This window comes from Pollachius pollachius, assembly GCF_949987615.1.
Source record: "Pollachius pollachius genome assembly, chromosome: 5".
In the NCBI taxonomy this organism is placed as follows: Eukaryota; Metazoa; Chordata; class Actinopteri; order Gadiformes; family Gadidae; genus Pollachius; species Pollachius pollachius.
The window spans coordinates 13070198-13214376 of record NC_136938.1 but is presented as its reverse complement, the minus strand read 5'-3'; the positions used below and the strand labels follow the sequence as shown (position 1 = coordinate 13214376).

The window sequence follows — 144179 nt, the reverse complement described above, 5'->3', positions numbered from 1 at the left end:
AAATAATTCATTAAGTTATCATGTATGAGAGGTCATTCATCCTCCTGTGTGTATTGACTATTTCTGGTGATTGAAATGCTCTTTGCAAGCTCCCTATTTAGGGGCTCCAGCCCTACAAGAAATGACTCAGCAAGTGCTCCATCTCGTTGCACCTCACCTAGCAGCTTGCTTGCAAGATTTTGGCCTGAAGTTCCAAGACCTACACCCTAGCCATCCAACATGCATATCTGAGAATCAGGCCTCTCTTTAATAATGACAAAAAGTTACGAGAAAATGCACATTAACTTTTTGTTATCTCATAAGGGGCATGATGCTGGCTCCTTTTGATCTTTGACCCAAAACTTCAAAAATGTGTCCACAGGCCAGCTGTGTCTACACACCATAAGGCACAAATTTACACCGCTATCCCACAAAAAATGGGGACTAGAAACTAACCTGTAGGGGGGTCTGAGGTTTCGGGTTAGGCTGAGGTTTAGGGTTAGGGCCGGCTTTTTTCCGGAGACCCACATTTTCAGAGTAATCCCAAGATGCACCCTGGTTAAGGTCTAATGGACAAGTTTCAATCGCTTGTCAACTAATTTTGATTAATTTCAACTAGCAATGGCTTGATGCCAATGCGTTTCAATGGAGCATTTGATGATGTTGTGTGAGCCTAATGATAATCGTATGCGTCCTTTGAGACCCTCTTCGATATAAAAGAGATCCCAGGTCTATATCTTACTTGTTAATGTCCTTGACGCAGTCACCTGTTGCTTCCTTTAGGGCTTGGCCTCCTAATTGATCATTGTAGTATATTTGAATGCCCTCTTTCATATGACACCACCACCACCGGGACATTGCAACAATTCTCCATATCAATATCGGGAGGGGGGGGTGCTTGTGGACAGTAGGGGTACACTAGACATAAATCGGAAGCACACTCAGGAGGAGGAATGACCTCTCAAACATGATAACTTAATTAATTGTTGCAAATAACCCTGCCTCGTTAAATCAATAAGCTTGGTGTTTTGCTTACACAAATAGGTTATAGGCTTTGTCACTACAAAATCTGTCCATTCGCATCTCTCAGAGTGACGTAACTAGCCACCAGACAGCGATTAAAAACCGAGTGAAGTTCATTACAAAAGTACATGAGGCGGGGAGGGGTCGATGGCAACCACCATAGCAACCATGAAAGTCACCTGACGTGATGCAGGCCAATTGAAAGTGATAGGCCAAAAAAACTTAGGCTTGTCATGTTTAGAGCCGTTATTGTAAACGCGTTTTCCGCTGTGGACCAAAGTAGTTATACTATTATCTGGTGTGAGACTGGGTTCAAGGGACCTGGTTAGTTTCAGTTTTTGAGGGGGTCTGCTGCCAAAATCTGATAAATCGGATTGTTGTTTTGCCGAATCAATAACTAGAGCGTACAGTATATCATACATTTGACATGTATATCGAGTTAGACCAGATGAATGTATAAGGTTATAGGCTAAATTCGGTTCAAATTCAGCCTCTGCTGGCCCCCAATTAGATGGTCTCGTTGTCTTGTTACACTCTATATAAGTTAATTATATTTAAATTTTCATAACCATGTAGCCTTTACTTTCTTCGCGTTATCATTACATCCTTTTTCGTTATATCGATATAAATTCTCGTTATAACGGGATCTGAATCTGACCATTGACCATCCTCTCGGAATTTCTATGAATGAAATTCATATTTAAATCCCTTTATCCCTATTCTCACCGACCCATCTTGAATTTAATAAACCATTTTCGTTGCTTTGAGAAGGTCTGGTGCAAAAATCTTAAACCCTGGCCGAAACACAGTAGAAAGGAGAGAGAGGGAGGCAGGGAGCCATCGAGTGAGACACTGATGCACTGCGAAGCCAAGTAACTGATGAGCTTAAGAGCGCCTCTCCGTATATAATAAATAAATAAATATATAGATTTAGTATATGCTACACGTGAACCTCCTAAAATGGCACAATTTGAATGGTTCGCTTTCTCGGGATATTTGGCAATATCCCATGATTGAGATCTCAAACTTGGGATATTGTTTTCATCGCAAAGTGTTCCGCTTTGCAAGTGTTTCAGAGGAAAAAATACAAGAGATTCAACAAAATGCTATCCCTTGTTTATTTTTGGAATGTTCACGTGTAGTATATACCAAACAATTATTCACTTCGGTGATTAATTGTTAAATATATACCTGTATATATTCTGAGAAACGCTCCCATCCAAAATGCATGGGTTTACATTTTGTTCTGTGCAGTTGGACTAAAGTCAGACAATCGTGCTCTGGGACACGATTCAATAGATTAATTTTCGTGAGCATGAGCACAACATTAGCACAACAACTTTACCGTTACTGTACGTTAAATGCGGTGCGTTACTATGAATTGATTGAATAAACTGCGTAATCCGAACGCACCCCTGGCTCCTAACACAAACTGCTAGTGAGGAGACCGGGTGGGTTAACAACGAGAAAAGCGATTATGATTGGCTAAGGCAGAGCCATGTTTCATGGTAGCCAATCGGAGCCAGTGTTTTTACATACAAGCCAGGACACGTGTGCCACACACACACACACACACACGCACACGCACACACAAAACAGATTCGATGAAGCAGCAGAAATGGCGAGTCCGGAGCAATCCGATGAAAAGTTGGCATTTTCTGTCGTATTCGGCAGATGTTCCACAGCCTTTGCAACCAAGCAAATTAAAATTCAGTTGGAAGTATATCAGGGCCTTGAATGGGCAGTTCAACCATTTAACACATTAAGGCCAGGTGAAAACTGCTCAGAAAAATCCAAATTCTTTGACATATAGCAACTTTCTTTTTTTACAGTAACGCAAATAGTTACTTTCCCTGATAACTAGTTACTTTTATTATAGAGTAATTCAGTTACTAACTCAGTTACTTTTTGGAACAAGTAGTGAGTAACTATAACTAATTACTTTTTTAAAGTAACGTTCCCAACACTGTCCCTAATACACCACAGTTACCCGTTGATGCATTTGTTGTTTTGACACATACATAACTAGAGGGTGCACTGTACTATCTGCGCGCACCCCTTCTGAAGTCAAAGAAAATCTCCAGATTGAAATGCTTTGGTTTGAATTTTGTTTTTTGTATCACGAATAAAGTCTGACAACCGTGCTCTGGGACATGATTCAATAGATTTAATTCTGTGAGCATGAGCACAAAATGTTTTTAAGGCGGTCTGCTGTAAAAAACGTGGAAATCTGAGTATCCTAATACACATACACACATTTTCCCTTTGATGCATTGGTTGTATTGACACATACTTAACTAGAGGGTTTATCTGCGCACACCCCCATATGGAGCCTCTCTCTCTCTCCCCCTCCCTCTCCCTCTCTCTCTCTCTCTCTCTCTCTCTCTCTCTCTCTCTCTCTCTCTCTCTCTCTCGTTTCGTTTAGACCAGCACGAAAATTGTCTGAAAAACGCTCCCATTCAAAATGCATGTGTTTAAATTTCGTTCTGTGGAGCACGAAAAATTGCTTCAGTTTTTGAGGCCATCTGCTCCGGAAATATTGACATATACAGTATATGTCTAGAGGGTGCACTTTACTGTCTGTGCACACCCCTTCTGAAGCATCTCTCTCTCTCTCTCTCTCTCTCTCTCTCTCTCTCTCTTTCGCTATCTCTCTTTCTCTATTGTTTCGTTCTGTGGAGCACGAAAAAGTCTGAGAAACGCTCCCATTCAAAAAGCATGGGTTTACATTTGGTTCTGTTGAGCACAAAAGATTAGTTTCAGTTTTTTAGGAGGTCTGCTGCAAAAATAAAATGTATACAGAAATATTGACATATATATAACTAGAGGTTGCACTGTCCTGTCTGCGCATAACCCTTCTGAAGCCTCTCTCTCTCTCTCCCTCCCTCCCTCTCTCTCGTTTTTGTTTAGTCCAGCACAAAAATTGTCGGAGAAACGCTCATTCAAAATGCATGGGTTTATACTTCTTTCTGTGTAGCACGAAAAACGCTCCCATTCAAAATGCATTGGTATACATTTTGTTCTGTGTAGCGAGAAAAAAGTCAGACAATAGTGCTTTGGGACACATTTCAATAGATTAACGTTTGTGCACATAAGTATCGTGTGATACCGGGTTTGGCTATAATGCAGACGCAAATCGATATATAAGAGCATGGCTTGTAAATGGCGAAAAATGTAATAGTCTATTTCTTAATGTATGAATAAGATAAAAACGTGTAGTTGCCCACATTTTAAGTGGTATTGCTTATGTTTGTTGTGACGCAGCTTCAGAGTTGTATTAACTGTCTTTGTTTGTTCATCTATTAAACTCTTTTTTTTAATTATTTGTGTAACACTAAAAATACTGAGGTTACTTTTTTTTGTGCAAAGACTTCAGGACATTAAATGCATTTATTTAAACGTTATCATTAGACGCTGCTATATCACTTTTTCATAATTGTTAAGTATTCACTTAGAATAAAGGTTTTTTTTGTAACAGAGTTGTCCTGAACTATGAAAGACAAACTAACAAACCTAAACCAAAAGGCACTGGCGATTGAATTGTAAAGCCTCCTTTATATCCACTCTCGGGGTCTTTTAATCTTCAAGCAGGCAAAAAGGATCAAATGAATGAATTGTACATTGTACCTGTTCTAGTAAAGATACTAAATTCTTTAACCTTTGTGCTTGCATAAAATGTGCTTTATTGATAAGCAACCTTTGGACACAAAGAGAGAGAACCCCAGTGCAAAAGAAGCACAACAGGTATTCAAGAAAGTCTTGTGATGGAGAGATCGTATTCACTGTTGATGAATGTCACAGGTTATCTGTTGTGTTGTGGGTGCAAGGGATAGTATGGTTGGATGTCTGTTGGGGTTCAGGTATCAGAGCTACAATGCCAAGTGTTTGTTGCCAGTGCTAGGAGGCTCACTTCATCCTATATTGCAGGTGCTATAGTATGCTAACTAAAGAGGTTCCAAGTCCGACACCATTTGTTCCGATGACAGCAATGTATAGACGGTTCACTTACTGTCCACAATTGTCTTTTCAGAATTAGATCATTTACGTTTATAATATATAATTATAATAATACATTTGTATTCTTGTAGTTCGGAAATGTCGGAGATGGTGCGCTTCCCATTCCGACTTTCCACCTCTGACCATAAACAAACGCCTTCTACCTGCACTTGTTTGTTATTTTCTTTGCCTGTGTAGTAAAGGAGTTAGTCATTTGATGATATTGGATCGGCGCATAGACTTGCGTACTCGCCAATACCCAATTATAGCATCAGAAGAATTTCTGATTCTATCGGTATCAGAACAACCCTACTAACCAAATCTCATGCTTCAGTTGTCAGTGCTTAAATACCAATTATATCTTATGATTCAGGTGTCAGGGCTACATCAAGGCCAGGATGAAGTCAGAAGAGAAGAGAAGGACCCGTCTGCAGAGCGGCCACGGTAAAGACCTTCTACCTTGTTTCCCTGCTGATAAACGGTTCCCCTGTTAGCAGACACAATGCTACATGGTACAGGATCAGCTGATCTCCTGTTAGCAGACACAATGCTACATGGTACAGGATCAGCTGATCTCCTGCTAGCAGACACAATGCCAGGGCTCTCAAGGCTCACGCATTCGGCGTGAGACACACGCAATCCAACCCATGCACACGCTCACACGCCACACTTCGTATTTCTCACGCAGAGAAATTACCAGGATAGCCCCCACCAATTTGGGCCTCTATTTACCAGTGGAACAGGTAGAAATCAAATGGGTTTCCCGTACGTATCCAGACGTCCTCTTTTAGCCCCTCTCCTCCACCTCTTCCTCCCTCTCCTCCACCTCCTCCCTCTCCACCTCCTCTCCTCCACCTCCTCCCTCCTCTCCTCCACCTCCTCCTCCTCCTCTCTCTCCTCCTCCTCCTCCCTCTCCTCCACCTCCTCCCTCTCCTCCTCCTCCTCTCCTCCTCCACCTCCTCCCTCCTCTCCACCTCCTCCCTCCTCTCCTCCTCCTCCCTCCTCTCCTCCACCTCCTCCCTCCCCTCCACCTCCAGCTGACACCACTAACTAGTACCTGGAGACAGCTCTCTCCCTGGGCGTGGGAGGGAACCAAGGAGCACTGCAGTTTCCTGTGTTTGTGTGTGTGTGTGTGTGTGTGTGTGTGTGTGTGTGTGTGTGTGTGTGTGTGTGTGTGTGTGTGTGCGTGTGTGTGTGTGCTGCTTGTTTCAGCTAGCTGACACACTGAGACAGCTCCGACTTCATACACAAACACAGCCTCTGAATACAATTCTTTGCACATATGGAAGACATGTAGAAACTGCTGTGCACTTTGTTGGCTGTTTATACAGTCCTGAGATGTGGAGATGTTCTAATGCAATGCAAATAGAAAACTCACCATCTGTTATTTTTTGATATAATAGTATTTTATAGATTATGGTTTAAAAATCATAGGAATCTCTCCCAAAAGAACTATTTATTATATTTTCATCCTTCAGAATGTAGTGAGAGAGAAAAAGAGTGTACAGAGTTAATGAATTGTAATATATTGCTTGAATTGTATTATTTTCTGCATTGTTGGTGCTGTTTAATTAAATTAATTAAAAAGAAGAAAAATGAAATAAATTATATTTAATTTCAGTTCTTCTTGTAGAGTCTGATGTACCTGAGGGTAGTGTAATCGAAAAATATGCATTCACCAAGGATGCTGTATTTGTACTGCAGTCCCCTTCTCCGGCATCAGGACCTATGTTGACCCTGACACGTACGAAGACCCCACCCAGGCTGTGGAGGAGTTCACCAGGGAGATAGACCCCTCGCGCATCCGCATTGAGAGGGTCATCGGAGCAGGTGACGAACACACACATATCACATACATAAACATGGCCTAAATATACACAGCAAGTGATACACAGATAACTATTCTGGCCAGTAATGTCATGTTCTGTTCTGTTATATTCTGTTCTATTCTTTCCAGTACTGTTACATTTAATTGAAAACCTGAGAGGATTTAACACTTATTGAGAAGATGTCGCTGCTACGTGACTTTAGATGTAGCTTTGGGAGTAAAAAGTATCCAGACCTCATTAAAAAATCACTTTCCGGGGACGGTTAATAATAGACACATGATTACCGTAAAGATAAGCAAAACATGAAAACAAGTGAAAAATCTTCCCAGATCTTTATGTACAAAGTATTGTATTTCCATTTATCGTAAGACATTTCCAGGTGAGGCTGAGGACTATCAAAGGGTCCGATCCATAGGCAAGAATTTAGGTGCTGCATTAAGTTTCCATCTGCAATTAATTTACAAAATGCAATGTTTAATCCCAATGTTTCATATTTCATCCGACCCTTATTGCTCTGTCAAAAAGAAAGAGGGACAGACACACAGACAGACAGACACAAAATATATATATATATATACAGAGGTCTGAGACTGACATATTGACTAAGAAGTCAAAATCCTCAAACATTTGTTCTAATCATGCCTAACAGTAGTCCAGCCTAAATGCTTCCATTTGGAAAGGCCATCTAACCATCTATGTCAATTTAATTTAATTGATCCTCTGATATTGAGCCTGGCAGTTGAGACAGTGCTCTGTCCTTCTTATGCTAGTGACGTGGCTGCCATCTAGCGGAAATACTGTGTGCCTGCAACATGGAAAGAATTTTAAGAGCGAATATAAAGTGGAAGTCTGTTCAATTGTATATACATTTAAAAAACTGCGTTCCATTTGTTGTATTTAACAAACTCAATTTATATATTCTAGATAGAGATATTATAAAAAGATTCTTTCTGAATAAAAGCCTTGCATTATTTGAGATTTGAAGTTTGAAACACAATTCCTAATGGCATGTTGAACAAGAAGTGACATTGTTTCCATGTAAGCAGCTATGTATGTGTGTGTGTGTGTGTGTGTGTGTGTGTGTGTGTGTGTGGTTGTTCCTGTGTGTGCGTGTGCTTGCGGGGTCCTGTGTGTGTGTCTCTGTCAGGTGAGTTTGGTGAGGTGTGCAGCGGGCGCCTGCAAATACTGGGGAAGCCAGACGTTGCCGTGGCGATAAAAACCCTGAAGGGCGGGTACTCGGAGCAGCAGAGACGAGACTTCCTGCGAGAGGCGACCATCATGGGCCAGTTCCTGAATCCCAACATCATCAGGCTGGAGGGCGTTGTCACCAGGAGTAAGAGTGTGTTTCACAGTGTGTGTGCGTGTGTGTGTGTCTGTGTGTGTGTGTGTGTGCGTGTGTGTATTGTTATGGGTGTGTGTCTGTGTGTGTGGGGGGAGCAGGCGGGTGTTTGTGTATCCATTCATTCTGCTTATATAAATTGACTTATGCTTATAAATGTATTTTGTATCTGGTCTTCACATTCTCCCTTGAAGTAGTAATACAGCAGAAACACTGCTGTATTAAATCTCTGCAGATGCTAGCAATGCGTTCAGCATGTCTGATGAGTCGGAAAAGGAGGGCAACTGTGATTTAGTGTGATTCTGATATTCCGACTCCATGGCGGCCCCACTGCTCTTAACTAATGAAACATCCATGTCCCAACTGACACCGCATTACGTGTAGTGTAGTAGTAGTCTGTCCTCACTTTGTCACCATGTTTTTCATGCATGCCTCTTTATCTATCCCCACTGTATGTTATTGATAGGATTCTAAGTGTGCTTTATCGCTGAGGTCATTGTGAAAGGGTGGTCCAATATTTCTGTTTCTCACCAGCCCCGGTTCTTCAGCGCAGGAGATTAAACCTGACTTTGGCTGTTTCATAAAACATGTGTTGTGCCCACAGGCCGCCCGGTGATGATCGTCGTGGAGTTCATGGAAAACGGAGCACTTGACAGCTTCCTCCGGGTAAAGGCACACCTTTCTATATTAAACCAAACATGAAAAGACCCCAAATCACAATAAATAAAATGGAAATTGAATCATATTCTTTGAACCAGTCAAAAATAACAAATATTCTATACAGAGTATTTCACCCAATAACAGCTGACAGATAATTGCATTCCTAAAAATATATACTCTTAAATGACTGCACCGTTCATCTCTAATGTCCTTCACATTCTGCTGTGATACCCGTCATCCCCTCTCCAGGATTAATAAAGTATGTCTCATTTGATGGTAGTCACATGATGGCCAGTTCACGGTGGTGCAGCTGTCAGGCCTGCTGCGTGGGGTGGCGGAGGGGATGACCTATCTGGCTGACATGGGCTACATCCACCGGGACCTGGCCGCCCGCAATGTCCTGGTGGACCAGAACCTGGTCTGCAAGGTGTCAGACTTCGGGATGTCCCGCGTTGTGGAGGACGACCCCGACTCAGCCTACTCTGCCTCGGTGAGGTCACCCTATGGGGGTTCAGGCTGACCAGCTCACCCAAAACATACTGCCTCTTTAGGCTGAATGCTGACTAGTACTGAACATAATGACTCTTTACCCCTGAAACCCTCTGCTAAGGGTCTACTGACTAGTACTGAACATAATGACTCTTTACCCCTGAAACCCTCTGCTAAGGGGCTACATGCTGACTAGTACTGAACATAATGACTCTTTACCCCTGAAACCCTCTGCTAAGGGACTACTGACTAGTACTGAACATAATGACTCTTTACCCCTGAAACCCTCTGCTAAGGGACTACTGACTAGTACTGAACATAATGACTCTTTACCCCTGAAACCCTCTGCTAAGGGACTACTGACTAGTACTGAACATAATGACTCTTTACCCCTGAAACCCTCTGCTAAGGGACTACTGAATAGTACTGAACAAAAGTAAAAAGTTACCTTGTATCCCCAAACCCTCTTCTTAGCAGATCACAGTGACTAATACAGCTCAAACATGATCCCCCCCTCCCCCCTCACCCACAAGGATAAGGACCACCTCCACATCCCACACCTTGAGCATCTAACCCCTCAACCATCTGCTAGGGGCTTCAAACTGGCCATTGCATTCCAAACACAACCATATCTGTGCACGACACCACAATACATATTTCTATATAAAGTTTCCATACCGTTACAACCATAACCATAAAATACTAGAACAAACTCAGGAATCTACTTTCTTGGATCAATAGAGTACCATAATATCTTACACTACGCTGACTTGCAACACACTAGAATACAGTACCAATAGATACACTACTCTACACAGCCCAATGCAACATATTGTTTCCTGTGTGGCCGCTTGAGCCAGACTGTGTAACGTAAATACATCGATCCCACAGTCACTCCCATGGACTTTGACTTGATTTCAGCGACAGAACCAATTTGTCAACCGCTTGGTACAATGATTCTTGGCAAGGAGCAGATGTACGTATATTGAGGCTCAGCCAGACGCTATGAAAATGTCTGCATGCTTACAGTCATTCCTACGACAATTACATCTAACCTGCATAATAATAGACACTCTTAGCCCCACTAAATGTTTTCTAGCAACCTAGAGTTTAAACTTTGCTTATCGGTTTCTGGTGGTGTTGAAGCAAAATAAACTGTGAACAAGGATTTCTGTTTGATATTTTTAGATGGGACTCTTAGCAGAAAGAGTCTGGGTTTGACCCGAATGTCCACGGTCTACCTGTAGGCATCATAAAGCAAAATGCCTAGCCCTGCTCAATAATGTCAAAAAACGGTCAATTTGGATCAATCCGTCTGCTAAATAAATCTTAAATGGTTTGAACGAAGCATGGTAAGGCAGCTTTTAATTTGTATCTACCACCACATATCTGGAACAAACATCCACAGCTCAGAAGTCTGCCTCAAAACTTTTTACTTTAAAATCAGGGATCAAAACCATTTGTCACAGCTTTTCAATCAAATGTATGTCTGCACTATTATATATACTAGAGTTTCCGTGCGCATACACTATAATGGTACAACATATAACATTTTGGTTCACCTATTACGTAATAAAGCAAGCATAATAATTTTCTCCTTATGTTATGAAGCAAGCATGACCATTGTTAACTTGTAAGCCGTTTTCACACATTTTTGCCGCATTTGTATATCAGGAGATTCGGCACTGAGGGTGATTCACACTCGATGCTTTATATGCGGACATCAATGTCGTTTAGACGTCATTAGAATCAACGGGGGTTTTAGGGGGGTGGGCTTGCAATGGGCGGGATATGACGTAGGGTCTAAGTTCGCAAGAGGCGGGATAAGTGTGGCCGCTGTCACTAGTGGCCGCTGTCACCAGGCTTGGCCGCTGAGCACTGGTGGATTGCGGAAGTATGCACTGCTCCTGGGGGCCTGGCTCAAGCCCCCAGGACCAGTGCATACTTCCGCAATCCAACAATTTATTTATTTATTTTTTGCAGGAGAAGGAGGGGTAGGCAGCCGAAAGGAGTCGTAGTGAAACAAATGTTGTTTCGGCCCGGCATCCGAGAGGGATCAGTGAATGGCGCCGTTAACTTCTCGTGTCCGAGGTTTTTCCTTTTACTTAACGTTGATGGTTTTTAGGCATTGTGTTGACTTTTTATCACTCAAAGTCGCCGATATTTCTGCATCCGGCACGTCATGCACTAGGGCGTGGCTAGGCTCCCATGATGCGGAAGCAAATCTCTCCTTGATGTTGCCCTGCGCCATTGAGCAGTTTTCATAGGAATGAATGGGCACCATTTTTATCCGCTGTTCTTTCTTTAATAGGTCCATGGACGCAGCCAGTGGCTGCGTGTCGTTTTTGACCAAAGACAAAATGGAGGCAGAACGGTCAGAATTCATCGCGATAATCTTAAATGTTACTAAAATGATGCATCATATACAGTGTTTATAATAACGCCGTTTAAAAGAACAACGGCATTAGGTAACGCCTAAAAAATTCTCACGGTGGCGATAGAAGCACTACTTCAAATTCATTGAGGTCAAAGGCAAGAACGTGCATGTAAACAACTCTAATTTAATGAAGCATCTCACAACGACACACGCATCTACAAAGCTAGTGGCCAAAAACACAGATACCTCCACCACCACAAATTCTTTGACATAAAGCAACTTTTTTTTTACAGTAACACAAATAGTTACTTTCCCTGGTAACTAGTTACTTGTATTATTGAGTAATTCAGTTACAAACTCAGTTACTTTTTGGAACAGGTAGTGAGTAACTATAACTAAATTATTTTTTAAAGTAATGTTCCCAACACTGATCATATATTCGGTTGCATCCACAAAATCCGAAGCATCGATCGATGAAAGACTGGAGCATGAGTTACAGACAAATAGAAGAAATGTCAAAGAAGAAAGGCGTCGCGAACAACTGTTATTGGAGAAAGAGCGTATTTTTTTGCTTAATTTCACATATATCAAACCCTTGCACAAATGTAGTTGATTTATGTGTTTAACTGAGAAAACAGGGAGTGTAAGGAAAGGACCCTATAATGTTCAGCTGACTGTAATCACACAGTAATAATAATAAAAAAAACATTTTCTATACGCGTGTAGCTGTGAACTCATGCATTGTAATTTATTGTATGATATGTTTAGGGTTATGATAAGACCTATCTTTTTAGCATTCACCACAAATGACTCTTAAAAGCAGGGCCAACATTTAAATATTTTTTAACCATTCAGCGAACAAAAGGCAACAGGCTGATTATCATTTAGGGGGCCACCCAATAACATGCAGAAGCGTCATCAACACGCCTACTCAAGTGGTGTGAGAAATACCTACTTTCTACCCCTCATTCACATATAAGGTAACTTACATCAGAAAATACAACCTTTGGGGTAGTATTATTCAGGAGATTTTCAGGGTACAAATGTCACGATCTGTTGTTCACACACACGGCCCATCAGGAGAATAGTAGGAAAATATCAGGAATTACACTTGGGTCTGACACACTTGGGCCCAAGACAGGCAGCAGTAGCCTACATAACATACACACAAAACATTAGAAAAACAAAACTACTAAAACAGTCGGCAGGGGGGAGGGGGGATATCAATATCGCAAGACATTTCGGGAAGCTCAAGGTGGTGGGTAATATTACATTTTAGAAACAAAGTGTAGTCTTGTGGGCGACTCAATAGAAATAATTCACCAGACTTTGTTATTGACATGTTTTTGTTCTGTGTTATAGGGACTCTGTCTCTTTTAGATCACATGACTTGTGTGTTGATATGCCGGTCGGCCCGTTGTTTAAATTAACGTTTTTTCTATGATAAAATGAACGGCCTGCCTTTGCGTTGTCGATGTGAAAAGTTGTCTCTTCTTTTATCGCAATTTCTACAATCTATAGACAGAACGTCTTATCTGGGAGAGTTTGTCGACGACGGGGCCTTTAAAACAGACAGAAGGGGGGAGGGGGGGATATCAATATCGCAAGACATTGCGGGATGTGGGATAAATCTTGCTGTTGTCTTTGAACATCTGTGTCCAGCGCGCATGTGTGCAGTGTGTGCGCGTGTATTTGTGTGTGTGCCTGCGTGTGTGCATGTGTGTGCGGTGTGTGTGTATGCGGTGTCCTGCGCTGCCTTTGTCTTGAAACGTCTGCGTCAGCGTGCGCGTGTGTTTTCGTGTCCGTGTGTGTGTGAGCTGCAGGCTACTTGGCACATGCGCACTGACCAACTTTTCTGAGTAACTTGTCCGACTTGTCGTTTTGTGCATGAAGGCTGCTATATAAATAAACAAAGCCTTGCCTGGTCTATAAAGTGTTTTTTTCCCATGTTAGGGAGGGAAGATTCCTATTCGCTGGACGGCTCCCGAGGCAGTGGCCTATGGGAAGTTCTCTTCGGCGAGTGACGTGTGGAGCTACGGAATCCTCATGTGGGAAGTGATGTCATACGGCGAGCGGCCCTACTGGGAGATGTCCAATCAGGATGTGAGATTCACGTGGTGTTATGTTACATTTAATACATAAAATAAACACAAAAATATAGATATGTTTTTTATATCCACGCTGTGTGCGTACTGTGTGCTTGTCTATGTGTCTGTCTTTGGTGTGCCTTGTTTGCCTTTCAGCCTGTTTGTGGCTCCATGCTGAGTACATGGCTGTCTGACTGACCTCCCCCCTCCGCTCCTGTCCAGGTCATCCTATCGATAGAGGAGGGCTACCGCCTGCCTGCCCCCATGGGCTGTCCGGTGGCCCTGCACCAGCTCATGCTGCACTGCTGGCAGAAGGAGCGCCTGCAGCGCCCCCACTTCACCGATGTGGCATCCTTTCTGGACAAGCTGATCCACAACCCCAGTACCCTGCTGGCCCTGGTCAGCCATGACCACAGGTCAGAATCAATGTCTGAGACACAACCCCACACACTGACCGATGAACACAGGTTAGAACATATCTCATACAGAACCTACTGTCCCAGGTACCTCAGCATCTAAGTTCAAGATAAGATATGTTACATTGAGACCCAGCTTTTAAAATTGGTATTGGAGTCCAACCTTGTAGGATATCTAAACTGTCTCCATCTTTGAAATGCAACTCCAAGATGTACCCATGTTTTAGCCCGTTATTGTGATTGTTATACTAAGCATTTCTTAGTGTTTCACACATTGTGTCAACATTTGGTCGCAGCTTCCCCGAGTCCCCAGAAGACATGAGGGACTACCCTCTGTTTATCTCCATCGGTGATTGGCTGGACTCAATCCAGATGAGCCAATACAAAAGCAACTTCCTGGTGGCTGGATACACCACGCTGGATTCTATTTCCACCATGTGCATAGAGTAAGTTGAGTGAAGGATGACAAGGCGTAGCTATCTTAAACATATGAAAACATATTCCAAAAGGTATTAAAAGTGTCATAAACATCTCTGTTACCACAGAGGAGTGTCAATGGGTGTTTTTTTTCGATTTACTTGCATGTGAATCATCGAGAGTCGTGGATGGTAGTATTATCATTGTTTGCACTACCTAGTCCCTGTGTTTTAAGTTCAACCTGGTATCGTTCCTAGATATAGAAGTGATCTCTTCCTCACTAAACTCTCTGGTCTCTTTGTCCCCAACCGCCCAGCGACGTCAGACGTATAGGGGTGTGCCTGATCGGCCACCAGCGACGCATTGTCAGCAGCATCCAGTCCCTCCGCCTGCAGCTCCACCACATCCATCAGAGCGGCTTCCAAGTCTGATCCCCACCGCCCAGCCCCCCGGGCGTCAGTGACTGTCAGGCAAGACTCTGGCGCTTGTGATCAACAAAATACCCACTAATCACCCCGACAGTAGCTCCTTGAGGGTAGAGGGCAAGGGTGGCGGTCTTCTGAAACAAGTCTATCGACTGCTACTCTGTTCTCGCTTTTTCTTTGGACTTCAGTCAGGAATGGACGGATAAGTAGCGACCTCTGTCAGCATAGATCTTGGGGTTCTTGTTATTTTACAGAAAACACCTGGCCAGCAGTACCTCTCTCTCTCTCTCTCTGTCTCTCTCTCTCTCTCTCTCTCTCTCTCTCTCTCTCTCTCTCTCTCTCTCTCCCCATCTCCCTCAAGGACAATCCAACGGTTTCCCTCCACTATGACTGGGATCAAACCTGTTACCTCACACCGCGGTAGAAATAACTTCAGGGTGGCCAGAGGAGTATTGTGATGCCGATCAATGAACATTTTTGGTTATGAAGTTCGGGCAAATTGTACATTTCTACGACCGGTGAAACACTACGCCCTCAGTGGTGTAGAGGAGATGGAGACAACAGTGTCAAGGAGCTGAACGTGTATCTTGATCTTATTCATGTGACATGTTTTTTGTTTTTGAGCTGAAGACCATTGAATGTTATGAGATTTTATAGAGATGTATATTCTGAAGATAATTACAGAGTATCTGTGTTTTTCGTCTTGTTCAAAGTGTATATTTTATTCGATATTCTCATTCAATTTAGCCGACAACCCCACCATTTTCAAAATTCCTACATTTCTCTTAGATTGAGCCTACTGGTATGGAAGCTGTCTTCAGACCAGATGGTGAAAGTCCTGGTGAAATCAGGCCCAGGATGTTGGTTTACTTCCTGGTTAGCCCTGATGAGCTACAGCGTAGCATTGGTGTCAGAAGGTGAGCACGCTGATCACGATGAAGGATTATTATTCTGATGATTATATTGATAAAGATGAAGCGTCTGACTATATGGATATAGCAGAAGATTTCTGATTAAGATGGTGATAAATGATGATAATGATGATGAAGATAATGATGATGATAGTTGATATGGTTGTTGGTTGTGATGACCTGAATCCTAATGAAAGTAAAAAGGAGCACCTTTACACAACAGGAACATGTGTGATTTCCTATTTGCACACACAAACGTCTCTCTCACAAACGCACACAAAAACACACGCACTAGCCACGTCACAGACAGTATCCACTTAACTGTCCCTCAAGTTACTAGCACACATGTTCTGGACGTGAAGGATGGGCAGGTGTGTTTGTCAACAGGATTCCGGTGTAGGAGATCGATAGAGTAGGTCTGAAAGCTCCACAGAGCCCAACACAAATTCACTTTTTTTCAAGTGAATCTTTCTGTAAAATGTATGGTCCCAAAAATAATATACGCCAGGAAGCGTAAGCATAAAAAACTAAAATTATTTGGATATCACTCTTGTATACCCATGTCAAGAATGTTTTTATTATGATAGGAATAACAATAAAACATATCTAAATTACTAATTCCTAAAAAACACAAACACACATAATACTGTTATACATGTGCACATATCTGGCCACTAGATGTCAGTCTTGAGTCATGCGAACCCACGCACCCTGGTTCCTTAGCAACAGGGTGTAATTGTTTCTCCAGACCAGACTAGTCGAGGAAGGAAAGTGAATGTGGATCCACCCGCTCTCCCGTTCTATCTCTTAATATTTTTTCTATGTTCTGAAAGAACGAGTTTTGGAATCTGCAGCCCTTGGTTCAGGTAAATCCGTTTTAATTGCATGTAATCGTTTGCACGCTATTAGCTTATTAACCCACTAGCGTTTGAGTGTTAACCGCTTTGGCTATTGGCATTACTGTTCCTACCCGACACTCCCTGTTATTATGTTATATTTAAACATATGAATACGAACACTTAACAGGTCCTATGTGCTAATGTATAGTTGCATTATCAGAGAATGGAATATGATACGAGTGATGTCCTTGTTTAGCATCAGTTAGCTTTAGCTAGCCTCGCTTGAATAACGCTAGGATTAATGCTCAATTGAGACCAAAGCATGTGTACATTATGTTTACGATACATTTTCAACCATAAATTGCCACTAACGCTTATTTGCATTAATATATTTAGGATAAAACGCATGTTTAAGCCTGAACGGAAACTAAAGCACGATTACATGAACTGTTATACATTGTTTACATAAAAGTACGGTATAAAAATCGAATCAGATGAACTGGATTCACTTGCATAGATCTTGAGTGGATCATGTGCCACTTTAGAACTTCTGCAGTCAATGATGAGTGGAATAGAATATGTTTGTTCACATTGGAATGATGCTCAGTTCTAGAGAATTGTTTTTTATTGAACTACCATAGCAGTGACGTTTGGGTGAGATATATGGGAATTTCATTATAAGCTGCGGTTTTTCGTAACATAGTTTTACTGACAAATATCAGTAAAAAAAATGTTACAGCGGTGTTAACTGTAACTTTTAGGTCTATCAGAATGTCCATATTAAAACCTACTAATGTATGAGATTGAGGCTTTTTTGCTTAAAATACAAGGGACATCGTAACATTTTAGTTGATAGAATCAACTTCTTGTAATAACTTCCCGTCAGTAATGTTACTGGTGAAGTACAACTCTGCTATGTCTTTCACAGGAGGATCGTGGTGCATGCAGACTGAGGGATGGGTCTGTTTGACAAGCTAGCAGGGTGGTTGGGATTGAAGAAGAAAGAGGTGAACGTCTTGTGTCTTGGCCTGGACAACAGTGGCAAGACCACCATCATCAACAAGCTCAAGCCCTCCAATGTAGGTCACCTTATATTGACCCATGTATTCAAATATTTGATATAAATAAATCAAATATTAAATATACGTACATATTTCAGAGATGGTATCTGGTTTACATTTATGCCAAAAGGATCAAAATCAAACACTCTAGTTCGACGGCAACAATTGTGGAGGTAGTTGGAAGTAGGTCTACTTAATAGCCTATTTACGTTTCCCAATCCTCTTATTGCTTTGATTGTGGTAAACAACATTCAATTAAATAAAGTTATCACTACCCGTTATATGTATTGATCATTAATTTCAATAGCATTCGGTGCTACAAGGCAGACAATTTTTACTTGCACTAAGGGCTGTGAATATAGGTTGCCTTTGATATCTTGATGGTGTGCAGAAAATATATCACGACGTATTTGTTTTTATGTACCAACTTTCTCTGAGAGAGTAATAGCTTTTAGTTGCGAACAGGGAAAAAACCTGAAAAACGAACGTCTCCAAAACATGGATGCATTAAAGAATGCACATCCACTTCTCCCTCCCTCAATCTCCCTCATCCATCTAGCCTTATGAGGCGCATCCAAGAGACCTTCTTGGATACATACTATAACGCCATGGTGTGTGCATGTGTGAAGCCTTCATCTTTGCAAAGATTGATTTTGATGTCTGCGTGCGTCCAAGGGAGAGCTTTTCGGACACAAGGTGATAAGCTATAGTGTGTTCGGATTTGTTGATCACCATCTGCCTAACTATGAGTGCAAAGCTAAAACAATTGCATGATAAGAAAGTGGCTTAACAAAAACCTATCACCAACAGTCAGTTGATTGTGGCCAATACAAAGGATCCATTTCAAAACACTACAGTCGACACCAGCCTGAGGTAGCGCGGTCATTCAATTCATCAACCACAATTAACGCAGAACCAAGAACCAACCTAGAGACAAGGCTAAGGCGAGGGTCACATTGGTGACCCTCGCCTTAAGCCTAAACCGCTACAACACTTATAATGGTTGTTAGGGTTGATGTGTAGCTTATTTTGATAGTCTAGCAGCTGCCTTGTTCCAACCCAACTGTAGTCTAGGGATGGATGCTAAGTATTATTGGATAGCGCCAGTCCCTACTGGACAACAGATGGAATTTAGCCTTGTGGATACAATCTGGCTCAATTATATATTGTGCATTGTCCCTGTCAAATAAATGTAAAATACTAGCCTACCCCCGAAACGCAAATTCCAATCCTATAGCAAGTCAGTTAACAGTCGCTGGTGAAAGAAAAGATTATGCCTTTCCCGGAAGTCCCTCCCTCCCTCTAGGCAATACCTCCAGATTCAAAGCTTCCAGGCGTCTCCCTCGTGAGAAGAGAGTGCCTGCGAATGAGGTTACCGCCAAGGTCAATCCTCGGACCCAACCCCAGTTCCTATATGCCCCTGGAAGCAATGATCAAAGTTTAGCACTTATTATAGTTACTACAAAAAGGCAGCAGCATGTATCAATGGTACACCTTCATTTTCAATATAGATACAATCAAAAGGTATCTATTTGATGAAGACAAACAGATGAATTTGTCTGGATGAGGCTGTACTCCATGTTTCATATGTTTTTTATTTGAATACAATTTTTAATGCACTTATCTCCCCCCAGGCCCAGACACAGGACATTGTCCCCACCATTGGCTTCAACATAGAGAAGTTCAAGACCTCTAGGTATGAGGTCATCGGAGACGGAACACTATAGAATTCTCTGCTGCTATTGTGGTTGATATGTGTTGTGCTGGTGATGCTGATGTGGTTTCATGTGGACTCTCTCCAGTCTGTCCTTCACGGTGTTCGACATGTCGGGTCAGGGTCGCTACAGGAACCTCTGGGAGCATTACTACAAGTGAGTCCTCTCGAACGCTGCGCTGAAGACATTACTGTTCATGGGCTTTACTGTAGCTTATTCACAAGACCTGGTTAGGTTTACCTAATGCATTAAGGGGTGCTTACGTTTAGGTATTATTTTAGAGATGGTTACGTTTAGATATAAGATTAGAGATGGTTAAGTTCAGGGATGAATTTATAGATGGTTGTTTGGTTTGATTAAGGCCAAGCTGAAGATCTGGGGGTCAAACCATACATGTTGGGAACATCATCAGAGAGGTCTAGTCTGCACATGCAGTCCTGGTTAAACTGCCCCCCCTCTCCTATCTGTGCTACAGGGAGGGCCAGGCCGTCATATTTGTGATTGACAGCGCTGACAAGCTAAGGATGGTGGTGGCAAAGGAGGAGCTGGACACCCTGCTCAACCACCCGGGTCAGTCCCGTACTGAGGGTCTCTGACTGGAGGCCCCTGACTGGGGGTCTGACTAGCGTCCCATGACTCGGGGTCTCAGACTGGATGCCCCTGACCAGGGGTCTCTGACTAGATAGCCCTGACTGGAGGCTCCTGACTGGAGTCCCCTGTCTGGGGGTCTCTGACTGAAAGCCTCTGACTGAAGTCCCCTGACTGTGAGTCTCTGACTGGAAACCCCTGACTGGAGGCGCTGAGGCCCCAGGAGGGTGGGCCACGGTCTTCTGTCCAGTGCTATTCCAGTCCCTGATGAGGGACTCAGTGACTCTGTGTTGGGCTCTGGTGCCACACAGCTAGATATATAGCTCCTTTATGGAGATCCATTCACAAATACAACTTTACAAGAAGAGGCTTTATCTCTATCATGAACATATAGACACAAGCTAATGCTTTTGATTGCACGTTCTTCGTTATTTCTATAATTGGTTCAACGTTTAATGAAAACATTTCAACCACATTGAATACCTGTATGTATTTTCGAAATGGCAAATGTTGTTTCTACTATATCTTTTGAATTCACTTTAGAAGCGTTCAGTTGTTATTGTTACCGACCCCCAGTGTTTTTTGCTGCCAATGTTTTGTTTCTCCCCAGACGTTAAACACCGCCGTGTCCCCATCCTGTTCTTCGCTAACAAGATGGACGTCCGTGAGGCTCTGTCTTCAGTCAAGGTCTCCCAGCTGCTCTGCCTGGAGAATATCAAAGACAAACCTTGGCACATCTGGTACCTACACACATACAATCGCCCTGACACAGCTCACTCACTCACTCACTCACTCTCACTGTCTCATACACACACACTTTCTCAATCTCATACGCACACACACACACACAGTCAATCACTGTCACACACACACACACACACACAAACTCATCAATACTAGGGCTTTAAATCGATTAAAATATTTGATCACGATTAATCACAAGACAAATGCTGAGTTTTCTGGCTGCTGCTATCATATTGCGAGCACTATCAGTGCTGACTTTGGTGCACACTCCATACCACAAAAGCCTCTCCTCTGTCTTAGTAACAGTCAATGCAGGCAAGCAAAGTTACCAATGCTTGTCAAAATGATGTCTAGCGGGCATGCATAAAAAGGCCAGTAAAAGTATTTGTATATTTAAGGTTTGGGTCTCTAAGAACTACTATTTTTTGAACATCCATATTACTTGTAAATATAAAGGAGACCCTCTTTATTGAATGTTTTATTATTATGACAAGACTTTGCTTGTTTTATTTGAAGGTATAATATGTACATTTTCCTCATTATCTTATCAAAAAATGACTAAAACTATGTTAAATATTTTGTTGAGTTGTACTTAAATTATCTAAATTGTTTTCAACAATGTTCAGACCTAGATAAATCCGTAGATTGTTTGAAGGTACAGGTCCGTTACATTTGGTCCCGTGTCAGGGTTTCCGGCAGAAAAAGATATATATATATTTTTTTTTTTGGACGTCGTAGTTAAGGCGGCAGCCGTGTGTTGCTTAGGCGGCCACCTAAGCTGTAAGGTGCTGCGGGAAACCCTGGGTGTCATATGTACTTCACCCTCTCACCTCCAGGGAAACATGTGTAAACAGTAACAGCATGTTTAACTTTGACAAGTGGCTCATGCCAACCACCGCATTACTTCACGACATCATCAAACCAGCTTCTCCATTGGTCCTGAAGAGTGGGGGTCAACATACTGAGTGACCCCCACTCTGCTGTGTGTTTGTCTTCCAGCGCCAGCGATGCCCTCAGAGGAGAGGGTCTACAGGAGGGGGTGGACTGGCTGCAAGGTAGGGTTGTAAACACTATAGTCTTTAGATTTCATTACACTAGATTAGATTCAATTAGACTACCGTATACCAAATTATATTTGTTGATACTAGATTAGGTTAGTTGGTTTTTATTCGATTACAGTGTGGATTATTTATTTATTACTGAGGGGAATTTCAGAATTCATGTTTTTAAACCCCATACTCAAGTATTTTTTCAAACAACTGCAATTAGGTTAGACTCAATACATTTTTATACAATTTGAGATATTATATAAAATGGTACTTAATTAATCCCAACGTGAAACACAGTCATTAGACTAAAGCTTGTGAATGAGTGCCAAGGTAGTGCACCACCACTGCTAGATGACTAGACACAACATGTTGTGTTTCTGTGTAGAGTTTAACTGGTGTGTTTATTTCCTGCTGCTCCCTGTGACGGAACTCCCATCTGGTTCCACGTGCTGGAGTCCTAATTACGTGTGAAGGAATACGTGTGCGTGTGTGTGTGCGTGTGCGTGTGTGTGTGTGTGTGTGTGTGTTTTGCCTGCGTCTGTTGGTGTGTGAACAGATGTTCTCTCACCTTCTCTCTGCCTCTGTGCGTCTGTCTGTAATATATATATATATGTGTGTGTATATATATATATATATATATATATATATATATATATATATATATATATATATATATAAAGAGAGAGAGATATTTACAAAATACACTCTAACATGTCTTAAAAGTCACTTTAAGGTCTGCTCTATTCAATATGAAATAAATAATTAATTAATTTACGCAATTACATTTTTCAAACACATCCACTCTCTTCGTTTTTATATCTTTAGTCGTATAGAGTGGTAACATTCAAACATAACATGCTCTTTCTTTGAAACAGGGTTTTTGAGTCAGTTTTACCGAAGGGGCTTGGACTTACTATTGATAAGTAAACGTATCTGATAGCATTTCCCTTGCTGGCTAGGCTAAGAACCCTGCTAGCGCGTATTAGCTTTTTCATTTTTATAAAAATAATTGTCGCAACTGCAGCTGACATCTTGGGGAGGATCCAGGCTATAGATCACATGTCTGTGTTTAATAAAGGCTAGCGTAGGAAACTGGCAGCAGTTCACTCTCAGTTCTGTCAGTCCACTCCCACAGTTTTAATGATGAGTGGAACATATAATTGTCCCTCATAGTAAACAGTGTTCACCCGTCAGTCTCTCTCTATTTGGGCCATGAGTTTCACTGATTACATCCAGAGGCCAACGAGATGTGTGTGTAAAATGTGTTTTAAAAACGTGGGCAGGGAGCATTCAAAGCATGTCTCCATGTGTTCAGATCAGATCCGGACCCTGCGGACGTGAGGGCCTCACGTCGCCCTGGAGAGACGCAACCAGCACCTTTGTCTCCATGACAACGATGAAGGAGCGTGGTACAACCCCTCCCAACGAAGTGATCCATACCCCGAACAACAGATAAAGGCTGGACCAGCAAACTCAACATTATCATGTCGTTCTCATCTCTAAACAACTTCCTGACACCAAGATCCACTGCTGAGTGTAATACAGTTCAGTGGTGAGGTGAACCAGGGGATATTGCAACCATGCAGTCATGTCTACATGTGTTTGAATGTTTTATGTTCAGTGTGACACTGGGCTGATTTACTGTGGGCCATGTTTACCACCCACTGTGGGGTGGCTGCTGTCATATTATAGCATCATATGGAACACTCCTATTGGGCCAAACTCTGCGCTTGACGTCACTTCCATGGCAAGTCCCTCTTCCCAGTTGAAATCACAATGAGTTTTGCTTATTATTTTACTTTACAACATAAAGTGATTAAACGAAAAATAGCACAGCAGCAGCCGATAAAAATGAACCAATGGGACGTTGCAACATTTGTTACCTCCTCTGGCTTCGTCCCCCGCTCGAGGGGTGTGTGTGTGTTTGCGTGTCTACATTCCCACCTCATTATGCAGGTTTTCTCTAGTCCCTCCCCCTGTAAGGACCCTGCCCTCATCTACTGGACGCTGCAGACGTCTCTCAGGGGTCAACCGGTAACCTGCTGGTTCCCCAGGGAACGGGTGCCCTGATTTCAGGAAGGCAAACCTGTTTCTCTATATTTCTGTCCATCTATATTTCTCTCTACCTTTATGTCTCCATCTTGTTCCTTCTCTTTTCTCTTCCCCCCCCCCACACCTCTTTGTCTGCATCTTTCTTTCTCTAGTATTTATCTCTACTTCCTCCACTCTCTCTCCCTCTCTTTTCCTTATGTGAACACCAGTGAAATGTACATATATAAATATTAAATGCAAACCTTGCCAGACAATGAACGTCAATGTTGTGCGTTGTATCAATTCCAGAGACGACGTGTCATTTAGCTGTTCGGCCCCTGTGAGAGATGTGTGAGTGTGAACTTTGACCTTTAGTATCTACAGCTACAAGATTTATGATAATGTATCCATATATTTATAGTGCACGTGATTTGTGTTTCAGTGAGGACAGTTAGGAACGCTACATTCTGTGAATGTATATTGAAACATCTATCTGTTTATTCTTCTATTTTCTTTAGCTATGTAATTGACAGATGTTGCTGTTAGGAATCGGGCAAAACCAATTTTAATTTATTCCAAATGAGAACATTTGGTCTTGTCAGGTCCCAGAGAAGATGACTTTTAAAGCCCCGGCAGATTTATGGAAGTGCGGTAATATGTTCCTTTTTGCCTGGATCCATTTTCTCCCGAGAGCAGTGGATGAGGCCAGTAGTGTCGTTTGTCTCTTGGACAACGGTATGGTTTGTTTGTGACTTCATTTTAACTACTCACCATAACCCCCATCGTAAACCTCTCACAACCAACCTGGAGCTTATTCATAGCAAATAGCATAAAACACAGCTGATGCATTGGCAGCTTTCTTGAACCTGAATGAGATGTCTGGACTATTTAGAGAGCAGCCGGGTCTAACAGCAGATTACACCACTTGCCAGTAGCCTACTGTGGTCTTTATCAAATATTATCCATTACTGGCTTATTACTAGTCTTTTATTTTTCCTCAGCAACATAGTGATTTCTATATTTCATATACATGTCATTAATATTGCGGGTGGGGGTTAGGACATCTTGCTCAAGGTTCAAACCACACCATCTCAAAGGCGCACATGGGGATCGGACCCAGTACCTTTCACCTGGCAGTCAAACACTACCCACTTCAAAATCCTGAGTTTTTAAGTGAGTAACTAGGTCTAAACTTAGGCAACTATAGACACTAGTAGACACTTATTTTCCTCTCCCAGGAAAGGATAGCAGCTTCAGTAGTAATGAGGGCGTTTTTTGAGACCGCCACAGACGGTGTTTACATCCTCATTATCAGCAGCTTGTCAAACCTGGGACACTTCTACAGCGCTGCTACCGTTGGAAGATGGCTCTCCCGAATACAGTCAATTATACCCGCTGTTAATGTAGTGCAATATACTGCAAACAGTATACCCTGTTTATATATTAAATGAAATGAATTTATTATAGAAATAATAAAAAGATCAATAACGGTGACGATGATTGTGAGTGTGTGTGTGTGTGTGTGTGTGTGTGTGTGTGTGTGTGCGCGCGCGCGTGCTTGTGGGTGCCTGTGCTGCCAGGGACAGCTGCTCGTTAGTCCTCAGCCTGGAATGTATTAATTTAACTGGAATCAAACATTATGTCGTCCAGGTCTCGACCGCGTTTTACGTTTGGATGCCTAGAGTGCAACACGAACAAGTTTCCCATTTTTCGTATTATTTGTTTTGAGAAACGTAGTTAAGTTAAATTACAGTCATTACAAAAATGGAGAAATCCGTCTTTGTGCGTCTTATGTTTGTATTGTGCCGTGCCGTGACATATGCTGTGGACTCAATTAGTCCTTATTCCAGCAACGCGCAAAAGCAAAGCCGAACAGGCCACAATTAACAGTGGCGTTTCGTTGGCAAGCACACATTATCTATGTATCTTAACTACTACAATTTGACATACAAATAAACGTTAGGACATTTGAATCAAAAGATGATTCAATTATTCACATAATACTATTGCACGTTGGTTGGTACTGGGCAAGTATAACCCACTAACTAGAAGACTCTGTCAGCAGGACTCTGTCCATTGCGCTGACGCAGTCTGGCGTCTTAACTGTCGAAACACCTCCCTTCCTCTCCTATGAGATGTATTGAAACATGCATGGATGATTACCATTCGATATTTGGGACGCTTGATAAAGTAGAAAGTTTTCCCTTTGCTCATATTTGAACTATGGGCCGAGCACTAACGCGCACGCCTTTCCGCGCCTTTATAGCCTCCGCGTGCGCCATGATATCTGGGTATGTGGACGTGAAAGTCTTTTCATATTCATCCTCCACATCTCTTCATTACACGCGGATCCTTCTCCTAATTGGCCGTCAGTTTGACAGTTGGAAGAATAAATGACCGGAGTTTCGGGGACACGACTCACACGAGGCCATTAAATATAAAACACTTCGTGTTGGATATTAAGATAGGGGGGAAACGAGCCAAATGACATACAGACGTTTAAACTGATTAAACTAAAAGTGTATGGGCTTTTTAAATATATTTCACCTAAATAAACTTGGCCATAATTTGTGATCACTGTCTAGCTTGGCGTATAGGCTATATATATTCACTTCGAAAGAAAACGCGTGTCAAGATTCGTGATACAGCTTTCGGTGACGTGTTTGGACGAATTATGTTAATGTAAAGGACGTTGGGTTTTCGGTGACGTGCGAGCTGGAGTCTAACTGAGCTTCACTGAGGGGACCTTTCCAAGATCCGAGTTGACGCTTTGTCCAAGGAGGATCGAAGGACGATCCATCACATTTTCGTCAAAAGTCACATTTTTTCTACACGATACTGACAAAGTTTGAAGTACATGATTGCGAAAGTACCTCAGGTAGGTTTTTATATTTGATCAATAATCCTTTGTCGGTGGCAGCTCCTCGCTTGGAATGAAAAATCATAATGCGTGGATAAAAAATAAGTTGTTTTCAGTTACTAAACATGTGGTTTGAAACCAAACTATGGTCATGTGGCCTTCTGGAATATTATTCGGATATGACAATCTATATTTTTAAGTAAAAAAGGACGCGCGTAAAAAGCGCTTTACGCGCATCTCTCAAACTGCAATACAATCGCAGGCAGATACATTTTAATGAAACTCAAATCTATATGATATGGTTATATTTACGATTCAGTTCGATTCTTGTTATCAGTCATTGCGCTACCTGGCCATGAAGAGCGTGTGTCCCATGACCACACCGTGCCATTCCGTGTGCCCCACGCAGGACTACTCCATGCCCTGCCGTTCCTAGCGAGACATCAGTGCGTTCCCAGCACGGGCCACCATGGCTATCCACATAGAGGGTCTCGTTGCCATCGCGATCTTTTATATGCTCATCCTCGTTGTCGGCATCTGGGCCGCGTGGAAAAACAAGCACTCCGGGGAGACGGAGGGCACGGACCGCAGTGAGACCATCATGGTCGGGGGTAGGGATATCGGCTTGTTCGTGGGTGGATTCACCATGACAGGTAAGTCCAGTACAGTCACCCTGTCCTATTAGCCCCCAGTTTTTAATTTTGTCTTGACTGCTTTCAAACAAAAAGAAAAGAGACCGTTTTTACTTTATATTTGTATCACAAAATAGAAGTAAAACAGCTTTAAGAAACACTTTTTAAAACGTGTTTTATTAAAACCATTGTCTTAAAAATAGAATAAGTTGGTTCTTTCAATTTCGTTTCATTTTCTTTATTTAATTGTGTTTCATTTCAGCGACCTGGGTTGGAGGAGGGTACATCAACGGCACGGCTGAGTATGTATATCTACCTGGCTTCGGCTTGGCTTGGGCACAAGCGCCGTTCGGATACGCACTGAGTCTTGTAGTGGGTAGGTGCCACTGTTACTTTGTGTTGAAATTAATTAAACCTTGTTCTACAGGAAAATTCACGCTCAAGTCTTGCTGCCGCGCTTCTCCTCTGCTCTGCGTATAGGTGGTCTTTTTTTCGCCAAGCCGATGCGCTCGCGTGGTTACGTCACCATGCTGGACCCGTTCCAGCAAATATACGGGAAGCGCATGGGGGGGCTGCTCTTCATCCCTGCCCTAATGGGAGAAATCTTCTGGTCTGCGGCCATCTTATCTGCCCTTGGTGAGTTTCAAGTAGACATAGGTTTGTGTGTGTGTGTGTGTGTGTTTGTGTGTGTGTGTGTGTGTGTGTAGGTATGCGTGTGCTGTGTGTTGTTATCTTTAAAGTTTCAATTTGTATACCTGTGGTTCCAGGTGCGACCCTGAGCGTGATCGTGGACATCAACATCAAAATGTCTGTTGTTCTATCCGCGCTCATTGCCATTTTCTACACTCTGGTGGGAGGGCTCTACTCTGTGGCCTACACCGACGTGGTGCAGCTTTTCTGCATCTTCATTGGTCTGGTGGGTCTCTGCTGAACACAGGCCTAGCACGTTACACCCTAATCTTTATTTCTCATCTTTAAAACTCATACATTACGGCCTTTATTTTCCATTCAATTACTTTGATTCCATTAAAGCGATGCCTCGTCAGCTCCAATATAATTGAGCACACTGTGCTCTAATATAATGTCTTAAACACACTATGCCCTCATATAATGTATTTAGTGCACTGTGCTCTCATATAGTGTCTTAGGCACACTATGTGAAAAAGTGGAGGTCCTGAATATAGAAGGAAGCATTTCTCATAATCCCTGCATCTCACTTCATGATCAGCCAATTGCTGACCTTATCCTATCCTTCACATTTAAATGCCTGTTGGCTGAAGCACTTCAGGACACACATTCAATAAGACAAAGCTCACATTGAAGACTAAACACATTGTTACACATTGATGATGAATCACCACTTCAGCAACAACCAATATTAGGTAACTTTGTCCATCCACACTGTAACTTTGTGTGTGTGTCTGTATGTCTGTCTGCCTGTGTGTGTGTGTGTGTGTGTGTGTGTGTGTGTGTGTGTGTGTGTGTGTGTGTGTGTGTGTGTGTGCGTGTGTGCGCGTGTGCGTGTGTGTGTGTTTGTGTATGTACAGTGGATCAGCGTACCGTTTGCCCTTACCAACCCGGCGGTGGCGGACATCACGGTGACGGCAGTGAAGGAGGTGTATCAGGCACCCTGGAGGGGCAGCATCAGCTCGGGTGACACATGGGTCTGGATAGACAACTTCTGCCTCCTGGTAACTTTCCCCTCTCTGTAACCCAGGATAATTAGAATCCAAAAGTTCAAGTTGTTTTAACCCAAAAGCTGTTTGAACCCTTAGATGTTCAAACCCAAAATTGTTCAACCCATGCTGTTTTAACCCCAGCTTTCTTAACCCCCCAAGCTGTTTGAACACATGCCTTTTTAACTCAAGCTGTTCAAACTTGTATATACCCCATGCCAATTTAACCCCACGCTGAATCACCTCACAGGGTTTCAACCAAAGCTGTTGGAACCCAAACAGTTTTCAACCCAAGCTGTTTAAAATCAAGCTGACCCAAGAAGGTCAATCCAAGTTGTGTTACTCATCATATTATCTTATCTAATATCTCATATATCATCTCTGATCTCATCTCTTATCCTGTCTCTTATCTCATCTCTTGTCATCTCTGATCTCATCTCTTTTCTAATACCGTCCATTACCTAAGATCTATCTCATCTCTGATCCTGTCTCCTCATTGTGTGTTGTATTGTCTAGATGCTGGGAGGTATCCCATGGCAGGTGTACTTCCAGAGGGTTCTGTCGGCCTCCTCAGCCACCTATGCCCAGGTTCTCTCCTTCTTGGCTGCGTTCGGGTGCCTGGTGATGGCCGTGCCCTCTGTGCTCATAGGGGCCATTGGGGCCTCCACTGGTCAGTTCACACACACACACACAAACACACATGCACACTTGACACAAGCACGCGTGAACACACACACACACACACACACACACACACACACACACACACACAATCACACACACACACACACACACACACACACACATAGACGCAGGGGCCCACAAAGAGACACATGAACACAAACATTTACACACACTTAAACCCCGTCATGCACTCACTCACATAAACAGATACTCGGATGTGTTTACATGTGTGTGTCTCTACATGTCGTTATATGTGTATGTGTGTACATATGTATGTTTGTTTGCGTGTGGGTGTGTTTGTTCCAAGGGCTCCACAAGTGTGTGTGTGCATGTTTGCGTGTGGGTGTGTTTGCAAGCCCCTCTGTGGGTCGTGCCTTTCGCGTATATGTGTGTGTGTGTGTGTGTGTGTGTGTGTGTGTGTGTGTGTGTGTGTTTGTGTGTTGAACCCTCAGATCAGAGACTGACTACTGCAGAGCAGATGCTGCGGTTCATCCATAATGAAGCAGAGCAGATTTTATACTGAGGAACAAGGCACCACACACACACACACAAACTCATTCTGTCAGCTCTGCCTCAAACCACCATCAGTACTAATACACACACTTGTTAACCATTATTTGCGTGACAAAGATAATTATAATTATTACATACCGCTGTTGCATACAATAATAGCATTGTGCATCTGACGTAATTCAAGATAATACAGCGCATTCATTTTCTTACATTTTACATTCAATATTTTATCTACCATGTACTCATTCAGCATAATTTATTCACTATTTCATATACTAATTATTAATTGAGCATGATTCAATTCAATTTTCTAGACCATTTATTCATGTGGTCATCAGATGTCTGATGAATTACGGTGAATTTTAGATACACATTCATTAATTAGCAGGTAGGGGATTAAGCCTCTTGCACTAGGATGCTGACAGATAGACTGCAGACCCTGGGGATCAAACCCAGTAGCCTAGCCAGTAGCTGCACCACTCTCCAGTCACGGATCAAGGGTTCTTGTTAAGTTTGAGTGGTGTCTGTTTGGTCCAGACTGGAACCAGACGAGCTACGGAGCCATCTCCCCAAAGGACAAGGACCAGGCCGACATGATCCTGCCCATCGTCCTACAGCACCTCTGTCCTCCCTTTGTCTCCTTCTTTGGCCTTGGCGCAGTCTCAGCTGCTGTCATGTCCTCCGCCGACTCTTCCATCCTCTCTGCCAGCTCCATGTTCGCCAGGAACATCTACCAGATGGCCTTCCGCCAGTCGGTAAGACCCATAACCCTAACCTAACCTTCACCCCTAACCCCTTTTCCGCATTCACATCACAGAAATCTCCCCACTTATGATAATAAGAACAATGTCTGACAATAAATTTGCTGCTATGAGTGCCCTACTCATCACTACGTTTGGCGTGATGTTGATAGGGTTAAAACCTAGAGACCTAAAGATGAGGTCACAGGCCAAAACAGGGAACCTATTCCCTAGAGATATGAGATGTTTTGTGAAATCCTTTTCTAACCCTTGTCCTGCTCCTTCTCATAAACAAATGTTCCTCCTCCTCTCCTCCACCTTCAGGCATCGGACCGGGAGATCGTTTGGGTGATGCGGATCACCATCTTCGTGTTCGGGGGTCTGGCCACGGTGATGGCGCTAGTGACGGGTACGGTTTACGGCTTGTGGTACCTGAGCTCTGACCTGGTCTACGTCATCATCTTCCCCCAGCTGCTCAGCGTCCTCTTCATCAAGGGCACCAACACCTACGGCTCAGTGGCCGCCTACCTCTTTGGCATGGTGTTGCGTATCGGGGGCGGGGAGCCCTACCTCCATCTGCCCCCCTTCATCTACTACCCCGGGTGGAGCCTGGAGCAGCGAGTGGACCATCTGACGGGGGCCATTGAAGAGGTGGTGGTCCAGCGGTTTCCCTTCAAGACCATGTCCATGCTGGCCTCCTTTCTTGGCAACGTGGGGGTTTCCTACTTGGCCAAGTACCTGTTTGAGAGCGGCAAACTGTCGCACAAGTACGACTTCCTGGACGCCGTGGTGTCCAAGCACAGCGCTGAGATCATGGACAAGACCACTCTGGTCGCCCGCGGCAACAACATTGGCCTGTCGGAGATGGGGCCGGTCAAGCCGCGACTCAGCGTCACGCTGGCGGCCGCGTTCACGCGCCGGGACACGCTGCCCACGGAGATGGTTGAGGAGGAGGAGGAGGAGTCCAGCCCTGACTCCTCCCACCATGACGAGGAATGAGTGTATAGGGATAACCATGGAAACAGACCACAACCTTCCTTCCTGGGACCCCCTCTATATATATAGACATGTATATATATAAGAAAAACATAGATACTGTATATATATATATATATATATATAAGCAATATCATCTCCATTACAGGATATACTCTGAGCCAGAGAGAAGAGGGAGTCTGCAGAACACAAAACAACACACAACACACGAACATAATACATACAATTTGTCACAAACTTAGACACACACAATTCTACAAAACACATTAAAACACATTCAATACACACCAAACAAACACATCATACAAACAGAGAATGCAACAAACATAAAAGGAATTATATGCACACATACAATGTGTAAAAGACACAGAGAGACACACACACACGCTCGCGCACACACACACACACACACACACACACACACACACACACACACACACACACACACTCAACTTCACATCCTGTATCATCATATTGTGTATTGCCCGGCCTGGATCAGATCAAAGACATGGAGACTCTCAGAGATACTTCTCATCCCATCCACCTTGCTTCCTCCATCACCAATCACACGATGTAGCTGGAGATAGAGAACAGAAGAGGAGCTAGGAGTTGATGAGAGACAATAGCAGCCTCTGTATCTCTCTCCATCGCTGAGCAGGTACGTAGAATGACTTCTGTCTGATGATGTCTGACTGATGGAGCTCACCTCAGAAGGTGTCTTCCGTCGTCTGTTGGACTAAAGCAATAACATTTGTTTAAATGCAATTCAGGGCAGCATACAGAGAGGCATAGAACATTGCTATTTTGTAACTCACTTCTAAGTTGATAATCATTCAATTTTTGATCAAAGGTTTTTTATTCAACTCCATATTTTAGAATTATGCCAAATGGAATCACTTCCAATAAGAATACAATTATGAAACACAAATATTATATATATTTTATAGATATACTTCTAAAATATATATGTTGAGTATGTAAATTGACCTGATATATGGTTGAACTATAAAAAATATCGTCCATCCTGAAAAATAAATAAGACGATAGCTATATCATCTAAATAAGAATAAAAGAAAATACATGTTTTATTATTTGTACATCATATGAATATGTATTTCATCCATATGTATTTAAGTGTATCGGAAAGGGAGGGGACTCCAAGATCAGGCTCGTTAGGACATGTAGTCGCTGTAGTGTTGGTAGTTTATGTGAAACTCTGTAACTGTTTAGGAAGAGAAAGACTTCACAGCAGAATCATATTTTAAACTCAATCATACGTGGATTAATGTCAAATAAATAGACAAGGTTTGCCTGTAAAAAAAAAAAAAGAAGCTGCCTTAAGTATGTTCAAATGTATTTTTCTTCTTCTCCCTATTGTCAACTGTACCGTTGGAGTAAGTTTTTAAAATCAGCGAACAAAGACTTTTAAATGAATGTAACGATCTTATTGTCTCTGGCGGTGTACATCCACCTGTGTCTGTGTGTGTGTGTGTGTGTGTGTGTGTGTGCGTTATATGTGTTTTAGGTTGTGATTTGCAAAGACAAACACTAAATATCGCAGCAAAAGACTGATTTTCATCGTAGAAATATGTCAATTATTTGTTGTGAAAGCAAAGTACATCATTTGTTCTCTGTGATGTGTGTTTTAACATACAGGTGATTTAAAAAACGAGTATACTGTAAAAAAAAATGATACTAGGGAAAATTCTGCGCTGGATTATTGAAGGCTGTCTAGTTTATTTTTGATGTCCTTTAAGCATAAACAAAAGAAAGTAATAAATTATACAAACACATATTTGTATCATTGCTTTGTTGCAATAGTATTAAAGGGACTGCAGAACTGTGATTACAAATGAGTCAGCATGATTTCACCTAATTGATACTGGTATTTCTTATTTTTTTCCTTCTACATTTGCAGATATTTCTCATCTCAACTCATTTCTCATTACACCATGATACTTATTATTGATGTATGATTATGATATTTTACCTAGCATACAGATAAATAAAAGATAGAATTTATTTCTGCAAATGCATGACAAAATGTAGGGCCATTTTGATGGTGTCCCGGACCGGACGAGGCCCCAGCCCGGGGATGAGGACATAGAAGGTAGGAAACGTGACTGAGATTACAATCGCTTGGCTGGCGTCTTTGTCCACCATCATCCCCGCAGTTAAAAGACAGCATCTTAAAATAGCCCTGGCGGGTTATTTACATTACCTTGAGTGCTGTTAACTCTGGAGGGGGGGGGGTTGCTTGGATGGATGTTGGAGCGGTGGGAGAGAGGGGGTGGGGGTTACGTAGGCCGTCGCCGCCATCGCCATTGTCACGATTTCCTATACCAACCTCCGTGCCTGTCTGTGGGGATGGGATGACGTACATGCCGCTCCCATTCCCCTGCACATCGGCTCCTCCCCCCTCAGCCCCGCCCGGCCCCGCCCATGTATGCCGTCCTTCGTGCGTCCTTGGGTGTAGGGGACCAATCCTATCAAGACAAACCACGAAGACGACGAAGATGATGATGAGGAGGAGAAAGAGCGTTCTGTTCTCCATTCATAGGAAGTACATCGCAAAGCACTCCTCATAATTAAGCATCATGACAGAACCGGCTCGCAGCCAAGAAACAATCCACTTACTAAGAGAGGGTGGTTGTAGGGGAGGAGTGGGGATAGGAGCGTTGTAGGAGGAGGGCCGGGGTGAGTGGTCTTTGGTGGGGAGGGTTGGAGGTAGTAGAGAGCATAGCAGCAGCCATTCAATCTGGTATCTGAAGCCAAGTCATTCATTCATAACACCGGGATGAACCCAGATCGTCTTCATCTCTGAGATGTTCATTGCTGCTGCTAAGTTTCTGCTCAGTGGCTTGGCTTGTATGTGCTCGGTTTGTGTCTGGACATCCTCCTCTTCCTCTCCCTATTTCTCTATTTCTCCTCCTCTCCAACTACCTCCTCCTCCTGCTCTCCTGTCCTCCTCCTCTTCCTCCTCCTGCTCATCTCTTCTGGTCTTCTCCTTCTTCTGTCCTCCTCTTCCTCCACTTGTTCTTCCTCCTCCCTTTCCTCCTCTTACTCCTCTACAGAAGTGATGAAAAGGATTAATATCTAAGCATTATATCTATGTATGAACAGTTTCAGAATTGACTACAATTAAATGTCATTCAACTAAGATTCCAAAGGATAGTTTGAAAGTGTAAGTGTAAAAAGCTGAAGTGCTATTCTCCATTAATTGGATCAATGGTAAAGACTGACCTCTAGAGAAAACTCCCCCAATAGCTTCTGAAGGCTAACAACCAATAAGGGAGCTACATGCAGCCTGGTAAGGAAATAAGATGTAATATAAATTGATTTGATGATTTGGACCGCCAACAAGATAAAACGCAGTCAGATACTTAACCCTCAGCTTCTTCGTGAAACTGGATATGCAGGAATTCCGAGACTACATCACAAAGTATGTTTGGTCTTTATCTTGGATGTTCCTACATGAGATTAACCCATTTGTGCCGGCTGCTGCGCGGCGCAACATTTTATCTAGTAGATACAATGTTGCGCCGCGCAGCAGCCGGCACAAATGGGTTAAAGAGAAGGGACTAAAGGGTCCCTATAGTCATCTCTCTTACAGCTCCCTGGCAGAGGGGACACAGAGACATGTCGACAAATGCTTTTATTATGCAGAGATGAAGGGGGTTGGTGTTGCTGGCAGGGGGTGAACTGGTGGTATGCTGGAGTTGTGGTGGGGATGATGGTTTTGAATCAACACCACGGCGATGGTAGAGGAAGGGTTTTAACCTGAGACGTGCACCACACACATACACACGTACACTCTAGATAAGAAATCCTATATGCCTTTTTGCTATTTTTCTGTTCCCTTCTTCTCCCTATCCAGTGATTTAGAATATACTTTTATCCAAATAAACTTACACTAAATGCTGTCATATGTTATTAAGGAGCAGCTAGGGTTTAGGGGTCATCAAAGACTAGACATTGGGGATCGAACCCCGAACCTTTCTTCTTTGAGTCAAACACCCTAACCATAAGACTGTCCTGCAGAAGAAGCGTATAGGAGCAGTAAAAGTGGAAGACGTGATGCGTGATTTATCAATATGAAGAACGATAGAGGGAATAGAGAGGTTAACGGAGGGGGCTGGATGATAAATCGACCCCTGTAGTGACGTCCCCTAGTGACGCAGCAAGGAGCAGAGGGTCCGGAAAGCTCCTGATATTTATGTCCCCTCTAAGTGATGTCCCCTGTTATTGAATCACAACGGACCTGAACGAGGCACTGGGGGGAGAGAGGGGGAGGGCCGATGGAGATGAAGTTGTGGTTGGTGGAAAGATAAGAGCACAAACAAACACGTCAGTATCATCATCAAAATACCCAAATACCAAAACCTAACCTAGGGTTTTTTAGAGATGTTAGAACCATTCTACATACATGCTAGTCACAAGTAACTCTCTACCTCCTCCCTGGCTGCTTGAAACAAAGCAGGGATGGAATCTCCTCTCCACCGCCATTAGTATGGCATAGGGAGACGCAAGAGAGCGATCTTCTCCCGCAGAATTAGCCGCAGCCATGGCGCTAATCTGATCATCCAGAGAGGAACCTGATTAGGGCAGGTCGGCTCGGGCTGTCTCTCTCTTCCCATCTCTCTATCTCTCTTGCTCTCTCTCTCTATCTCTCTCTTCTCTCTCTATCTCTCTCTCTATCTGTCTCTCTCTCTCTCTCTCTCTCTATCTCTCTCTCTCTGTCTCTCTATCTCTCTCTCTCTCTCTCTCTCCTCCCTCTATCTGCAGGAATGAGAAGCGCTGCTCACTACCACCAGCCCCAGCAGCCTGAACCTTCTTAATGTCACGACCACTTCCTGTAATGACCTGGGAAAAGAAACATGGATCTGTCAGGGAAAGACTGAACTGTTCAACCTGGAAAGTAAATGTAGTGTTTGGTTCAGGAGATTTTGCTATTCCACCTAAATACTCAAAGTTGTTGTTGTTTCAGGAGATATAACTATTCAACATAAAAAAAAATAATGTAGTGGTTGGTTGAGGAGATATAGCTATTAAACATAGATAACTAACATTCAGGAGACCTTTAAGATAATTGAATGGAGAACTATCTATACTCAACGTAGTGGTGTAGCAATATTCCACGTAGATCAGTAGTTCAGGAGATCCAACGTAGGGTTTTCAGACATGTTTCACCTAGTGGTCGTTTCAGGATAAAGAACTTTCTATGTAGCTACTCAGTGGTGGGTGTTTCAGAGGGCAGATATATTCCACATAGAAAACCAACATAGTCGAGGGGCTGTCTGCCTAGATCAGCCAACCCTAGCCTGCTCTATGCATGTGTGTGTGAGTGTGTGTGTGTGTGTGTCTCTATTCACGTGGGGGGTCGTTATGTAATATAACGTGAACCCCCCCTAGCTCTTCTCTTTGTGAGGATGTGAATGAGGGGCGTGTTGAGATCGAGGGACACTTTATCATCTCAGAGTTCCAGACTCTGTCCCTCTCTCCATCGCTTTCTCTCTCTCCTCCCCTTTCGACCGTCTCTTTCGCTCTCCCTTTTCCATACTTCTGCACATAGACTCTCTCTCTTTGTGTGCACACCCTCACTCCCCTGTCTCTCTCCCTGTCTCTTTCTCCTTTTTCTCTCTCTCTCACACACACACACACACACACACACACACACACACACACACACACACAGAAGCCAAGTGGCCTCAGGGGAGCTGTGCACTCCAAGAGACCAGTAACCAAAGAAGACGTGAATAGGTCCCATGTGATATATTTACACACACACACACACACACACACTCCCCAAACCAGACAGTATTCTCAGACATAACTCACCATGACCACATTCCTCTTCTTAAAGAGTGTTTTATATGAACATTAAAATAGAGCTAGTCTGACATCACTAGGCCAATTAACAAATGTGTTTGCTAATTGTTTGCAAATTAGCTTGGAACCTCTCAGTTTAATTTAGATTTCCAAGGGGCGTTATCAATGGGCATAGAGCAAAATGCCTCTGGCGAAATTGTATAGACACAGAGCGACGAAACATTGGACATAATGCTGATTGATGGAAAAAGTCTGACAGAAGTAGGCCAAACATGTTTTTCTTATTAACAAAGCGTGTCAACTACAAGTGTAGTTGCTTGTTCGTCTTTAAGAAAGAAAATAGAGCTTCCAGTTTGTTTAATACTGTTGCAATATTAGATTCAACTGACGTGTGTGCATTCATCAGCACCAGCCCACATTAAATAAACAATTGTGATTGGCCCGCCCTGGGCCGGGTCGGCTGGAACTCTGTCTGAACGGGAGGGTGGCCAGAACTTACCTTGCGATCCGAGAGATTCGCGAGATCATGAACCTGCGAGAATCCATCATGTCAGGCTTCAAGTCAGGAGCACCAATCAGGGTCCTATAGAAGTACCTGATCTACTTGATACATGATACAAAGTCATAGATAGATGGTTCACCCATTCACCTGTATTTTCGTCTATATCCAAACAGTTTCCAAGGATGACATGAGCCTGCAGATTTGTCCTGTAGCCTTACAGGCTAGGATAGAAACTTCCTTTGTCATACAAGTACTGTATACTAGTCTAATTGTTGACTTATCTAGTTCAGTCATTCAATATCCTATAATAGATAATATCCCAATCCATACTATATTGACTATTAGTTATGGGGTTCTGACTAACCGGTAGTAATAGTTCTGATGTTAACTTGATTGTACTGGTATGGTACTGATGTTAACTAGATTGGACTAGTGTGGTTTAGGTGCTCACTAGTTGGGACTGGTGTGATTCTGATGCTAACTAAATTGGACTGGTGTGGCTGCTAAAGATCTGAAGAAATGTCCTATAAGGATTTGTTTAATTTGTAGACTTCTCATTAAGGAGCAGGTAAGGGTTAGTGAATCTTGTTCAGGGATGCCTACAAGTAGAGCAAGGATATTAGAGGTTTGAACTTTCAACTGAGAGTCACCAGTCAACACCATCGCCACTTATCTTGCTGGTATGAGTATTAATTGGATTTTAATTAGCCACTCATTAGCATGTATTCCTGGTGTGTTTTGGGATATGAATGCACTGGTGAAGCCATGCAAATATTATTTAAATCGGGATGCTGGATCCATCCTGGATCCAGAATGGAGGATGGAGGGATAGATATGCCCCACCCATTCCATCTTTGCCCTGCCAGTCTTCGCTCCTTCCTTTGAGTCAGAGGCAGGGGTTGTTATCGTGTCTTTATTATCAATAGCAGGCTGAGTCCGAGCCAGCGCTTCCATTAGAGCAGATTGAAGAGCACTACCTTAACCCTGAGAGAAGGTGACAAGAGAACACACACCCCAACTCAAACACACACAGACTGGTTTGTGCGCACATACACAAACACACACACAGAGACACACAAACTCCACTCTTTCACCACACCATGCCTAGTCATATCATCTGTGTGTCTGTGGTGTGTGCGTGAGCGTACAGCGTGTACGTATGTGTGTGCGTGGGGGTATACAGTGTGTGTACACTTGCATATGATGAAATATAACAATAATTGCACTTTAATTATAACATTTTGACAAATGGTAATTTTTGGATCAGCACATACAAAACACACACAAAAAGACACAGGTTGACCTCTGTGATGCAGGTGGTAACATTTCAGGGTCAAAAAAACAAAGAAGAGAGAGAAAGGTTGAGACGGAACACCCAAGATGGTGGGATAGGAGCGTCATACAGTTTGTCCAAGCACAAGTAATATGATAATGTAATCGAAAATTTAAAGATAATATCGTGTGACTACTTTGGTTTGATTTTCACAGGGGTTTTGTACGTAGATGACCCTCACTGAACATCTGATCCTAAAACACTGACTAATCCCTAAAATAAGTAGTCTGTAAAGTAATCTCAGAAACCAAAACAGTCACTGCAGTCACAACAGTTGTTGTATATTTCCAAGGCTCCAGCAAAGAGAGGGAGGGATGAGCAAGGGGTCAGAGGCTATAAATGCAAAGAAGGGAGAGTTCCAGATAGACATACCGCGTAGTAGAGAGGAGAGAGGCTGGTAGAGGAGAGAGGAAAGAGGGGAGAGTAGTGAGTTTAAGATATTCAGATCGGGGACAAGAGAGGAAGGAGGAGAAGGAGAATGGAGAGAGAAGTGAATAGTGAAATGGACAGACCGTGAGGGAGAGAGAAGAATGGAGAGAGGAGAGAGAAGAACGGGAAAGGGGAGAGGACAGAGTTTCAGATGGACAGATTGGGTGGGAGGTGTAGGGAAGGCCAGGGAGGTCAGACAGACGTGTATACGCGCCAACGCACACGCCATTAAATGATTGACAGGGGAGCTAGCATCGCTGCGTTGGGCCGCATGCAGCTGGTGACATTACTTCTCACACACACACAAATGCAGATGTAGAGAAACAAAGTTACCCGAAATAACGCACACACTTAGACACACACGCACACACACACACACACAGTCAATGAAATATAGACAAACACATTAGAGCAGTAATTCACACATTTCTGAATCTATTCCAGTTACACATCACAGCTGTTTACATTTTCTATGCTAATAAAATCTGTCACTGAACGCCTAGCTATCTACCATCTCAACCACCATCTCTTTTACACACAAAGCATCTTATTTGTTTCTTTGATTTCCCTCAAAAATGTACGGTTAGTATGAAGCCTTTGTATGAAAAATATACACATAGAACATACATATAGGATATATATATTAATTAATTAAATATATATATATATATATATATATATATATATATATATATATATATATATATATATATATATATATATAAATATGTATACCTATATTCCCTACTTTTTTATGGAATTTCTCTTAATTTGAAAAATGATGAAAAACATATGTTAAGGCTAAATATAAATAGGCTATATTATATATAAATAAAATATATATATATATAATAATATATACGTACATTTCCTACTTTTTTAAGGAATTGGTATAATTTCGAAGAGAAATCCAACCTGAATTAGAGAGGTTATTTACAGAAAAAGAGACCATTGCAGAGAAAAGTAGTTCTCTCTTTGATGGGCGAGACCTACTCGTCCAAGGGTTTGATTGGAGTAGTAAGGCTGCAGTCCGCCAGAGGGAGGTATTGACCTTGTAGGCATCTTACAGTCTGTAAAATCACTGGTGAAAATCACTGTTTTTAAAAGTGGTGACCCTTATCTGTCACATATTTTGATGGCTGAATGAGACACTTTACTAAGAACAGTAGTGGGAAAGATAAGGGTTTCCTCTTTAAATCAGTCGCGTCTCCATAACCTTTCCACACTCCAGGGAGCCTCCCAGGTCTAATGATCTGACCTTTACCAGTGCACAGACAGAGAGAAATAAAACCCTTGCTATAGGCTGGAAGCAACACATCTGGAAGGAGATAACAGATTATTTGCAGCCGCTTAACCAAAGCCCATTGTGAATGTAAAGGATGTTAAGGATTATAAACGTTTTAAAACGGTCTTTTGCAAGTCGTCCTTTCAATAATATTAATGTAGCCCACTTATTATGAAAATATTCTAAATATTTTAGAAAATGATGGTTTAATAACGTAGTGGGTTGAAAAGTATTTAATAAGTGTGTGTGCTTAAGTGTGAGAGCAAAATATAGTTTCGTCTGTTTTCCACTAGATGTCACCCTCTCACAACAAACCGCTTTTCTGACACCTGTTTCCCACCACTGTGCCTTCATTCAGTAATTCATTCCTCTTTAAACCGTTCACGTTCTTCAAAATGTTATACTTTTGAATAAACTAAACCTCCAAGGAATAGCAAACACCCATTTGCAATTACTGGCTTTATGCTCTGCTGTGGTGTTTCCATCATGTCGAAACTGAATTCTAATATTAACCAGTGCCATCTTTACCTTATGAGGCCATACTTTATTGGGCGTTTTGGCCTCGTCCAACAATTTCCATCTAGGCCTATCTATTTTTCGGCAAATGTTTACAATGCTTATAAAACAATTATATAGGCTTCACCAATCATATCAGCACATGGACGCATGGCGTGCTGAGTCAAAGTTGAACTTTTGTACAAAATACAAGCTGTGTGAGGGATATGGCTATTTCCACACACACGGCCAGCTGGAACCCATTCCATCACTCTGTTCTCACGCTACTCCACCGTGAAGAGTTAACAGTTCGTCCTTACTCCTCCCACACGGAACAACTCCAATCATACCCTATAAACTTCAGTATAAACTACCATGTTGCTACTTCACATCCAGCACGCAGTCCTCCCACACCAATGCGGAGATGGCGCTGAGCGACAGCCAGGTTTCCTCCTCCTCCTTCCCGGAGATCGTTGAGTTGAACATCGGAGGACAGATGTACACGACTCGGCTGGAGACCCTAATCGCAGTCCCAAACTCCCTGCTGTGGAACACCTTCTCGCAGGGCTCTCCCAAGTTCGCAGCCAGGGACAGCGGCGGACGCTTCTTCTTCGACCGGGACGGCTTTTTGTTCCGCTACATCTTGGATTATTTAAGGGACTCGAACTTCGTTCTGCCGGACTCGTTCAGAGAAAGGGGACGCTTACAAAAAGAAGCAGATTTCTTTCTTCTGCACGACTTCTCCAAGCGCCTGGATGGGGACAGCGGAGTGGACAGCCCCCACTCTCCCGTGTCCGCTGTCAGCCCAGCGGTTGAGCCCCTGGGGAACCCACTCGGGGTCCGTACTGGTTACGTAACCATCGGTTACCGGGGTACGTATACCATCGGACGGGACTTCCAAACCGACGCCAGGTTCCGGAGAGTGGCCAGGATTACAGTTTGCGGTAAAATCTCCTTAGTGAAGGAGGTGTTTGGGGACACATTGAACGAGAGTCGCGACCCCGACCGCCCCCCGGACAAGTACACGGCCAGGTACTACCTCAAGTACAACTTTCTGGAGCAGGCGTTCGATCGTCTGGCGGAGACTGGACTCCGTATGGTGGCTTGTAGCTCCACCGGTACGTGCGCCTACACCAGCAACGACCCCAACGAAGACAAGATCTGGACCAGCTACACCGAGTACGTTTTCTCCCGGTGAAGACCAGAATGTAGTACAGTTTATATTAGATTTGCCGTCGTCGATTGAACTTTGAGAAGACAAAACATTTCGTGTAAGGCGGGTTGCTCTAAGACCTGTGTATGTACGACTATGTATCGTTGGTAGCCTTTTTGTTTGGGTATCCGTTGGCAACCGTCCAAGATCTTGAAGAAAACGTCAAACGGTTAGCTAGTTGTGCTTCTATAGTCTGACGGTCGTTAAACGTTTAATTTTGGCCGCACGACAGGTAGTCTCAGTAAAATAAATAAATAAAGTCTAACCTTTTACTAATAGTGAGTTAAGGTGACAGGTCGTCTTAACAAAACTGTATTAGTGACCGCTGTTAGTTTGGCCAACGGCCGTTTTTCCTGAAGAGAAATTAATAGCATGCCTAAGATGGCTTGAATCTGGACGCCAATGTTTATGTTTATTGGTTTTAAAATGAGTTATTATCCAGTTATGAATGTTGTTCTTTAGAGTTTTTTTGTCTATTCTACCTATTGTCATTGTTTTTTTGAATTTGTTTTTGCTGAAATAAAGTCTTAACAAAATCTCACTTTCAGTTTGCCAATTGATTTACATGAAAAGTATCCAAAACATATCTATAGAATATGTTTCATGACGATAACGACACGTAGCTCTATTGGACCTAGCACAAAGAGCTCCAACAAGGCTAACCCCGAGAGCAAATTAAGCTTGCACACCGCTGATGAATTGGGGCCTTAAATGGCGAATGGACTACATTGCTCTTATCAGACGTGTGGCCACACACAATTATTTCCTCTCATACAAACATTCATATCCAACAGCGGTGGCAACCATGCAAAGCCGCAGCCATCTTGTCGTGATCAGTTAGGGTTAGGTGAATTGCTCTGGGACACCTAGATACTTAGGAGGAGCAAGGGATCATGAAAGCAACCTTCCTGTTGCCAGACAACCCACTCTACTTCCTGCCACTGAAGCTGTTATACAGAGTCTACACAGAATTGCAGAAATAGAATACACAGTTTACTTCCCTTTAGGCTTTTGAAATAAACATGACACGAGGAATTTCATCCTCTTTTTATTTTCAACACAACTTGCTGACTCACTTGAGTATAGTAACTTGTAGGCAAGGGGATTATATATATGCTGCTTATTAGATTTACCATAGAATATAATATAATACAGATGGCCTATCCTCAACAACGCTGAACCATCCACCATCTGCACCAAACATACACTAATCTCTCCCACAACCACACACATACCCAACAACACATGCACACACGGCCATGACATCTGAGTAGATGCCCAATGATGCATGATTGGCGCCATTGTCAGCTGATGACAGCATCTGGACAGGAAGAGGAACACGACTATCTCTTCTGACAGGAAGTATGTTCTGTCTCTAACTAAATGGGGTAAAGCCCAATGGAGACCTTTCCGCAATACAATATCCTTTTCTCTCAGACAGGAGAGAGAGAGAGAGAGAGAGAGAGAGAGAGAGAGTGAAAGCTTTCACTAAATGTAGCTCAAAGCTAAAACAAATAATAAAATGTTGTGCTTGGTAATGTAAGATTACATTATCCATCCCAATGAAGACCTTTTATTGAATTGAACTGAGAGAAGAGAGTAAGAGAGAGAAAGAAAGAAAGAAAGAAAGAGAATGGGAGATAGAGCGCTATCTCAACTTTTTCTAACTTTGGGGGCGAGAGACAGGGAGGAGAGAGGCACAGACATTTATATTCCTATTGTGTGAATTAGCAAGGACTACAAGGAAGTACTCTCTGGCTAAGTTCTCACATCCTGTTACCAGATAGATTGACAGACAGAGAGAGAGAGGCAGAGAGAGAGTGAGATAGGCTTTGAGTGGATTATCTCTAACACACTTTACTATAAGAGGGAGAGACCTCTAGTTGGAGAGAGAGAGTGTTCAACTCCAGCTATTCAAAGAAAGATTAAGAGAGAGCGTCTTCTCTTGGTTGAACTCTAGCATTCTATTAGAAAAAGAGAGTGATCGAGGCTGGCCCAGGGTCTGAACAGACACTATCATGAATGATGAATTAAAAAAATATATATATACTAGACCATGTCATCATGGTCTAGTATATTCATGACCTAATGTAGTAGGGCTGCCCCTAATCGTCGACCAACAATAATCGATGAGTAGAGTATTAATCAACCAAGTTTTCATTGGTTGGATGGTTGCAGGAAAAAGCAACCATGTCTTAGCATGGCCACTCTAATGGGATATAGCCGAGAGTAATGTCACTTTTGCCGGTGTCATTAACAGTCAGCTCCTCTTTGTGCTTGCGCTTGTTTTTACTTCTCTGCAATCTAGCACAGTGTTACAATATTACTTACAATTATTAAGTGAGTTATGCAATTATTTCTTATCCCTGGAACTTGGACCATTTACTAATGCCCAAAAATATATTTTATTAATTACTAAAAACGTTTAATGAGCAGTTGACTAATGGCTTGAACTTCTAGTGAACTTGGAAAATCATTGATCGGGAGCAGCCCTCTAATGTATATATCACAGGTGTGTATGAAGTTTGGTCAGGATATTCCACACACCCTAGTATCTTAACAGGATCATGTTTCCATGCCTTAGTGACAAGAGGTCAGCCGGGTCAATCAAGTTTTTATAACTTAATAGTCCCCGCACTAAGTATTTAATTATATACCCTCTCACGTGCTTCTTCTCAGCGTGTCTACACGCATTCCTAATCCATGGACTGTCCTGTATTCACAGCTACTCTCAGACCTCCGTTAAACAAAAACTCAGGGGCTAAGTGTCTCTCTTGCTTGGTCACAGTAAACTCAGGGTCCAATCCTCCGCTATTAACAACATTTTACTGCTAGGGAGCAAAAACAGCTTGCTGTTAAGCATCCCTAATGTAGGAAAACATAGATAACGAGACCAAACAGAGAAGTCCTGGGTGGCTAAAGACGCAGACACTGTGTGTGTTTGCTAAGCACCTGAATGCATCGGAAAGGCATTATGATTATGTTTGGCTAACCATTAGGATTGTGTGCTCATTAACGTATCTGAGAACACAAGCTTTGAACACTGTTTGTCTTCCCACACACAGTAAACTTACTTAGGTTATGAGTCACTGTGTGTGTTTGAATGCACTATAGAGTTTATCAACAACAAACGCATATAAAGGGATGTGTGTTCTTTGTCCCAATGACTGTATGAATTTTTAATTCTCGGGTCTTTTCTTTTCCAGGCACAGTGCATCGCTAGCTCTGAAACACCAGAGCAATGATCTGCTCTTTCACAGATCATTTCCTGACACTTTTCCAAAACTGGACAGTTTCAGTTAACATTGTTCAAACAACCATCTCCAGTATTGTTTCTGAACGAATATCAGAACGCAAAGTCACTGGAGAGTATGGGGCTCTGGTGTGGGAAAACTGGGGGAAATCGCGTCTCCTCAGACTACATGGGAGTGAAACAGGAAATTAAAGACTTGAGAACATTCTTCCAAGGAGCTAGCAGAAATTGCTCTCAGGACGTACTGATCTTCTGCCAAGGAACAACACAATGTCAAATACACAACCTGTCCTTAAATAGAAACACAAGCTAAACAAGCTATTGAACCCAAACCTGTCCTTAGAAACACAACCCTCTTGAAACACAGCTAACATGGAATCACAGCCCTATGTAAACACATCCTTGCCTAACATAGAATCAAAACCCTATAGAAGCCCAACCTTTCCTTGAATAGAAACAGAAACTGTCATTAGAAACACAGCCCTATAGAAACACAACCTTCCTTAGGATAGATTCAGAATCCTATGGAAACACAACCCGTCCTTACACAGAAGCACAACCCTCATTTACTTATAGAAACACAACCACATAGATCAAAGAAACACAAGTTTCTTATGAGTTCAATTTTATATATAAACATTTTGTACAAGATAACCATGAGAAATAAATAACACTGGAAAGGTTTTTGAAGCGTGAATGCATCAATAAAGTAAAAGGAAGATGATAAAGATAAAAATTCAACCTATATTAGACCTCAAATAGACCTATGAGAAGTAATGCCAACACACCATTCATGTGGACACAGAATGACTTTAGAGTGAGATAGAGACATCTGGTCCATTTAACATGAATCGTGCCTTTAAGATCTACTTAAAGTATCAATTTGTTTATCAATTCTCTAGCCCTGAAGAAAGTGTCTCCCAAAGGATCATCAAAGATTCCATATCGTGATGCTCCCCACGGCCTAGCTACAAAAAACTTGTCCACAGGCCAGCTTTGTTTACACGCCTTAATGTACAAGGTTTATATCTCCATTCCACCAGAAATGGGAATTTTATACACCGCAGTAAAAGCCTATTTGCCCCTATACTACTTATGTAGGTCATGCACCTTTGACCTCCTTTAGATGAATTTGGGTTTGAGAAACCCAAATTCATCCACACGTTCCCCTGGTTTCATGGAATTAATTTGTCACGATTATCTTACAATTTATCATTCAAAAAATAATTTCTAAAATGAACCTTGTTGAGTGTGAATGTTGAATGTTGTTTGATCTGAGAATTACACAAATTTAATCCATTTTGTTTTGGCAGACAGAAACTTGACATACGTGACGTATTGCTGTTTATTTGATAAGCAAACCCTTATATGGGTCGTTTTAGGTACGATTGAAAAACGTAGCTTGAGTATAGGCTGATGATTTCAGCTATAAAGGGCTTAAGCTATTCTTCTTTCTTTATGTATGTGTGAAATCGTATTTTAGAAATCTATGAGCATGACAGTAAGTGATTCCGCTGCCTTTGGCCCAAAGAAGCAGCCAGCAGTCTTGTTAAAAGCCAGCTATATGTCACAAGGTCTTCCATGTTTATTGAGGCTAGCGACACACACTGACAGTTACTCTTCCATCCCCACTTTAATTGGTCACTGGTTTACTGGTCTCTATCTCATTTACCAAGAGTCCACTTTTACTGAAATTGTCACTTTCATCTTGGCCTATAAAAGAGCTAAACAGCAACTAGGACAATTATAACCTTTGAATTAGTAGTTGTTGACCAGTTGGGACTGGGCCGAATTATTCTGTATTTGATAGAGATGACATCATCCAGAGAGACAGTGATAGAGAGAGGAAGAGAAATTAGGATAGAGAGAGCGAGGGAGAGAGCCATTAAGAAAGAAACAGAGAGAGAGGGACATTAGGACAGAAAGAGAATGAGTGTGTGTGTGTGTGTGTTGTGTGTGTAAAGGTGGTGGTACTGCAGTTGACTCCCCGGGACCCCAGCAGCAGACCGGGAGCCAGCTGGTCCCAGCTGGCTCTGGTGAACAGAGAGGTAAAGGCTGCCAGCATCACTCAGCCACAGGGAACAAAGGATCCTGGGTTGACAGGAAGCACTCCCCCCTCCTCCCGGCAACTACAAAATAAAGGTCTGAAAGGCCAAGACACACAGGAACCTGGTTTCAAAACCATGAATAAACTATCCCAGAGATCCCCTTTCCACAAGTGTGCGTGTTTCACGAGGGGACACCAAATTGATGCCCATAAAGCACACAGACACACACAAACACACACACACATACACAGTTTTGCAGTTGGGCTGATATTATAATCTGTGAATGGAGTGTGTGTATGTGAGAGAGAGGGCGAGAGAGAGAAAGAGAATATATCATTCATAGTTTTGAGGGTTTTCTTTATAGTTGATGTTTTTCAAGTTTCCTTGGATGTGTATCCGTAAATTTGCTTGAAGCTTGGTGCCTGACTTGTTATCTTAATGACTGTCTAACTGCCTCACTGATTGATTGGCTTAGTGAATTTTTTAATTACTGGTTTTCAGAATGACTTGCTGTTTTCTGGCTAGATGTTACTTTGGCTGGAAGGCTGGCTAAATAGCTAGTTGGCTAATCTTCTGACTGAAAATAGGTTTTCTGAATAAGGTTTGCCGCCTGCTTACCACTGTATTCTGGACAGTGTCAGAGTGTCCTAGTGGAGACACTTTCCAGACATCTCTATGGCCACCCCCACTACTTCCTGGCTGCTGCAGATAGTGGTGGGCCTCCCCCCACTGCTAGTTAACTGTTAAACTCACAGGTTGGTATCCAGTGAAGTCATGTGTGTATGAAGTGTGGAGAAATCAAATTTATTTGATGTATTTTAGAGCTGGTTTGTGTACTGCAAGATGAACAGACCAAAACCAACTTGAATGTGACCTAACATGTGGTAAGACAAACTCAGCTAGAGAGAATGTAACTTGAGGCAAGACAACATCTAGAGCGTTAGAGAATGTCATTTGTGGTAAGACAAATTGTACAGCTAGAGAGCATGTAATTTGTGGTAAGACACACTCCAGAGCTAGAGAGAAAGGCAAGTAGAAGCGCTATGTTGAGTTTGTCATGCCTTAAGCAACATCTAACCAGATGAAATACACGTACACATCAGGTCATCAGGGTGTCGCTACGCTTTACCTGCTTGCAGAACTAACCGCCATTCCAAGTCGTTCATCCCCTTTGCAATTCGACTACTAAATGCTCCGTAGTGTATGTGTATTTGTTGTTTGTATGTTACTGTGTGTGTATGTACAACAAGCTGCTCAAACAAATTGCCCCTGGTGGGATTAATAAAGTTGTATTGTATTGTATTGTATACACACAGGGTAGTCTAGTGGCTAGAGTATAAGGACACATAGCTGAAACATATTGGGTTCGATCCCTAATGTCTGCAGTTCAAAAGTAGCAAGGCATCCTCAAGCAAGACTCCCTGACCCAACCATGCTGCTTAATGACATGCATCTGAATTCACTGGAGGTCGATTTATATAGAAGTTTCTGCTCAGTTAAAAACCATAATGTACTGAAAATACAAAGAGCTCAGAGGGGTTTATTCAAGTTTATTTGAAGCAGTTGATTTAAGAAGCCTTGACTTTGGAACAGGATGCGTACGGGAGCAGACAGTGTGTTCTCGTCTAACCTGTAATCTCAGCAGGCATCTCCCTCAGGAGCGGATGGCTGACTGACCTCTCTGAACTCCCTGTAGAGAATCCGATAAAAACCTTACCCCAACCCTCCACTGCATACCCCAGACATTTTCAGAGTAAATCCCTTCTGACAGCACCAGCAATGGAAATAAATGTGACACCGTCTCTCATTCGCTCTGGTTCTCTCTCTAAATATATATCACTCTCTTCATCTATATCTCTCTCCCTCCCTCTCTATTCAATTAAGCTTTATTGACATGGGAAACAAATGTTAACGATGCTAGGAAAGTTAAGAACAGAAACCCTGAAAAAAATATGAAATAAAACAGCTCTCTCCATTTCCCTCGCTTTCACTACCCCGCTCTTCCATCTCCCGTCTTTCTTCCTACCAACTCTCTCCCCAAATATTATTTCAGTGCTGAATATGTTGAATAAATGAGGATGGCAAGATGAGGGACACACATGCATGCACACATGTGCACACATACACAAGCATGCATCCCCCTCCCCCCCTAAGCTAAACCTATTAGCCGTCATCGAACATCCCACTATGGAACCCATTTGAAATGCATGAAATAAAGAAAAATAAGAAAAATCCTGCATTGAATTTAATATATTTCTAAAGTGGTTCATCTTTATTTAATAAATGTTTAAATGATTGAATAAATGTTTAAATTGGAAAAAAAAAATTAACTTATTTCTTATTTACTTATCATCGCTTTGCGTGTTCTTTTTTAGTTTTGTTTTTAGGGTTATTCATAGACCTGATTTGTTTTGCACATCCTCGGCTTATTGAGTCTGATGCGCCCTGTGACTTAAGTCTTTGTGAATGGGGTCCAGCAAGAGTACATTGTTTCGGCTCCGCTCGCAGCTTCATCTTAACCTATAAGGCGAAGCCTAGACGGTGTAGCCTACATGAAAGAGAACGATATTTATGATATTATCGATTATTATAGTTCTATGATTGTAGGCGTAGCCGTCTAGTTTCCCACCTGCTGTTCCCTCCAAATGCCGAAAGAAAAGGAAATTGAAAATTCATTTTCAATTCAGAAAATGAGGCTGAAATTTTCATCGTTTATCCGTTTCTTCTATTACAATAACCTATTTTTCCTTCTCACATTGACCATTGCCAACATGAAAATGAGGCCTCTCAATCAACACCTGTGCGGTTTGACATAGACCAGAGAAGTCGGTCAGTAGATCATACATCGGAACACACAGAGTTGGAGGTCTATGTGTTTGCGCTTCTAACCAAATTCTCCCAGAATTTATGAAACAAACATGGGCGGCAGTCAGATAGTCTCCATTGCTTAGGAAGGTTCCTAACCGACTGAAATGACCCTGAACTATCGAAGTGGTAGCCATGATAACAGCTGTTGAAATTCTCCTATGCTAAGGAAAGGAGTGTCAATGCTTCATTTCTTTATCCTTAAGCATAGTTTACACTGGACTATACTTTACAGAAGGAAAGGAGATAATGCCGTCTCACAATTCCTTGCGGCAGGTTTAGAATGGTGTTGTTTACATTCAAGAAAGCAAACGATCAACATGACTGACAATCATTTTCCTAAAATGGTACTAATTGGGATCTATGTCCATAAATACAACAGCTTTGGTTCTGGAGGTAAATTTCCCATTCATTTTCTCCATTGACTTTTCGAAAAATTGTTGTTTTAAGCATGGAACCAAGCCAATCATTCGTCAAGGTAGTCCTGACCATATGACATTTGATTCGGGGCAAGAAAGAAATTGGAAAACGGAAGAAAAGACAAAGGTGCCAGACTGTGTACATTATTTTTTGAACGAGTGAAGGAGCTACTCATAAACCATTGCAAACTTTGTCCCAATAGTTTAGCGCGTTTCTTGCATCTTATTTGTTAACCTTTGTTATTATTATAATGTTTATATTTTTAAGTTGTGTCATAGATTCTGTGTGTGTGTGTGTGTGTGTGTGTCGTGTTTCACATTTTTATTTGAATATTGTCCACTTTATAAGATTTTTGAAAATGCAAATACAAATTGATTTATATTTTCATTTGAATATTAATTGTATCAATGAATCAAATAGAGTATTAGGTCAGACATCTTCACCTATAAAAATCTATATGAGTGTTTGACATTTAATTTAAACATGTATCCAATCAATTTAAACATGTAGTCAATACATTTGAACAAATATTTGATGAAATCTATATATTTGATACTGATGTTGATCTTATTTTCACACGTGGCACGGAAAGGGGGACCATATCTCACATATTTTTACCAATTAAAGGAAACAGGAGAATGACTCAAATCTATTACAAAAGATAAAGTAAATCCCACAAGTCTATTGATGTAAAATACAATTACCATACAAATGAATGTTATGTTTGGATAACAGGTGTTGCTTTCAAGAAGATATGTAAACCTTCTCAGTTCTGTTAGAATGTAGTGGAATAAAATGGTTAAAGGTCAGCTTGCCCACTCTGTTGTGATTGGTCAAACGCTTTGCGCGTCTGTCGGCAATCTCACATCCCCCAAGAGGTTGTAAACATTACAGGTGTCAATGGCATCGATTCAGCCATACCTGTTCCAAGCCTGAGTCTTATACCGAAACACAAAGTCAGGCCGAACAAACGGAGCAATCAGATTCATTATACCATATGACCAAAATAATGAATGAAGACATGACAAATAAATGTTTACCTAAACATAAATGAATGTTTGGAAAATGTACAAACACTTCAGAGCAGCATCCATGTTTATACATAGTAAACACGGCTTTCAACAGGATTGGTAATATATGCTCTCCATATAGGCTTTACAGGTATTGGTCCTATCACAGCTTTGTCAGCTGGTGCTGGGGCCACTTGGACGGAATGTGAGGCAGACCCGGTGCTAGCTTTAAAACAGTCAGGGGGTGATGAAATATGGAGAGGGAACATTGCCAAAAACCCAACGGGTACAGTTGTACGCCGACAAACAATCACCAAAGTAGTGCTATCATAACAAACACGCACAGTGCGTTGCCACTAAGCACAAGAACTAACAAAACCCGAAACTATATGAACCTCTATAATAACTTAAATCATTATTTTTGAAGTCTTCGGTTTGGTGCTGAGTTTAATCTCCTAAGAAGTCGATCCTTCCACTACTCCTCAAATCTCCTCAGATCTAATTAGCCTTTCGTCTGTGTAACAGACAAGAATCGTCTGTGCAACATAAACACACAGTTTTTCAATGTTGAGAAAGAATTCTCGCACATAGCAGTTAAAGCCCCAAAAGCCAGCGCATGTTTGAAGGCAGTAAGAACCAGAGCCATGGCACTGAAGACATCCTTGAACCTGGAGACAAATTGGCCCAAAGACAATGCTCTCCATTCTGGCTCATTCTTGGTCAAATCTAGTAAAGGTTTCACATTTTTTCGTTGGACCCTGACTTGCAGGGTCCAGCACACCCTCCTCACTGCGTTGTTCTTGCTGGCCAAGAGTTCACGTAGTTTGGGAGAGCTCTAGGGGGCTGTCGCTTTGGTGGAGGGGCATCACAATCACTGCCAGGTCTCATTCATTCTCTTCTCTGGAGACTCGCCACCTTGTCGCGGTGGAGAGGCTTGTGTGTACCTGAGATCCCAAGAGCAATGCCGTCTATAGCTGAGCTCCTTGTAGGGTCACCCTTGGCGGTAAGGTCAAGGGGGAGGTGCCAGACAAAGCGCGACTCAAGAAGGCTGCAGCAGAGATGGGGGCCTCCATCCGTCATGGAGTCCATGCCGTTCGTTATAGGCCTGCCTCTTTCAAGGGTCGTGTGGTGGCAGTCAGTGCACCAGTCTCCCCACGTTAAAAGAATTCATGCACAGGCGTCCTCCTGTAGGGTATTATACTTCAAGTACACACCCCATTTCAAGACCTGCGGCGTTCAGCGAGTGACAACGCGAGCAGGACAAAGAAGTCTGGAAGCTCTTAGCTACAAACTGGCCCACAGGCGGTGTGTTTGAGTCGTTGAACTCTTGGAGAGTTCCACGGCACCTTCAGCCATGACTGAGCAGCCCGGTTTAGAGGCCACACTGCTCAGCGCAGTAGGGAAGGGGGCTAGAAAAGGTGCCCTAAAAATTGTCTGCCTCGCTGCCTACACTTCCTGGCTTGATTACCTCGTCCAGTGGGATCTCCTCCATGCAGCCAGAAAAAGGAACAGAGAAAACTTAATTTTAATTATGGTGCCTGGAACGTGCGCACCCCTCTTGACAATGACTCCAATGAACGGCCAGAAATACGCACAGCCTTCGTAGCAAGAGAGCTGCAAAGGTTCAATGCCTTATCCGAGACCAGAATGGCGGAAGAAGGGCAACTGAGAGGGGAAAAGGGAGGATATACCTTATTTTGGAAGGGCAGGCCTGCTGGTGGACCAAGGATAAATAGGGTTGGCTTTGCCATCAAAAGAAACCTGGTAGGCTAACTCACTGAACTGCCTCAGGGCATCAGCGAGCGCCTTATGAAGCTGGACAGCAACCGGATGGCCGCTGTCGTGAGTGCATATGCTCCCAATCTGGACTCACAAGATGACATCAAAGAATTCTATGCCAGCCTAGATAACATCTTGTCAGCCATCCCAAAGAGGACGAAATCCTCCTCCTTGGGGACGTCAATGCCAAAGTGGGACAGGATTACACAACATGGAGTGGCATCATTGGAAAGAGGGGGTAGGGAATATCAACTCCAATGGTGTACTCCTCCTGACCAAGTGTGCAGAACACAATCTCTCTGTTACAAAAACCCTTTTCAGGCAAAAAAGTAAGTTCACAACATTCCATATGCACCCTCAATCCAAGCATTGGCATCTGATCGACTACGTTATAGTTCCAGCCAGGGACAGACGTGATGTACATCTCACAAGAGCAATGACCAGTATGGATGGATGTTGGACAGACCATCGTCTCATCCGCTCATCCATGGCCATCAGACTCATTCCCAAAAGAAGAGGGAGGAAAAAGCAATGCTGTCCCACCATAAACATCAAGAATTTTCAAACACCTGACACTCAAGAGCTCCTCCAAGCTGCATTATGTGATGGCCTACCACCAGAGTACCCTGACGACATCGAAGTACATTGGAACCTGCTGAAATCCACCATTCTTACCACTGGACAAGCAGTGCTGGGTCTTAAATCTAAGAGGCACAAGGACTGGGTCGGCTTAGCTCAAGAGGTAGAGCAGTTGTCTTGTAACCGAAAGGTTGCTAGTTCGATCCCCAGCTCCTCCTAGCTGAGTGTTGATGTGTACCTGAGCAAAACACTTAACCCTAACTGCTCCTGACGAGCTGGCTGTCGCCTTGCATAGTTGCCTCTGCTGTCGGCGGGTCAATGTGTGTATTAACTGATGCAAGTCGCTTTGGATAAAAGCGTCTGCTAAATGCCCTAATTGTAATTGACTGGGAGTACAGTCAATTACAAGGGGGTGTCACTCTGGGAGAGACACCCATAGAGGTTTTGATTAAAAGCCATAATGTCGTAACCATCCAAAGTATACTGACCACACTGTTATATTGTGAAATTATGGTATATGGCCCTGCCGAAGCCACAAGTTAAAGACGTGAACATCTAGGTTTAGAAAAACACGTTTTATTCGCGGTGTCTTTGAAACCATTACTCTACCCATTATTCTAAAGTGTGACACGGCTTTGATTAGTTGAGCTCACTGTTACCAGTTAACGTTTACCCGCAAAAGTCAATCCGGGGATGAGTGCTATTGCTACTCGATCACTTACCACAGTCACGAGGATTTATATTAACGAAAGTTAGAGAATTGTTGTAAAAGCTGTAGAGGAAATGAGCTCCACATGTTGAAAAATATGTTGGCATACATAATATGACAAAAAATAAAATTACAAACATATGACAAGACTATCAGTGCTTTTTAGAAATTGTGGTAGTATAAAAGCTAGGAATACATATTGTTGAATGAATACGTAAGTGGAATACGAGACCGAATTCTCATGTATTAAAGGAGACATATTATGGTGTTTTCCCAACAAGTAAACATAGTATATGAGTTCCAGAAAACATGTTTTTGAAGATGATTGCTGGAAATAGCTTTTAGGGAAAAGAATCGTGCCTACTGCTATTCCCCTGACTGTAGCTTTAATGGAAATGAGCTGGTGCCCATTTCATACAAATGAGCGGTCAGAGTAAACCACAGCATGGAGGAGAAGTGATTGTTGCCGTTTGTGGACTCCCGGAGCTCTATATCTATATAATATAATATAATAACAATAATAATAATATAATATATATGTGTCTAATATCTAATATCATGGCCAAAAGCTATATGCACCTCTGAGGATATTATGAACCATGAAGACTGCATCGTCTGACGTCTCTGGTACTTCCACAACAAATTAAGACTCGTATTTGGGGTTAACCTCGGCCATGGTTGAGAAGAATAGGGGGAAAGGAACTCTGGCTTTGACTCTCTGAAGTCTGGAGGAGGAGAAAGGGATTGTACTCCGGTAGATGAGCTGCCGTACTCCCTGCCAGGCAGTCACATGGAAAACTGACAAATTAGACATCTAGTTTTGTATGGAATCTCCCTTCTTCTGAAATGCGCGAACATCTCTGCCCAGCGCTCGTCCGCTGGTCCAAAAATCATATCTATGCTCTGATTGGAGGAGGGTGGGGAAGTGGGTGGTAATATTCAAATGTGCCCCCTCCCTACCAGTAGGGGGCGCCGAAACTGACTCGCTCGTTTGGTAACTGTAGGCGGGGTACTTTCAGAAATGCATATCTCACAAAAATCATGTACAGACTTATTTCAGTTTGTTTGCGTGTGGGAGCACCAGAGACCCAAAACAACTGCCCACATCCCAGGAAAAGTGTTGTTTTCATAATATGTCCCCTTTAAAAACAAGCAACGTTATTACGCAGTGACGGCAGTCAGCAAAGAAGGAACGTAGGCCTGCCATGTCGACAACGCTATGCACTATATGAAACACTATACATACAAACACACACAGAATATATGCCACAACTTGTGTTAACAATATAATATGACAAAGGTAATCAAATGCAAGAAACTAGCTAAACTACTGGGTTGAACCATTGTGAAAAGATCCGTAATGGTTTATGGGATGAGGAAATCCTTCACTCGTTCACAAAAATAATGTACAGTCTTGTGCCTTTGCCTTTTCTTCCGTTTTCCAAATTATTTTTTGCCCTGAATTTAACGTTTTAAGCCGGCTACACACCGGTCCCGAAGGGCCGCGGTGCGCATTTCTCGAGCGTCAATTGGCACCAATAGGAAGCGGTGCGCTGCAGCACCGTTGTGATATGTTTTGAAAGACGCTTAGCTCGATATGTTTTGAAAGAAGCGAACTTAGTCGGTATAGGCTACCATAACGTTATACCAGTTGTTTTATGACTACATATATGGCCCTGATGCCCATGATCCCCTTGTTTTTGCCTACAATGATAGTCACATTAATTCATAGTTACTTTATGTACTGTCGGGCACTTTGTTTACAGTTTAGTCACTTTACACACTTTATTTACTTTCATTGATCATTCTTTTTGCATTGTGGAATTATTAATCTAGTGCATCAACAATCTCCAAGTATAGGATCTTGTATCAAGCCGGGGTGTACCAAACAGCTTTAAAAAAGCGCTTTATCAGGGGCGGCGCTGCTAGGGTATAGAACAGTGGCGTGAAGGATAGTAGGACGGCGCAACGCCGAGCTCTAGCGAGCGTCTAGCCGCCGCCAATGTGGGCTAGTACGTCCGAAATAATGGGGGCGTTCCTTTTGATGCGCAGCTTTGGCGCCGGTGTGTGTTGGGCTTCATGGTCACGACAACCATGACGAACGATTGGCTTGGTTCCAGGCTAAAAAACTCTTTATATAACAATTTTTATGAGAAGTTCCTTATACTGGGAGGACAGGTCGGCAGGATGGGGATCTTAACTCTTCAACAAATGGTGATGGGTCCTCAAACATTTCATTAGAGCTGACTAACCAAAACATAACAGCACAATAACGGAAGTAAGACAGTTAGCCAATGCCGTGTTCCAATATCCATACTTCCATTGGTACACTTAAACGTAGTACACTATCCGTACTCACTAAGTGCGCTAATTTTCAGATGTCAGTGTTGCTCCAAATCGAATACTCCGTGGTGCACTAACCGGAAATTACGATCACGACTGCCGCCGCGGCTCCTCCCCTGCAATAAACATCCCGCTTTGTACGGTGAAATCTTTACGCCTAGCAGCTATATAAAGCTATAAAAGCTATAAAAACTACACAATGACCCTATTAATGCAGGCTATGTGGAAAATGCGCCGACTTTGGCTCAGCCTGGCTCCGCCCTATTCCGCTATGTAGCTAAGATGGCTGTCGTTGAGTACGAAAATCAATCCACACTTTGCGATTTGACCATTTTGAGTACACCATCCGGGTCCTTTCAGTACTCTTATTTTCGCCCGATCTGAATTGGAACGCCCTACGCACTCAAACTAAGGCTAGTAAGTACGGATAGTATGGATATTGGAACACGGCACAAGACCTTCAGCTAACTAACCAATCATAACAGCAAAATAACTCGAGCTAGAAAGTTAGCCGAGACCTACAGCTGACTAACCAAAACATAACACACAATGACGTCAGGTGTCTTCGCAGTTGGTGAACCGCTCAGATATGATAAACTTGTGAAAACTTGTTAGTAGCCACCTTGCTGGTTTTAAACAGAACAAATCCACAACTAATAAAGCATACTTACAGGTTATGACCCTGAAGGTCCAGGTTGGGCAAACAAAGTGGGAAATGACCAGTCTGTAAGCACTAACCAAGGCAAAAATCCTGCATCGCACGGTGCCCGGTTCAGTAGTATGAAGCCTGGTTCTTGGGTCATATGCTACGAACAAAATGCAAGGTTCGGAGTGTACCAGTGGTGGTAAAAAAAAAAAAAATGGTGGTGAATTTTTTCTCATCCTTCACGTTTGGAAGTCCATGCAAAGGGAATTTGCTTTCTCACAGGGAGCAGCATTTTCGCAACATGGTGACAAAGCAAACCAAACTCAAATCTGCGCTACAGCACTTCCCACTGCAGAGTCTGACGAGGTGTTTCACACACTCAATGAGGGTGTTCTCCCCCGGGCTCGGATTAGATTTTGACCTTAAACATGTCTAAAACCGGCATATAACACTCTAAAGAAAAGGGACAAGCCGAAAAAGCATGATATCACCCCTTTAAGAATTATTAAATTATTCAAGTAAAGAGCCAATAAAACTAAGAACTCTACTTATGCACTGTGCTTGAGTAAAAGAAATTACAAATGAAAATATAAAAACTTATATGGGTTTATGTTCGTTGTTCTATTACATATATATAAACATATATATGTACATATATTTGCATATATATTTTTCTCGTTTTTTTTTTAAATCTTTTTTTTTAAAAAGCACTTATTTTGAGAGCCTCTACCCCAATTTCGTTGCACTTTGTGCAATGACAAAGAGATTCTGATTCTGATATACACACACACACACACACACATATATATATATATATATATATATATATATATATATATATATATATACACACATATATATATATATTTACACATACACACATATATATACATACATACATACATACATACATACAGACATGGTTGACTATTATTAATCAAAAGGAAGAGGAATTATACCATGGGAATAACATCTGTAATGCATTATTACATAATGTCACAGGGTTTAAAATATGGATAAACATAAACACAGTAGTCCTGGCTCAAGTCACATGTGAGCTTCATTCCAACATGACATTACTTAGTCTTGTATAATAATACTGGGTTATCATTAGGTTGGCTCATGTAAACATCATATATCTTCTCTCTTTCTCCCTAATCCCCACTGTGTCAATATGGGTCTCTCTTCCCTCTGTTGAGCTCTCTGCTAGCATGTCTTATCCAAGCAGCCTGTTCTGTTGGATGGCATACAAAAGATTTGTTTTGTTTATTGAAGACGACACATTTCTCCATTGTAAACATGCTGAAGATTTATTTTGTGGACCTCAAACACACCTCTAAACCTCAAAGACAAATGGAGACAGAAAGACAGATGGAGAATGACAGATGGAGGCAGACAGGTAGAGAGACAGATTAACAAGATGGAGACGGAGAGAAAGACAGATGGGGACAGACTTGTGTAGTTCTTGTGTTTATAGTTCCTTTTGGAACTAAAAAACAGATGCAAAATAGTCATTTTGGCTAATTCTAGCAAATTTATATTTTTCATGTTTATTAATATGCACTGTCCATGTCTAAATAAACCTTAAAATAAATAAATAAATAGACAGAAAGGCAGACAGACAAGATGGAGACAGACAGACAGTTCCTATTTCAGGCAGGCAGAGGTTCAAACAAACGGTTTCCTGCAGACGATCCAGTCGAGTTATATTGTATCTATTTATTGCCAAATGCATTCAAAATAATACATTTATTAAAGAAAAGCAAATTCTATCCTACTACCTAAGGGGTATTCCATCAACCAAGCTAAACGCAAAGCCGGGCTAATTTTGATAAGCCTCGCTAGTTTCAGTTAGAGTTCCGTTCCATTAACGTCAATTAAGGGACTCTCCGCTAAGTAACCATGGCAATTTATCCGACCAAACTAACCTGGTCCGTGGCAGTCTAACTGCCAGGCTAACTTTAGCTGTGTTTCAGAGAAGTCCATCTGTCGGAAACAAGTGTTCCATCAGAAGGTTCCGCCAAGCCTAGTCGTCACGATTTTGTCAAGTGAAAGACCACAATTGGACACACAAACTGGTCACACAAACAGCATAGTATTCTTGGTATTGGCAAATCTTTGTATTTCCCTTTATGTCAGAGAAAGTAGGCCTAACAATTAACTTTTTATATGATAAATATGTCTTAAAATTTCCCCAGAACCCAAATATAACTTGCAAAAACCATGGTAAAGCTAATGTTAATATTAATGTTACTAATAGTGAAGTCGTTGTCACAATGACAAAGACACTGCTTGGGAAAATGTCAGCCTATACAGCCACATAAATTCCATTCAGGTGAGTTTATTAATAGGTTAATTGAAGGTATGAATTTATTGGTAGGATGGGTCTTCCAAGAGGACTAGGGTATATAAGCAGCACCACTTATGTCCCTGTTAGAGCAAACAAACATCTGCAAGATTGGCATGCCCTTTTATAAATGAACAGCCAATTGATGTGGGTGCTCAGGTGTTAAGGTAGGCAGCCGAGACGACATCTGTTGAGATAAATACTATGGTTGGTCAATTTAGAATATTTTCTGGTTGCATTTGCTAGGCTTATCTTTTCAAAGAAATGGAAAATACGGTATGAAAAGCTCTTTGATTTCTCCAATAATCCTTCCTAAATTACTAATTGCGTGGGGAATAAACCCCGGACGATTAAGTACAAGTCTGACACGTTATCTCGACACAATCTCCCTGATTACAAAACTATTGTCAATATGCCATTAAAATATGTTACGCTTAATAATACTATACTACGCATTCAACCTATAGGTTTTTTTTTGCCAGGCGACCTCCCCGTTTTTATTAATGGTTACGGTGTTCCCTTTTTGAGTTATTATATGCTTGTACTCTCCATAGGCCTCCACAAGCAGCTTCTGTTCGCCGCTGGAAAAGAATCCTGCTCGTGCCTTTTCTGACATTTTATGATTATGATTCGACAATCAACGTTCTGGGCTGGTTATATATCTCGTGAGCACGCGTAATACACGATAACGTAAGCCTGGTTTGAATTACCCTTAACAAGGCGCGGCTAAATTGTGTTGATGGAATGGCTTTAGCCTCAAGTGGAAGTTGGTGTTAGTTCTAACTGGGCTTAATCAACTAAGCGCCACCTTCGTTAGTGACTTTGATGGAATACCCCTCTAGACTGCCCTGCTTACTGCGTTTGAAAACCATTGCCCCAAACGCAGGCCATTTCCTTTTAGCCATGTATCAACTTTTGGCAATATAGTAATTTCAGGTATATTCATCATATAGCAAGTCAGAGAGAACAAAAATGTATTAGAACATAAAAATTATATTTATAATTCAGAAATATATTAGAAAGTTAAAATTGGATGAATACTTCAAATAAAAAATAAACATTCATGAAATATTCCAAAATAAATATTTATACTCATAATTCAACATAATTTTGAGAGACGCCGAGATCGTTTATTGGCCTGTGGCATGTGCCACCGCGACCACTGACATACCATGGCATATGCCGTTCAGGGATGGCATATGCCGTTTAGGATCGTTAACTGCTGTTCAGGTGGAACGACATATGCCGTCCAGGAACGGCATATGGCGTTCTGGAACGATAAATGTTGTTCGGGTGGAACGGCAAGTGCCGTTCAGGAACGGTAAGTGCCGTTCAGGAACGGTAAGTGCCGTTCCCAACAATGGTATATGACACCAGCACGCCCCGCCTCCTCCGTATCATTTCAAGACAAGTATTGCCGTAAATGTAAAGCTATATATATTTGGTCTTTATCGACACTATATCACAACATAACGCCATAAATAAAGGGATTTATACGTTTCTCGTGTCCGTTCTGTTGTTAGTATATGTGCGATCTGTTTGTTGTTGCTTTTGAAATGACAGATGCTTTTGAAAACAGCCGGACTTGCTCAGGTGACGGTAGTTAGCCTAGCCACCTAAACACGTCTAACTAATCGATAACAGAGATTTAGAGCTATAGTCTATGACTACAGAGGCAGGTCCCTATATCTACCATGGGGTGGAACTGTAGCCTATGGCTAGACAGTCATCCATTTTTCCACTCCTGTTTTATCAAGGTGTCCTAGTAGTGTAGCCTATATAGCCTACTGTATGACTGCTTCAACTCATAACTATTCAATAGGCCAAATATTAAGCTTTGCATTTGTTCTTATTGGTGTTTAACCCAAAAATTGAAGTAGGCCTACAGGTTCCTATCATTTAACACTGATCCAGTGTCATAAACCTTTCTATACCGACATGATCCAGTGGTATCATGGCATATAGGCCAACCGTTTTTCCGCTGGCATGCCAATTATGTTAATCGGAAGTTCCATTTCCTACTGGAACCACCGTTTTTCCGCTGGCATGCCGCTCATGTGAAATGGTAATTACCAGTTAATACTGGCACCTACCGTTTTTACCATTTTTTAAAGACGTGTCTAGTTCACCGTCATGCAGGCTGTGTTCAGTAAAATAAATAGCGATATTTTAATCATTTTGATTCATTTTGATCATATGCCGTTCCACCCGAACGGCATTTACCGTTCCACCTGAACGGCAGTTACCGTTCCTAAACGGCATATGCCGTTCCTGAACGGCATATGCCATGGTATGTCAGTGGTCGCGGTGGCGCATGCCACAGGCCAATAAACGATCTCGGCCCTACTGGAGATTTCTCTATAGAATTGTTACTCTACTAACCCTAACAATTATAATTCGTCTTCAAAAAAACGTCTTCTTAGACTATTCCCCCCAGAATATAAATCATTATTTTATGTATACAGTATATATATATATATATATATATATATATATATATATATATATGTAGATGTCCTCATGAATGACGTCTATTAGGGACAGAGGATACCACTATGTTGAGTACATCTTTTGGGCTCAACCTTTACCGCTGAGCCTTCCTTACATTTATCATTGTCAATAGGTGACATGACATCTGCTGATGCTTCTTGCATCAGATACAGCTTTGGTATTGCTCATGGTGGTCATCAAGGATGCTGTTTGTCGTCTTCCAAATAACACGTCAAACTGTTCCTTTTTTGCCCTTTATTTCCTTCAGTCTATTCACGCTGATTCACTTCTGAGCATCGCAAAATGAAACAGATGAGATGCCAACTGTCACGACTCACCAAGAAAATATCACTCATTGTCCACCATGAAGCCAACAAACTCCAACTCTCCGCTCACAAAGATGCCCTCACAGCCACCAAGTCTGCCTTTCTTCCAACATCATAAATGACTCCAATTGTAACAGATGAGCCCTCTTCTCCACCATGAAAAACCTCCTCAAGCCTTGTGCTGACGCTCCACCTCGACACATGAACAATTCAATTCATTCATTCAATTCTTTGCAGATAAAATCATAACTATTAATAAATCCATATCTTGTGTCTGACCTAGTCGCCTCTACTCCAGCCGCTCTCCTCTCCATCCCTCTTGTCCCTCCCGCAATTGCCTCCTCTCCTGGTTTCCTCTGGTTGCACCCTCCATCATCTCTTTAACTCATCAGCTCACCCAAACCCAAAACCTGCTCCCTTGACCCCTTCTTCAGCCCTCTGCTGAAGTCTTCCTCCCTGTCCTAGGTCTGTACCTCACTAACCTTTTCTCCTCCACACTGTCCAATGGAATTGTTCCCTCTGCCTTTAAAACTACAGCTCTCCCTCCAATCCTCAAAAAATCGGGTCTGCCTTAATGACTACTGGCCAATCTCCAATTGCCCCTTCCTCTCATAAAACCCTGGAACGATCCATCGCCACACAACTCCAAACCCACCTGCAAACCAATAACTCATTTTACCTATTCAGTCAGTTTTTGCCCACTCTACAGCAAAGAAACTACTTCTCAAAGTACTCAATAACCTCCTCACTTCTGCTGATACTGGTGCCCTTAACATCCTCATCTACCCTTCGCTACCTTGAGCCCCAACATGACGCTCACTAGCCTCGAAGAACTCCGTATTGAAGGCACTGCACTCTGCTGGCTCCGGTCCTACCTCTCCAACAGAGCTTACTTCACTCATTTTTTTCTTCATAACTTCTGTCTCACACAAGGCTCTGCACTTGGCCCGATCATCTTCATCACTTACATCCTGCCTCCCAGACAGATCCTCTCCATTTCAACCCGGGCTTCGACTGCTTTGCCGATGACCCTCAGATATACCCTCCACAATCCACCCCTCTCTCACATTGAATCTTGCCTGCTCACATTAAAGGTACAAAATAAAAAATGAATGTCCTCACTCAACAGTGACAAAACTCAGCTCATTGATAGCATCACTGTCTCCCATTCCTTCCAGGCAGGCAACCTTGACCTGAATCCTTGATCCCACTCTCCCCATTGAACCTCATATCCACCAAGTTATCAAATCCTCTTTTGACCACCTTAACAATATTGCAAAGATCAGGCCCTCCCGCACACTCCCTGCTGCTCCACGCCTCCATCTTCTAAAGGAATGGCTTCCTGTCTCCCTCTAGATCAACTACAAGATTCTACAAGAAGCTACAAGAAGCAACTACTTTTCCAGGGAAGCTCCTAGGCTCTGGAACTCCCTCCCCCAAGACATCAGACACTCAGAGTCCCTCCCAGTTTTTCAATCCTGCATCAAGTCCCATCTATTCGCTACTGCCTTCTATTTTCGTTTTAGTTAAGACGTCTAGCAGCAGAGTTCTGTACAAGCTTGAGGTTTTACGAGGTAGAGTTTGGCAAACCAGCACATTACAGTAATCAAGTCTAGACGATATAAATGAATGGATGAGCATCTCTGCATCCAAGGCAGATAACATTGGTAGGATTTTTCCAATGTTTCTCAGATGAAAGAATGCAGTTCTGGTGATATATTTCAATTCTGCGATTCAATACACAGTGTGCCGTCTTCAAATTATGTAACTTTTTACTTTGGAACAATGGTTATTAGGTGTGCTTTCCCTGCTGCAAGTCGTTTTGGGACATCCATCTTTTAATTGCAGGAAAGCAATATTCTGAATCTGGGAGTACTCGTTTGATCCAATAGGAATGTGGTTTTGAGCGTCTCTGCATTACAGTGGAAGCTTATTTCGTAGATGTGAGTAATATTGGCAGTAGGAAGAATGTAGTTTGCATTGCAGTTTTGCATAATCTTTGGGAAAAAAAGAAAAAACAACAATATTTATAAATAGCCTAGTCCTTCTAAATAGTCCTTCTGGCAAGAGAATAACCAGTTTAAAAACATAACCAGACTGTTTACCACCTCAAGTGAATTAACCTAACCTATCCCCAGTCAGATCCATATATATATATATATATATATATATATATATATATATATATATATATATATATAAATAAAAGGTCTGTCTCACTTGTATTCATTTTACTCTGAAATAACTTGAATGGAACTTTAGATGTTTGGGGATAAGCAGCACAGCAGTCAGGTAGCTATTTAAAGCTATAAAAAACTGCGTATTTTGTTTATTTAGGTAAAGCATTGTGAAAATATTTGCATGCACAATAAAGCATACAATCTTTTTGCCGTTTTCATATTCCCTCTGGGCTAAGCCCCGGATGTTTATGAAACCTAGAAAGGCCCTTGCAAAGGACTGACCCCCGGAGTAGACTAAAAGCTTAGGTTGCAGTGTTTTTATGTGAGTCTCCACAAAGAACAAACTGTATAATATTTGTGAGGAACTATTTAAACCAGAGAAGAGTAGAACCGTTGATTTAAAAGATAGTGTTCGAGAAGATTGAAATGAATTCTTTGTCAAATTGTGCTGAAGTTGGCACTGAGGTCAAGCATCCCCAGCAGGGAGCTTGCATTGCTGTCCATGGTATGGAAAAGATAGTTTGCTTCTCCTTAACCCAGGCTGAAAGGTACAAATAAGTTGTTTGTTATCAGCAAATTGATGAAGTTCAATATGATAATTTATTCTGAAATATATTATAAGATTGCAATTAGATTAATATCTCAAATATAACATTCATTTATAATTTGTCAATATTCTTTGTAGGCATAAACGACACAGACAAACAGACTGAATGAGATGGATAGACAGACAGATATAGGATAAACACAGATATACGAGATACGTAACGCATAATACAGTCCATGGCAATGTATATTAACGGGGGGACACATGCATACTAGGAATACAAGTCGATAACGATAATGCATACAATACTGATAAGAAACGATGTTTATAATGTATTGCGTATATCATTGAATAGAACCACAGTTACCGCATATCATATGTTATATCATATAAGTTTTCTTTGCCAAAATTTATTTGAGGACTCAGTATTTCTGAAGTTGTGGAAGAAAACCTTGTTCCATGTGTGAATTAGGCCATATTATTTGGCCATAAACTGAACCATTTGAAGTTTGAAATTCATGTGCATCTGTCTCATCGGAGACTGCAGACGCGCTGTCAAAATATCTACTCGTCAGATTCAAATGCGCTCATGGCTCTTAACCCATTTGTGCCGGCTGCTGCGCGGCGCAACATTGTATCTACTAGATACAATGTTGCGCCGCTACTTCAGACCAACCCTTTTTAGATTTGCGCCGGGCGCAAGAGTCATTTTTTTGCGCCGGTATAATAGCGACATCGCCATAGAACCGCCCACAAAGCTACTTGCGCTTGGCGTTTCTCACTTGCGTTTCAGACCGTTAAAATAGGGCCCTAAGTCTCCATTGTCTATGGAGTCTGTTCTAATTTTTATAGAGACACCACTGTCAAAAAGACTGTTTAAGGGCCCTCAACACAACAGATGCTGTGTCATAGACAATCTAATGGCTCGATGTGCAAAATCTTCAAAGTGTCAGAAATGTGAATAAGGAGAGAGACTTGGCATTCAGAAACGGTTAGTTCCCACAGTAGGCTAGGCCACAGTGCTGTCATCTAGCACCCTCCAAACACTTGGAAATCTAAATGAAATTCTAACCACATTAACTTCCTGGGAAGCAGATGTTCTTGTGATTGTCTCACAATACTGGGCAACACATTGTAACCATAATAACAGCGTAGTTTTGCCTAGTTTTATGGCAGCAGCATGGTCGCCTCGTTTTATTATATATATATATTATATATATATATATATATATATATTAAGTGTTACTGCCATTGCAAAACTACTTGGGCCTAAACACGTAGTCTCCGATTAGAAGAATCAGGAGCTGGCGGTCCAAGTCCCATCTGTTTGAATGTGAGAGTCTCAGAAATCAGAGTTTAGATTGAATTTTTTTTTTATATATAGCAGATTGGCTGGGAATCTTGGTGAATACAGCATTTAATTTTTCTTTGCTTCATACCTGTTTCAACCAATCATGATGTTAGAGGCGGGGATCTGTAAGTGCGTAACGGTGACAAGAAATCGGTCAGCAGTTGTAAACTGTAAAATAATGTCTGCAAAGCTTTTAAATCAACACCATATACACTGGCCACTGTAGAAATAGTCACAAAATTCCCTTCTGAAAGCCTCTTCGACTTGCACAATAGAGATCTCTTCTATACTACAACACATTATAGCTAACTATCATCATATCTAGTCTTCTGGTTCCCTGCCAATTACGTCACATAACTTTCTTAGGCCTAATAACTTATTTATTAATCACACTATCTAAATTATGTTTTGCCTGTGGTGAACACTTACCTGGTTTAAAACAAGTATTCAATCATTTACGTGAAACAACATAGTTTCACACATACAAATTATTTTAATTTAAGCTTAAATGTCACATGCAGTGTTGCAACGGTTATTATCTCCTCTTAGATTGTAAGATCTATTTATACTTTGTGGTAAATTCTTACTTTCTGCGACTCATGTAAAAATGCAATGTTTACCCTTAGGCTAAATTGTGAAGTGGTGTACTATAAACACCACTCCCACAAACCAAATGTCAAGCTTAAAATACAAAATAAACTTTTCTCGCTTCGCTTGACTTATCTAGCTGACCTTCCGCTAGTTAAACTAGTGTTCTTCAAGTAGGTCACAGCAGAGCCTACGGGGCATCTTGCACAACTGAACATAACAAAGAAAACACTTGACAGTATCTCCAATGGGTTCTTCTAGGAAGACTGCTGCCCTCCACAGACCCAGAGGTCAGGCCACTGAGTTCTCAAACCTCTACGTCGCTGCCAAGAGTGCTGGGAGGCAGAACACTTAACATTTTCACGGCAGGCCTTCCTAATGCCTGGGGACTTTGAGATCTAATTCAAGGTCAGGGTTAAAGGTTAAATGTGACATCAGGAGAGGGGGTTCTTGTCACTATGACTGGAGTAAAAACAGAATATCTACTGTTTTCTACTAAAGAAGATACAATTTTCCCTTCCTTTTCGACTAAAGAACAGAATATAGCTATCTGCTGTGTTCTAACAAAGAAGATAAAATAATCCCTCTAGTTTGAACCAAAGTTGCGTGAGTTCTGCCAGACTTCAGGACAACACAGAAACATCACACTATGACCCACTCCATGTAACATCATATCTCAAGGAACAACATTTATACCCGCACCATTAGGTAAACAGAACTGGTTTAACTTTGTATATAAGCTTTATGGAGAGCAACCCAGAGACCACAGGCTTTTTCTCCATGAAATAATGTTCAGCCTTATGTCAAAGACATCTCGTACATCAGCCTGAAAAGGGCTTTGCTTGTGTATTGTCACTGGTCTATTGATATTAAAAATAAACATGAGTTTCATTATGTATACACAGTAGTCATGTTTTTAGGGATATCATTTGTCGCTATCTGGTTCCTGTTTTAAGTTTAAGCAAAGGTCTGGCTGACAAGTGTGTCCCTTCCTTCTGTTAAGCAGTGACACTTCCTTAAAAATTCTTACGACACACAACCTTCTCTTCACTGACCTTTCATTACCATGCAAAAACTGGGATTGTGTGTTAACATTCACAAAACCAAAACCAGATTTCTGATGAGTGTAAACCAATCACCGATTGCATGCTGAAATGCATATTTAAAAATAAGGACAATCTTAGTTTATATATATATATATATATATATATATATATAAACTAAGATTAGAACAAAGTAGATAGTTATATTCTGTTCTTTAGTCGAAACAGAAGGGAAAATATCTTTAGTAGAAAAACAAAACAAAAAAAAAATATATATATATATATATATATATATATCAAACTACAACCAGTAGCAGACAGAAATTAAATATAAAACGATACAGGAATGTCAAAATTCTCTATGTAGCATTGACAGGCTATAAGAGGAAGGAAGAGTGACAGATGTCTCAACAGAGAATAGAGCATTGAGACCGTTATAGTATCACCGTTTGGTGGAATCCTTAGCTCTCTGCAACACTTGACACTGCTTGCGTTTCTATTTCGATAACGTACATACGTGATACTAACCAACTTCTATTATGTGCAATTTATGTCTTAGTGTGTAACATTTCAACAAGCTTGTAGCTTAAAACTACCTGGACATACTGAAGTCAATGCAGCTCAAGTGACTTCAAAATTGTTAATAAAATCACACCCTGTAACCGATACATTATACATAAAGCGCATATAAAAATGCTGGCCATGCCGTACCTTTGCTTACTAGAATCTTAATATTTACTCCCAAAACCATTGGGACGCACAATAAACAGCCAGCTAAGCTATGCTGCGACACAGTTGCATAGCTAGAGTGGACAACTCAGTCAGAGCACAGTTAAGAGTCAGTCACAGTTCGGAGACCCCTTTAACTGGTCTCCGACCTAATAAATTGGTGCTGCCCAATATTGCACATAGAGAATTTAGGTATGATTCTCCAATGAACGTTCGACAAAGTCCAACGATCTAATGAAATTAACATAAGGTGTATTTTTACTACAAGTAATTCTTTCAGCGGTCATTACGAACTGGTCGTTGATCCATATATTCTTTTGGTTAGAAGGACGCCCACTTAAAACTAAACCAGTTGGTCAATACTGCCATCTGGTGGTGTGATAAAATAACGGATACATTTGTGGGATATATCTTTTATTTCCAAACATTTCAGTCACATTTACCTGGTCAAACATTTCATTATTTTATGACTGCTGGACCCATATCACCAAATGATCTGCAAAGTGCACTTAGCAAGATGAAAGTGAAGATAGAAAGTGCTTGAAGTTACGTAATTGACATGGTCCTCACCATAGCATTAGTAAAATTACTGGCTGATGGGGGGAAAACAAAACGATAGTGGACAGATACAACCAAAAATCGAAGGTTTAAAAACACTCATTACCCTATTTTATTTCATACAGTACATTTAATTAGCAACTTTTGGCCGAGTGAAAGATTAACGAATATTTCAAAATTAAAAATCATACAACACACAGGGCGCTAGTGGGTGGGGTTCACGTGGCAGTTCATCCAACATTTTGTCGTGTCACTTCCTCGACAAAATGGCCCCTTTCTTCTCATTCTGACACAGACTTCTCTGGTCACATGACCTGGTCAGTTGCTGGTAACTGTAAGAAGTTATGATAGGATTTGTTAGTGTTCCACAGGGCTGAAACTAGTCCAGAGTGGCAAACGATACTCACTTGAGCTGGATGTAGCAACACCCGCAGAAAGACTTGTGGTCTCTGCTCTGAACTTCTGATCCCTCTCCTCCGAGATGCTCAGCACAGCACAATCACTAAGCAGACACGCACACGTACACAAAGTGACATTTCATGAAAAATGCTTCAAAGTGTTTCATCACTTGAAGATAGTTAGTAAAGCTTTATATATATTAAATGACTAGCCTGTATAACATGCAAATAATGCAAAAACACCAACACTAAATATCAGTTAAAACATACAAACAACATTTGTATTAACTAAATCAACAGATTCTGTCATCTAATTGAGGGTGACTTTCCAGAGAAACTGAGCAGGGGTTAGATAGAATGCATGATATATATATATACACACACACGTGGACAAAATTGTTGGTACCCCTCTGTTAATGAAAGAAAAACCCACAATGGTCACTGAAATAACTTGAAACTGACAAAAATAATAATAAATAAAAATTTACTGAAAATTAACCAATGAAAATCAGACATTGCTTTTGAATTGTGGTTCAACATAATCATTTTAAAAAACAAACTAATTAAACAGGCCTGGACAAAAATGATGGTACCCTTAACTTAATATTTTGTTGCACAACCTTTTGAGGCAATCACTGCAATTAAACGATTTTTGTAACTGTCAATGAGACTTTTGCACCTGTCAACAGGTATTTTGGCCCACTCTTCATTAGCAAACTGCTCCAGTTGTCTCAGGTTTGAAGGGTGCCTTCTCCAGATGGCATGTTTCAGCTCCTTCCACAGATGTTCAATAGGATTTAGATCAGGGCTCATAGAAGGCCACTTCAGAATAGTCCAATGTCTTGCTCTTAGCCATTCTTGGGTGTTTTTAGCTGTGTGTTTTAGGTCATTATCTTGTTGGAGGACCCATGACCTGCGACTGAGACCAAGCTTTCTGACACTAGGTAGCACATTTCTCTCCAGAATGCCTTGATAGTCTTGAGATTTCATTGTACCCTGCACAGATTCAAGACACCCTGTGCCAGATGCAGCAAAGCAGCCCCAGAACATAACTGAGCCTCCTCCATGTTTCACAGTAGGGACAGTGTTCTTTTCTCGGTATGCTTCATTTTTGCGTCTCTGAACATAGAGCTGATGTGCCTTGCCTAAAAACTCCAGTTTTGTCTCATCTGTCCATACGACACTCTCCCAGAAGCTTTGTGGCTTGTCAATATGCATTTTGGCAAATTCCAGTTTCGCTTTTTTATGATTTGCTTTCAACAGTGGTGTCCTCCTTGGTCGTCTCCCATGAAGTCCACTTTGGCTCAAACAACGACGGATGGTGCGATCTGACAATGATGTACCTTGACCTTGGAGTTCACCTTTAATTTCTTTGGAGGTTGTTCTGGGCACTTTGGTTACCATTCTTATTATCCGTCTCTTCATTTTGTCATCAATTTTCCTCCTGCGGCCACGTCCAGGGAGGTTGGCTACAGTCCCATGGACCTTAAACTTTTGAATAATATGTGCAACTGTAGTCACAGGAACATCAAGCTGCTTGGAGATGGTCTTATAGCCTTTATCTTTTACATGCTTGTCTATAATTTTCTTTCTAATCTCCTGAGACAACTCTCTCCTTCGCTTCCTGTGGTCCACGTTCAGTGTGGTACACACCATGTCACCAAACAGCACAGTGACTACTTTTCACCCTTTAAATAGGCAGACTGACTGATTACAAGTTTGAAGACACCTGTGCTGCTAATTAGAGGACACACCTTAGTTTAACATTTCCCTATGGTCAAATTATTTTCAATCTTTTCTAGGGGTACCATCATTTTTGTTCCAGGCCTGTTTCATTAGTTTGTTTTTTAAAATGATTCTGTTGAACCACAATTCAAAAGCAATGTCTGATTTTCATTGGTTAATTTTCAGTAAATTTTTATTTATTACTTTGTCAGTTTCAAGTTATTTCAGTGACCATTGTGGGTTTTTCTTTCATTAACAGAGGGGTACCAACAATTTTGTCCACGTGTGTATATATATAAAAAAACACATGCTAGGCAGTGTAGAGCTCTAAAATTGAATTTTGAAATCTATCCTAAAGGGAGGCTAGATTGGGGTAATATGGAACTTGCCACTGAACACACTCGCACGCAAAATTACCTTGCAGCTTTTCCAGGGATACATGAGGCATCAGGGAATGAGTGTTGGGAGAAGGCGATTGGGGAGTTGGTGAGCTGGTCAGGTAGAGTCGGGCAGGTGGTGTACCGGGGATAGACACTCCGACCAGAGAAGCCAGAGAGAGACCTGGGGCCCGACAGCTCACAGGGGGGCTCGGAGGAAGGGGCAGCGTGGAGGCTGTCCAGAGACTCATATCTGGAAGGGAGGACAAGTAGAAGCGTTCTGACTGCCTCTCTTAATAACGGGTTACTTAATCTAGTAGTTAAGATATTTGACTCCTGGTTGAACGGTTTTGTGATTAATCACCAATGTCCGCAGCCTACCTGTATGCATCCCCCCGTACCAACTAGCAGGTTCAACCCTGAGAGGGACTACAGCCCTACATCTAGAGAGACTATAACACTATCTCCTGGTGGAACCAAAACCCCACCTCCTCAATGGGACCAGAACATTAGCCCTGACAGACCAGAACCCCACCTCCCAATGGGACCAGAACCCCACCTCCCGATGGGACCAGATCACTATCCCTGACGGGAGCAGAGCCATACCTCCTGAGGGTTCCACCAGTGTAGAGAGGCTCTTTGAGGGAGCTGGCCCTGCGCTGGCGAATCCAGCTGCTGTCGGTCAGCAGCTGAGTCCTCTTCTTCATCTCCTCAAGGATCTGCTGCCTGTTCTGCTCCTCCTTTGACGCAGTCGGCACCTTCCCCTTCTTCTGCTCCCCGGGGCCTGTCAATCACACGGCCAGGGGGAGGGGTTATGCCCTCGACTAAACAGCGTGATGGACGATCGCAGTAATGAGGCGAGACCTCTGACCTTTGGTCTGCCTGTGGTGAGAAGCCAGCGTCGGGGTGGACTTTGACATCCCACTTTAAAAAGCAAAACACAACATTTACCATTAAGTAAATTACTTAAGGGTATTAAAAAAACACTTAACCTGTTCCCAGATTGATCAATGAGCTGACAGTAGGTAACAAGATTTTGTAAGCATCCAGCAGATTTTCATTGTATGCTGTTCTGCTGCTGGGAAATGTGCTTTCAAGTTGAAAATGCAGGTAGGACATCTTGCTCATCAATGATGCCACTCATTGTTACCGAGCTAATGGAGACGTACCGGTGTGCTGAATAGAGCTGGGTAAATCCACCAGAACCCGTCGGCCTGAACCTCAACAGCAGAACCAAGCAGGAGAACCAGAGGAGAACCACAGGAAGTAAACAGATCCAGAGGAACCGAGGAGAAGCAGATCAGAACGAGAGCAGCCCAAAGAACCAGCAACACACAAGCACAGCAGTTATTTTTCCCACCGGGAAAGTATAGAAACAACACAGAAGTAAAAGGATAATAAACTGACAAGGTTGAACCACCAATGCTGTACATGTGATCAGACTTCGAAGAGCCGACGTGAAATCAATTAAATAGGTCAAAATCCACAGTTTAGGTTTTCGTGCAATAGGAAAAAATTATGAGAAATCAGGCAAATAAACATGCAACAGCAAACATCGCTCACTAAAGGAATTAATATTTGATCATGGCACCCATGGCACTCCTGAAATCGTTGGGTCAGGTCTGAACTCCACGTGCTCTGGGTTCACACTGAGCAGAGTGATGCAGAAAGAATAAAAAATAACTGGTGTATTTACAAGTCAGGCTCAGCCCGCTTATCCTTCTCCGCTTCTAGACCGCGAGGCTTCGACCCAGTCTCTGTACCAAGGGGTCTAAAAGCAGACAGGTCTGTCGGGGTCGGGGGTCTGACAGGAGCAGGGTCCGAGGACTGGACACCGGCATATCCCGTCCCCTTGTTCTGGTGTCTGACAGAACCATCAGCTTCCCAGTGAGGAGCTTGTCTCTGGACGACAGGTCTGGTTAGGCTGGTGGGCATGACAACACCAGGATTACCCAGCCAGTACGGCCTCTCCTGTGAAACACATGTTAACATCATGTTGAATGTGGGTGAACTGAGCACCGCCGTCTCTGTTAAAGGGTTGTGGTTAGCATTGGCGCAGGTATTATAGTAGTAGTGTGCAGACGTCTGTCCCCCTCGGCTCCTCCCCCGTCCCCTCCTGAGCGCTCTGCCATTCAGCCTGCATCCGCTTCTGGTCCCGCTGGTAGCGCTCCTGATGCAAAACAAACACACCCTCGTCAACAGGACTCAAAAAGACAGTCTCGTCAAGACAAACACACCATTGCAACAATAGACACAATTAAAACACACATTTGTCAACAACAAAACAATCAAAATAGACAACCAGACACACAAAAGAAACGCACCCGTGTCAGCAAGGAGGCACAGAAATAATTACAAACATCAATAGACGTGACTTCTGTTAATAACTACATTTAAATAAAACGAATGCTAAAGTCATATTAAAACTATTAAACAGTGGTATCGGTACACCTGCAGTGCCCCTCTCTGACCTGTAGATGGCGCTCCTGCTCATCCTGCCAGCGCTCCTGCCGTTTGCGTTCTTCTTCGTGGTCCCAGGACCAGTTTGAGGCAGACGGTTTCAGAGACGGAACTTGAAGCTGGACACGCACACAATAAAGCATGGACACACAGTACCCCACACCAAAGACCACGCGCACACACACACACACACACACACACACACACCTTGATCATGACATTGATTTGGCAGTTTTACAAAGACTGAAATCAGTCTTGGAACAATCATAACATACAATAATTTCAGCAACCTCAACAAATCTAAAGGGGATCTGTCAGCAAACAAATGAGCACAGACGAGATGAGCACAAGGGTAGTTAAGCCTCAAGTTTAGGTATTAGGTTACTGGTATTACCAGTTGACTTGAAAATACACTTCAAAGATTTAGTCCCAGTTTAATTAAAATGCACACTAGATGTGCCAGGTGTTAGAGCCATATGGTTTCCCAGCAAGGTATATAATTCCTCCCGCTAAGAGTCGCTCATTCAAAACAATAGGCAAATTACAAAGTACTCTGTCCTAAACAAAAATATAACTGGAATGTGAATAAATCTGAGGCATCTCACGTTTCAAAGTTTTCCCAATTAAGTAAAATCGTTGTTTAGTACTGTATCCAACTAACTCTACAACAGTGAAAAGTAGGTAAAGAACTGGGTTGCCAAAGTAGTAGTAGTAGTGTGGGTGTAGGCGTTATTCAGACAATATCAGTGAGCGAGTAAGACAAATATGTGTTGCATGCTGCTCTAAAATAAAATACGATTAGACCAATTTTAAAACAATTGCCAAAATATGAGAAACCTCATCGATCACAGATGGCATTGTTCTCTTGGATGGATATTTTTTTTAAAGTTAGGAACACTGGCTACGGATTTCTCTGGGTTTGACCAAGGTATTTGGATAATAAAGTAGACAAAACACACACACACACACACTAGCTATTTTTAGATATATTAAAGCGGCTCAAGAACATAATTCAAATATCCAATCAATGGTACTGTACAGTCATTGCAATTTACTTCATGTTTAAACCTCCATTAGTGGTTTATTGGAAATGGTTTAGAAAGTCACACCATTTGTAAAGGCTTTCTCTAAAAACCTTTTTACAACAAAGACCATTCAGTGAAATTCTACAGCAAAAAACACCTTTAGTTTGTTACTTACGTCAGATATGGCTGATTCAGTACCCCCTTAAAAAGTGGGAACAAACAGATCAGTGTTACGACAATGATGATTAGCACAATATGGACGCCAATATTTCACATCTTCACCCTAATCAAAGACCATGCAGCAAAGCAATGCACAGAAGTGTGCAGTGAAACAAGCTTTTATCATCGTTGTAAAATTACACAAGATCACAGCAAACATCCCATGCAGGGGGCTTTGTTAGGCTGCGTAGAACAGTGGCTGAGCTGTGCTGGCGTTAAATTATTCAGCACCACAACAACAGCACACAAACGAAAATATACAAAAAAAAAAAAAAACTTGCCACAGAGATAAACCCAGGAGCTGTAGCCAGCAGTTCCTGATGGAGGGGAGGCAATGTATTAAGAAGGTGATACTTTGGTTCTGCCATGGTGACCCATTCCCAGCCGCAATTTGTGAAACTGCACTCCCTTCCCCAACTCTAGGAACGTAGGGAGACGTCATGTAATTAACATGACACCTGCCTACGTTATTTAAATTAAGTCCCACTTATTTTGGTTCTCTTATGACTTCCTCCCCAACTAGCATATTTGTTATGGCTGTAATTGATAAATATAAGTCATCATTTTCTTCCAGCAAGCAGAAAAATACTGCTTACAACAGACTTTGCAATTCAACTTCAAAACTGTAGATTTGCAGATTTTTTCCCCAAGCAAGAAATGTGGCATTCAGTAAAAGCCTTGAAAGCTGCAGAGAGCTTAAGCCAATAAGCTGCAAAGAGCCCTTCATAGTATTTTTACCTTTCACATCAAAAAACTCTGCTCTCCGCCTCTTATTTCTCAGTACAATTCGTTCAAGTTCTACACAAACAGGAGGGGGTTGAGTTTAGGGGAGAGCTCAGCAACATGATTTAATTCAGATAACCAGCTCAAAGAGAAACTGATCTAGGATCCTAATGTCAACACATCTAGTTACCTTTGCTACTGGCGGTCTTTCCTGGCTCCTCAAATTCTCCGTTGCTGGTTTGGATGCCCAACCCCTGAGGTGACAAGGAGAACATTTTCATTATTACACTATTTGGTTTACACGTTTACTCATTTTATTTCCAATATTATAATCCCATCCTGAATAGAGCGCCTGTGATGGTTACAATTCAGGCTCAATGAAGTTGGTAAAGTTAGTGGAGTGAATCTGAAAGAGATGTTGCCCAGCTGCCTCTCACCTGGGCGTGTAGGTCAGGGTCAGTGGGCACGGTCATGATGTCTTTGTGGGTGTGGTTTTCAGGACAGCCTGTGAACATGGGAAGATCAGCACAGATTTAGGGTCTTCTTAGTCCCAGCTACACCGGCGCTGCTACAGTCTTTTGGCAGCAGCTGTCAGCAGACAGTACAGCTGTCACAAACAATTGGCCGACCCACTGGTACCTGCCCAACCCTGGGTAGAAACTGGGTAAAAATGTTGTAATAAAATAACAAAATGCTTAAATGGGAACCATCAAGCTAGACTATTTTCATATTCAGAGTACTGCTTATAAACGCTGTTAAAAAATAAATAATATGTGCTGCACATGCATGAAGCATTACACTTTTCTTCTAGAAAACAGCCAAGTGTGACGGTTCGCGTTAAGGGATCACATTAGAGATGGAGATGTTACGGTAAGGTCTAGAGGTGAGGTCGAAGGCCAGGGTTAGTATCTGAGGAAAACAGCACATGGGATATTTCCTCAGGAAGTCTTCATCGTTGCAACCATCTAGACCAGGGTTATTCAACTAAAATAGAAAGAGGTCCAGTTACTTGAAGCAACAGTCCGGAAGATCATAAGGTCTAACTGTTTAGTGTGATATATATTTAAGTAGCCTAGTAAGTGTGTTAACCCAAAATCCAAGCCACTCTGTGGGAACACTCATGAGCATGTTGTTGGGCAGCGAATGTATGGCTCAGGATCCTGTTAGACTGGTCATATTGGTCTCTGAGAGTACTTTGTGATCTCAATTCAGATTTGAGTGGGTATTTGTTTAAAACCTTTGTTCTTTTTCATAATGGTGTGTCACATTGGCACTTTTTACTATCCTTGTCTGCATCTCTCCCTTTCTCCGTCTCACTCGTCTGCATCTCTCCCTTTCTCCGTCTCACTCGTCTGCATCTCTCCCTTTCTCCGTCTCACTCGTCTGTATCTCGCCCTTTGTTTTCTCTAACTGTATCGCTATCTTTCTTTTTCTTTCTGCCATCTTTTCATGTGTAACTTGCCTCTAACTCTTATCTGTCTTCACTGAGTTGCAATGTTTACCGCCTGGAATACAAATTGAATTTTCTGAGTAGTATCACGTGGGATGGCTTGACTCGCATGCAATTGGTCTGTGCGTTTCCTAAACCACTACTGTAAAGACTACGGAAGCTGCGCTGGGTCAAATAGAAGAGCCCCACCAGGTTTTATACTATAACTCGCTGTAGGTCCGGGTCCGTATGGAAAGGCTTCTGGGTCCAGACCGCCTGTTAGTGATCTCTACTTCAGACCTACTAGTTTCACACAGCCGTTTTCCTGCTCTGAAGATTAGCTTACATTTGATAAAAGTCCTCTGCCACACTGAACACTATGAAATGAATTGAATCTTTTTGGAATTTGAACATCAAGTGTCATCATTGACTGTATATGGCTTTGACTTCCCAAGATTACCCAAAGTGGGAGGGAGAACCTCAGGTTGGGAAGCCCTGTCCCCATGGATGGCCATTGAACGCCCTTGGTTAGTTAGTTAGGCCTTTAAGTTCCCTAGGGAACATAGGCCATCGATGAAACCCCTCCATCCTCTTCGGTCTTGTGCCTTCCGATCCAGTTGTTGTCATGTCAGCCCTTTCTTGAACGCCCTTGCTTCATGTTAAACAGCCGGGATGGTCTTGTCACTGGCTCATCAGGAACAGTTTGTTTGGATAAAGATAGCTGTAATGGGATATTCTATTTTCACATTCTGTTTCACTAAATGCAATTGTTGGAATGTGCCTGTTCAGTGAACATTTACATTTAGGGAATTTAGCCCCGACACTTATCCAAAGCGACTTACAATAAGTGCATTTGTTACAATAAGTACATTTGTAAGAAGTGAAACAATATATCGCTGTCGGTACAGTAAAGATGTTCATAGAACCAAGTGCAAGTATTACAATCGCTAGGCTAACCCATTCCCCGTGTAAAGCAATGATAGCAGCTACTGTAGATGCTACACAATTAAGTACCTTGAATAAGTGGTATTAATTGTGAACCCCTTCGGGGATGTGTTTAAAAGCTCTAACTGAACGTAAGGGGACACGCCAGGGTTCCAACTGATAGGGGACGGCCGCAACCCCCTTTATGCCATCCTGAGGATCAATCGATAGATTTCCATCTGGTTGACCAATTCTTTAGTTTTATTGGTGGGGCACAGCTGCCCTCAGCATCCTGACAAAACTGTATAAGAGGTCCATGCTTTCACCAATGCATCGGACTTCAGTTTGCGGACCTCTTGGAGGGATGCAGGGAGGACTCCCATCTGGGAGCCTATATGACCCTTATTGTTATAAATACCTAGTTTATAGAGAAATGATTTACGTGGTCCGAAATTCATACCTCATAGCCTTCTCAGCCAACCCTTCTCAGCTAACCGACACATTTACAGAAATGTTTCCAAGCGTTAGGGCTAGGGCTGAATGATTAAGAAAAATAAAGTGTTTGTCTAATGTTACACAGTGTAACCATTCAGAAGGTCGGAATCAGAAAAACTGGGACACGTGGTTTACATGTACACGCACAACTCTACGCTGGAGCAGTAGATAAAGAAAATCTTGTAAGACATCTTGTGAAAATGCAACGACAACAACTTTGAATTATGTGGTAGAGCCACAGATTTGTTTATATTTCTGCACTTCAGTTTATGTGATTTGTTGCAGTTACTGACTTGAGATCAGCAAGTTTCGTAGTTATTCTTCTTTTACAATTCAATAGATAAATAAATATGTAATAATATAAATTAATTTAATCTTAACACTTTGGACTGGCCTACAGAAAAAGCAGTTTATATGTTGACTGTATCCAATGTTGTGTTGGCCATACTTTAGAATGTGAAGGAGTAAAACATTTATAAAACAATTTGCATAATAAATCCCAATATTGGTCTCCAAAATATATACCGCAATTCGATCATTTTCCTAAATCGTTAGTTCGGTCCTTGTCAATAAAGGAGAACCTCAGCAGGACAAATGAACCAGCAACCCTCAACTCGTCAACCTCCAAATTCACCAGATCAGCTCACTGATGTGACTTCAAATCTGCTAATCTTGCAGGATCGCAATGGTCCGGGCCAGGTTGTGCAAGGCCCAACCCAAAAATGCTCAATAACGTAAAAAAATCATTGGACAAAAGCGTCTGCTAAATGCCTTAACAGAAGGGTTGAGACTCTTATTTCAAGCATTAACCGCCTCCGATACAGCAACCATACTTTCAGTTTGAAACAATTCGGTGCAAATTTGAATTCTATGCATTTCAGTTCGAGTCAGTGTTATTTTTATGCCTATATTTTTTTGATTTAGGGATACAGAATGCCATTTAGTATAAATGATTCACCTAAATGAGAACTTGATAATTAATGCAATTTCAGTTACCACAATAGTGCTGTTTTGCTTTAATAAAAAAACAAATTGAGGTATACAACAAATTAAATCAAGCAATCAAAAAATAAAAGATAACTACGTTTTTTTAATTGTGTATTTATAAACGCGAAGTTCCGGGCTCCTAGCTTGGAAGCGCAGATTTGCTGCATCGCAGTTGAGCATATAGCCCTTTGTTTTTTGAAAGGTGGGAACTAGAACGGTAGAAGATTAGTTCCTACTAAATGTTAAGTGACTCGGCGATTCGCAGCATTTTGAATCGATTATCTGACACATACATGTTACGTACTGATCTGTTGGGGCTACGCCGACGGATGAATCATAAACATAGTAGATATCCGTTCACATGAGCCGTGTGTGATCTGTCCATGGCCTTACTCTGGTTGCTATAGCGACTGACGTCCATTGTGAGGCTGCCGGACTGCAGGGCTGACATCATAGTGCTCTCCCATTGGCTGGAGCTCAGCTGCTCCACCTTGGCTCCGCCTAATGTGGTGATGACATCACCCACGCACAGCTGGCAAAGCTCAGCAGGGCTGCCTAAAGTATTAAGACCAGACAATATGACATGAAGAACCCTGCTTATTATTTGAGATACATACATTTTATTGGCCACAAAGTGGAATCTTGCTTTCAGGCTCACAAGACAAATAAAACATGACATATAAACAGGTAAAGGATAAAAAAAAACTGTGGGATGCATTGTTAAATGCAATAACTGTGCATTAAAAAAGGAGTGAGTTCACTATTTTGCATTCAAGGAGCCCTCGTCTAGCATGATCCCTGAGTGTAGGGTAACATTGATCCAATGCTTTTTCTGCAACCATTTCTTTCAGGAGAACACAGGAAGCATGATTCCAGAGTGTAGGGTAACATTGATCCAATGCTTGTTCTGCAACCATTTCTTTCAGGAGAACACAGGACGCATGATTCCAGAGTGTAGGGTAACATTGATCCAATGCTTGTTCACAGACCATACACCATAAACTTCCAATTTTGAAAATCTCAATATTTAGCATTTTTTCAAACGCTCGCAAGCTCGCCCATTTGACTAGCATTGTAAACCAGTTACCATGCTAGACAATCCGTGGGTCTTGGGTCCAAAATAGTGAAAATGCCTTTGGATTTGATCGATGCTGTATTAATAATCTTGCCTTGGTCAATGGTCAAAAGAAACCACACTGTATGGCAGGATAACTTCCTTCCACTTTGCTGACTTTTTACCTTCTCCATGAAACTAAAGCCCCCAACACATACATAAAAGTGCATTAATAAACCTTTCAGAGTCTGAGATAATGACCTCATGATGTTAGCAATGATCTTCTCTTCTCCTTATTTGCTCAACTAGTCCAGCTGTGTTTCAGAAAGCCCACCGCAGACATTCTGAACGAGTCCCCAGTACTGAAATAGCATATCCAATTGCCCGGTTCAGGACGATAAGAATGAAACCAAATTCCACTTCAACTGAATCCACAGTATAATAGGTAGTAAGTGGAGTTTCTAAGCTGGTCTAACAGATGTGACTCTAGCTAAATTCCATCTGAATCCCCAGTGTAACAGGTAGCTAGTGGAGTCTCTTACCTGGTTGAACCGAAGTGACTCTGGCTCCGTTCCAACTGAATCCCCAGTGTAACAGGTAGTTAGTGGAGTCTCCTACCTGGTTGAACCGAAGTGACTCTGGCTCCATTCCAACTGAATCCCCAGTGTAACAGGTAGTTAGTGGAGTCTCTTACCTGGTTGAAAAGACGTGACTCTGGCTCCATTCCAACTGAATCCCCAGTCTAACAGGTATTTGGTAGTCTCTTACCTGGTTGAAAAGACGTGACTCTTGCTCTCCGGTATAACAGGTAGTTGGTGGAGTCCCTCACCTTGTTGAACAGAGGTGACTCTGGCTCCAGTGGCGCTCCAGTCTGTCTGGAAACCGAAGTCATCCACACTGTTGGGTGTCAGGCTCAGACTCACCCTCATCCGCTTCTGTGGAAGCCACACACACGGCAAAGCAGACACCCTGAGATTCTAGGTGTCCTGCTTTCTGTTGGAAACTAGAGACTGTGGGATGCGCTACGGGAGCACAGCGAAGAATCAATACATCCACTCAACAACTCACTTTAGTCACTCCACAATATTTTTAAGATGCACATTTATCATCCATTTACTTCATCTGTAAATCAGTACGAAGTTTGCCCTGAAGAGTTCCAATTCACAGTTGCGCCAACATTGGCTGTGTGATGCTTTTCATCTACATTTTATATAAAGTCAATTCAGACTTACTTCATGAAATCATGTAGTGGAATTGAATGACTACACAAACCTGGGGTGCGGCGTGAATGGGTGGAGGAGGCAGGTGTGTTTGGGAAAGGGTTGTAAAGGGTGGGTGAGTGCAGTAGGGAAGACCATTGGTATGTCCACCCTCTTCCTCTTCACGTTCCTTCTCTGCCTGGTTCTCCACCTCCTGTTTCTCTGCGGCTTGGCGGGGAGCCCTAATGAGGGAGGTCGCGACCTGACGGTTCAGGATGGGCTGGAGAGCTTGCATGTCACCGCTCAGCGGGAGGGTCTTGTAGTCACTTTCCTGCAGGGAGGGGGGGGGGGGGGGGAGAGAGAGAAAGAAAGACAGACATCGACAGAGACCAAGCGAAATCCTTGAATTATGATCACTTTAATTGCATGGAGGCTACTCATCGTCTTGAGTCTAAATTATTTTGGGAAAAGATTGTTCTGGGCCCCTTCTGCAATATTACTTAAGCCTCATTACCAAATTACTATAGCAATATTTTTCCATGTAATGCCTAACATTTATTTTAAGAATCCAGCAATCCGTCAATACGGTTTAGTTGAAATACCTCCATAGCTGGACAGATCCAAATTGCAGAGTACGTAACTATAACATAATAACGGATGAATAACTTCTAATCAAAATGTGGAATATCTCGGGCCAGCAGAGTGGAAGCAGAGGAGCCCGACATGTGATGGAGCGGTCAGGTAGCAGTGGTCTCTACCTTCCAGCCTCCATGCATTATGGATGGAAAGACGAGCCGCTAGTGGTAACACAAGAAAGCTAGCATGTAGAGTGTGAACAAAAACAGGAAATGATCAGTGACAAGTGCTGTTTACACAAAATACTAAATAACCACCTCCGTTTCCATGAACCGACTTGCCTGCTCTCGTGATGACAGAAAGTCATATGACCACCCTTTTACGAACCCATAGAACTGTCTTACTAGATGACATGACAGCATCCTCAACATCATATACAGTCCACTCTCATATCATTTCATTAGAATCTAACTATTCTCCAGAGAACTTTAAAATTAACTCAAAAACAACTACTATAAAGTTTACTATAAAGTAAAGTTTCCCATCAAAGCACACTAGAAAGAAAAAAAACCCTCCTTGATCTAGATATTGAGCATCTTCCCCTTGCATCATCTTCATCCTATTAAAACCCTCCAGATACAATTTGATTAGGAGAAACAGGAACTATATAAACTACCTCTCACTTCAGGCATTGTTCCAGCGTCTTTCAAGATTGCCAGAATAAAGCATCTCCTCAAGAAACCGATCCTTGACACCACCGACATCCAGAACTACAGACGGTATCTCTTCTTTTATTTCTCTCTAGAACACTGTAACGTGCCATCTCTAACCAACCGTCTTATCTCTCTCACAACATCCTGCTTGACCCTCACCAGTCAGGCTTCAAGAAGGCACCCTCCACGGAGACGGCTCTCCTCGTGGTGACTGAGTCACTCCATGCTGCCAGAGCCTCGTCCCACTCATCGGTTCTCATACTCCTCAACCTGTCCGCATCATATGACACCCTGAACAACCAGATCCTCCTCGCCACTCTCGCCAAACTGGGCATCGCTGAATCTGCCCTATCCTGGTTCACATCCTACCTGACGAATCGCACCAATCAGGTCACCTTGTCCAAACCTTGCACGCTTGACACTGGTGTCCCTCAAGGCTCTGCACTGGGGCTGTATATCACTGCTGCATACGTGTAATGGGTTAGCCTAACGATTGTTAGTACTTGCACTTGGTTCTATGAACATCTTTCCTGTACCGACAGCGATATATTCTTTCACTTCTTATGACAAATGTACTCATTTTAAGTCGCTTTGGATAAAAGCGTCTGCTAAATGCCCTAAATGTAAATGTATTTCTCCTCCGTGGCAGCTGGCCACAAACCAATGTCTGAAATGAAACAGATGTCACTCAACTCTGCTTGAGACCCACTAGTCAGCGGTTCTCAAAACATACTGGCCCCTTCAACATTTTGTACTGGTCCTCACTCAAAATTGGAATTATGTTGTCATAAATAATCATTAATCTAAAAATAATCATAAAACCAAAGGCTTTTTTTTGTTAACATGTTTAAAATCATGTTAACCACAAGACTATTTCAATTGTTTTATGAAAATGCATATATATTTATATGGATTATATATTTTCCCCTGATTATCTCTCCGATCGGGAGACTGCGTTTAACGTTTCACTGGCCTGATGAACACTGAACTCACTGTGCTGAGCAGTGAGGACTTCCTGGAGGGCCTGGTACTGAAGGGGCGGGCCGTGAGGACGTTTGATAGGCGTGCCGAGCCTTCAGAACGGCGGTACCCTCGAGGGAGGCTGGCCGAGCCCGACCAGGACATAGAGTTGTACCTGAAAACCCAGGAAGAGGAGGGGTATGCAGGTCACTAGTTGAGATTAACTGGTAACATAATTATTGTTAGAGGACAGAATAATGTTGTTGGTTTGATCCACTAAAGGTTATACATTCCCGAAAGGAACTTTGATCACTGTAATAGGGTACTGGGTTGGATCCTTGAAGGGGAACCAATTAGTAACACAGGAGCACTTTACGAAGCCAAGGTGAAAGAAAATACCCAGGATTGTAAAAAATAACAGGACAAATTCACGAACATTGGAAACCTATATCAAATTAACCTCTTTTTTTTGTCCTCTAACTGAAGCACATCTAACTGGTGACCCTCTAACTTTAACAGCAGCAGCTCCAATTTGATTGTTTGCTTCGATTTTATTCGGCTTATCTGAGACGTGTTCAGGTGAGACATATTTTTAGTTTATTAGTTATGAAGCCTTTTGACATTCATTGCCGATTCCCGAAGTCGCATTAGAGCAATCATCTTGTCAGAAATTTATCACAAAAAAGATTTTAGGCTTCCGTTTTGTTGGGAATTCCTTTCAACTTGTGTAAAAGGTAAACATGGCCTGTTATTGCTTGCATTAAAGTATTTATATCTGTAAATAGGGGGATAGTGTAATGACTAGGGAGTACAACTGTCAAAGTACAGACAGCTTTCCCCCCCAAAAAAACAACAAAATGTACTTTTTTTTGGTTGATATTTGTAGCCCACAACATTTGATTAAACAACAAAAACTGATAATTGCCTTCCCCTTAAAACCTAAAGTCAAGTAGTTAATGTGCTGTTCTTTCCCCTCAATACCTGTAGAGGAAGCTGTGGTGCGTTGGCCCGTTCACCAGACCTCCCGCCTCCTCCCCGGCTCCAGGCCCGGCAGTTTTCAGAGAGTAGTGGTTCTGCTGGGTCACGTCTCTCCGCTGGGGGAACGGCCCGTGATGGAGGCTTGTGACTTTGCGGCCCGTGACCTGCGGTGAGGTGGGTGTACGGTCGACCGTGCCAATGCCCAGATACGGGACCGGCCCCATGGTGGTTCTACGGCCCCTCCCTACGGTGTGTCCAGCAGTGGGACTAGGCTGGAGCTCGATGAGGGTCTGGGAGGTGTAGGGACTGCAGGTGGAGGGGGTGGTAGCGGTGGAGGAGGCCAGTGAGGCAGCAGGGACCTCCTCTCCAAGCAGGGGCCGGTGAGAGGCGGGCATGGCTCCAGACAGGGGCTTTACACACAAATAAACCTATTTCTAAAGATTCTAGTACGTTATGAGGCGTTGATCATTCAAATCAAGCCAACCAACATGTGTGGATCGGCTGTAACATGCAACATCTAACAAGCCAGGTACTCTGCAGAAAATTCACTGTTGAGAACTCCTATGGTTACAAATTATTAAAGAATATATGCTAGAGATGAACCATCAAGTTCCAACCAACTGGGCCAGCAAAACCCCCAACACATAAAAGACCAATTAAAGCAGTCCCCATCCGCAGCCTCAGATGACACTTTACAACATTTTGATCATTTTCATAGAGACTGCAGATGGAAATGAGCACAAAACAATAATCAGGTACAATGCAATAATGGGGTACCTGGTTCTGGACGGGGCTACATGAGGAGGATGCGTTGTTGGGCCAGGGGTCTCTGAGCAGGGTCTCGACTGTGTTACTCCGAGAGAGGGCTGGGCGAGAGGCTTTGGATGAATGGGAGGAGGTGGGGCCGGGAACAGAGTGGGACAGCTGGTCTCTGAGGAGCGAGGAGGAAAGAGGAGCCGGGGAGATAGAGGTGAGGAGGGGATGGAGGAGAGGGCAGACGGGGGGGTTGAGTCCTGTATCTAGTTACATATCAGCTTGTTGGACATTCTTAGCTCATATCCAAATGTCTTTGCATTGATTATTTCAGCGGGTTGAATCATTGAATATACAACTGATTCCAACATCGTACTTTACTACTACTAATCAATTCAACTTCCCAGAAGTGTTTAGATACATATACATTTTTTATTTATTTAGTTTCAGATGTCCCTTTGAGTACCCGTTTGCCGTTTTATTCTGTCCAACGGTCGCCCTAGTCCCCCTGGTCTTCTCGTTGACTTCATGGTTGCGTTCCTCGACCTTCCTGTGGAGGTCAGAATTGGTGCTCCTACGTCTGTTCTTCCACTTTGTCAAATCCTTAAACCACAAACAAAAGAAACATTAAAATAAATATATTACTGTGTATATAAAGAGGAATCGAACATTAGAAACACGTGAAAACTTCCTGAAGTGGACCAAGTAGAGCCACTTTCCACCGACTTGTCTGAGCGCATCAGAACTGCATCGGGATCAGCAGGGAAAATATGACTGCATTGTTCTGGACACAATCTACTAATGATATTGATTTGTGTGATCATGGTTACTTTTTTACCAACATTTTTTGTGATGCTTCCGTGATAACAAGTCAATTATTATTTTATCCATTGTAATGGTATTCATTAATACATTTAACAAGACGGCAAGTCTTCGACAGTCGAAGCAAACAAAATCAAATAACCATCACAACCAGTCAACCCAACCACTCCTAGGCTCAAAATAGGCTCCATGTTCATACGAGGAGAGTGCTTGTGTTGTAGATTTTGCCTTTTGTTTATCTACTAATGCTGGCGGACCACACTTTCGTGCTTAGCCAACCCATAGACAGCACCATTTCTGCTGTGGTGATTTTGGCGCATGGTTCCTCTTAACACTGAAAGCAAAGTTGCAACTTCACTAGTTCAGTGACTGCCCTGACCGGTGTTTGTTGTAGTGACACCAAGATACCACTAGGAGGAACATTGTACTGCACTGCAGCAATAGTCTGGTCAACTCTTGCCGGCTTTTGAAAAAAATAAGATTAGGTTCAGCTATTTCTCTTCACTGTTCATATCTTTGCAACAAACGTATGAACGTATACAAGTATGATTAAACTCAGATTACATGTTTACAACTTGAAATTAATACGGGTTATCCTGCTTAATAGCAAATCAAAATAGTTAATACATACATACATTTGGTATTGGGCATAATGCTTAGTTAGTTGCATAGAAACAAGTGTCATTTATTTTTGCCTACTAATAAAATTAAAAAGGCCAACGCTTTTTGATAACATGTAAGCTTGCTTTATTAGTAGCCTACACATATGCCAATGATGAGATATCCAGGCTTTAAAATTAATGTAGGCTATAAGGAAGTACATTACATACAAACTGTACGTTTAACTAAACATGTATTATGCCAGCAGTTAGACCTAAAGTATGGAAAGGGTGATTCTGGCAGGTCTAGGAATAAGTTCTGAAATAAAATTAAGTATTTTATAAAACATACTTCGTAATAACAAATGTTATTTTGGTCCGGGTACATTTGAAATAAATTTTAGTCTGCTTTAGATTTCGTTATTAGTCTTAAAGTAAACCTGCACCCTTGCGACACTTGCTGGAGAAAAGGTAAACTGCGGCCTTGCGGCTACAGCAGGGGTCATGTTTATAGCGTTTGAATTTTCACCTTGTTGGCGTGTCAGATGTGCTCCCAAGGCGGTTCTAAGGCCCTATCTTGCACCCAGCGCAATTGACTTTCTACACCGATGCATGTATCTTTGCTAGTTTGCACCCGGCGTAAAGCTGATTATCCCCCACAGCAAACTCGCGCCACAACAATTGCGCCCTGAGAGGCGTGTCGGCGAAAAGCAGAGGGGCGTGTTCCGGCGCAAATGATACATGGTGCTGTTTTACTGATCGATAAAGCAATTACGCCACTGAGCGGCGCAGACCTCGTCTAAATGCCCTAGCGGATAGCGCAGTTGGTGTTGCGATTTTGAAGTGCCTAGGCAGATCGAACCTGTTACATAAGCTCACACACACGTAGGGCAATACACAGGAAAACATGCAAACAACTAGCCTCATTTAAATATTATGTCAATAAGGGACATCATAATGTCCATAATTGTTCCTAACTGCAGAAACAATGTTTAACTGCACATTAGAAACTATGCAGTTTCTAATATGTGTGAAACTGCATAGAAATAGCATGTGCATTGTGGAAAAAAATAAATCCATAGGGGCTGCATAAATGAACACTGTAGTAGGCTATGCCATGCGTTAAAATAATAATAACAATAATAAACTCGAGCAAAGTATATCCCATATATAAAAGTATATGGGATATAGTATATCCCGTATAGCCTTCCAAAATAAAATCTCGTTTTAGGGTAAATTATATCGTTGGCTAAATTATTTGGGAAAGAACAGCTGATACAGCAGTAATAAGTTGTACTTTTAAATCAATGCATCTGCAAACATTGATGAGTATTTGATGGTGAGAAAACATAGTTTTACCACGAGTGAGTGTTTAAAAGAATGAATGAATGTGCACCTGTTTAAACATACGCAAACTAAACCCGTAACGCATAATACAGTCCATGGCAATGTATATTAACGGGGGGACATATGCACATTATGAACACAAGTCGATAACGATAATGTTTATGTACGGTTGTTAATTAGACAGGCCACCATGTGGCGCTGTTTACTGCGATTTTAATATTGTGTCCCTTGTGCGCCACCGTAGTTCACGTGTGTGCGCCAACGTAGTTCGTGTGGGTGCCATCTTGTTTCGTGTTTGACCCTCATGGATACAAGATACAAGGCTATATTGAAGACTTTCCACTGTTGGGGAATAAATTGCCAAGCGTCTCCCACAATCCCGAACAACTGTGTCCCGCGGTCCTTCTCTACCCATCACACCAAACACAACGCAGAGTCCAGGGTCATAGAGAGAGAGCGGGACATTTGGGTTACATTTACAATACTGGTAACAACTGATGTTTGTTTATATACTGCCGCATATCATTAACTAGACCCACAGTTGCGGCCACAGGACCGCAACTGTGGGTTTTATCATATACGTGTTAAGTTCTCTTTGCCGAAATGTATACGACGACTCAGAGTTTCTGAAGTTGTAGAAGAAAACACTATTCCATGTGTGAATTACGCCATATTATTTGGCCATAAACTGACCCATTTGGAAAATGGGTCAAAATATCCACTTGTCTCGTTCAAATGCGCTCATGGCTCTTAAAGGGGATGGGAGATGGCACCCTCATAGGTTTATTGCCAAAACACACCTACGGGTATTCAGACCAACCCATTTTAGATTTGTGTGGGGCACACAAGTAATTTATCCGCCGGTATAATAGCAACAGCGCCAGAGATCCGCCCACAAACTACTGGCGTTCGCGCTTCTCACTAGCGTTTCAGACCATTAAAATAGGGGCACTAGTGTTAAATGTCTCAATTACACAACATTTAACAGTACACAAACCGATATTCTGCACATCGAGTACAATGTTCGATGATCAAAACGGTTCAGTGTACTACTCATTCAGGAGGCACCGTGAACTATATCTACAGTCACTGTTCCAGCACCACGAACAATAACAAATGTATAACTTGTACTAAAGCTATGCAGCACTCAGTCACCACACCCCCTCCTCATTAAATGCCTTTCCTTCACCCTCAATGTTAAGTTGTTTAATTTTACATGACTTAAAAAGGTAATGGTTGGAATGAAAGCGGCCGCACCTCCTGCCATTTCTCCTCGCTCTCCTTGGACCTGGCACCGTTCGGAGGGCGACTTGGCCTGCTGACGTCAGGACCACCCAAAACCTCCCCATCCTCCTGGTAGCCCGGGGACTCCATGGGGATGTCGGTTGTGGATTTGCTCCTGGGGGACGTGACGGAGGACAGGGGGAATAAAGGTTCAAGATGGGTGCTATAGAAAATACTTATGTTTGCTGACATTTCAAAATATGGTTTAAGAGCTATATGTGAGGTAAAATAATGAGAAATAGGTGAGATAGTATAGTCTATTCCATTGGTGCACTATGAACACAAAGATCTGAAGGTCATTCCAAAAAAGGTTTTTTCAAATAGATTAATTTCCAAGTAATTACATTTTAAACTGATCAAATATATTAAAATGTTGACATTCCTTCAATAGAGAAAAACGTAATTTGCCAGCAAAAACTCAAAAGCAGTATAATTTGTCAATACTCATAAGATTTAGTGTAATAATACATATATTACTGTAAGCAACAAAAGGGAGGGGTGTGCAAATCTTGCCAGATAGCATCAGCTATAGAGCATTAAATTACATTGCAGGCAAATCATGTTGAAGCTTTGCAAACCAGCAGTCTAGGTACTCACAATTTCACAAAAGCCTGCATTGCATGAGGTCACTAAGGCCGATGCATTGTAGAAACAAAATAGCAAAGGTAGAATTTATTGCCATCGAATCCAATTATCAGTGACGTAAACGCCAAACCACACACAAAGCAAGCTTTACATCCATGGCACCCAATTCCTGAGCATGACAGAGCTCGCTTTAAAAAGCAGATGACATCAAGCCACTCATGGCTGGAGCTCTGATGAGAAGTTTGGGATATATTGGTCATTATGATGTAGATACATTCTTAGACCCCAGCTTAAAAACCCATTCAATTGCTGAGTGTAACTGTCAGTCAAGTGGTATTTTAATAAGACAAATCTTATAGCAGATCGGTTCTACATTGGGGACAGGATTCATTTTAGCCCAGTCACCGTCTATTTATTTGACGTCTTCGTAATCACATAATTACAAGTCATTGTTCCTAGAAGGGGCTATGGAAACAACCTTCATTTAAATGTGATCATGCAGCTTTACTGTGCAAGCTTCAGCCAAGCAAGCAAAGAAGAGAATTAAAAAATGGAGGTAAATAAGTAAATATCTTGATCTTTTGAAATACAGTGGCATAATTTTAGGCAACTATGCTAAAGCTGAATAAAACGAGGAATAAAAAAAAATCATCTTTTGGAAATTGATCTTAATGCCTTAAACAAATGAGGAAAAATCCAATTTATAGACAGGACACCAATTTTCTTTGTGAATGAATAATGTATCTTAAATAAATAGATGTTCTATTTATTTAAAATACAGGGTGCATAAGTATAGACACTATGTTAAATTCCCATAGAGGCAGGCAGGGTCTATCATGAGCTAATAGGCTAACAGAAAAAATAAAACCATGCCAATCTCTAGTTATGGTGAAGGGTATGTGATGATGTGGGGCTACTTTAATTCCAAAGGCTAAGGGAACTTAATCTGGCCTTTAATAATAAAAAATCTGTCTGCCTCTGTTGGAATTTAACATAGAGGCGTCTATACTTATGCACCCTGTATTTTAATGGAGAACATGGATTTTTCCTCATTTGTTTAATTAAGGCATCAATTTTCAAAAGATGATTTTTTATTCCTCTGTTTAGTCAACCTTAGCATGGGTGCCTAAACGTATGCCTACCACTGTAAAGAACTGATGTCCACATCTTCCAGGAGGGTTTAACGGTTAGCCTCAGTTTGTAAAAGCAAGTCAAGCTAGCGCTGAATGAAGCCAACTACTCTCTGCTGTGATTGTCATGGGAAATAAACAAACCAGAACTTACCAAATCCATCCAGGGTTGACCTGAGGCGGTCGACCCGGACGGAGCTGAATCTGAGAGACTCTGGAGAATCAGGATAAATATCAGTCTATTTCATTATATTACCCTCCTGTTCTTGCTGTGACAAACATTTCCTGTCTGAGGTATATAAAGAATAATATATCTGAGTACACGTCAATGTTTCGAGATTGATTAAGGAATAAATTCATAACAAAAAAAAAAAAATGTTTTGATGAAGATAGTACATGTGCCCAAATGGATTGGTGTAAACATTTAAAAGTTGTGGCACCGAAAACGTACATCTATGCCACACTGGTTGACATTAAGTCAGTCAAGGGTTTGTGGTTTAAATGTCCAAATCATTAGGATAATAAAGCCACATACAACCCATAACTTTACAACCTTTGATTGCACTGTTCCTCTTCAACAGAGCAATTAAATGCAAAACTCCAGACCAAACCTCTAAATGAAAGCATCCTTCTGTTATTGCCACATAATATCTCACTGGAGATAAATAAAGATTGAGAGTCATAAAATTAATCAGCTGAGGTATGACATCAGTAGCACAACAAGAAAGCTTATTATTTTTTTTAGGAGAAGGAAAACGCTTGCTATCTTCAGCTTTCTGTGATAGGGCTGATTAACCCATAAGTGAAGAGATGTCCTTTTTTGACAGGTGAGGCGTAGGAGCCTGGCGAGAGGAACCCTGTAGAAAGCAGATAGAGGTTTGACAATTTATATTGGTGTTGGGAGACTAGACAGCCGCTTACCTTATGTTTTATGGATGATGGATGCTTTTAAAATCCTTTTTTTTTAAAGATAGCACTGTTTTTTCTACAAATGCTATCACACCTCGAAAACACACCATTAGGTCACCACAAAATCTGTTTACATCTGACTACAGGCACAAACTACATATTAGGTGCCAAAGAAAAGGTCAGGAGAAGCATTAACCAGGGGGAAAGAACGGAACGATGCATGACTGAAAAATAATTTCGTTTTATTTGGTTTGTTAACTAATTTGTGCACTTTAGGCATTATTAGGGTTTGACAGCCTTTCTAAACTTCAGGACTAACCAGCTTCATGTTAGTCCTGTGTTAAATCATTCAAAGAAAATCCGATAAGTAGTAGAATTATACTCGAAACGCGACTGTATATGCTTTTATGGAGGCAGAATCAAGCATTATACCTGGGCAAAATAAACATTTAATCCAAGAACAATGCCAGGATTGCGTCATCATTTAACCAAACACAGAAGAATGTTCATTAGTCATGTGGAAATAATACTCAAGCAGAGGAAGGCATCGACTCATGAGTTTTATTCACTATAATAAACTTGGTAAGGATGTTTGAACAAAACCAAGAATACAACTTTTAGCCTGAGCTTCACTGTGCAGTATTGTTACCAAGTAGCACAAACGAGGAACAAACTCAAACCACCTGGTAAAGGTCTGCGCGTCTGTTTTCTTGCATTAAAGAACAGGTTGGCATCCTTAGTTAATGTGTGGGGAAAAACAATTTCTTGTCTTCTTCATGCATTTCTTTGGTCAATTTACAAATTATGTCAAATTGTATTTGAATGGACAGCAACACCAGAGTCCACATCCTCTCAGAGGCGGACGGCCCGCTGGCCCATCAGCATCCCAGCGAGCATCCTGCGGTACCAGGTTCTCTTCTCTGACCCCCTGAGGATCCGCTTTACTCGCACCTCCTCCTCCGGCGTCCAGAACTGTGGCAGGAATCGGTCGTGGTCGCGTCTGGACGAGGTCTGGTGCAGGTGCTGGTGCAGCCGTCGGGTGTACAGGTCGTCTAACAGGGGGTCTGCTTCATTCTCCTCCTCAGACGAGTCCTCTTGCACCTCCTCGCAGGGCCATCTCAGAAAGAGCTGCTCCCCGACTGCGTGATTGCTGCTGAAGGGTGTGGGGGGGGCAACACAGTGGTCGCCAATGCGTTGGTTGCATTTGTCGGCTCAGACCGATTAGGGAAGCCCAACAAAGAGCAGCGTGTTGCCGCTGTCATCACCAGCCAAAGCCTTTTGTTTGGTAGATGGTAGCTGGGGTTAGGCCGCCGTGTGTTCCACACTGGGATTCTTCACAGCGATTGCAGCCCGGCGTGTTAGAAGTGTGCATGGTCTCTCTTGGGTGTTAGGAGCAGTTACAGCAGATCAGCTGAATGGAAGAACCAAACGTGGAGACTTCCCAGATGAGAGCGCGTACATGCACCAAAGCAGGTCGTTGTTCGTGCAAGTCGAATATGGAAAGATTCCGCTATTTCCGCATGCCTGTGCTCAGCAAAGATTTGCATCCATTGCGTCTTTGCAGTGACATTGTATGCAATCAGTTTTTTGGATTCGCGGATAAAATGAAAAGTATAGAATTCAGGTTTAACTGACTACTGCGGACAAAAATAATCTAGTACACGAGTACAGATTTGGACTGAATATATGAAAAAAATTTTTTTGCTTATAAGCCATTTAGCCATTAAGTAGGCAAATTGCATTTGAGCCACACAGCATCGTCGGCAGGAAAATGTCACTAGAAGCTCAGCTTTTAGTACATTTTTTAACGAAAAGTTAGATGGTGCCCCAACACATTTTATAGTAAGCAATATCAAATTACATGATCAAATAAAGTTTGATTGTGAAAAAATAACTAATGCATCAACCAGACACTTTATATGCCTTGGATTCACCCACACACACAGTTGTTTCTTTGTGGAGTCATGTATTGTTGTTAAGAGTCTGAATAAATATAGTTAGTTTCAGCCAGCTAAAGTATGCGTGAAGTTCCCCAGTTTGTTTGACAAAACCTAAATGAAAGAAATGCTGTACAAACAGTCACGGTAGGCTCTCTCATGGCAGGCGTGTACCTACCTAGGCATGTACTCGCGAGTACCTACCTATGCGTGTAATAGTTTACCTAGGCGTGAACGCACTTCCTACCTGGTGTGTGCGGTTAATAGTCCATACCTGGTGAGTAAGCCTTGTTTGTTCTCCTCACATTCCTTCTTCCTGCGAAGCAGCGCTGGGGCGACGCAACCCCTCTCCCTGGGTAGGGGGTAGGCTCCCTCTACTGGGGGGACAGACCCCCTCTCCTGCTGCCGGGCTGAGTCCTTCTGGGCTGACATACTGAACAGCTGGTCAGCCTCCACGTCACTGCCACAGCCTGGACACCGAGAGACGAGGGTGTCAACAAACCACTGACCATCCGAGGCAGAGCACAGAAGCACAGATGAAGCAGTTGGATAAATCAAAGTCCTGGTTGAATAAAGTGTGGTTTTAAGGTTTGACGCAAATACAGAAAAAAATATATATTTTGTCCACAGGACTCTTTTTGATATGCGACGTTCACACAGACCAAAACATTAACGTGACACAACTTGGACGGCATGACCAACCACGATGTAGCGCCGAGCCTCGAGGCAATACCTTCTTTGGCTAACTTGATCCTCCTATGGCTCGTGGTCGTGGAAATGCAACAAAATGATAGGGCTACGGCCCATCATCCCTGTAAATAAGTCTCAAGGCTCAACGCTCTCAACCATGTGAAGGTAAAGATCAGCAAGGGTAAGACCTGGGAGGATTACCGTTAACGAGAAAGGACAGAAAAACTCAAAAATAAAAACGAGGGGTGAAGATATAAACCAGTGCAGGATGGGAATCTGGAAGTGAGAGCCTTTTAAAAAGGAGAGCTTTCACAGCTCAGTCTCTCTCTACCACAACAATCTACCACCCCTGTGTGGAACGTGGGTCACACCTCTCACTTGCGCATGGCGACCAAAGCGACGGTATGCGCAGGCTTCAGTGAAATTCTATGTGTTCTTACCACACTAGGAGTTATGAGGTAAACAAAATCTGGTCGATGTAACTGGGCAACAAAGGGATGTGCACTAATTAAAAAATTATATATTGAGGGACACGAAAGGGTGTTGACTTGGAACCTGTGCTCACTATAAAGTGTATTGGCTACATCATTACGGGTTCAGCTACAAGAAAACGAGTTTAGGAGGTGTTCACCTTCACTTCTTTGGTGGGCGCTGCGGTGGTCCAGATAATTCCCAGTCTCAACCGAGTCATCCCTGCGGTAAGCCGGTCTGACGTAATACAGGTTCTCCTTTTCCGGGTCGCCGTAGCCCCCGTCTCTGGGGCAAAGGCCGCTGCCTTCCTCTAGGGCCTGCACGGGAGGAGGAAACACATTGGACTTGTGGTTTTTATGCAAAGAACTCCTGAGCGTGCCCGGCGCGATACCCCTCAAATGTGTGGCCCCCCCTCAATGACTTACCACATGTGTTTAAGAGATGAGCCCTGTAATTCATTCTCTCTCTCTCTCTCTCTCTCTCTCTCTCTCTCTCTCTCTCTCTCTCTCTCTCTCTCTCTCTCTCTCTCTCTCTCTCTCTCTCTCTCTCTCTCTCTCTCTCTCTCTCTCTCTCTCTCTCTCTCTCTCTCTCTCTCTCTCTCTCTCTCTCTCTCTCTCTCTCTCTCTCTCTCTCTCTCTCTCTCTCTCTCTCTCTCTCGACCGAAAGAGGCCAGATATATTTATATATGTGAATAACGTTTGGTTTAACTGTAACACTATTTACCTTATCTACTTACCCTTAAAAGGCTGTATCAGCGATTCTAGGCCGAAACATAAATGATCACATTCATCTGCTCTTTTCTCACAATCCGCTAGCTGCCCGCCCCATAAGCAGGCCGTCAAAAAACGCGTCTCTGTAGGCAGCCTATGCGCCGAGATCGTACATAGAAACAAAAACCAACCACTCAAACCTAAATAAATAGTATTCCAACCAATCACCGACTATGGGTGGGGTTTGTGGGGTTTTATGCTGCGTTCATGATAGTTTTTACTGGATGCACGAAACACGGAAGGGAGGGGCGAGCTGGCTGTTTTTTTGGGATCTCGCTTCAAATACCAACAGAAGTGACGTCACCCAACATCGCTGATACAACCTTTAATATCTAAGTGAGCTGAGAACTATACTGATGTCATTGACTACAGAGAGATAACGGTATCAGTGGTCACGGGTCAGCCAAGGGCCTGCTTTGATCCCCCGTATAGGAGGTGTTTATGAATGACAAAAGGGACAGGGCCCGGAACAGGGCCCCCCTGTTGACTCCGTTTCTCTCTACCATAATTCCAACCATTTGGCAGAAAAGCCTCCATTCTTTTCCACCATAGACTCAGGTTATCAAAGCACTTTAAGGAGGAGAAAACCATAGATCTTGTCATAATTGTATTTATTTGGTTGTGGAATGTGTGGGGCTGACGGCTGATTAAGCAGCCTCAACTGGCCCAGGTCAGACTGATTGGACTCGGTGGCTGGCCGAGGCTGCACACCAGTTGCGCTTTGACTAATCAATGGGCTAAGGTTAAACCAGCCATCACCACACACCCACACACTCAAGGAGATCTCCTGCATGGCTGCATGAATATCCGCCTCATGTATCATTGCCAATCAAACTCTACAATAAACCGGTTTCCAACACCTCCGCCCTGTGTCCTTGTGTCTCGAGGAGCCCAAGAAAAACTTATTAGATGGTGTTATTACACTCAGGTCTTGCATGTATTTGGGCTTTTAAAAGAACTGTGGACAATTTTGTGGCATCAAGTTAACAGATATTCACTTTCAAAAGACATCTGTGGAAAGGGAAGGCTAGGGATTCAGTTGAATTTGCAACATCCCAGCTACATGCCACACAATCTTACACATTGCACTTTTATAATTAATAACATCAAATGACAAATATACAAAATGGATAGTGATAGGCGCTGAAAATAAATACTGAAAACACAGAATGCCTTATTTTGTAGACATGAAAACGTTGACTTCTGGCCAGAGAACATGAGATAGCCATACAGTTAGGCTGGTCCAACTAGGTCAAAGGTCAGGGTCCAAGCCTGCTATACCTTAGACAGCGTCAGGCCCAGCAGGCCCTCGAAGGCCTTGAAGTTGAGCTGTGGGCCGCAGTAGAAGGGCTCAAGCTGGGCCCGGCGACCCAGCCAGTACACTGTGATCAGAACCTAGGAGAACAGTATAGACACGCCTTCATGGAATGGATTATTTATTTTAACACAATCTATAGAAAAAACATGTTTACCATTAATCATTCGTAATTCAGCACGTTTCTAAGTTACGTACTACTTTTTCAGCTAAATGTAAACAAGTAGATGGGCATTTTGCAGACCTCCTTTCCCGCTGACCCTTCGCATGTGGAGGACAATTTCCCCCTTGGGACAAATAAAGGTCCATTTTATTGAGGTTTAAACAAACAACCTTTCACATGGAGTCAAACACCACTGTACGCAATATCATCCCTGTAAACACATTCATTCATTCATCCACAATAGGAAATCTTTTTTAAAACTTAAAATAAAAAAACAGTGCATTTTATACAATATTATTTACCCTCCATTTGAATTTTGTTTTACTGCTCTTTAGCTTTTGTTTTGATTCTTACCTCAGGCATCAATAAAGCATGCTCTTATTTTATAAGGCAAAATCCTAGCAGGGTTCAAACTCGACCCTGGGGTTGCGTGGTTTGATTCTCAGTGGCTCTGGCTTTTCTTTCGGCAGGAAATTAAATCAGGAATACCGGCCCTTTACTACACTAGGAACCCCAAGTCCTTTACTGAGATATTTTATATAGTCGTTTTCACACCACAAACTCAACACTGCCTCCAAGTGGATAATGTTGGTTCATCTCAGAACAGGCTGCCAACTGAAAATAGCTTAGGGCGAGACTCGATACACTCACATCACACAAACTACAAAAACACTCACGTTCTTTAGTCGCCTATTGCTTTCTTCGCTCCTGAAAACACAGAACAAATAAAAACAAGATCAATGATGATATTGTCGTAAAAATTGAGCCACATGTCAGACACTATGATCACAGCGTGTAAATAAAACCTAGTTTAAACATTCAAATACCCCCATTAGGGGAGAGAATGCATGAAAGGCAGTGGCCTTTCCTAGCATCCTGGTCTGCTGCCTCCCGTTGTGAGATCTGCTTTCAGATGCAACAGGGTCTTCTGATGGCCGAGAGCATCTCGGGTATCCAGAGTTACTGAGTCTGCAGTGAGTAACCGTAACAACATCACAAGGCCAACCTTCAAAAGTGTCATGTGGTACGTTGTACAGTGTGTCCAACTATGTACACACAAGCCTCTGCAAACTTTTGTCTAGTGACTTGGTGTAAGACAGATACACCAAACAAGACACTTGCATCAACTGCTGTCATCACATCGTATTTCAATGCATCATATCACTAATTATCACTCAATCTGTTGTGATGTATTTTTGTGTACATCCATCTAAAATGCATATAATTTTAGTAAACATTTGTCCAGAAATGTCTCCAGAAATTAAAAAAGGAAATTGGTATACCACCAACAAATTTTATATCAAACATTTGAACTCTGACATCCAACACAGCTAATAGTCCCTCATGAATATTTAGTGTTCCATTGGGCGACTATTTCACAACCCGAGCACAGGGTCAGTTAATCAGCTGTAGTGTTAAATATTAGACCTGGACTCTGGTGCAAAGTGTTCTTTGATATTCTACAACACGCAGACCGGGTCCCGGCTCTCAAAAATCCTCCTGCTCTCATTCAACACCACAAGTCGGCAGGTCCTCCTCCTCCCTTCCGTTGTTTTGCATCGTGTGTGGCGACATCGGAGTCAAAATCCACATTGTGTGCTGGGTACCAGGACCCCAAGTGGGCGCTGGCCATTAGACTTATGTCGCTAGGTTTGGCTGGTTCTGCACTGCCAGCAGCTGATTGTCAAGTAAATCAAACAAACGTTTGTCTGTTTGTGTTTTATATAGCAGTCGTGCAGTAGAGTGGTATAACTATGAATTATTCATCAATACATTCATGCATTAATTATTCTATCTTTGCAGATATCGGATTGGAAAGTGATTGTTAATGCAAAGTATCTCTGGAAGGTTAGCGTGAAAGTTGAACTTGAGGCAACTGCAAAAAAAGATCCTCCCATCTTGGGCCATCTAAGCCGCCTGGACAACGTGATGCTGGCTTGAGCTCCGACACTTGTCCCATAAGGACCTCGTCATCGACATGGGGCCTTAAGTGTGAGGGGGTGTCTTATAATGGAGGCCTGTGAATCTCTTTGAGACCATACCTGTGGTAAAAGCAGTCATGTGCAACATTTCAACTCCCTTGTAGCGTTACCTGACCTGGACTTGTCTGTAATCAAGCCTGATCGATATTGATTTAAATAATGTTATCAATAAAATCACATCCTATATCAAATATGTTCTGAAGATAAACTGTCTGTACCTTTTTGTTTACAATAATTGTACCATCAACACTCCCAAATACCCTCCCACTCACGCCGACCAGCCAGCCGAGCTACAGTAGTTCGCCATTTGAAGTGGAAAGATCATTGTTATTTTGTTTGTCTCCCACGTACCATCTTGGAGGGGCTCAATCTTACACATTACGACTTTAAGGGCTGTACAAAACTAGAACAAGGGGGGGGGGGGGGATCACCTGAGGTTGACCCTGGTGGAAAGGTCCTGGAGGTCTCCAGGGTGGAAGAGCTGAGACTCGTTCAGACCCATCTTAGAGCATGCCTTCAGGAACACATTCACATTGTCCTGGAGAGCGGAGGAAGGTGAAAGGTTGCTTTTAATTCACGCCACTTTCCGCCTTGTACAATGAGATTTTTTTTTTACTAAAGCTGACTGAACATTAGTTTACCCTCTTCAACAAGGCGTGCACGCACACACACACACACACACACACACACACACACACACACACACACACACACACACACACACACACACACACACACACACACACACACACACACACACACACACACACACACACAGAGAGACAGATGGTACTACTTTAAGTCTGACAGCCCATCGCTTGACAGCTCGAACAGGATATGAAAGTGTGCATTTCCGCTGCCCCCTCCACACACAAAATCTCACCAATCCGGCGATTGGGGTTGAAAGCCTGTTCAGCCTCTTGATAATGCCAGGTTTCAACTTGTTCATCAAACTGAAAACATTAGAGAAATAACTTGTTTTAGTGACAATAATGTGTTAGAGATAACATTGATTAGGAATAAAATATTTGCTAAATATATTTCACCCAACTGTGTAAACTTTTGTCTGGTTAAGCACTTGATAGGCTAGAGTGTGAACAAATCAAAATTGGCATCTTGGCATGTATCGCAGCATTATCCATTGCTACCCATTATAATAAAACCAGAGCCTAAAGTAAAATCTTCCGACGTGTATTATACTTTGCGACACTGCTCTACGCGGCGCTCCTTGGCATGTGTGGTGTGCGACCCGCTTCACATTGTGTCTCTGCAGTAACCTGCTCTGAAACCCACAGACTTCCTCCTTACAGACTGATATTTAGGCTGCACCAAGTGCACTGTGGCTGATTTTGTTAATCTAGCATGTACTCCCTCTGACACACATCCTCACATTCTACAGAGTACCCCCAGCATCACGGACAGCTCTCCAACATGTTTTAGATCTTAATTCTGCAGCATAATCAGAAAGTGAACACGCATGTACATACATAACATTAATACGAGACAGAATAACTAATACTCAGGAGCTATGCAAGCTTATTCTACATAAGGCGATGAAGAGAAATGTATGACAGGAATTTTGTTTATCCTTTGCATGTGAACATAGATTGTTATGATTGGTGGTCATTTGTTACAATTTAATTATTTTGCTTGTGTCATAGGCGTTACATTCAAAGTTATAAACAGTGATGATTATCGTACCCAATATCTTCCAGGATTTTGATTTAAAAAATATTGATAAATGTTGGATCTCAACTGGACTAACATGAATGACTTATTGCTGATTCAGACTACATGATTCTCAGATATTCCTCCACGATTTAAAATGTCAAACTATGCGATCACTGAACCACGAAATCTGGCTTTTACTCCTCGGAAGACTTGCAACATTAAAAAACGTTGCGATGCTCTAGAATCTTTACTAATCGATACACGCAGCAACAGAGGGTCAATAACAATGGATCCCAAGTTCCTAGCACTAAAGTGTATTTGTCACAAGTAAATTAAGTAATACATGTTATTTGTAGTGCAGTGAAGTCTAGTTAAGCAGGGCAGACAGTGATTTTTTGCCCATTTTGAGCCGATTTTTCACTCGGTTGCAAGAAAATCAAAGCGGTTTGAAATTGTGTCGAAAGTGTCTGCCCAGCTTTCTTAAGTAAACACTGCTCGTGAGCTCCAGCTGTTCTAGTCTGAACCAGCCTTAATGGGAAAACGATTCGACTTCTTCCATGACATTACTTATCTGTTGTCATTGCAGCGTTTATCAACGATCAAGAGCAAGGTGTGTAGATCTTTCAGTGAGTGAGTTTCCCCTCATGGATAAGTAGAAGGGGAGTGTTGTTTCTCCCAAAAATGTTTTGTGCTGGTGAAGGGGGTACTCAGCTGAAATAATATTTTAGAGGGGGTACACTAGTAGAAGAAGTTTGAAAACCAGTTACCCCGGGGGGTACTAGTACCCCAATTTAACAACCGCTTATCTAGAGATAACATGCAGATCTTTTTTTCCCCTATCAACCAATTTGTTGAAGACTAGTTTTGAATTTCAGTCAACCGTGATCTTCTTGGATTGGGCTGCACTGCCCTAGTGTGTAGTGGTGTGTGATGTAGTACTGTATAGTGTAGTACTTACTCGCAGAGTAGGACTCCATTTTCCAGAGCAGCACGGAAGTTACTACTTCCAAACGACTTACTGGTCACTTTCTGTAAACAAATTAATAAATGAACATCAACCAATGAATCATTTCAGTGTCAGAAAACCACTTTAGGTTTGCCTGGGTGATCCAATACATTCCAGCATGTTAAAATACATAACAGGAAATATCCTGCAATATATTTCCACAATTTAAAAACATTATCGGACCAAACATTGCAGATAAATAAATTAGCCTTATACAGCAACATTTACTCCCCAGAAAATACATACACACAAATTTCCTGTCTTATTCAGGTATTCATCTTACTTTCTCTGAAAACAATAAACATTGACCTAGTGCTCTCCCCTTTTTTGATCGGTGAAAAAAAAAAAAGTATCCATACAAATCCACATATTGGGGTCAGATATGATTCACCTCAAGCTATAAATCCCAGAATACATGAACACACCATCAAAACTCATCAAGATAAACAACAAACAAGAAAACAAAAGCCTTGATTGAAAGATGCATTTGAGAGCACATGCAGGGCTGCGGCTTAATGAGGACTTTAAGAAGAGCTGTTAAAAGCTTCATAACTGAGGCCAGGGCTGCCATTCTTCTCAGTAATTAGGCCCCTCAGGAATGCATGCTGCATGTTTATAGAGCCATCCACTCATACTTAACAAGCACACCATGACACTCCCATCCTCTCCTGCTATTCATCTTCCTAACCACCTCATCCACTAATAAACCAGAACGGTCTATTTGCAATTATTTGGGCTAGGGCGCAAAATGTATTGCATATATTATAAATCAAAAACATAATTTGACCTTTTGAACCAATAGTGAAAGGTGAAAATATAAAAAATATATATAAAAACAAATAATCATTTTTAATACCCGTTACATTACATTCTAATAACAAAACATTACATCGGGAAATTAGTTATCAAGTTGTTTATATACAGCATTCACCACAGAATAATGACTGAATTCAAAAAATCTGTTAATTGCAACAACTAGAAAAAGTCGCAATATCTGGCGAAAGTCACATTTACATTCTATTATCTTGTATTGCTACCTGATTGTAAGCAGTAAAGACAAATAGGGAGATCAACAATTAGAAACTTGAAATATGAATCACAAAGTGTAAAGTTTATCGGAAAACATTGATTAATTCATACAAAATTGCGGAGAGGTGAATAAGGTTTTTCAAAAGGTGAATGTGTGATGCACTTTCGGCATGTTTTTGAGAGGATGAACAACTCTTGTCTCTTGTTTTGTTTATTTGCTTGTTGTTATTATTTTTTTTAAATCAAATAAAAATAAATAGACAAAAGTTGAATCTGTGCTTTAATAACCTCATAACTTACCATACCCGTCACAAACCTTGATGGTCAATTAATTTTGTTTCTAAAAATTACTGTCAATAATGTTTATTCAATTAACTGTCTCAGATTAAAAGTGTGGTGGATTTTGTATGCCCTTTGACACAATTCTACGTTTCAATTGTATAGCAGGACGCAAACATAAAACTCAACCACTGCTAAGATAAGAGTTTACACAACCTTGGGTTATACTTTAAGTGGCCAAAAAGTATAACTCTCTTTGGCACCAAAATCAACCTTTGCTCAGACAGTGATTCACACATCCACACAAATCTCGCCCCGGTGTCTGTTCATTGTGACCTTGAAGAGTGTTCTAAAAAGGCACTTTGATGTCACTAAAACGACGCCACCTATGTTCAGAGCAGAGTGGCACTTCCAAACGAGTTGGCAGAGACTGGCAAAAGAAATTTGAATTAATTCCGGTTTAATCAAAATTATGGTCTTGGAGGGTAGATTCTAAATGTTAACATTGATATAATAGGGCCCAAGGTATGAGGGTTCCATGCAGGGGCAGACTGGGACAAAAAGTATAATAATAAAAAATAAAAAAATCTGCCCGGGAATTTTGGACCAGACCGGCCAACCTCATTTGATCACGCACACCTTTTCGGTCTCTTGAATGTGTATACCAGCTGTGCAATTCTTTAAAACCACCTTTAGCCACGCAATGAGTTAAAGGGAATCAGTGAGATTGGACACATTAAATACGTCCAAAAAGTGTAATTTATTAACTCTACATCTGGACTGGCTGCGACATTTTTATGTATTTGATTTTAATGAAAGCCTAGCAGGAGAGAGCTTTTCTCTGCCTGCTCCTTCAATTAAGAAGAAGGACAGCACAGCGACGTCAGTTTCTCGTCCGGTCTTTATATCTACCCCCTCCTCCGCCGCAAACAATACGTATTTGGATGAGAGTGCGCAGCCAAGACTGTTGGGAGAGAGAGAGAGTGCTGTTATGTAAGGGATAATGTACAGAACAGAATCAGCAGAGAAATAGTCCGCCAAAGACGTTGACCTCACTTAGCAACCGGACATGCTGGGGTTTATAAATTACCGGACTACTTGCGGAGTGCTAAGGAAGACACTATCAAACATCACTAATTTTCGTTTCCACATTTATGTTTTAAATAATAATAATAATAATAATAATAATAATAATAATAATAATAATAATAATAATAATAATAATAATAATACTTTTTGGCTGGGATGATGAGGCATCAGACAATCAAGTCAGTTTAGCCTGAATACATAGGTAAAAAGCACCAGAGCAGGTTGCTATTACCATGGACAGTAGGAGAATGATAACCTGTTGAACTAAATGGATGTTGTAGGCCAGTGGTTCTCAACTGATCTGGCCTTGGGACCCACATTTTTCATGGTCATTATGTCGCGACCCATTTTTATTAAAACCAAGCAAATTTATTTCTCTAAAACACTATCACACATACACAATGTCGTCATGTTTTTTTACTTAAAAACAAAACCTTTTTCATCCCTGCATACAGAGCTCTCTAGCAATGAGAAACTGGTCAATCAATACTGCGTGCTGCTGATTTAGGTGAATATGAAAAAGATGAACATCATAACTGATCACACAAATATAATCTTCAAGTAGGCTTTGTAAACGGATTGTTTTTACTCAACAAGCATTCAGTGAAGCTTATGAGATAGTTGGGGATGTGCTTTTTTCCTGATAAGAGTTTCAAAGTCTGGGGTGATGTTTGACAGAGTTACTCTCAGGTCATGTCCAGCGTCCAACCTGTTCCTCTGCTTGGACTTGAGCTTGACCAAAGTTGAGAAGCCACTTTCGCAGAGATAGGTAGTGCTGAACTTAGTAATTGAAGTGATATATAGGCCGACACATAGGAATCATATGTCAAAACGGGCTACATTTGGCTGAATTATAAAAGGTATAAGTGGTCATTTGAAGAGCTGTTTGGGAGCCGAAAGAGCCGGCTCTTGTTGGTGAGCTGATCCAAATTATCCGGCTCACTAAAAATAACCTAAAATCTCATCTCTTATCAGATGGCCTAATCACTGGAACTATTTTTAGCTATTTTATTTTTTCTCCTACACTCCGCGACCCATTCAAAATGAGTCTGCGACCCGCTTTTGGGTCTCGACCCACCAGTTGAGAAACGCTGTTGTAGGCTACACCACGTAATGCATCTGCAGACCACTGCCACATAAATAAAAGGTAAGACGCGATAGTTATTGCTTAAGATTTGCTGGTGCTGTGGCGAGGTCTTATGTGTTTTTTGCACTCAAGTGGTCGGCTGTTTTAACTTGCAATTGATAGTCGGTGGAGTCAGTCTCTTGTTTACACAAAGTGACTTTTGGTCATTCTTGCTTTGCTTGAATTCTGGAATAATTGTGGGGGTAGTGCATGAGTTTTGGTCAGAATGCCTGATGTAGGCTAGTTTTGATTGAATGCGTGTTGTGAATTGAGAACAGCCAGCTCATGATGTGATACAGCGTTCAGCTGTGCAACAAATATTTTTTTCTTTTTCGATCTTGACGACTTTTGTAGTGCTGTGTGTAGCCACACGTTTGGCCATTCTGAACTTAAACACGCAGTCGATTTCCTTTCCTAGCTCCTCTTGTTTATGTTGTTAGCTTAGCCATGTCATGTCACGTTGTCAACATTAGATACATGGAGCAGAACATAGTGGCCGGTCAGACCAATATATAAATAAATAAAAAAGAGTCGGGACTGTCGGCACAAATAGCACACCGGCCCACCAGGAAAAACCCTGGTACGCCCGATGGCCAGTCCGTTCCTGGTTCCATGTAAAATGGATGGCATTAATTACTTCATATCAAAGCAAAATTGGTATAGTAACTTAAATATCCCTAATCAAATGGGGAACTTGTGAATCAAACCGAATTGATTCAGGAAAATCAGTGGCCATCACCAGTCCATGGCCAGACACGCTTGTCAGAGCAAATAATTAAAATACAAGAGTCTGCAGCACGGCCAGGTTCCCAGTAGACAGGGGAACCGTCAGGTCCCTCAGAGAGAGCCCAAGATATTCTAGATATTCTAATAAGGTTAGTGCTGCATGCAACACTCAACTATTGTTCTTCCTGGGCTTTATTTTCCCTCCCCTTCCTTATTCTCTACAAATTTTTAGCCTGGAATGCTCCCAATCGGCCGCCCATTCTGACACCTCAACTACTTCAGACTTCGAAACATGGGTACATTTTTAAATGGTTAACCTTTGTTCAAACATTTAACAAATCAATACACTTTGATATTCAAATATATAAACAGATTTATGATTAATTTATACTTTTTCAGAATCAACACTTTAATTTCATTCCCACTTTGTATATTTTAATTTGGTCTTCTGTTGAGGCTAGAGCGTGATGATGTCACACACGCTACAGGCTACAGCGGATCACATATTTTGATCTAAGCTGAAACGGTCACAGTATTTCTTGTTTCACTGTCGCCAAAAATTATTTATTGATTGGAAATATGATTATTATTATATATCGGCCGTTTGCGTGTGGGTACCCCCCTTTATATGCTAGAGGCTAGCTGGTTGTTACATTCCGATGTACTTCCGTTAGAAGCTTAATGCTAATGTGAACGATATTTTTCACGTCATGCTAACTGCACAAACGATTCGTTAGATGGAAGAGAAGCCCTTTTTAATTTTTTAATATTTTATTATTTGACAATCAACATCTAAACAAAAATGTTGCTGAGGAAATAATCCCTTCAAAACAGCCTATTCAATTTGTGTTGGAATGTGAAGTGTTGAATGAAAAAAGCCCCTTTGTCAGGATGCCGCTGACTCTGCAGTTCTGAAGGGAAGTACTATGCAGCTCTTTGATTGGTGGTCCCGCTATAATTTCCCAGAGGTTGAGTAATAGTAATTCAATGACATATTTCAAATGACAGTAAAAATTAACCAATAATAGCTTCCCTCTAAATGGGTTGGCATTATCGCAAACTTTATGACAAGATCCGCCCGCCGTGAGGGACATGAAGCCAATAAAACAAACTACCTAGCTTATGGGTGTGACTTGGTTTACTTCACGATGGCAGCCGCTGTGAGTAACGTCACCACTAGGAGGTTATTGTTTCAGATTTATTATCTAGAGTTGTTATTATCTAGAGTAGGTCTGCAATGAAATAATCAACTACAACAATTGGTAGACACAAATAATTTGCATAGACGCGTCACCCCAAACACCTAGATTAATTTGTCCCACACTCCAGTCCAGTGGTGGCAGTTAGGGTTAGAAAGACCGCTTCAGAAAAGCTAGTCGCCAATGGCTGCAGGCTGCATAGTTTAGAAAGGAGGAATCAATCAAACCGCGGCGGCAAGCGGTATTAGGCAGTGGCAGCATGCGCGAGCAGCAGTACGAGCACTGAACAAAAAATACATATATCACGACCACCGCATTTAAAAGTCTGGGAATTTTTCACACCAAACCCATCGAGTGATGCGGTGATTTGCAGATGATTGCAATCAGGCCCGCCGCTCCCTATACGCAGAGTACGCAGAGTGCGTAGGGCACCAAGTACCTGGAGGGGCACCAAAAATTATGGTTTCTAAAAAAAATAAAAAAATAAAAATAATCATTACATTATTGAATTAAAAAATATATATTAATTAGTTATGAAGAGGCCCACCGTTGTTTTTTCTTAATCGCATAACCCAATCACTCAATTTCGGCAATTATATGTTTTTACCTAATATATAAAAAGAGGCTCCCCTCCCCCCCCCGCTCGCATAGGGCTCCGAAATGGCCAGCGGCGGCCCTGATTGAAATGAATCAGCATTTGAAAATGAAACATCCTGGAGCTCCACCTACGTACGGTGTTTTGCTCAAACCGGACTTCTGATTTATACCCCGGTGTCAATTTTCTGTCTGCTAGGCTGTCTACATTAATCCTGCTGTGGGCAATCGCCGAATTCTGTTTAACCAGTCCCTGTATACGTACAAGGGCACTCTCCTTGCAACTACGGGATCCATTTCGCAATAACAACAACAAGCATGAAGAAGCAGTAAGAAGCAGGAAAAAGCCGGCTTTAAACGGGGAGCGATTTGATTGGCTGCAGGCTGCATCTACTGTACAAAGACTACTCCCCCATACGTCAGACACGCCCTCGGTGATCCGAGGGCGTTCACACTACATGCGTCCGTCGAAGGATGACCGAGGGCGTGTCTGACGTATAGGGGACTAGTCTTTGTAGACGCATACTGCCGCTACAAAGCCGATGTGTGGATATAAATACAAAAGATGACACAAACAGGTGACTAAAAACAATCCTATCATTCCAAATTTCTTTAAGAAAATAGAACAGACTGATTTTTCCTGCTTCCTCCTGCTTGTTAGTGCAAAATGGATCCAGTAGACGTGTGGCCGACGGATCTGGCGCTGCCTGAGAAGTTGAACATTTCTCAACTTTTGACGCAGGCCACGGAGCCAAATGGACGGACGGACCCACAATGCATTTCGCGAGCGCCCCATGCAGAGTAAATGAATCATCTTTTCTGGCAGCGCCTGATCCTTCGGCCAATCAGATCGCAGTTGTGCAAATACACTCCACGCGTCTACTGGATCCATTTTGCAATAACAAGCAGGAAGAAGCAGGAAAAATCTGGCCGTGATATTCTTTTAAAAAAATGTGGAATGATAGGATTGTTTTTAGTCACCTGTTGTTTGCGTCATCTTTTGTATTTATATCCACACATCGGCTTTATAGCAGGAAGCGATTTGATTGGCTGCAGTATGCGTCTACAAAGACCAGTCCCCTATAATCCGACACGCCCTCAGTGATCCGTCGACAGACGCATGTAGTGTGAACAAGGCATCACTGTTGGTGTTTGACTTGTCTGCCGTCATGCTTTTGCATCCCGGTCCGTTGTCAGTCTGCCTCTCTCTATATTCTACTGAAATGCACACAAACAGCCTGTGTGATGATGCGATTATTTGTCAAGAGGATTTGCATTTTACCGAAGAGATAGACGTTATGTTTTGGTGACAACCTTCCCTCTCTCCCTGCTGTTTGCTCATTGCATTGCTAGGGCTGGGGGGGGGGGGGGGTTTGTCTCATGGTAAAACGGAGGATTAATGTTCCGTTAGTTAGACTAATTAACATGCAGTGCGCATTGAGAGCCCGGCGTTTGTGTGCTACGACTAATGGTGCGTTCCTGTTGTGCACGAATGTCGGAATTTCAATCAGTACCCCCCGTGAAGTCGGATCACCAACTCGGAAAGTCGGATTAATCTCACCAGCGAGACATAGAATTCATGCTATTTGCTACTCACGTAAACAGTAGTTACATGTTTTGTTGTACGTTTCTGAGGATGGGATACGCTGGGAGCACTCAACTTTGGGGTTACGTTGTTCCGAGCTCAAAGTTCCAACTTTCAGTGTAAATTGAAGACACCATAAGGCACGACTCTCACTCTCCAGGGTCCTAAAGAGGAACTGGTAGCTGCGCCTGTACCCGTTGCGGTGATCATTGTCTACTATGACAGAGCGGGTGCTTCAATGAAGAAACAAAATGAAGAAGCAAAAAACAATCAAGAGCGTTTTTTCAAAAAACAAACAATGTAAGTAGGCTATCCTACGCCTGTTACCTTTCCCAAATATGGCAGCTAATCGTTTTGTAATGTTGAGTAGCTAGTGACATTAATAAACGGCATTTGCTCTCACCTGAAGTAGGCTAAATGTAAAATAAAAGTTTTTTTAGGCCGTAGGTGAATAGCTTTAATGTTTTTTCATTTTTATGCATAATCTTATTTTAACTAGAAAATTCCTAAAGAAATTTTGAGTGTGCCTGGCTCTGGCCCATATATTAATAACTTGTCATTCTCTTTAGCTAACTACCTAGCACTAGCATATTAATACCTCGTCATTGCTAGCTAGCGGTAGCTTATTAATACATTAAATACTCCTCTGTAGCTAGCTATGTGTATGTGAAAGGCAGGCTTTGGTTGTCGTGAAACCAGGGGAGGCCACAGCAGCTGCAGGCTGTCTCTGTCTCTAACTCCTGAGAGAGACAGAAAATCTCAAAATTAATCCCCTCGAACCATTAGCCCGGATTCCTGGCCAATGGTTCGAGGGGATTCATTTTGAGATTCTGGCTTTTTAGTGCAAACCATTGGCCCATGGGCTATTACAAAAGTAACTACTTGAGCGCTAGTTAAAGCCCAAATTACACAAAAATAACTTATTGAGTTGAAATCATTTGCTGACAGCTTGGTCCCCCCCAGTTCAAAAATCCCATGTGCGCCCCTGCTGGTGGTCTGCTTTTTCGTTACAGGTAAGCGGGTCAAAAGGGCCAAGGTTTAGGAGTCACAGTTCACCACTGACAGTAGGGATGGGCCGATTTTTTACATTTAGAAAAAAAAAGGTCAAATTTAGATAAACAAAAATTAAAGGACAGAACTAGAGTTGTGTCTTGTGTCCTGTGTTCTGCAACCCCATTTGTGTTTTTATTAAAATCATGAACAGAGCATACACACAATACACAAGCATAAATATTAATATCTATGTATACAACACAAACAGCAGCAGTATGCTAATGAGTGGGGATTGGGGAGTGCATTGTGTAAGCTACGTAGTTAGTTTAAGTATTTTACAGAATATCTGACTATTCTGTCGGTATATAGGCTAACTAATGTCCAAGTCCCGCAAAGGTTCCACCTGGGCACACTTTAAGAAAAGAAGACAGTTGGAATAGAGGTTTAGGGGATAGAGCTGGCGAACACTATGGGAGCGTGACACCGGTCAGAGATCACTGAGGCTAGCTTCGGAGGAAGAGTGTGGTTCTAAGAGGAAACATGATATATGAATATATTTTAATAAAGAGTAACGAAGCACAAGCCATTGCGTTGTCAACATGCACACACATACGCCATCAAATTTGGATAAGAATGTCCCCGTATTTAGAAGCTATATATATTATTAACACAGCCTTCTATGTAGGCCCAGTCTATTTAAGCCTAGTTCCCAGGCTATGTTTGGGTTCATCAGAGCAGTGTAGTGCAGTTACACTGAGTTATCTTTCAATCCGTCCATAGAGGGTTAGGATTCTAGCACACTTATGGTATAGCTCCACGATAAGTGTGTGAAGATGAGTAGAGCTCCTGGCCAGATGTTGATTTTTATGTCCATGTCCTTCAAGCTTCTTGGATACATAGTATAACGCCACGAATAGAAACATCCCTCATTACATCGCTCCTACACAATGACTGTACCAAGAACGGTTGGCCCAAATTCCATTTTTAATAAACGCGTTCTTTCTAGAGTCATTTGTCCGTTCTGGGCTACTACAGAACCATGGCTGTGCAGTATGGCGGCGGCCTACATGTTAGAGAAGGAAAAACCTATATATTCTGTTAAGCCTATTCTGCAAGATGCCACTAAATTCTACTCAGTCGACCCACACCCACATACGTCGATTGTCTATTCATCTGAGGTTTGCTCCAAGAATGACAACAAAAAAATATATGAAAAGCTTTTAGGCCAAATTAATATACATTACAAAATTATATTGATCATCTTGCAGACTATTATATATATGTGTGGCCGCACTGGCTTCAAAAACGTTGGTGCCCCTGTTATAAAGGGACTCGTCAAACCCTAAACTGGACTTCTTTAGCCTATATTTAACTTTAAAAATTTGAATCTAAAGCGGCCATGAAAAATCAAGAATGGTGCATTACTCCTGAATGCATTATATCAGTAATAGGAAATGTACAGAACACACACACACACACACACACACACACACACACACACACACACACACACACACACACACACACACACACACGTTGGTCTTCAGCCAATAAATACACAAACACAGCCCTCGTAACCATCTTTTCAGGCACCATCATCAATGGCCCCATTGAGACTAGGACGGTCTGCTTCGACATGCTTGTGTTTTACAATTATGTTTCAGGTTCACAGCACACATTAACTATTATGTAAACTCAGCGTTTGAAGTGCTTTACTCAAAAACTACCGACAGACTGTTATTCACACACTGTACAAGATAACCTGACTAAGACGCAGAAAGACACAATGCAAATAATTAAAATAGAAAAATAATTGTTTGTGTGAGTGTCTTGTTGTGTCATACTTGCGTGTTATTCCCTTAGTTGAACTTCATGGTAACAGTTACATATCCTTCATATGCAAAGATGTAGGGGATGCTCAACTCTGATTAGCAGAGCATTTGTGTTTTATGACTTGTCCAAAAGAAGAGCCAAGTGTGTTTCTTATAGGATAAGGTTGAATGTCCACACTTTGGGCCACTAGGCAGTTAAGGCCGAGGGAATGATAACAGCTCAGGTTATTTGCGCAGATTTCCCTAACACCGATGACAGATAGGCCCTGCACGAACAGGTGTCATGGCTGCATCGCGTAGTGCGTGAAGTGGAGCCAAGCCAGTTGATAGTCTATGAAATGAAGAACACAAGAAAAAAGGAAATGGTTCCAAACCTCAATCCACCGCTTAGTCTCTTCGAAGGCGTCCATGCAGCTGACACTGGTCTGCTCTCGCCACTCCATCTCAACCGGGGAACTAGGATTATAACTAAATAAATAGGGTTTAACTCGTTTAACGCGCAGACCGAGGCTGTACGAATCGATCGACGTCTTCTGTACTCGGGTCAAGAAAAACACGTGTCTTCAAACGATGCCCACTTCAAATAGGTTATTCACAGTAAAAAAGGGCTACATAAACAAGCGACAATTAAACTCTAAGAGAGTACACTACTTGTTAAAGAAAACTTCGAGGAAGACCAAACTTTCTTGTCGCACAGCAGTGTGCCCGGTTTTAATTGAGGTGTGTGTTTGTCAACGGGTGGGTTGAACCCCTTTTTTTTTTATTGGAAACCAGTGTTGATTGGTTGTTCACAAGTTATTGTATCCGCCTACTTTATCTGTCAAATATGAGACCGTAGAAACAATGGAGATGACCCTTTGTGGTTAAATTGATGAATTATATTTTCTCCGCTCCCTTTACACAGTCTACAGTGGGAGAGGGGGGAAAATGCTACGTGGAGAGATTGTAGAAAGACTGTAGAGCCTCCAGCCTAAAGCCCCATTGCATTGATGATCACATTTTCACAGTCAATATTCAAGCGATGATATTCAAACTATAACATGATGATAACAAATTATACATCATTAAAGACTGTTTTTCACACACACACACACACACACACACACACACGCACGCACGCACGCACACACACACACAGACACACACGCACAACTTTTACACTTACTGCGATATAATGTGTTTTCTTTAAAAAAAAAAGTATCCATTCGTGAAACTGGTCTCTGTATCCTGTGTCTGCTGTTAGCTGCTGTAATGTGTGTGAGAAAGGGCAGTGTACATTCTACTTTATAAATTAGAATGAGGTCTCATGAATCCCATGTTGGTGTGTGTGTGTGTGTGTGTGTGTGTGTGTGTGTGTGTGTGTGCGTGTGTGTGTGTGTGTTTTCCTTTTTTTCTTTGGTCTTTGCTTGTACAAAACAATGAATCATAGTCACTTTATGTTTTTGAAGTCTCATTACATAATATGTTCGTTCCAATCTTAATTGCAAACAATCACAATTTTATGTGTGTTTGTGCGTGTGTGCGCGCACGCGTGTGTGTGTGTGTGTGTGTGGGGACAAGGAGGGAGAAAGAGGGGGGGAGAGAGAGAGAGAGAGACAGAAATGGAGAGAGAGAGAAATGGAGAGAGAGAGAGAGAGAGAGAGTGAGAGAAGGAGAGAGGGAGAGAGGAGAGAGAGATAGATAAGAGAGATAAATAGGGAGAAAGAAAGAGAGAGGGTAAGAGAGTGTAGCAGCTGTTATGAAGGCCTGCATGCAGGCTGATACACCGCTGTATACAAAGTCATAAAGTAATGACCTGCCGAATAACAAGAACTCTAAGAACTTTCCCGCAATTAATAATAAACCCAGTCGGTTGACTCAATGCTATGATCTAATTATCGGGCGCTCATTATAATTGCGCCATCTGCTAGTATTTCCAGAAGACAAAGTCATAGTAATTCACTCAAGGTTTTTTTCGTTTTTTTGGCCTGGGCTTCTGTGCCGTTGAGCTTGAAACCGCAGGTGAGAGACAGAGTGATGTCTTCATAACCCTGCAACAGAGCCCCATGGGGTGGCCGGGAACACACAGTGACATAATTCACCTGATGAGCTGAGGATCCACAGTATTATAGTAGTTCCACCTGGTAGTACTCAGAGTAGTACACAGAGTATAGCCCTGCAGTAGTATGCAGATCATCCAACATTGACATGATGATGCTGTTGCGAACAAGGAAAATGTCCCATTCCTGAAAGATGTGTGTGGTTTGTAGAAGATCATTCCTGAAAGCTGTGTGGTTTAAAGGAGATAGATCTTGAATGTGTGTGGGGATTATAGAAGATTATAGAAATGATTACTATTGCATCCTCGGGTCCCCTCCTGAGAAACAGCTTCTTCCTTGGCAGGACGGGATGTTGTTGGAAGATGAAAGCATATTGACAGCTGAAGACTGTTTTCTGAATTCTCAAAGTTTGCATTGTTAACCTTTAACACAATACTCATACAATCTACCTTTAATGGGACATTACACCACCCACCTTATCAAAAAGGCAAATCATAGACTTTATTTCCTAAGACAACTGAAAAAGTTTCATGTCAACAAAAACCTTTTGGTGCTCTTCTACAAAGCCATCATTGAAAGCATCATCACATCTTCATTCACCGTCTGGTATTGAAGCTCTGACATTCGCACCAAGAGGAAATTAGGGAGAGTTGTCGCCAAATCCTCCAACATCACTGGTTGTGACCTTCCATCAGTCCACTCTCTAAATGCTGAACACAGCTTGAACCGAACAACCAAGTTCATCAAGGACACCTCACATCCGAGCCATGATCTCTTCCAACTTCTGCCCTCTGGAAGACGCTAAAGACCTCTGAAGACTGGAACGACACGCTTCAACAACAGCTTCTACCCTTCAGCAATTAGACTCCTGAACCCCTGAAGATTTGCAACTCTACTTATTTAATTACTTTAATTTATCCCCTCCCGCTATTAATACCAATCAAAGATTTGGTGGTAAGTTTTTCATTCTTTTTTCGTTATTTTTCCATTTATGGATGAGGATCTGATGTATGATATAGTGTCTGTTTACTATCTTAAGATGGCAGAAACTCTCTATCATCCGGAGATTCCTGTAAGCCGATTGTCAGATTAACCTAACCACATCACTCTTGAAAAAGATATTTCAATCTCAATGTGTCTGAAAGATGGCAAATGTAGTGGGAATCCTTTACAGTGTTAGGGGAAGTTACAATGGAGATTATGTGGTTACCATGCTAACAGTGAGGTGACAAGATGGCCACTGGGCTCCTTACACTGTCCCAATCCTGAATATTAACAACTCACACCATTTCAATGAATTTCCTTAAAACTGTGTTTGTAGGAGAACCGTTCATTAATTTTAATCTGATCATGAATTCCATTAAACATAAACTTTCATATACTTATATATATTGTATCATGTATCACCACATTCGAAATAATCGTACACGTTCAATGAAGTTCCAACCATTTAAATTTTAAAGCTTCCCTTATAGCCACACTTTTTATGCCTCCGAATCACTCAAACATTCACATACACCCACGCACACAGAAACCAAAACTAACCTACTTAATGCAATGTAAATGCTGATGCTGATCACGGCCAGTAAGTGTCACTGTTTATCTGCTGAAAGGCTGCGTGTAGCGACTGTCACAGGCTTTCATTGGGGATTTGTGTGTGTTTATGTGTGTTTGTTTTTGGAGGGGGTAGTGTGCGTGCCCACCCAATGTGTGTGTGTGTGTGTGAATTAATGTGTGTGTGTGTGTGTGAGAATCAATGTGTGTGTGTGTGTGTGTGCGTGAGTGTGTGTGTGTGACTGTGTGAATTAATGTGTGTGTGTGTGTGTGTGTTTTTGTGTTTGATTGATTGGACAGTGATGGCAATCTGAATCTCCATAAGTAAGATGCAATTATTTTCCATGTTGAGCTGGTTCCCCCTGGGCTAAGCCCTGCGTCAGGTCCGGTAGCGCTCGTTAAAGATGCTCCTTTATCTCATCAACCTTCTCTTCCCCTCCCTCAACCTCCGCCTCTCCGTCTTCCACCTCCTCTCCACCACCCCACCTCCTCCTCTACCTTATCTTTCTTATCATCCTCATCCTCCTCATCTTCATCATCTTCTTCTTCATCCTCTTCTCTCTCATCCTGTATGTGTAAATATGCAAGAAGTTGTGCAAAGATTCAAGCAGTTGAGGTTGTGAGTGTTTCAGACTTAAAAGCGGGGTCACAGGTTAAACATACTGGGGAAGATGTGTTCTAGACGTGGACCTCTGCGAATACACGCCTAAAGACTATTCTAGATTGTGGATCTCTGCGTACACACACCTAAGGACTGTTACAGATGTGGACCTCTGCGTATACACGCCTAAACTGGAGACACAGGAACTACTTAGATCATATGTTTTGTAAAACGCCTTCATTAAACATTTCGCCAAGCAAAAGTATTGAGATATTAATAAGCACAGTGTAAACAAAGTTTATGCTGAACACAGACTTCATCCTTCATCATGAAATCAGACTTTTATGTGGATTCATTCATTGCTGAATGGTTGATGTTGACGGAATCCAACTGAAGTATAATAAAGTGTGTACTTGAATTAAAAGTCTTGTTAATAAGAATTTCAAGGAACTTTCAGAGGTAAGATTAAGTAAAAAGTATAATATTTGCTGCTAAATTTGAAATAAAAGTAAAGCCTCCCCCAATATATCTTAGAAATCACTCATGTTGTGGATTTAATCATGTATTGCATTAAATAGTGTTTCACCTTTGGCGGTATGGTTCCACTCTTTCATGGGGCTCTGTGCTGTCAAATTGAATGCATGAAATACAGATGTCAGATACAGAATACCACCAGCATGCCAACCTTTGACAACAGGTAAACTATACTGTACAATCCCCCTTGTGGTACATCAAATACCCTGACCCATTGTGTAGGTAAAGTTCTGCACAGAGCAGAACCAAAGCAGGTGGAGGCTGGGGTGATGGGCGAAGTTAAACTCGGCACACTTAACTTATTATCTCATCACCTTATTTTATATATATTTTCTCTAATCGTATCTCTGCTCATCTCATCTTGTCTCAACCTCTTTCTTTTATTTTCTTATCTTATCTGATCTTCTCTTCTTATCTTGATCGTGTATTATCTCATCTCACCTCATGAACATAATCAACTGCCTATAAACCCAGTCTGATCTTAATCATCTGCACCAACACACTGCTCAATGCTTATACATGCATACACACGCACAGACACATTGTGTGTGTGATTGTGTGTGAGTGAACTTCACCCTTACCCCCCCCCCCGTTGGTCAATGTAGGGAAACAATGAAATCAGAGAACCACAACTCTTCAGCTTCCTCCATCCTCTCCCAAGAGGGTGTGTGTGTGTGTGTGTGTATGTGTGCGGTGTATGTATGCTTGTGTATGCATGCATGCATGGTGTGTGTGTGTGTTCACGTGCAATGGGTGTGTAGGTGTGTGTGTGAGTGCAATGTGTTGTCCCCGGCAGCTTCTGAAACATTAGCACAACAGGATGTTGGCTCTGGCTTTACACTCTGAGTGCTTCCTCTGCAACACACCTGGGAGGCTCTTCAATTATTCCCCCACTCCCCTCTTGCCCTGTCCCCCAGAACCAGAGCTGTAACCTGGGACCCAAGCTGAAGCCCGGGATAGGAGAGGTAGACGTCTAGAGCAGACACTGGGGAGGGGAGATCGATCGATTTGTATGTTGTCCCTCCTGCATCTTAAACATGCGTGTTCTTTGACATTAAAGGTGATATGAAACATTTATTTTGAGAAATGTTTGATAAAAAATAACTTTGATAAGCCATATTGCCACAGCATCACTGACTGTAATCACTGTCATGAGGTTGCTTAGTTGGAAAACAAGGAGGACCGCAATCGCGGGACCAACACTTCCTTGACGGACAGATGACTGCAAGGATAAAAGGTGTTTGCATTCGAGCCAGTGTGGAGAAGAGAAAGAGTACGTCCAGCTCAAGTTTGTTCAGAGGAGCAGGAGCAGCCATCAGTTCCCCGAGGTGCAGAGAGGGTTGGCCCCCACCTGCTGCATGTGTTCACTGCACTGAGACGCCCACCGAGGCTACTTGGTGCGGACCACTTGCTTGGGGATCTTCCCTGCGTAACCCAGCCCGACGTGGACAGCCTGGAGCCCATCAACAGCAGGTAAGCATGAATAACAGGACAGTGTAATGTTGTAGTAAGTAAGGTATGAATGCAACGGTCTGCTACATGTATATTGTTAATTGGATTTAGGATTAAGGTTTTAAAAATAATAAAGTTTGTGATTGTTGCTATGGAAGCCTTTTACACTTGAGATGCCATGTTTTCTTTTTCTTTGTTTAGCATCAGTCAGTCTAGCATACTTTTACAGTTCTCAGATTAGTCTATTGGTAGAGTATAACTACCAATAGGCAAGTTGAGTACAATTTGGGGGTTGTTCTACTTCTACTATTCCCATGCTACTTTATACTCCTACTGTGGGAAATATTGTACTTTTCACTCCACAACATGTATTTGCTAACTTAGCTTCCTGATTTCTTTGTCGATTTAGAGGAATACAAAATATAAATAAACTTATACTGTGTGATACAGTATTACAGGTTAAGCTACCCAATAGTATATTAAGTAATTCAAACTTGCTCAACCTTTACCAGCTGCAAAAGTTTACAGTTTAAAGTGATGTAACGGCTTAGCTCAGGAGGTAGAGCAGTTGTCTTGTAACCGAAAGGTTGCTGGTTCGATCCCCATCTCCGCCTAGCTGAGTGTCAATGTGTCCATGAGCCAGACACTTAACCCTAACTGCTCCTGACGAGCTGGCTGTTGCCCTGTGTGGTTGACTCTGCTGTCAATGTGTGTATTAACCGATGTGAGTTGCTTTCGATAAAAGTGTCTGCCAAATGCCTTTATTGCATCCCTACTTATATCAAGTGAAATGAAATGGGCCATTCCTGATTAGTGCTTTTACTTACGATACTTGATGCTGACATGTATTTTTACACTAATTGCTACTTTGACTGAAGAAAAGATCTCAGTTCCTCTTCCACCACTGAATAAGTAGTCCATATGAAATACACAGATGGAAATTTCAAAATTGAGGTAGCCAGCTTATGTCAGGGTTCCCCCTGAGTCAGGATTGTGTTATTGATTGCAAGCCTTTTACAGATATTAAAGATATGAGGTGTAGTGCAACTTGTGCAAGTAAATGGGTGAAGGCCTTATCCTTATGGCGTACAGCTACTTTGCTAGGAGACTGAGTCATACAGTCTGTACACTTCTAACTTTATAAGAGGAAAATTCAAACACAGACGGAGCAGCCTCAGACTTCTGATTGTGGGTCCCTTGCTTCACAGCTAACTGGAGGATTCTCTCTTGTTGCAGTGCAGCTAGCCAACAATGAACAAGAACAACTTGCCGCTTTAAAGAAAACTTTGGGATCCTTCAACCTGGACCCTATTTTCTTATCATTTTGGGTGTAAGGGATTAATGTGGACAACATTGATCCTGTATTGATCGAGAACTCTTCAGCAGTTATCAGTAAAAAATGGCCTGCAAAGTAATCCTTAGGGGCAATTACGCCTGTCAATGTACGTCCTCTGAAAGTGCTTTGTTTTGCCACTGACACAATATAATCAGATTATAACGTTATGGATCCCTACGGATAAATACAAATTGTGTATATTCCCTTCGCTTGATCAACGTCTGTTTGTTATTGTGTCTGGTCTTGCTCGATGAGAAGTCTCAGGAACGCACCAATGTGGTTAAAAGTGAAGACCTACAATGTAGGTCATCGTTTTCTGTATGTAGGTCCTACATACAGAAAACGATGACTTGAACAAACCCAATGGTCCATTCCAGCCAAACTGTTTCGCTGGCAGGGGCAGCCATACTGTTAATTCTGTTGCTTCTGCTGCGGTACAGCAGAATAATTATCAGTCACGACTACGTTCCACAACACACACTCTGCAGTGTTTATGTTCTTCATTATATCGCCACTCAATTAACCAAATTGTTGCACTTTAGATTTTGGTCTCTGGTATAGCTTTTATTGCTGCTTTTTAGTAACAATAACTAACTAGATGTGTTCAAACCAACAAACCATTTAATAATAAACATAACTAGAATATTAACGTTAGTAAACATTGTAATTCAAATAAATTAAGATAATTGGTATGATTTATATAATTATTATTTCATATTCTATGGGAAAATATTAAATTGTACCCGAAAACATGTTTTGATTTCATTCATTGCGATGAATATATTTAATATAAGATGTTAAAATAAACGTGTCTCTGCTACTTATTATGTTTCACCAGAGAGCGATAACAAGGCGCTGCTCTGAACAGTGATGGAGTGTGTAACGCTCCAGGTTTATGAGAGTATTCAGTAAAGAGCACTCTGAGCCTTGTAAAGCCAGAAGGAATCCAGAGAACACCTCCCCTCCACTTACTTAAAGGTTTCTATTAGAAACACCTGCTTCCCAAGAACGACTTCAGAATAAACACACTTCTCTGCACAGACCTTTCTCCAACCCGACGTACCTGCTTAAAATAAGACACAATACAGTAAAAGAGAGGTAAGGCAAGGTAACATTATTTATGCAAAACTATTCAGACACCAGGCCATTCATAGTGCTTTACAAAGGAAGAAATCAAATGTTGAAATATTAAAAGGATAACAATTAAAATATAATACATAAAAATATGATGGTTAGAGAGTCACTTTAGTGCAGATATGCTTTTTCTATTTGAGCTGTGGCAAACAGAAATGTTTTGAAACCTGATTTTAAAAAATAAAGCATTGGGGCAGACCCGCTTGATCTTGTATTTTGTTTCAGATTTATGATGCTTTACCCAAAGGTTGCTTCACCATGCTCTGTTCAAACACTAGGAAGACATACATAATTAATCCCAGACAGGAAAGACAAGACATTAAGGTAATATGATGATAATATATGATGATTATGGTTTAAATGATGTTGCTTAAAATCTACTGCAACTAATGTTTACCTCAACTGTAATGTTTCGATTTATTTAAGCCTTTACATTAACCTTACCATGTTGTATATTTGCCATATTTGTTTATGTTAGTTTTTACTCCAATTTAGTTGTACTGTCATGTCTTCATTCACTGTCACTACAGGAAGTAAAGAATTATAACAGGAATTACAAAGAGATGCAGAAAATGTATAAAAACAAAAGCATATTCAAGAAATATATCAATACACACAAATTAACAGAGTTAACAGATTGTTGAGGTGTACATTACTGACGGCATACATGCTTCTGCTAAATACTTTTGTTAGTAAGTCTACCAAATAGTTACAATATGTAACATTGACACTGAGCAGAACATTATATTTTGAGACAACCTCAATTGTTCTGTTTTGACAAGTACAAGCGACGATGCATGCGTTGGCAATATATTAATTGTTTGTAAATTATAAACCAGCCCTTGTCTGTGTTGAAATCCTTCTGATCTCTAAGCTGTCTTCTTTAAAATGCAATGCCAAGATACCCCCATGTTTTAGCATGGGGGTGGTCGGGGAGCTTTTCAAAAGATGACGGGTCTTTTGAGGTTGGGTAGATTCTAGCACAATCTCAATTGATCCAGTTTGTTTTCTTGCTTCCATGGCTGCAGCACGCTGTGTTTGTGTGCCCATTTTTTTCATAGCTGGCAACCCGGGGTACTCTGAGAATATTGAATTATAACACACAGGCCAAAATAAAAACAAGAAACATTCCATCCCGGAACGGAAATCGCACCGGAAAATATACTGGCTGTAGCATTGTTTCAGAGAAGCCAGCGTTTTCACTTAGCATTTTTCCTTAATCTTTGATGACATATCATGTATTTTATTATTAGGTAGCACATTTGTTACATATAGCTCCTTGAACATTTATACCTACTTGACATACAAAGAAATAATCCAAGTTCCTGAAATGCTCTTAAATGACAAAATTATGCTCCTGGTGCTGTAACTGTTCTGGGTCTTAGGATACATAATTAAGAAAACTACATTGCAAACATGCTTTGATTTTTTTTAATCTGATAATAAACTGAAATCTCCACCGGTGCAAACCTTCACACCCACACACTCTTTTTGATTACCATAAAATTCTACGACAATGACTAATGCAGCTACAAACTTAACAAACTAACAGAATAACAGAGAGAAAGTAAACAACCACTGCGTCAGCGTTGTTCACCTGAGTCATTTACAGTTTTCAGCATCATTTAAACACTGGTGTCATAAATGTAAAACACTTGCATGAAAATACTATTTTGATGGAACTGTTTTTTGCACAGTATTGCCACATTGTTATACAATACTGTGAATTTATCATATAAATATTGCATTGACACAATCGTGTCAGAATAGGATACAATGCATATTTGTCTATCCAATGAGATCCAATGGGCTAAACTCACAATCCCAGCTTCCTATAGTCATAATGTAAACCTATAGTTCATACTGCAAGATTGTTGGAATTGCACTGGTAAGTTAAATGAAAAACACTACAGTAAGAAAATGTTATTTCGGGGGATGTAATGATGAAATCATTCCACAAGTACAAAAAGATAACAAAGCAAATCGGTTTTGCCCGTTGCTTGAACACGTTTTGCAAAACTTCAACATACAAGCAAATAAGATACAACACTGGGAAATATACCATTCAGATCTATGTCAAATTGAAACTGCTATCGAAACCTAACAATGCTTTGTCAAAATGTCACTCTGATGACAAAATGATACACACTTGCATCATATGAATACACTTTCAGATCAGCAGCAACACACTAGTCTACTTTATATAAAACACTGCAGTCTTTCACAGATTTTATTCAGTTCCACATAATGCACGTTTTCACAACAACCAAAATACTCACTCAATACTGCAAATTGCAGTACGGTACTTTATAGTGCAGGTAATTTGGTTTAAGCAAAAATAAAACAAAAACACACTACTGTACTGTAAACACAGAAAAATACAGCAATTGTGCGTGGGTGGGCTTATGGATCCTCGCCTTGTGTGCTGAATCCATCCATGGATGGACCTTACCTCCATGTCTCCGCAGGCCTGTTCCATTGCCTGCAGAAGAGGCATGCAGGGTTTAGAAATGGCAAGTATACAACTGGTGAACCAGTTCCGGACCAAAACAGCCCGATGGAAACTAACATTATCCCAGACAACAACACACCTGGGCTACTCTGATCTGTCCTGTACAGCTGCATTATGAAGCTCATCAAGAAATGTGATGATATGTTGGGTATTGTAGGTACCTATTTTTGCATGATGGTGCAGTAGCCCTCGAAAGCTTATGGCGGCACACAATGATATATTTCCCCCGCACTGCCCCGGGATGTGCACAATTGCCCTTTGGCCTTTTTGTTGCTGGCTGATTGTTGTTCAGTTTTGTAAGTAAATGTTTTCAGGTGTGTATCTAAGTATTTTCAATCACCCAATATGTTTTGTATTTTGAATAGATGTGTTTTCCTAATGGTACACTGAGATTTTATTTTTGAACTAAGTGTCTTATGTATGAAATAGTGTGTGGTGTGCAGGAGCAAGTGTGTTGCAGAATTGCAACTACAAAGCAGTGCTTTTGTTTAAGGTATGGTTACATGTGTTTAAGGTATAGTAACAAAAACTAAAGTTGTGTTACTTTGGTCTAAGCATGTGTCTATAGTGTTCAAGCAATGGGCAAAAACTGTATTTATTTGCTACAGTAAAATGTTCAGCAGAAGCTTTTTGTATGCCATCAAAAAATAAAAAATAAGAATATAAATGAGGTGTATCAGATCTACATGTAAATCAGTCTGTATCCCACCTCTGATCCTGATCAGGCCAGAGGTGCTCATCTACAACACAATTAGGGCTCACCTAAGGCCTATTTTATGGTCTCATGACTAAAAATGCTATTTTTACCCCCCAATTTTCCTCACATTTTCCCAACCGTGGCCAGTCATTCTTTGGGTTTGCATTTGTAGTCTTATAGTTTATCTCAATTTTATACACACAAAAAATGGAACTATGCACACAATTCTGAAAACTTGAAGCTCATTTATCAACTACAAGACTCCAGACTGCCTGATCAGGATCGGAGGTGGGATGAAGAATGATTTACATTAACTTTTTTGATGGCCTTCGTAAAGCTATTTTTGCAGTCAGTTCAGCTGAACATTTTTCTGTATTACAGTAACAAATACATATTTGCTTTTTTTCCTTTATGTAACATTTTCTTACTGTAGTATTTTTCATTTTAATTATCAGTGCAATTTCTGAACTGTGAGTTTTGCCAAAATAGGTAACATTGGTGTATTCTCAGAACTCCATCAATGTTGCAGTATCAACTATAGGTGTCCAATATGACTCTGGGAGGCTGGGACTGTGAGTATAGCTCAGTGGAGCTCATTGGATAAATATGCATTGCATCCTATTCTGATACGATTGTGTCAATGCAATATTTATTTGATATATTCACTGTATTGTATCACAATATGGCAACAGTCTTTATACTGTATGTAAACCACAATTGCAGCCTATTAAACTTTAAAAAATGAAGCTATTTCTAAACAATTTTATACATTTTAATATGTAACATGGTCTCATGAAGCCAAAACATATGTAAACAGTATTTTGATGGAAGTGTTCTAAATGTATCACACCAGTGTGATATATTTGCCCTTTGGCCCTTTGTCTATTACAAACTAATAGACAAACTCTAAAATTGATATTCTCTAAGTGACATTCATATGGTAGCTGTGTTTATCATTTTGGTGGAAAGAATACGTTTTGAGAAGAGAAAACACGGTTTTGAGTGCAGTGTTGAATTTTGAAAGAGATTTGTGGTGTGTGTGTGTATGTGTGTGTGTGTGTGTGTGTGTGCGTGTGTGTGTGTCATCTTGCCATGTGTGCATGGCAAGATGAGAGAGAGAGAGAGAGAGAGCGAGAGAAGAGAGAGAGAGACAGACAGAGAGAGAGAGAGAGAGAGAAGAGAGAGAGAGAGAGAAAACGATAGGGAGAGAGAGAGAGACGGAGACAGAGAGAGAGAGAGAGGGAGAGAGATAAGAGAGAGAGAGAAAACGATAGGGAGAGAGAGAGAGAGACAGAGATAGAGAGAAAACGATAGGGAGAGAGAGAGAGAGAGAAGAGAGAGAGAGAGAGGGAGAGAGAGCGAGACAGAGAGAGAGAGAGAGAGAGAGAGAGAGAGAGAGAGAGAGAGAGAGAGAAAACGATAGGGAGAGAGAGAGAAAGAGAGAGGGGGAGATACAATAAGAGCGAAAGAAAGATAAAGCAAGATGTACAGTATCATCCCCCTTGTGTGTCTCTGTTCAGCATATTACGTTCAGGGCACGTGAACGAGTTTCACATCCCCAATGGTACTGGTTGGAACCATTACAGTTAGCACTCAGGTATCCAAACCTACCAGCTTCAGTATAGAACTTATTATCTGACGACCCTTATCCCAGAGCCCCCAAACTGGGAGAGAAGACCTCCTCCTCCTCTCTCCTCCTCCTCCCACCAAGTAGACCCAGCAGGAAGAGGAGGATACACCTTGAGAAGAAACACAATGGACACAACTGCAGTGGGATGTCAAGTGAGCTGCCCTGGAATAATATATTTTTCTAAAACAAAATGCATTACGTATGCTAAAATCTTTTTTGATTGTCAAATCAATAGAATAATAGTCTATAACACCTTTCCTAAATGATGCTCATAATCAAAATAATTTTGGAAATCCTACACTGAACCAGGAAGGAGAAATTATATCTCAAAATAACCCATTTACCTTTTGAGTTTATTGCTCTAGACCTGGTTTAGCAGCAAACTCAACATGTACATTGTCTAAGTTATTAATTACATGCGCTTATAGTCATTTATGTTTTTTTTGGTAAAGGAAGGACAGATAATACTATGATTTAATACAGTAATAATCATCTCCTCTGCATTCAAAGCACATTATAAGACACATGTAGTAGTTTTGTCTTAATGAAATCATAGAAATATACCTTCCAACAAAGACTTAAAATGCTTTAAAATTGCATACATCCCACATTTTCCACATTTTACAATTTTACATCCCACATTTCCCACTTGGTTATTCCACACATAAAAATACCAAAACACACATACTTGTGTATTTTGGTCTAGCCTGACTGCCGTAACAGGGAGGAACAAAACTGAACTATGGGTAACCTACCTGTCTGTTCTCTGTGTGGTAGCCATGCTTCTATGTAACATGCTGCAGTTCAGAATAAACAGTTAACGTTAAATTAAAGTCTGAGTTTTAATTGTTGTACATGCAACATATAACGGCTGAAGATAAAACTAAAGTGGCAACGAGGATGTCTTAACCGACGCATGCTGTCCACGACAGAGAATGTATTTTTTCCTCTATTCGGGGAGGAGCGCGAAAGGCGACAACCGCCAATTTTCTGATAAAAATGCCCTGAGTAGTGCTGTGGGATTTGACAAGAGTTCGGAAGGGAGCCGTCTTCGCGGAAAAAGCAGCGCCAAACAACCAGGAGTTTTAAAGGTCCCATGGCATGCTACTTTATGTATGCTTTTATATAGGTGTTAGTGGGTCCCTAATACAGTATTTGAAGACTTTCAAGAAATTCAGCCTCGGTGCAGAATTACAGACACTATGAGCCAGTCCCACAATGACCTTTCCACAAACGTCCCGTTTATGAGAGGCAGGTCAAGGTGGAGGGTGGGGGTGTGGCCCTCAGCAGCTTGCGGCCACGGTACCATGCGCTATGTATCGCAATGGCTCGGATTCATAATATCATCCGGAAGCGCGCACAGCTTTTGGCCGTGTTCTATAAATATTCTATAACATTCCGGGTGCTCTGGCAGGAGTCCTGGAGCTCTATATCTAAATAATATAATATAATAAATAAATATCTATATAATATAATAAATATTATCATGGACAAAAGCTGTGTGCGCCTCCAGATGATATTATGAATCTCAAACGACTGCGTCAGGTTCTCCGACGTCTCTGGTTCTTCCAATTCCACGTCAACCTGAAGTACAGACTGAGCAGCAACATGGAGAAAGGGATGGTTGCCGCTTGCGGACTCCCGGTACTTCCACAACAAGACTCGTAGTGCGGGCTGCGACATGGAGGAGAAACAGATTGATGACCGGGATTGTCTCCTGCCTGAGCCCCACTGCCGGGAGGCAGTGGAGGAAAAAAGGGATTGGACTTTCTGCTCCATGTCGCGGTTCAATCTGGACTTCAGGGAGTCAAAACCAAGGTTCCTTTCCCCCAATTCCTTCTCAACCATGGCCGAGATAACCCCCACTACGAGTCTCGTTGTGGAAGTACCAGAGACGTCAGAGAACCAGACACAGTCTATTCTTTTCACCAAATGGGAGCTTTACGCAAACCTTTACTGCAAACCATACCTTATGTTGTGTGTTATGTGGCAACAACAGAACTGTTATCCAAATAACAAAGTAAAAAAAATAAAAAGTGTACAACACACGTTACAGTGTGTGCATTCACACACACACACACACACACACACACACACACACACACACACACACACACACACACACACACACACGTGGCGCTTGCACGGTCGTAGCTCATTGTCTCATTGGCGGGCCAAATTCTCTGGGCGGGCAAAGCAGAGAAAGGGTAGGTAACCTGGCCCCTTATGACGACATATGGGGCCAAATTAAAAATCGGCGTGTCCGAGCTTTAATTTTTTCAAAGGCGGAGCAGGATACCTAGTGCTCGTTTTACACCTAACACCATTTATAGCCACTGGGGGACAGTAGGCAGGCTAGGGGAACTCAAATTAAGGTTAGAAAACCTCATATAGTGACATTTTCATGCCATGGGACCTTTAAAATGGCCAGGGTTATTGGCTCAATCAGCCCCTTTGACGAGAGCATAGAGCATTTGAGCTCTTATACCAAGAGCTTTGACTACGTATCTCCAGAATATGACAATATGTAGCAGGGTACAACTAAGAGTGTTAATTTCTATGATAAATTATTCAAGGACATTTAGAGCAACTTGTATTGTCACACATCAATCTAAATATGGAAGGGATCACCCACTGACTTCACACAGCATGGTCTAGGACTATGTAGAGTGGCCTATAATGGACTCCAGTTGTTCCCTGTGTTTTTGGCCAAAGTCTCAGTTTTCCACCATTATGAATCATTTATAGCCCTTAAAGTTCATCGGGGCCCTAAAACACAAGCAGCTTCGAGACCCTGGAATTGGAAACTTCTGTTTTAAAAAGTGTGGTCATAGTCTTCAGAAAATGGCCATTGAAGGTACTTTATTGAACATAAATTATGTATGGTCTTTTCTTTTTGAATTTGAATCCATTAACTTCTACAGTTATCTTTGTATTGGCCCAGCTAGATATAGGGTTTCCTTAGTGTGGTATATTTTAATGAAAGATTTGTACAAATTATGCAGAACATCGTACACAACATATTTTACAGTTAAGGATCATGGGTCTTCAGTTCTAGTGCAGTCTGCAGGCAGAGGTTTAAAAATCAATCCACTGGACAAACATACACTGAGGACGAACACAACAGAGAGAAAGAATACAGACTAAGGCAAACATTACTTATAAAATGTGATCATTAACGCTAACAAGGAGGCTAGGGTAACCACGGAAGACCTCTCAAAGAAAAAACCTTACAGGGACCAGGGTCAAGAAAGTGACTATAACCATGTGTTCATTTATCCATTATTAACATATTCAACATGATTTATTTTGTCCATTGAATGAAGCTTGCTTTTTCTGCACATCTTCTTGGAGCACTAATATTTACAATTTTGTTTAATAACATGTTCAACCACACTGATTACCACAACAATGAAGAGACAGAGACTGGAGATGTTAATGAGCAAGTATGGAGAAGGCAAATGAAACAAATTGATGAGAAGGTGAGGAGTTGAAGTAATATATGACTTGCTGGCTTCCCAACCGGAAAATTATTCAAACCTGAATTATTTCTGCAAAGGAATTTGTTCTGTTTTTTCTTAAACCAGTTTCTCTCCATAAAATCTCTTAGGTTTTACCAGACCGAATAGATGATGAATGAGAAAATTCTGTCTGCCCTTCCAAAATTCATCAAAATCTAATACGGAACCAATCAATGCTTTAGGATTACTCCTATAACTCAGTTCAGACATGTGCCAGTAATATGTTTACCTGATAGTATCTATTGATTCGCTGCAGCCGATACAAACAACCTCAGAATAAATAAAAGGCTTCTCGAATTAGCCAGGGCCACAGCACCGTCGTCGCTCATTCATTACTGTAAGGGGAAAGTTGAAACGCGGGCCAAGGCTGAGGTTACCTTTGTATCGTCTATATTTAAATGTGACCAGAACATACACTGGTGCTGTAAACACTGCAGTACTTAAAAGAAGTGAACTAACTCAACAATATGAAGATCCCTAGACATACGCATGTATTGAAATCATGTAAGGGGGCTCTAAGAGAAAACCACAACCAACATACACTTTTTCTTTCAAATATTCCTGGTAAAATTAATGAAGTTGTTATTATGCTATATATTTTAAAGCTGGAAAGAAATAAGGCTATTGGCCACACACAAACACCCACATCCTCTACACATTATATTCCTTACTCACTAACACACATATACACAAACAAACACACACACACAAACATACACACCCATACACACACACACACACACACACACAAGCAAGATAAAGCGTTGTGTTTTACATGTTGAAATAGAAATGCGTGCCGTTTTGTCTCATTTCCTGTACATCGATTTTGTTTCATTGTATGTTTCAAAGAATGCTACGCTGCTGCATTTCCCTGGAGCCCAGCAGACAAGATGCTCTGTGAGGAAAGTACGCTATGAGACAGATAGGCCAGTGCCACCTCCCTTGGGTTGTTGCCTCATAAACTACAAACACACATGTCACTTCACACACACTTCCTCACATGCCGGGAGCCGGCTCCATCGTGCTCATGGAAGGCAGGGGAGGTTCTCTCATGTAACTGAGGGCTTAACGTGCTGTGAGGGGTTTGAATGGTGGAGGCTGGAAACATATAGGAGCACCTTGAGGAGTGAAAACCTAGTCGCCTTAAACCGCACATCTGTTATCCCGCTGATTGTGTGTGTGTGTGTGTTTGTGCTTGAGTGGGTAAAGGGGATGGATATCATGAGGGGAGAATTACATTAGCACTACAGAGGAATATCTAAAAATATAGTAGTATAAGTATAGTATATAGTATAATTTAGCATTGTTAACTGAGATTATAACTTGACCACAATAATAATCAATCACTGATATAAGCGGCTCCAATGCATCCACTGAGTCTTACACTGTCAAAGCCCCACTTTTCTTTCTCACTTTCTCCAACATACTTTTAATTTGTATAAACATGGGAGGTTGAATGATTACAAGGGTCCAGAGTAAATAATCAAAAACGGTGGCAGGGGGCCGTACCACGCGGGAGTGGCAGTAACAGGTGGGCACTGGCCGTAACATGCGGGGACTGGCGGCAACGCGCCGGGACTGACTCACAGTGACAAGCAGACACTCACAGGCGCTCTGCGATGCCTACAAGTAAACTGAGGAACTGGGGTTCGAACCGGGAACCTTTCAGATAGGGGTCGTAGGAACCCAACTGCTAGACTAACATGCTCTCGTTCTGCTCTTGTGAAATGGAGGGAGGATCGTAAAAGCAGAAGTCAGTGGTCATCAGAACTTGTTCAAACCTGTGAAAATCTTCTCAACTGTTCAATGAATCATGTGTTTGGTTGTATTTCAGCTTCTTCCCTCCTGCACGTTATTCTGTATTCTGAAAGTGAGGCCGAGAGCAGCAACAGACCCTTGTTTAGCCTAATGGGATTAAATGCAAATATAAAACCAATGGTTTATTGTTGTGCTGATAACCGGGTGTTATTCAGGAGACAAACAAATACAATATATTCCAAAACTAGGCAAACTGCCTGATGCATGATTTAAATCAGGACTGTGTTTTTGGCTTTGAATGAATTAACGCTGCAATCTAATGCATCACTGCTGAAGAAGGAGAATTATCCTTCTGATTCTTCTAGCACCAAGACCTCACCCTGCATTTAAACTCGTAAAACCTTGGCTCACTGTAGTCAGCAGCTGGTGATTGGCAGCACTTGTCAATTTCCATTCATGGAAGGGAGACTCCATATTTACAGAGCCGCATTCCATATTAATATTTTGTCTGAAGATATTGATAAAGCCCAGCATGTGTGAGTGCAAACTCTCCTTACTAAATCATGGCTACTGTTAGTTAATTCAAAGCCTTTATTTTAAGAATATCTGCCGGGAAACCGGCAGACTCTCTGCCTGTCCAGGCTTCCTGCCTGTGCAGACTCTCTGCCTGTCCAGAGTTCCTGCCTGTCCAGACTCCCTGCCTGTCCAGACTCTCTGCATGTCCAGACTCTCTGCCTGCCCCCCGGGTGAGGGCATACATCAGCATCACTGCACCAACCCCAGCTTTAATCTCCCTCGTAGACATCATGAGGATGAGAGCATTTTGAGAGACCAAGGTTTGGTTCATTCAGAGCATAGTGATGTACTTTGAAATCCACTTGGCCCTGTGACATCATGTCCCATCTTTCGGCGTCAAAGTGTACAGGTACTTACATGGAAGATCCAATCCTTTTACCTTTTATATCATTTTGTCTGCAATCATAAACTGGAAGAGGCAACATTTGATCAACTCCACGCCACTCCAACATCCTGATCTTCTAAAACAGGGTTAGAAATAGACGGCAGCCAGATGGGAGAACATATTTTTAATTTGAAATTACTTCAGTTCTGCTCTTCTCACTGATTTGTGAGAAGAGCAGACTGTAGTAAATAGATCATAGCAAAACCACCAGAGGTGCTGGTGGGGGCTAGGGGTGAGCCTTGTTAGTGCGAATGAACCTACACCCTTGGCGGGCAATACACACCTTTCAGAGCTTCTCTGAAAGGACGTATTTTAATGGTGTATAAGTTGCGGTATTTTATCTTTTGTGTGTTGTGTTTGATGGGAGGAGAGGAGAAGATTCCCCCACTCTTCATCTGCCTTCTTTTTTGTTGTCAGACAAGCTTGGATCTCGAGCCTCAGCCTCGTGTATCGAAGTTAAGCCACAATATGACACACATTATTAAATCAGGAGAATTTAAATTTAGTCACAAACGTATACTCTGTTCCCTTCTGCAATGATATATCCTTTACATATATTATTATTCCTAATGAGACATTCAGCAGCTTTGCCTGTTTCAGTGGAATTCAGGCTACCCTCATGCTAGCTTCCCTGCAAAATACCTCTGATGAATGCCTCTCTATAATGGTCTTGTTTTCAGAGAACTGACTGGCAGCATCAGTAGGAAGTCCTAATACAAATAATTATCATACATAGACACAAAGCAATTAATGATAGAAATGATGGAAAAGTGCCTCCGATTTAATAGAACAAGAATACAGTTGTAAAAAAAAATAAAGATGTAGAAACATATATACTATCGCTTCAACAAAACGACCCAAGAACAAGAGCTCAAAAAAGCTTGCAGGGAAGCCATTGCACAGAGAGAGGCGTTGGAAAGAGAGGTGTGAGCCATTATAAGACCATTTAGCTGGTTTGAGATACTGCGCATAATGAATGCAGTCCTCCTCTGAGGACCCATACACACCAACACGCATATACACGCACACATACACAAACAAATAGACACACTAACCCAATAGCTCATATGTGCCTGCTTGTATTACGGTGGCTTTGACTAGTAAGGAATTTAGGATTGATCCTCAATGATTTACGTTGTGCTGCATGATTGATCGGAAACGCTTTTCTCTGAAATAACTCACGGTAAGAGTCTTTTGTCATCTGAAAAAATTCTCTGTGTACTTCAATTAGGTCTTAAATAAGAAGTATTATTTTAACTAGATCATTTGTAGATAATTAATTCTGTCTGTGTCATTGATCTGACCATTTGCTGCATGAAATGGTAATGACTCTTTAGGGGGCTCCCCGATTAGGATTTAAAGCATTAGATACAGATGTCAGATACAGCATACAAACATTTTACAACAGGGAGCACTATAAAATCTAACAATAAGAGTGTGTGGGTAACATACAATACAAAGCAGAACCAAAGAGGGCAGAGACTGGGGTGGTGGCGGATGAAATCTTGCTCAGCACATAGTTTTGCAGAGAGTGTGTGTTTGTGTGTGTGTGTGAGAGACATAAGATTATAAATTGATCGCCTATTAGTGTTTGATTGGACCACATTAGGTCTCACCTGATAGGAAGTGCCTGACTACTAGTATCTATATGACTGTTCTCTTACTGTGAAATATGCCTTTAGTTCCTGTTGATTCAATAAATATAATAATTTATATCAGGTCATGAGGGGGCCCTGGGTAGAGGCCCCCAGTGCTTGATCCTGATTGGTCCGGTTGCATTAGACATATGGATGTCCAAATATGCCTGTCAATCATGACTGGATTGATCGACAGACATCCTGGGTAGATGTTGTCTTGATAGTGATCTCTCTGGCCCTGTCTGCGGAAGCTTTCCAAACCTTTAAGCTTAAACACAAAGTGAGGAACTTGTCATTGATAAAACTTTTAAAATACAGAGATTGAATTCTGCTACCATGTCACTGGCTTCAAGCAAGCAAATTAAATAATGCATGAATTAAAACCACATAATCTATTATTGCTTATAAAGCCAGCATGGCTAGAGCATTGCTTTATTGGATGTGTCCGGATTTATTGACGTGAATGTAGCAGAGGGTCGCGTCGTTATCACAATACTTTCACGACCAAGACTTTTCTTCGAGTTCGAAACCAAATGTTTATTTTCAGAGACTCGAGAGGATGTTTAATTTATTCTTGACAGTGGCTGGAGAAATGAAGCTGGTTAGAATTCTCCTGACCGGGGCGGTTGCGGCGAGGTCGAGTTTCACTTGGATGCAATCCATGCAATTAAAAAGAAATGAAGAAAAAAAATCAATGTGGATCACTTACACTGTGGTGACAAAAGCCTAAACCGGGGACAACACTGAGCTAAATCTTAATTAGCAGGAATAACGATGCCGCATCTCTCAGGACATATGGGAGAGAACAGTGTGGCCTCTTCATTAGCACACTATCTTAATATTGGATTATATGATGTATTGTGTTGCTGCCGGTTTCCACTTCTGATTGAAAGCCAAGGGGAGATTTGAGAAGCAGTATCGCTAACGTAGGCTGCACACTACACTTAAGTCAGTTAGTTTAGTGGATTAAATTAACCTTGACTTTGTTTTGGTCATTCCAGTTAGTTAGTCATTACAGTTAGTTAATGGTTTAAACTAATCCTTAAATAAATAGATAGTCCTTTTTTTAAATAGATAGTCCTTTTTTTTTATAATTGTAAATATTCAGGTGTTCAAAATGTTTTAGTTACTCTGGTTAATTATAATGAAAATACATTCAAATCGGCATTGTCCCGTAGGTAGCCGTGCACTTTTGGACTATTCACTCTCTTTTTCATTCCTTTCCAATGCCGAGGAGGAAAGAGCTAGCAGCAAGAAATACTTAACATAAAGACATGAGAAACAATTAGAAACACCATATGCAAGAAAAGTTTTGCATCCAGGAAAATGATCTATAAAAACGTTTTTTTCACTTTCTCTTTTTTTTTTTTTTGGTGGGCTTTGTTGTAGACTACTTATGGTGGGTTTACACCGGTGGGTGCGGTTCAGTTTGGTATGAATTGGTGCTGAACGATTCGCATTTCCACCGCCAAAAGTTGGCGGGTTCCGGGCTTAGCCATGATTAGCCGTACTTATCTCTCAGTACTCCTCCGTCCAAGCGGTCTGAAAGGGTGCCAACCAATTCGAGCTACACACGCCGTCCCTTGATTGGTCGACAGAATCGTCACTTCCGTGCGACAGGGGGATAAAAACAAACAAGCACAGTAACCACAAGGTATTTATGGACAACGGCGAAAGCTTTGTTTATTGAAGAAAATATTGTGCAGAAGTTTGCCGTCCTTCTTGGACGTCCTACATTGTTGCTCTTTGTTTAATGTGTCGCGTTCTTCTTTTTCATTGGATTTATTAGCCGGCTACACTGTCGGGCTGCTATGAGGTCACGATGCTCACGTAGCAGCAGTAACTGAGCTGCGCCTATCCACATCTACACTAATGGACCTTATCATACTGGGCCTAACGACACCCGCCGGTGGAAACACGCCATTAGCAACCTCAGGTTTTATTTTTTGTTTTAAGCCTCACTTAATAATTTGGGTTTACACTAATAATTGTGTTTAGATTCTTTGGCTGTTATTGGTACTTTATTTATTTATTTGGTACTTAATTATATTGACTATTTCAAGGCTTTACTGTGACGGTACCTTGGAAAACACTAAAGACTGCTCATGTCTTTATTTAGACATCAACGATACAGACACATCAACATAAACAAACCAGCACTGCATTACCTTGTGTATCTAGACACCAGGCGAGAGAAACACCTGATCTGAATAAACCTCTTCAGTTCAGCTTCTTCTCTTATCTCAACTATCTCTTGTTGTTATTTCTATTTTGAAGTATCCTTGTGAGGCTTTGTGCTGTTCAGATTCACCCAACATGAAGTTTTCTGGCGATGAAGGAAGGACAGATTAATCTATATTCCATTTAAAATGTGAAGCACCCGGACTTCTGTGTAAGCCATGCATGTGAAAGACGCACAATTATTCGCTCCATGCCAATCGGTCTTAAACTCAACCCCACCCTTGCAATTTTGAAGCAAATACTTGGAGAGGTTAGAAATGAGTGAGGGAAAATCAAAGAGAAGTTGGAAGGGGTTGAAAAAGCAGGCAACTGCACAATTTTCTCGGATGAGGAAGATGGCGCCTTGCTAGCTAGCGGAGAAGTAGCCACAGGACCCCCAGAAAAACTCCTACGTGACCTGTCGTCTAAATCAAAAGACCTCCGCAAATTCAAAAACAAAATACAAGGGCCTATATCTGAACTTAAGGGGGACTTTCGGAAATACTTGAAAGAAGAGATGACAACATTTAAATAAGATATTAACCAGCGAATGTCATTGCCGAGGCGGAGGAGCGCATTTCGGTTTCCTACAGGAAACCCATATGACGAAGGAAGAACATAAAAAATCTTTAAAGACAAGGATTTAAATATGTTTTCTCATCTTCATATGGAACAAAACACACAAGAGGTGTCACTATACTTATTTCAGGAAAGCTAATGTATGAACATATATCTACTATTGAGGATAGAAATAGAATAATTATATTGATAAAGGGAAAAATTTATGGTAGCCTGTTTACATTCTATAATGTGTAAATTCCTCCTGGCTCAGAGTCAGGTTTTTACATAAAAATACTAGACAGGATTGCAACAGAGACACAGGGAAGTCTTGTATGTGGGGGCGATTTTAACATCACTTTGAAACCTCAACTTGACTCATCAGGAACAAGATTGTCCCAATCCAAAAGAAAAACAAATAGAATCAACTCAATGATATCGGAAATAGGATTGATTGATGTCTGGAGACACTTAAACCCAACAATCAGAAACTATACATTATTTTCATCCCCTCAATCAACATATTTAAGAATTGACTATTTCCTATTATTTGGTACAGATAGCAGTAGGGTGCAGGATTGTCGGATTGGAATGATGGACATTTCTGATCACCCATTGTACCTGTCTCTAATAACGACATATAGAAGAAAGGTTACATAATGGAGATTCAATTATATGTTATTAAATAAACAAAGGATTGAACCATTTGCCAGAGATATAAAGGATTATCTAGAGTGTAATGATAATTGAGAGGTGTCTCCTCCTGTCCTTTGGACAGGAGGAGACATGCCTGTAAAGCAGTAATGAGAGGGAAGGTTATTGCAATGACATCCTATCTTGAGAAGCAAAGAGAAGAAAAACTCAATACCCTTCAGACTGAACTGAAAAACTTACGAGTCAGAACTTGAATCCTCTGATTAAAGAAGAAATATCAAGGGAAAGAAACCAGATTGATGTAATATATACACAAGAAATACAAAAGAAAAGGTTATTTACAAAACAAAAGTAATATGAAGGTGGCAGTAAAAATACAAATATATTGGCTTGTTAATTATGGAAACGACAGGCAAACAACACTATATTTAAAATAGAGGACCCAAAAAATAATTCTATAAACCACCACACAAAGGAAATTCACAAGTGCTTTAAGGACTATTGTGAAAAATTATATCAACAATGATCAGGTAATGGAGAGACTTCTCAAATCACTAAATTTACCAACTATTAGAGAGGATCAAAATATATCACTAATCTCACAGGTAACAAATGAAAAAAATTACTCAGCAATAACAAGATTGAAAGCAAATAAATCCCCGGGCAGAGTCGGATTCACTACAGAATGGTATAAAAGTTTGAAAGATGTTCTGACACCTATTTTATTGAAAACATTTAATTGGGTTCTGGAAAAGGGGGAAACTCCAACTTCATGCGATGAAGCCAATATCTCAGTTATACCTAAGGGAGGGAAAGATGCATTAAAGAGTTAAAATTATAGACAGATTAGTGTGCTAAACCTTGATTATAAATTGTTTTACTTCAATTATTGCCAGAAGAATGGAAAATATTTTAACTGAAATTATAAATATGGACCAAACAGGGTTCATTCTCTCCTGCCAAACCCATGACAATATAAGAAGATTTTTTACAAATGATTAGACATATTACCCAATCCGTTTAGATGCTGAAAAGGCTTTTGATTCTGTTAGATGGAAATTCTTACTCAATGTTATGGACATATTTGGATTTAATTCAGTATATACTATACAGCAGGCCGACAGCATGATTCAAAATCAATAAAGAACTTACAGAATCTTTCTCGTTAGAAAGATCCACTAGACAAGGCTGTCCATTAAGTCCACTCCTTTTCGCGATTTTTATTGAACCATTTGCAGAATGGATTAGACAGAATAAGATGATTAAAGGTTTAAAAATGCCAGCAGAGGAACAAAAACTGACCCTATTTGTGGACGATATTCTTATTTTTCTCTCCAGCCCAAGAGTTTCCCTGCCGGCGCTGATGTCATTGCTTGAAGAATGACATCAGCACAGTATCTTCGCTCCAGGTATCAGATGGGCTGCGACAAGAAATTCATAAAATACCTAGGAATCTTATTACCTAAAGACCTATCCAAATTAGAATAAATTAATTATGGCCCTCTTAAAACAGAAAATTACAGCAGACATTAACAGGATCCCCTATTTAAATCTAAGTTCTCATATAGATTCGGTAAAAATGAATATCCTACCAAGACATTTTGTACTTATTTCAGTCGGTCCCCATTGATAAAACAGAACAGTACTTTCTCGAGTGGGATAAAATTATCTCTAGATTTATTTGGGCAGGGAAAAAAACACGGGTAAGATACAAAGCCTGACAATTATCAAAGGAGAGAGGCGCATTAGCCCTTCCCTGTCTGATAGATTATTTTAGAGCAGCTCAGATATGTCCACTGTTTAGCTAATGTACCACAGGTGATAGATCGAGATGGAAAGAGATAGAAAGCTGGGTGGGAAAGGGACTGTACTAGCAGTCTACAAGTTAACTTATTAGTTGGAGATACATCATTAACCTATCATCTTTCAGATCCCAATAACCCCTGGATAACAAACTTGCTTAAGATATGGAATGAAACAATCAAAAGATACCATCTAAAAGGCAGGTCTGACATTTTTAATGGTTCGCCTACGATCAGGATTTTAAGCCCTGTAAACATGACTCATGGTTTAGAAACTGGAACTCAAGCGACCTTAGTGCATATTGCACACTTTAAGACAAAGGTACAGTCTTGAGCTTCCAGCACCTCAAGGACAATTTTTATCTTAATAATCAAGATCTCCTTAGATATATGCAAATCACAGACTATACCAGCAAGAAATTTCCAAAAGCAGAAATTCTATTAGAAGAACAGATCATTGGAATTTTCTGGAGAGCCTATTAGGATGCTCTCTATCGAAAAGTGATCTCCAAATTGTATTTTGCTCTTCAAGATCTGAAAAAATACCATAATTTGCATATTACGACAAGGTGGGAAGCAGAGGGAGGTTTCACAATTACACTGGAAGAATGGGAAAGGATCTGTAGACAGCAATCGTTAACGACAAGCTCTCCCTCCTGGAGAGAATTTAGCTGGAAAAATGTGACTTTTTTTTTGTACTCCGGAGCAAAAGAGTAAATATTCTAATCAGACCACATGCTGGAGGTCCTGTGGACATGCATTGGCCAATCACTTTCATATTTTTTGGAATTGTCCATCTGTGGCTCCATTTTGGCATACTGGAGACAGTCTTTAAGAGGAAAATCTATTTAAATTTCAAAATAATGTATCTGGGAGATCTGGAAGAGCTTTGTTTAGCGAAGTGTGATAAATACCTGTTGAGGGTTTTGTTGGTGGCATGCAAAAAGGCTATCACCAGGAAATGGCTTAAGAAAGAAACACCAACCATTAAAGAGTGGATTAACTTGGTCAATACTATATTTACAATGGAAAGGATCACATTTAAATTGAGAACTCAGACAGATATTTTCGAGGAAAATTGGTCAAAATGTCTTTCTTATGTGTCAACTTTACGGTCCGACTTTATATAGCACTAATGTACAATGTATCCCTCAGTTCAATATCATTTTTCTGTGAGAGCAGGGTTGTTTTATGGTAACATGTAAGATACCAATCTGTGGGTGATATGTATGTATGGTTTAGGTAAATATACAATATACATTAATAAGCCTGTACAAGAGGGGCCTTATACTTATTTGTATATAGTGTGTGTATATAAGTGTAAAAGAATAATTTCTGACTTGTGACTTGGATTGGAAATGGATCGTCTCCATAATGTATACTTTTTATGTATATTATTTTTGGATTTGATGTCCTGCGGACATATGCAACCTTTGTTTATGTTCTGTAAAAGAAAACTCAATAAAAAGCAAAGGACAAAAAAAAAATTTGCCAAACAATTGAATAGTAAATAATATTCACCAATCACAAACAAAAATTATTTTTTTAAATAGATAGATTTGGTTTATTCCAACAGCTACTAGGTTGGGGGAAAGAGGGAAACAGTAACTTATGTTAAATTGTATCTTTGTATATTTCTGTTTGTTAAATATGTTATTACGTTTTTATGTGTCTTTATTGTGTCTTATTACGTGTATATAGTTGTTTTATAAGATAAATAGTCACATTCTAGCTTATATTTTTTAGATGTGATCCCTAGTTGGAAATTAGGTTAGAAAACTTTTAGTGGTTGTATCTGAATGTGTATTGTCGTTTATTCGATATATATATACACACACAAGTAATTAAGTAATTAATTAACTTGGATATGACCAATGTGCATTTCATTATTTGCTTCCTCTCAAATGACTACTCACTGTGGATGCCTTGATATATTTGTTATATTACAATTTGAATAATTCCATTGTGGTCACTACATGACCACAATAGAAAATGTAAGTGTACAACAAAACTTTACAGAAAATAAAGACAAGAGTGATAGCAATGTAGATGAAAACCTAAATGTAAACATTATCTGCAGTTGAGGGAGATATTATTCACTAGGAAGTTCATCTTATGAGATAACATAACCTTCATGAATACATATTTTCTTGTTTTGAAATGTTAAGGGATGAGATGGTTGCCCAAGATGGCACCTCAGCAGCATTTCCCAAAAGGGCCCTGCTGGAGGACAAGTTCATCTCATTCCTAATGAGAGCCGTTTTAGGATGTTGTTTTAACATAAAATCATAAAAAACAATAAAATACATGTAACCTGGTTTTGAGTTCAATGTTGTTGCAGTTTTATTGGTCCAACAGTTAGATTATGTTCAACATTTATATTATTTGTTTTTTTTGTATCTTCCTTGGATTGACAACTGTCACACAAACTCTCACTTGGTCCCTTTGTTGCTCTCTCTAACCTATCTCTCTCTCTCT

General features: G+C 41.5%; 5 protein-coding genes across 7 annotated transcripts in view; 4 read left to right on the top strand and 1 right to left on the bottom strand.

The window, feature by feature from the left end:
- The window catches only part of LOC307076356 (ephrin type-A receptor 6-like), a gene marked incomplete at both ends in the record, with an annotated part of 51975 nt that extends 36932 nt beyond the window's left edge, over positions 1-15043 (top strand). Inside the window, 9 exons of the mRNA XM_079737319.1 lie at positions 5372-5442; positions 6703-6828; positions 7975-8160; positions 8771-8832; positions 9107-9316; positions 13646-13795; positions 14002-14195; positions 14492-14641; positions 14929-15043. Coding sequence (XP_079593445.1) covers positions 5372-5442; positions 6703-6828; positions 7975-8160; positions 8771-8832; positions 9107-9316; positions 13646-13795; positions 14002-14195; positions 14492-14641; positions 14929-15043 — 1264 coding nt within the window. The remainder of the gene's footprint in view (positions 1-5371; positions 5443-6702; positions 6829-7974; positions 8161-8770; positions 8833-9106; positions 9317-13645; positions 13796-14001; positions 14196-14491; positions 14642-14928) is intronic.
- Positions 15044-16686: 1643 nt separating this feature from the next.
- On the top strand, positions 16687-24186 carry arl6 (ARF like GTPase 6). The gene is made up of 8 exons (XM_079736303.1): positions 16687-16814; positions 17716-17866; positions 19483-19544; positions 19651-19719; positions 20039-20133; positions 20762-20891; positions 21895-21950; positions 23260-24186. The coding sequence occupies exons 2-8, from the start codon at positions 17744-17746 to the stop codon at positions 23283-23285; spliced, it is 561 nt and encodes a 186-aa protein (XP_079592429.1). The 5' UTR covers positions 16687-16814; positions 17716-17743; the 3' UTR covers positions 23286-24186.
- A 3118-nt stretch (positions 24187-27304) lies between these two features.
- On the top strand, positions 27305-32079 carry LOC307075553 (high-affinity choline transporter 1-like; the record flags this gene model as incomplete). Its single annotated transcript, XM_079736183.1, has 8 exons — positions 27305-27488; positions 27730-27843; positions 27948-28103; positions 28235-28383; positions 29015-29158; positions 29660-29813; positions 30878-31095; positions 31405-32079. 8 exons carry the CDS (start codon positions 27305-27307, stop codon positions 32077-32079), a joined length of 1794 nt encoding a protein of 597 aa, XP_079592309.1.
- A 10260-nt stretch (positions 32080-42339) lies between these two features.
- Positions 42340-43689, top strand: LOC307075497 (BTB/POZ domain-containing protein KCTD12-like). The gene has a single exon (XM_079736104.1). The coding sequence runs from the start codon at positions 42374-42376 to the stop codon at positions 43145-43147; it is 774 nt and encodes a 257-aa protein (XP_079592230.1). The 5' UTR covers positions 42340-42373; the 3' UTR covers positions 43148-43689.
- A 27134-nt stretch (positions 43690-70823) lies between these two features.
- LOC307076099 (LIM domain only protein 7-like) lies at positions 70824-115809 on the bottom strand. Of its 3 annotated transcripts, XM_079736973.1 has the most exons (30): positions 115476-115809; positions 104602-104672; positions 102856-102925; positions 102404-102510; positions 100668-100698; positions 99794-99907; positions 97903-98059; positions 96856-97051; positions 93890-93949; positions 91994-92135; positions 88435-88571; positions 87993-88146; positions 87219-87625; positions 86271-86412; positions 84062-84319; positions 83619-83724; positions 82129-82290; positions 78338-78405; positions 78091-78154; positions 77916-77975; positions 77134-77159; positions 75945-76052; positions 75557-75643; positions 75170-75444; positions 74643-74693; positions 74345-74397; positions 74080-74257; positions 73514-73726; positions 71381-71475; positions 70824-71305 (listed from the first exon to the last, which is right to left on the bottom strand). In XM_079736973.1, the coding sequence occupies exons 1-30, from the start codon at positions 115542-115544 to the stop codon at positions 71292-71294; spliced, it is 3675 nt and encodes a 1224-aa protein (XP_079593099.1). In that variant the 5' UTR covers positions 115545-115809; the 3' UTR covers positions 70824-71291. The 3 variants fall into 3 exon arrangements, with proteins under 3 accessions (XP_079593099.1, XP_079593097.1, XP_079593098.1); XM_079736971.1 differs by having other exon boundaries at positions 70824-71475; XM_079736972.1 differs by having other exon boundaries at positions 70824-71475; positions 74643-74687.
- Positions 115810-144179: the final 28370 nt, after the last annotated feature.

What these genes read in the sequence shown, in the direction of transcription:
- arl6 (XM_079736303.1), top strand. Translation starts at nt 17,744, where the DNA reads ATGGGTCTGTTTGACAAGCTAGCAGGGTGGTTGGGATTGAAGAAGAAA. An exon ending in ACAAGCTCAAGCCCTCCAAT is followed by an intron (nt 17,867 to 19,482) that starts GTAGGTCACCTT and finishes ATCTCCCCCCAG; the next exon opens with GCCCAGACACAGGACATTGT. An exon ending in GACAAACCTTGGCACATCTG is followed by an intron (nt 20,892 to 21,894) that starts GTACCTACACAC and finishes TTTGTCTTCCAG; the next exon opens with CGCCAGCGATGCCCTCAGAG.
- LOC307075497 (XM_079736104.1), top strand. Translation starts at nt 42,374, where the DNA reads ATGGCGCTGAGCGACAGCCAGGTTTCCTCCTCCTCCTTCCCGGAGATC.
- LOC307076099 (XM_079736971.1), bottom strand. Translation starts at nt 115,544, where the DNA reads ATGGAGTGGCGAGAGCAGACCAGTGTCAGCTGCATGGACGCCTTCGAA. An exon ending in GCAATAGGCGACTAAAGAAC is followed by an intron (nt 99,908 to 100,667) that starts GTGAGTGTTTTT and finishes CTGTTCTCCTAG; the next exon opens with GTTCTGATCACAGTGTACTG. An exon ending in TCACCACAGGCAGACCAAAG is followed by an intron (nt 74,258 to 74,344) that starts GTCAGAGGTCTC and finishes TGTGATTGACAG; the next exon opens with GCCCCGGGGAGCAGAAGAAG.